The 121,896-nt window shown below is 48.9% G+C and overlaps 1 protein-coding gene across 1 annotated transcript; it reads left to right on the forward strand.

The window, feature by feature from the left end:
* The first annotated feature begins 62,022 nt into the window (after nucleotides 1-62,022).
* On the forward strand, nucleotides 62,023-103,802 carry LOC147665187 (glycerol kinase-like). Its single transcript, XM_086949688.1, has 2 exons — nucleotides 62,023-62,104; nucleotides 99,052-103,802. Exon 2 carries the CDS (start codon nucleotides 99,272-99,274, stop codon nucleotides 101,144-101,146), a length of 1,875 nt encoding a protein of 624 aa, XP_086805814.1. The 5' UTR covers nucleotides 62,023-62,104; nucleotides 99,052-99,271; the 3' UTR covers nucleotides 101,147-103,802.
* Nucleotides 103,803-121,896: the final 18,094 nt, after the last annotated feature.

A 121,896-nucleotide genomic window follows, 5' to 3' on the forward strand; every position in this document is an offset into this window, starting at 1 on the left:
TTCTCCATGGGACCATATTGAAACAATATTTCCTCAAAAATATGGCTCCGAGAGGGTTATTAGTTACCAATGTATCACACATTTTCTTGAACTATGCCGTCTTCCGAAAGGAATGGGCCATGATCGCGTGACACTGCACCCGCGACTGGGTCGTTCTAATTATCAAGACAGCTTTAAGACTTTCTGAAACCCTTCTTGTTGAGATTCAAGAAACTGAGTCTCAATACAAAACAACTATCACCGATTACAAGAAAAAACTGGATGAAATCAACAAAGAATTAAACGAGTACAAGGATAGTCTTATGCAAGCCAAAGTCACTAAATTTCAAAAGGATTTGAAAAAATTCGAATTTGAGAAAGTATGAGGGGTGAGACCCTGCCTGTCTCTATGTCACACAGACCCTCTATTGGCATGTCTGGTGGTGGAGGGCCCCTGTCTGAGGGTCTATCTCCACACACCCTCGGAAGCGGTCGGAGACTGTGAGGGGTGAGACCCTGCCTGTCTATGTGTCACACAGACCCTCTGGGCATGTCTGGTGGTGGAGGGCCCTTGTCTGTAGTTCTGGCTCCACACACCCTCGGAGGCGGTCGGAGACTGTGAGGGGTGACACCCTGCCTGTCTCTGTGTCACACAGACCCTATTTGAATTTGAATTGAATTTGGTTTGCCCTGTTCCCTTCATGCACTGGGACAGGAACAGACTAATTTGCATGTGGCCAGGTTCTGAGCTGGGATGGTGCAGTGAGCTAAAAAACGGTGATGGATCAAGCCCTGATCTTTGGACTGGGTAAGAGTGGTCTGCTTAATTCAGACACTCTGTTCATCACCACCCCCTTTTCTGAATCATTTTGTCCACCATAAGCGTGGAAGGGTATACTCAGATGTGAGTCCCTTGCTCATTGCACCATCAGGATTCAAGCAAGCCGGGCCGACGACGGCTGAAATGCCAGAAACCGGTCCCCGGAAGCTTGTTTCCATCCCAATATAAGAATTGGCTTGGTAGTTTGGTTTGCCCGGTTCCCATCATGCACTGGGACAGGAACAGTCTAATTTGCATGTGGCCAGGTTCTGAGCTGGGATGGTGCAGTGAGCTAAAAAACGGTGATGGATCAAGCCCTGATCTTTGGACTGGGTAAGAGTGGTCTGCTTAATTCAGACACTCTGTTCATCACCACCCCCTTTTCTGAATCATTTTGTCCACCATAAGCGTGGAAGGGTATACTCAGATGTGAGTCCCTTGCTCATTGCACCATCAGGATTCAAGCAAGCTGGGCCGACGACGGCTGAAATGCCAGAAACCGGTCCCCAGAAGCTTGTTTCCTTCTCAGTATAAGAATTGGCTTGGTAGTTTGGTTTGCCCTGTTCCCATCATGCACTGGGACAGGAACAGACTAATTTGCATGTGGCCAGGTTCTGAGCTGGGATGGTGCAGTGAACTAAAAAACGGTGATGGATCAAGCCCTGATCTTTGGACTGGGTAAGAGTGGTCTGCTTAATTCAGACACTCTGTTCATCACCACCCCCTTTTCTGAATCATTTTGTCCACCATAAGCGTGGAAGGGTATACTCAGATGTGAGTCCCTTGCTCATTGCACCATCAGGATTCAAGCAAGGCGGGCCGACGACGACTGAAATGCCAGAAACCGGTCCCAGGAAGCTGGTTTCCTTCCTAGTATAAGAATTGGCTTGGTAGTTTGGTTTGCCCTGTTTCCATCATGCACTGGGACAGGAACAGACTAATTTGCATGTGGCCAGGTTCTGAGCTGGGATGGTGCAGTGAGATAAAAAACGGTGATGGATCAAGCCCTGATCTTTGGACTGGGTAAGAGTGGTCTGCTTAATTCAGACACTCTGTTCATCACCACCCCCTTTTCTGAATCATTTTTGTCCACCTTAAGCGTGGAAGGGTATACTCTGATGTGATTCCCTTGCTCATTGCACCATCAGGATTCAAGCAAGCCGGGCCGACGACGGCTGAAATGCCAGAAACCGGTCCCCGGAAGCTTGTTTCCTTCCCAGTATAAGAATTGGCTTGGTAGTTTGGTTTGCCCTGTTCCCATCATGCGCTGGGACAGGAACAGACTAATTTGCATGTGGCCAGGTTCTGAGCTGGGATGGTGCAGTGAGCTAAAAAACGGTGATGGATCAAGCCCTGATCTTTGGACTGGGTAAGAGTGGTCTGCTTAATTCAGACACTCTGTTCATCACCACCCCCTTTTCTGAATCATTTTGTCCACCATAAGCGTGGAAGGGTATACTCAGATGTCAGTCCCTTGCTCATTGCACCATCAGGATTCAAGCAAGCCGGGCCGACGACGGCTGAAATGCCAGAAACCGGTCCCCGGAAGCTTGTTTCCTTCCCAGTATAAGAATTGGCTTGGTAGTTTGGTTTGCCCTGTTCCCATCATGCACTGGGACAGGAACAGACTAATTTGCATGTGGCCAGGTTCTGAGCTGGGATGGAGCAGGGAGCTAAAAAATGGTGATGGATCAAGCCCTGATCTTTAGACTGGGTAAGAGTGGTCTGCTTAATTCAGACACTCTGTTCATCACCACCCCCTTTTCTGAATCATTTTGTCCACCATAAGCGTGGAAGGGTATACTCAGATGTCAGTCCCTTGCTCATTGCACCATCAGGATTCAAGCAAGCCGGGTCGACGACGACTGAAATGCCAGAAACGGGTCCCCGGAAGCTTGTTTCCTTCCCAGTATAAGAATTGGCTTGGTAGTTTGGTTTGCCCTGTTCCCATCATGCACTGGGACAGGAAGAGACTAATTTGCATGTGGCCAGGTTCTGAGCTGGGATGGTGCAGTGAGCTAAAAAACGGTGATGGATCAAGCCCTGATCTTTGGACTGGGTAAGAGTGGTCTGCTTAATTCAGACACTCTGTTCATCACCACCCCCTTTTCTGAATCATTTTGTCCCCCATAAGCGTGGAAGGGTATACTCCGATGTGAGTCCCTTGCTCATTGCACCATCAGGATTCAAGCAAGCCGGGCCGACGACGGCTGAAATGCCAGAAACCGGTCCCCGGAAGCTTGTTTCCTTCCCAGTATAAGAATTGGCTTGGTAGTTTGGTTTGCCCTGTTCCCATCATGCACTGGGACAGGAACAGACTAATTTGCATGTGGCCAGGTTCTAAGCTGGGATGGTGCAGTGAGCTAAAAAACGGTGATGGATCAAGCCCTGATCTTTGGACCGGGTAAGAGTGGCCTGCTTAATTCAGACACTCTGTTCATCACCACCCCCTTTTCTGAATCATTTTGTCCACCATAAGCGTGGAAGGGTATACTCAGATGTCAGTCCCTTGCTCATTGCACCATCAGGATTCAAGCAAGCCGGGCCGACGACGGCTGAAATGCCAGAAACCGGTCCCAGGAAGCTTGTTTCCTTCCCAGTATAAGAATTGGCTTGGTAGTTTGGTTTGCCCTGTTCCCATCATGCACTGGGACAGGAAGAGACTAATTTGCATGTGACCAGGTTCTGAGCTGGGATGGTGCAGTGAGCTAAAAAACGGTGATGGATCAAGCCCTGATCTTTGGACTGGGTAAGAGTGGTCTGCTTAATTCAGACACTCTGTTCATCACCACCCCCTTTTCTGAATCATCCTGCCTGTCTCTGTGTCACACAGACCCTATCGGCATGTCTGGTGGTGAAGGGCCCCTGTCTGTAGTTTTGTCTCCACACACCCTCGGAGGCGGTCTGAGACTGTGAGGGGTGAGACCCTGCCTGTCTCTGTGTCACACAGACTCTCTAGGCATGTCTGGTGGTGGAGGGCCCCTGTCTGTAGGTCTGTCTCCTCCCACCCTCAGAGGCAGTCTCAGACTGGGAGGGGTGAGTCCCTGCCTGTCTCTCTGTCACACAGACCCTCTATTGGCATGTCTGGTGGTGGCGGGCCCCTGTCTGTAGGTCTGTCTCCACACACCCTCGGAGGCGGTCTGAGACTGTGAGGGATGAGACCCTGCCTGTCTCTGTGTCACACAGACCCTCTATTGGCATGTCTGGTGGTGGAGGGCCCCTGTCTGTAGGTCTGTCTCCACACATCCTCGGAGGCGGTCTGAGACTGTGAGGGGTGAGACCCTGCCTGTCTCTGTGTCACACAGACCCTATTTGAATTTGAATTTACAGAAATTTGTATAGCGCACATATACCACGCGGTTTCTTGGCGCTTGTAGGATGCTTAACCCATGGCTGGGGTAACAGAGTTACTGGGGTGGGAAGGTGTGAGAAAATAAGAAGGAATTAAGTGCCCTGCGGAATTCGAGATAAGAGGAAATAGATCTAATATGCAGGGGAAGAGAGTTCCAGAAGGTAGGGGCAAGGACAGTGAATTTCAGGCCCCCAGACTTCGTTTTCTTGAACCGGGGGACAGAAAGAAAAAATTTAGTGGAAGACCGAAGTTCTCTTTTGGGGCAGTAAGTACTAATGGCGGAGGAGATGAAATCAGGGGCAGTTCCCGCCAAGGCCTGAAATGTGGTACAGCCCAATTTAAAGAGAGCCCGTTCCTTGATAGGCAGCTAATGTAGGGATTGGAAAAGGGGGGTGGTGTGATGGAACCTGGGCAGGCCATAAATCAGGCGGGCGGCCTGATTTTGGACTAGCTGAGGGCGACGAAAGGCATATGCAGGAGCGCCATTGTAAACAATGTTCCCGTAGTCCAGCCGGGACAGGACCATCGCCATCAAAATTAATTTAAGGGCAAGGACAGAAAAAAACCGAGAGATTTTCCGTATAGTGCGGAGAGCAAAGAAACAAGAAGAGACGACAGAACTAATCTGAGAATGAGTAGTGAGGTGTTTATTGAGTGAAATCCCTAAGGTTTTTACAGAAGGAGAGGGTGTGGGGGAAGTGCCCAAGAGGGAGGCCAAAAGTTGGGGGACAAGGGACTGGGAGTGCTACCAGTGACAACAAGTTCAGTCTTGTCCGGGTTTAATTTCAAATGGTTGCCATTCATCCAATCACTGATGAACAGCATGACAGACTGAAAATTAAGTATACTGGATGGGGCGTGTGACAAATGGAAAATGAGTTGGAGGTCATCGGCATAGTTATACACGGTGACCTCCATTTGCTGAAGTGCAAAAATAAGTGAGAAAATGTAAAGATTGAATAATAGAGGAGAGAGAGAAGAGCCCTGGGGAACACCACACCAGACCAAGTGAGGGGGGCAGTGAATTCAGCAAAATGGACGGCCTGAGAGCGATCTCTTAGAAAGGAGCTGATCCATGCCAGAGCTGGGCCCTCGATGCCCGCTGCCTTGACACGGGTGAGAAGGATGGAATGGTCAACCGTGTCAAAGGCGGCGGAGAGGTCTAAGAGGACGAGGGCCTGAGGAGTGTTGGTGTCTAGCCCCTCTCTGAGCTCGTCCATCACAGAAATAAGCACCTTCTCGGTGGAGTGCCGGGGGCCAAAGCCGGCCTGCCGGGAAGCAAATCCCCCACTCTCCTCCACAAAAGCACTTAAGGCCAGGGTGACATGGGCTTCCAGGGCCTTAGCCAAAAAAGGGAGGAGGGAGATGGGACGATAATTAGAGGGAGAGGCCGAATCAGCCCACGTTTTTTTTAGAAGGGGGATGACAATGGCAGTTTTATGAAGGGCTGGAACAATCCCCTGTTCAAGAGAATCATTGAGGAAAGTGAGGGAGGGAAGATAGCAGCTCGTAAAGAGCTTGCGAAGAATGTGCTCCAGGGCAATATCCACGGGGGATCCAGATTTTACACGGGTCAGTAGGGAAAGAAAGGTTTCTCTAGTCAGGGGGGGGTAGATGAGTCAAACTGGAGGTGGGGGGGAGGCTGGGGATCACAAAAAGTAGGGGAGGGAGGCGGAATCTTAGCCTTGATAAGGGTAACTTTCTCAACGAAAAAATCATTGAGAGAGTTGCACAACAGCCTGGAAGGAGGGATTTTGGAAGAGGCTCTATCGCAGGGTTCTTCAAACTGTGGGGCGCGCCCCCCGTGGGGGGCGCGGCACCATCCCAGGGGGGGCGCGAGCTCCCCTCCGATCTTCCCTTTGTGAAGCGCGCGATGTAGTGACTCTCTGTGAGGGCGGGCGATTTCCGTCCGAGTGGGGCTGCAGGGGCCTAAGAGCTGAAGAAAGCTCATTAGCATGCGAATGGCCTCTTAAAAGAGGTGTGAAGTGCTTGGGTGCGGCTGCCTGGCTAAGTGTGTGTGTGTGTGCCCAGAAGCTGTGTCAGCCCAGGCACACACAGGCATGGTGAGATGAAGAGGGAGAGGGAGGGAGGAAGGAGACAGGCAGACAGAGGGGGAGCGAGGGAGGGAGACAGAGGCTGACAGAGCGAGAGCGAGGGAGGCAGACAGGGAGAGTGAGGGAGGGAGACATGCAGACAGAGGGAGAGCGAGGGAGGGAGACAGGGAGAGCGAGGGAGGGAGACAGGGAGAGCGAGGGAGAGCGAGGGAGACAGAGGGAGACAGAGGCAGCTAGAGGGAGAGCGAGGGATGTCGGGTAGAGCCGGCCACCAGACGTCCGTTATGTTTCCATGTGGGTGAATAGATGTATGGGTGGAGTGGTGGATGTATGGGTGGAGTGATGGGTGGAATGGTGGATGTGTGGGTGACATGGTGGATGTATGGGTGGGGGTGGATGGATGAGTGAGGGGATGGATGGATAGGTGAAGGGGTGGATGGATGGTGGGAGAGAGGATGGATGCATGAGTGGAGGGATGGATGGGAGTGGATGGATGTGTGTATGGTTGGAAGGGTAGATGGATGGATGGGTGGAGGGATGGATGGATCAGTGAAATGGTGGATGGATCAGTGAAATGGTGGATGAATCGATGGGGGGGTGGATGAGAGAGGTGATGGATGGATGTATTGATGTATTGATGGGTGAAGGGGTGAATGGATGGATGGATGAGTGGAGGGGTGGATGTGGGGATGGATGGGTGATTGAGGAGGGTGGATGGACGGGGGGATGGATGGAGGAGTGAAGAGGTGGGTGAGAGGTCAATGGATGGATTCGTGGATGGATGAGTGGGTGGATGGGTGAAGGGTGGATGGAGGGATGGGTGAGGGGGGAATGGAGAGAGGGGGAGGATGGATGGATGGATGAGTGAGGACATGGATGAATGATTGGCAGAGTGGATGGGCAGGTGTGTGCATAGATGGGTGAGGAGAGGAGCATGGAGATGGATGGGTCAGAGTGCATGTATGAGTGGGGGGAGGGTGGAGAGCGGGAGGGATGGATGGGTGGATGGATGAGTGGGGGGTTGAGTGGGTGGACGGATGAGTGACTGGGTGGATGGATGAGTGGGTGGGGGGGATGGCTGGATGGGTGAGAGGGTGGGTGGTTGGATGGATGAGTGAGTGAGTGGATGGGTGGAAGAGTGGATGGATGAATGGAGGAGTGGATGGATGGATGAATGGAGGAGTGGATGGATGAGTGGGAGGATAGCTTGGGTGAAGGGGTGAGTGGTTGGATGGATGGGAGGAAGAGTGGATGGATTGGTGAGGGGATGGATTGGGTGAAGGGATGGATGGATGATGGATGGATGGGTGAGGGGGTGGATGGAGGGATGGATGGGTGAGATGATGGATGGAGGGATGGATGGTGGATGGGTTTGCAAGTGGTTGAAGGGGTTTGGATGTGGATGGGGCACAGATGGAGGGAAGGAATGAATGGTGGGGGAGTTGGTGGATGACAAGGTGTACATGATGGATGGGGAGGGTTGTGATGACTTCCTTTGCCTTGGAGGATTGTGTTTTGAGCTGTGTGGTACGCCTCTGTCGTTTCGCCACACCCACTCACAGGCCTGAAGTTTGCTAGGCACTCTTGTTGTGTTGAGCATTGTTTGCCAGATATGGCCCGTGCTGTGCGCGTTGCAGTCGATCATGTGGTGTGCCGGATTCCCGAGGTTTCGGTCAGGTGGTGGGGGGGCCCAACATCTGGGGGAATTCAGCTGGGGGGGCTCAACCTGGAAAAGTTTGAATACCTCTGCTCTATCGGATGAGGACAGTTCCCTGACAATAGCAAATATTTCCCTGGACTGGTTCTCTGCAACAAGAACTCTCCCTGAGAAGTAGGCTGTTTTAGCAAGGAGGATATCCTTTTTATATTCTTTGAGGATGGAAGTATAACGGGATTTCAAGAAGGGACAGTAGGCAAGCCTCTAGGCTCTCTCAGCTTGACGCGCCTCCAGCTTTTTTACCTTCAGGGCGGGAGAGAACCATTTGTTCGCATCATGGGCGCATTTGACCGTAACACACTTCAGAGGAGCAGCTTGATCGCAAGCCCTCAGCAGCCAGCTGTTCAAAGCATCCAGCTGCCTGGATGGCGTAAGAGCAGCCAGGTCAGGGTCAGAAGCTGATAGGGAGAAACAGAGGACAGGAATGGCAGCTCTGTTCCAATTCCTCGCCCAAGTGTATTTAGAAAATGGAATAGTGGGAGAGATACTAAGATCCAAAGAAAAAGAAATCAAAAAATGGTCCGACCAAGAACAAGGCTGGACGGAAGGGGCAGAAACTGGAGTATTAAGGGTCCAAATGTGGTCTAAAGTGTGGCCATGGATGTGGGTGGGGGAAAGGACACGTGAAACAAAGTTCAGGCTAAGGAGAAGTTCAGTGAAGTTGCGGGAAACCACATCTTCCGCTGGGTCATTGGGCCAGAAGTTAAAATCCCCAAGGAGCAAGACCGAAGAATTGTTAATGGCCAGAGTTCCCAAAAGATCAGAGATAGCAGGGAGGAAGCGAGGGCAAGACTGGGGAGGGCGATAGACAAGGACACACGTTAGAGGGACCTGGGAAAAGGTGGAGCGAATGATCAAACAGTCCGCCGTGTTATGTTATGTTATGTTATTTATTTTTTGTATAGCGCACGGATGCCGCAGCCAAGAGGCGTCCCGGCGCTTTGGAGAATTGGATAACACAACACATCAGAGAAGGCAGGAGAGACAAATCTAAACTGTAGAGAAGAGGAAGGTCTTCAATGCCTTCCTAAAAAGAAGCAAGTCAGGGATTGAACGGAGAGGAGCCGGCAGAGAGTTCCAGAGGGCAGCCGCCAGGACTGAGAACGAGCGTCCACCCATTCTGGCTCTTTTAAAACGCGGCACAATGGCGAGATTCAATCCAGCAGAGTGGAGGGTTCTAGCAGGGACATAGTGCAGGATAGTCTGTGAAAGAATAGGAGGGGAGGCTAATTTAAGAATTTTAAAAGTTAAGCAGAGGACTTTAAACTTAACTCTTTGCTCAATCGGTAGCCAGTGGAGATTCTGGATGATTCGACGAGCTGAGACAAACTTCGGGAGACCGACAAGCATCCTGGCCGCCGCATTTTGGACCCTCTGAAGGCGGGATAGTTCGGCCTGATTTAGACCCAAAAACAGAGAGTTGGCGTAGTCCAATCTGGTAAGAACCAGAGCTTGGACTATAATCTGTCTGGTCTCTGCATCAAAAAACTTAAAAATAGGTCGCATACACTGCAGAGTACCTAGACATACGCCAGCCACACGCTTAGTATGGGAGGTGAAAGAGAGCTTATCATCAAATCACACCCCGAGGTTTCTGACTTCACTCACGGGGGTGGGAACAGGGCCTAGATCAGAAGGCCACCATTGATCTCCCCATAGCCCACTTTCCCTACCAAAAATAATGACCTCGGTCTTTAAGGCATTAAGTTGAAGTCGATTGTTCGCCATCCAGCCAGCCACAGCTTTTAACGCTGACTGGAAGGTGGGGGCGTCCATGTTGGAGTCACCATTAAGTGCCACCGCCAGCTGCGTGTCATCGGCGTATGACACTAAGGAGAGACCGAAATTATGGGCTACCTCCGCCAAAGGCTGAACATATAAATTAAATAAGGTGGGGCTAAGAGCCGAACCTTGGGGAACACCCTGAAGTATAGGGCGCGAAGCAGAGACAAAAGGAGGTGTAGACACTTTGAAACCTCGATCCTTAAGAAAGGAACGGAACCACTCAAGTGCCACCTCTCCAACTCCTGCCTCCATCAGACGATGTAAAAGAATCTGATGGGACACCGTATCGAAGGCGGCACTAAGATCCAAAAGGATCAGTGCCGCCGTCTGACCCTGATCCAACATCTTCCTGATGTGCTCCACCACAGCCAAAAGAGCAGTTTCGGTGCTATAACCCGCGCGAAATCCGTTCTGGGAATTATCCAGTATATTCGCTTCTTGCAGGTGAGATGATAGAATACGATTAGCATGCGCTTCTGCTAGTTTGGCTGGCCAAGGAAGAAGGGAAATGGATTGATAGTGTTCTGGCTTAGTCGGGTCAAGGGCGGGTTTTTTAAGGATAGGAATGACCGTCGCCTGTTTCCAAGCCTTGGGAACACTGCCCGTGCTAAAGGACAGATTGATAAGACCTTGCAAGGCAGGATAACAGCATTCAGCAGATTCCCGAAATTGAGCTGGTCTCATGGGGTCATCCGGAGAACCGGATTTGACTTTTGTTGTCAAGGCTAAAAACTCATCCAGAGTCGGATTAGGAATAATCAACAGTGGTTTGAGAACCAAAGATGTAAATGGCCTCCACCTTTTCTACAAAAAACGAGGCTAAATCCTCGCAGTGTGCCATGGAGGATTCAATAGTAGCAGTGTCAGTCCTCTTGCTTGTAAGGTCCTTACACACCCTGAAGATGACCTTGGTGGGGTTTGTACTGTTCTTAATCTCCTGAGCGTAGAAAGCAGCCCTAGCTGCGCATATGGCCTGATGATACACTCTAGTGCAGGCCCTGTAGGCCGCCTTGAGGTCAGTTTCATAAGTTTTACGCCATGCGCGTTCTGCTTTTTTGCAGGAGGCTTTAAGTATTTTAAGAGATTCATCATACCAAGGGCTAGAATGACTAGATCTAGTCTTACTCCACTTGGCCGGAATGAGCATATCTAGCGAGTGATTTAGCCATTCGCAGAAACTATCATAGCCACGGGAGACTTCAGTAGGGGGTAGAGGATGGTATTTCATCAAAAGCTGATGAAAATGCTCTAAATTCAAGTTTCTCCAGGGGCGTCTGAAACTGGCTGGGGTGTTATTTCTCGGGGAAGGTATAGTAGTGACGATACGAATTTCAATCAAATGGTGATCAGTCCAGGCCATAGGTCTGGGATGCAGCACTGAAATATTAGTCGCAAGATTCGTCAGAACGGGATCTAGTAAGTGGCCTCCTGTATGGGTCGGTAGTTGTACCATTTGAATCAGTTGAAGCGCTTCGAGATCTGCTAACAAGCTATGGACCGGGTTGGAGAGTGGAGCATCCATATGCAAGTTAAGGTCGCCTATAATCGTAAAATTAGCTGTTTTTAAAACTAGGGAGGAAATCACCTCCGGGAGGCTTTGGCGAAAAGCGCCATCAGGACCGGGGGGCCTATAAATTAATAGCCCCGTGAAAGTAAAGTGGGGGTTCACTGAGATGTTGAAAAGGGCACTCTCACATCCTGCTATGGTGGTAGGTTTCCAGATGCAGGGGTAGCATGATTTTACCGCAACTGCTATACCTCCACCTCTAGCATTGCGAGGGAGGGAGTGCATGGTGTATCCCACGGGGAGGGCTAGATTCATGACCGCCATAGACTGATCATGCAGCCAGGTTTCCGTGAAAAAACAGATATCCGCATCATCATCAGTTATCAAGGAGAGAACTTCTTGAGAGTGGCAGGACAGTGATCTGACATTCAGATGTAAAACTTTAAGGGTAGATTGAGTGGGTAAGTCTGCATCAGTGCCTTGTTTGCTGTCGACTGGGGGCCTAGGCTGAAAACCCTTAATAGGCAGAGGCAAAGGTAGTTTAAAAGAACAGGTGGGGCACTGAAACGGCCCACTAAGAGGATCCAAGGCGCCATGACAGCAATCTCGTACCTGGTGTCGCAGTAAACGCAGGTTCTCAGCAGATAGCATCCTGAGAAATCCAGAGTCCCCTGCCCTAGCCCTGCCTTAGCGCTGACGGGCGCAGACGGGCAGGACTCTGGCGAGACTCAGGCGTAGCGAAGGCGCGACCGCTGCGCTAGACCGCTACGTTCCAGGCGAGCATTAAATAGGCGAGTGGCGGTAACAAGCGCTAGCGCGCTAACCCCCAACAAGGAAGGTAGCAGCCTTCCCAAGATGGCGTCGTCGTCACGTGACCCAGGAACCCCGGAGCCCGGACCCGCTAAGTAGCGGTGCTTGAATTTGTATTATATGCGGTGAGGGCCAGGGGGGGTCGCTGCAGTAGCGGATTAAAATCAGGGGCAAATATAACACAAATAAAACCAAAATACACAAAAGGGTATTTAAAAAGCAAAGCGCGAGCCACAGCACAGCGCTATTCTGAAATTCGCTCTGAGCGCTCTAAACGCGGTGGTCACCTTCTCCAGGCTGACCCCGAGTCCAAGCTCACCTTAAATAGGCGAGTGGCGGTAACAAGCGCTAGCGCGCTAACCCCCAACAAGGAAGGTAGCAGCCTTCCCAAGATGGCGTCGTCGTCACGTGACCCAGGAACCCCGGAGCCCGGACCCGCTAAGTAGCAGTGCTTGAATTTGTATTATATGCGGTGAGGGCCAGGGGGGGTCGCTGCAGTAGCGGATTAAAATCAGGGGCAAATATAACACAAATAAAACCAAAATACACAAAAGGGTATTTAAAAAGCAAAGCGCGAGCCACAGCACAGCGCTATTCTGAAATTCGCTCTGGGCGCTCTAAACGCGGTGGTCACCTTCTCCGTGGGTAAAGAGGGGGAGGGGAGCAATTGAAAATGGAGGTCCGCCCGGACAATCAGGGCAACTCCACCGCCTACTCGGCCCTCGGGTCGATCAGCCCTAAGAATGACATAGGGAGGGGGAAGGACAGATAAGACACTGGGGAGGGAGTCAGTGCGGAACCAGGTCTCAGTCAAAAATAGCAGGTCCGGCTTGACAGAGTCCAAGAAGTCAAACAGTTCTAACTGGTGTTTGACGGCCGAGCTGGTATTAAGTAGGAATGAAAGAAGGTTAGGAACATGAATGGACTTAGTAAGGGCTAGCTAAGTATGCAGCATAGTTAAGGTAGAGAGAGATCGGTGGAGGCAGAGAGTAAGGGCAATGACGCTGGAAAGTGAAACGGAAATTAGGTCGTGCAGTGAGTTGATGTGGGGGCACTGCAGTGAGGGTTGCCTCTAGGATAAATGCTGGTGGCAGTGATGTGGATCTGTAGGGATGGGTACTGGGTCGGACGAGTAGTTGGGTGATCATGGCGGATCCCTGGGTTAGGCAGAATGGTGATCCTCTGCACTCCGATTATTCCTGAGGTGATCAGGGCACTACTTTTGAAACATTCGTGTTTTTGCTACTAGAAATCGCTTCTGTGTTTTGTTTCTCTGCACGGTCAGTTAAATGAATCATATATCTACGTTTCTTGGAGCGCGTGGAGTGTTAAAAATGCGGAGCTTGAAAAGTTTTCATCCGATGACCTGCAACCATCTTATCACGCTGCTCGTGCCTTCCCACTCATTGATCATTCCATACATGTTCTTGGAGTATTTACCAGTATTTTTATGCTTCAACCGGGTGAGGGTGATCGATTTTACCGTGTAGGCTACATTTCTCGCCAAATTAATAGGTGTTGGATGTTTTAAGGAAATGTTGATGCAAAGTACTATATCACTTCAATAAATACGTTGACCAGTTGGCTTGCTTGTCTTCATGGTGTTTTCAGAGCAGGTATTCAGGTGGCTGTCTTTGGATCTCGCCCTCTCACTTGCTTTATGTTCAGTTGCCCACTGATGGATTGGTAGTGCCAGATCAATAATTGCCACAAGTTCTCTCAGTAAGATCACAAGCTGGATCCCCCTTCTGTGTTTACTTAGCCCTTTTGTGCAAGTGTGTACTGAAGCCTGTTCTTCTTAATCGTACTCCTCTGAAACTTTAAAATAGTAAATGAAATGAAACTCTTCATAATTGTAGCAGATCACTCTATCTATGAGGATAGTAGTGTGAAGCAACCATTGGAAGGTAACTCAAAAGCTTTTTGCAGTCACAGGGGGTTATTTAACCAGCAAACTGTATTTTTCTGTTATAGTATCTTGCAGCAAGGGACACATTTCCTGATCGGTTGTGCCTTAGGTTGTGTCCCCCGAAGCCTGGTACGCCTCGCGCTTCACTGGGCACCTGTTTGTAGCGTACGCTGGCTCTCCTGAGGCTGGTACGCCTTGTACTGCTGAGTTCAGTGTTCGCGTCGTACGCCGTTTCACGCGAGATGCGTGAGGTTTAGAAGGGCACCTACCGTGAAGCAGCACAAAGTGTACTAGAGCGCTACGAAGCGCATAGAGGGACTAAGGAGCACCAAACCGTCAGGAAAGTGGGCAGAAGGCCCTAAATATTGCCATAAAGAACTGTGGCATTCTAGGCTGTGCTTGCTTCCCTGCCCCCTGCCTGTGCTTGCTTCCCTGCCCCCTGCCTGTGCTTGCTTCCCTGCCCCCTGCCTGTGCTTGCTTCCTTGCCCCTTGGCTGTGCTTGCTTCCCTGCCCCCTGGCTGTGCTTGCTTTCCTGCCCCCTGGCTGTGCTTGCTTCCCTGCCCCCTGGCTGTGCTTGCTTCCCCGCCCCCTGGTTCCCCTTCTCCTGGCTGTGCTTGCTTCCCTGCCCCCTGGCTGTGCTTGCTTCCCCGCCCCCTGGTTCCCCTTCTCCTGGCTGTGCTTGCTTCCCTGCCCCCTCGCTGTGCTTGCTTCCCTGCCCCCTCGCTGTGCTTGCTTCCCTGCCCCCCTCACTGTGCTTGCTCTCCTGAGTGTGTGTGTGGCTCTGGGTGGGTGTGGGTGGCTCTGGGTGGGCGTGTGTGTGGCTCTGTGTGTGTGTGTGTGGCTCTGTGTGTGTGGCTCTGGGTGTGTGTGGCTCTGTGTGTGTGGCTCTGGGTGTGTGGCTCTGGGTGTGGGTGTGTGGCTCTGGGTGTGTGTGTGTGGCTCTGGGTGGGTGTGTGCGTCTCTGGGTGTGTGTGTGTGTGGCTCTGTGTGTGTGTATGTGTGGCTCTGGGAGTGTGTGTGTGTGTGTGGCTCTGTGTGTGTGTGTGTGGCTCTGGGTGTGTGTGTGTGTGTGTGTGTCTCTGGGTGTGTGTGTGGCTCTGGGTGGGTGTGTGTGGCTCTGGGTGTGTGTGCGGTGGCTCTGGGTGTGTGGGTGTGTGTGTGGCTCTGGATGTGTGTGTGGCTCTGGGTGTGTGTGTGTGTGGCTCTGGGGGGGGTGTGGCTGGCTCTGGGTGGGTGTGTGTGTGTGTGTGTGTGTGTGGCTCTGGGTGGGTGTGGCTGGCTCTGGGTGGGTGTGGCTCTGGGTGTGTGGGTGTGTGTGGCTGTGGGTGTGTGTTAGTAATTGCTGTCTGCTGAGCTCGTCCGTAGGGTACAATATGTCTCACATTTGCGAGAGATTAAGCTATTGGCATTGTAAATGACAATGCCATTTATTTATCTGTTTTCAAAACCAACACATAAATACAAATGTTGTCATTTACAATGCCAATAGCTCTAACTTTTTCAAAGGCGAAACCATTGCATTTTAAATGCTTGTTTACATTGCGGCGGATGATTCAGCCAGCAGCACCTGCTGCAATGTAAAAGATAGGCACTGCGAATGCCATAGTGGCGGTCGCATTGTTATGCCTATCGTGAAGCCCCCACCTTGAAGGCCAGCTGTCCCATTCCCCGATTCGATGGCGGACGGACTGAAGTCCGCCTGCCATCGTAGTCAGCCCCTAAATTTGCAAACTTCATGGTCTCTGCTTCATGCACAAACACTTTTAACATGTGCAGCCTGCTTTCGGGCAACTGGAGTTATGCAGCAATGGAGGCCAAAAAGATGTTGCAGTGTTGATTAAATGATGCAACAATAAAAAGGCTGCAGCGTTATGCAGTGCATTTTATGATACTTTATTATTTTGACATATTTATACATACTAACAGCCTCTGCAAAGCTTTTGCCTCATCAGTACCTGTGTAACATACAAATGCAGCAGAGGGAAAGGTGACCAGTCAACCTTTGCAAAGGGCCCTACACTTCACAGCGACATAAGTCACATTTATTTTAGTAATTTTTGATTCCTTTGAACAACAACATTGTTTTGGCTCAAATCGTTAGATTATGCAGCAGATGATGTATTATGTAGCAAATATGATACAGTCATAGTTAGGGGGAAACATTTTTCCACTTAACTTATTTTTTTGCCCCAGCATTGTAGTTGATCAATTTGCAAGTTCCCAAAACCAAAAGTCAAGTTTGGGCACAATTAGCATTTTAAAAGCAGTCCTACAACACAGGGCTACTTTTAAACTGACCTCGGCTTCAGCAGTGCACACATGCAAACGCAGAAAGGGCTGCTGGCCTCTAAACTGCCATGCCCTATTATATTCTAGGGACTTAAAGGTAGTTCTAACCTCGCTGCCCTATTATGAACTAGGGCCTTATAGGAGAGGTCATGCCAATCATAGGGGTACCCTAACCCATAGTGCACGCTAGTGTATGTAGGTGTTTTCACAGTATCTTTAGGTGTCTCTTTCAGAATAGCACTGGCCCTGTGCCTGTTCAGGTAGAGCAATACCTTGCAGCAGTTCTCTGGTAAGAACCAATCGCACAGCTTCTACAGAACACGTCACAATATTGTTTTATTTAAATGTTTTTTTTATCGTTTATGTCCCCATATAATCCAACTTTTCGCTTAAACACGATGAAACAGTCCACATATCCTTTAGCTACACATACAAGAGTTGTGCCCATCCAGGCCTCGTGCTACTTCACGTCAAGGACATGTAACTCATGAAAGGCAGCTATGTTTATATTCCCAATGCTTTTCGGGCCCTTATTCTTGGCCCTTCGTCAGGGGAAGCTGTTCAAATTGAGAAAATTAAGAGAAATTTTAAGAATAAACCCGTATTAGCCCTCAATACTACAACAATGACACTAATTATACCCAGATGTCATTTGATCTATAACTCTCCTAAACTAAACAAACCCACTGTGTTATTCGCTAAATATGCAGAGTTCACCGAACGCGATAACCTCCCCCATTCCTTCCCCGATGTGAAACCTGCCCATACACTCGCGTTACTAGGTTAACACTCGCCGCCCCATCTGTATAAACAAACCTAACGTGCATACACATCACACCCTCGGCCTTTACAAATCTACTTTACCCAATTCCTCTCCCCAAACTCTCGACCATTCTCATTATCCAGCAATTCCATCTCCCAGATTTTAAGAACCTCCAACCTACCTCCTTTCAAACGCTACCGGCGCACCACCCTCCAGCCTACCTCCTTTCAAACGCTACCGGCGCACCACCCTCCAGCCTACCTCCTTTCAAACGCTACCGGCGCACCACCCTCCAGCCTACCTCCTTTCAAACGCTACCGGCGCACCACCCATGATGCGACATTCATCTGGCACACAGACCGCTCTGATGCCGCTAGCTGCGCTATTTAAACATTTGTATTCGCTAATCTCCTCGGCTAGATAGCTGCTATTTAGAAACCGAGAAGCCGCGCCTCCTTCCGATAGCCTCACTCTCCTTACTATGTCCTTTTCAAAACTACACCTCCCATAATCCTGTGTTAATGTGAAAAACCCTGTGAACAATACAATATTAAATTAATGAGTTAATATAGTGAAAAAACAATTAACATGTCAAAATACGATCATAAACAAACATAAAATGTGAATAACTCATGTTAAACAACACAAACTTGCAATTTAAATAATAAATGCATTTTTGTAGTTCTACAAACTGAAAATCCAGTCACTGTTCGTATAGTTAATACGTTGTAATAAGATGAAGCAATTTAATATGGGTGACTCCGTCAGTCTCTTAATTTCATCCATGAAAAACTGTCATTTCCATGGTGTAGATGTTACTTTTCATCTTTGTTGCACTCGTTTCCTCATGGGTGCCAGGGGCGGCTCTAGGCTCATGGTGGCCCTGTGCAGGTGCACAGCTTGCACATGCCTAAGGCCGGCCCTGTGGGTGCCAGGGGCGGCTCTAGGCTCATGGTGGCCCTGTGCAGGTGCACAGCTTGCACATGCCTAAGGCCGGCCCTGTGGGTGCCAGGGGCGGCTCTGGGCTCATGGTGGCCCTGTGCAGGTGCACAGCTTGCACATGCCTAAGGCCGGCCCTGTGGGTGCCAGGGGCGGCTCTGGGCTTATGGTGGCCCTGTGCAGGTGCACAGCTTGCACATGCCTAAGGCCGGCCCTGTGGGTGCAAGGGGCGGCTCTGGGCTCATGATGGCCCTGTGCAGGTGCACAGCTTGCACATGCCTGAGGCAGGGCCTGTGGGTGCCAGGGGCGGCTCCGGGCTCATGGTGGCCCTGTGCAGGTGCACAGCTTGCACATGCCTAATGCCGGCCCTGTGGGTGCCAGGGGCGGCTCTGGGCTCATGGTGGCCCTGTGCAGGTGCACAGCTTGCACATGCCTAAGGCCGGCCCTGTCCAAAGGTAATGAAATGGTTTAATTCAGAGTATTAATCAGTCAACATGTTTCAGCCTGTTAAGTGGTTTTAATTTACCTAGGCATTCATCAGGACTAGTGTAACCCCGGCGGTATGGACTCTCTAAATCGTCCACCCTAACCTGAGGACGTGAAAGCGAAAAAGAAAAATTGGTGAAAAAAGTGCAAAAAGATAAACGAAGGGGAGGGCAAGTAGCCCAATCCCAACACTCCTGATTTAGGATGTTATCTGCACCTGTAGAGAGAAGAAACACAGACAAACACAAACAAACATAAAAGATAGACATGTAGTCAATGATAAGTGTGAGTCTGATAGTTTGTCCAAAGTGCTCCAAACTGTGGCAAACTAGTGTCAGCTGATAAACACTAACATTATCACCATCCATATAACCCTTTGAGGATTATACCACTAACTCTAGGAAATGGGGTGCATAAGGGTGCTTAAATGTGCTAAGAAGAAAAAAAAGGGGATTTAAAATCAATGTGGTGGTACTCCAAAGGAGGGATCAATGGACCAAAAGGTCAGTGACCTCCCCACATACAGTTCGTAATCTCAGATCGAAATCTCACTTTAAAATATGGCGCTAGGGGGCGTGGCCAAGATGGCGGAGTGAGAGGACGCTTCTTCTCGATGCTCCCCGGCCCGACTAGGCCCGAGCCCTGAAATATAGCTCTTTCTCCCCTCTCCGGAGCTTAACGGCACGGGGAGAGATAGCGGAACCTGCAGAGACGACGCTGGTCGAGTCCTAGCCTCTGTTTAGCCTCAGGAAAGCCCATCGGACGGTGTTGAAGGTCCGACCCGGGAGACGCGAGAAGGAGGAGGCCGACCCCAGAGCACGCCGGCCGGACGCACGCCGCGCCCAGTGCCGCTTGGTGTGAGCAGCCGGTAGAGACAGCGCAAAGCCTCGATCAAGAGGTCCTGGAAATGTGGAGGAACCACCGTAGTAGCCCCGCAGGAGCAGCAGAGTGTGACGCTTGAGTCCCGGCATACCCATCTGGCCGTCCCCGGGAGGGCATCGAAGGGACAAGGGTGCGGACCCGGGGCCTTGTGCGGAGCCTTCCCCCCTCGGCTTCTCCGGCGGCAGGACTCCACAACTTAGTGAACGCCGAGGCTCGCAGCGACGCCGGAGTCCCCGGCGGCCCCACGCCCTGCATAGTCGGGCCCAGAGCGAATCTCGGCCATTAGCACTGTGACGCACGACGAATTTTGCCGAAGCCTAGAGGTGGCGGAATCGCCCTGAAGGGCTTCTGATGACGGCGACGGCTGGGGAGTCCTGCGCATCTACGGAGGAATCCACAACGCCTCCCGAACAGTGACGGGAAGAGGGGACAGTCACAGGTGATCGTATCTTGGCCTAGTGGAGGCCGCGACAGACGGAGGCTAGTGAGGCCTACAGACGGAGTGCGCACCCTGCTATAGCTATCGCACCTGGACCCCCACGTGACGATCCCAAAAGTACTGGCCCCAGAAGGTACTTGTTGTAGTGCCGGTGGCGATCCACGGGCCCTTGTCTACCACGAGAGAGGTGACCCGGCCCGCATTCAACCCAAGATGGCGTCGGGCAAAGGCAACAAGCGGGGAGAGCGCACTCTCCCGGAGATGCTCAGCAGATCCCAACAGAGGGGATATAGGGGGCCGTCTTCAGCAAGCCCGGCCGGGGCCTCGCAGAGTTCGAATGGAGGAGAGCCACCGGTCACCAGATCGTTTCTTGAGTTGCTGTTTAGCACCCTCAGAGACGATTTTCAGACATTGAAACAGGAAGTGGCGGGCGAAGTCCGGGAGGTGCGAAGAGAAGTGGAAGAGATCGGGGAACGAGTGGCCACAGTGGAGGGCACGAACCACCGTATCGATGAGGAGTTAGCCCTGCTACAACAGGAGGTGCTGCGCCTCAGAGAGCATTACAAAAAACAATTTGATGGACAGAATGTAGATCAATGTCTTACATTCACCCCAGTACAAGGAGCTGGGCCTAAATCCATCGTTTTTTGCACTCCACACCACCCTGGGTTAGATAATGGCTTTATGCAAATCAGCTCTGACCCTGTGCCCCATGGGAACAGTCCAGTCCGAACTACACAGCCATATCTTTCCCAGACCGGAATCAAGCATCTGAGGACCGGACCGGTTTCGAGGTAACACCTCTCATCAGCCCGGCTAGCTTGACTCCAGTGGTGTGGAGGCTCTGGGACCCACGTCTGAGCTACCCCAGTACACTCAGGGAGAAAATTACAAAAAACAATTTGATGGACAGAATGTAGATCAATGTCTTACATTCACCCCAGTACAAGGATCTGGGCCTAAATCCATCGTTTTTTGCACTCCACACCACCCTGGGTTAGATAATGGCTTTATGCAAATCAGCTCTGACCCTGTGCCCCATGGGAACAGTCTAGTCCGAACTACACAGCCATATCTTTCCCAGACCGGAATCAAGCATCCGAGGACCGGACCGGTTTCTAGGTAACACCTCTCATCAGCCCGGCTAGCTTGACTCCAGTGGTGTGGAGGCTCTGGGACCCTCGTCTGAGCTACCCCAGTACACTCAGGGAGAAAATCACAAAAAACAATTTGATGGACAGAATGTAGATCAATGTCTTACATTCACCCCAGTACAAGGATCTGGGCCTAAATCCATCATTTTTTGCACTCCACACCACCCTGGGTTAGATAATGGCTTTATGCAAATCAGCTCTGACCCTGTGCCCCATGGGAACAGTCCAGTCCGAACTACACAGCCATATCTTTCCCAGACCGGAATCAAGCATCCGAGGACCGGACCGGTTTCGAGGTAACACCTCTCATCAGCCCGGCTAGCTTGACTCCAGTGGTGTGGAGGCTCTGGGACCCACGTCTGAGCTACCCCAGTACACTCAGGGAGAAAATTACAAAAAACAATTTGATGGACAGAATGTAGATCAATGTCTTACATTCACCCCAGTGCAAGGATCTGGGCCTAAATCCATCGTTTTATGCACTCCACACCACCCTGGGTTAGATAATGGCTTTATGCAAATCAGCTCTGACCCTGTGCCCCATGGGAACAGTCCAGTCCGAACTACACAGCCATATCTTTACCAGACCGGAATCAAGCATCCGAGGACCGGACCGGTTTCGAGGTAACACCTCTCATCAGCCCGGCTAGCTTGACTCCAGTGGTGTGGAGGCTCTGGGACCCACGTCTGAGCTACCCCAGTACACTCAGGGAGAAAATTACAAAAACCAATTTGATGGACAGAATGTAGATCAATGTCTTACATTCACCCCAGTACAAGGATCTGGGCCTAAATCCATCGTTTTTTGCACTCCACACCACCCTGGGTTAGATAATGGCTTTATGCAAATCAGCTCTGACCCTGTGCCCCATGGGAACAGTCCAGTCCGAACTACACAGCCATATCTTTCCCAGACCGGAATCGAGCATCCGAGGACCGGACCGGTTTCGAGGTAACACCTCTCATCAGCCCGGCTAGCTTGACTCCAGTGGTGTGGAGGCTCTGGGACCCACGTCTGAGCTACCCCAGTACACTCAGGGAGAAAATTACAAAAAACAATTTGATGGACAGAATGTAGATCAATGTCTTACATTCACCCCAGTACAAGGATCTGGGCCTAAATCCATCGTTTTTTGCACTCCACACCACCCTGGGTTAGATAATGGCTTTATGCAAATCAGCTCTGACCCTGTGCCCCATGGGAACAGTCCAGTCCGAACTACACAGCCATATCTTTCTCAGACCGGAATCAAGCATCCGAGGACCGGACCGGTTTCGAGGTAACACCTCTCATCAGCCCGGCTAGCTTGACTCCAGTGGTGTGGAGGCTCTGGGACCCACGTCTGAGCTACACCAGTACATTCAGGGAGAAAATTACAAAAAACAATTTGATGGACAGAATGTAGATCAATGTCTTACATTCACCCCAGTACAAGGATCTGGGCCTAAATCCATCGTTTTTTGCACTCCACACCACCCTGGGTTAGATAATGGCTTTATGCAAATCAGCTCTGACCCTGTGCCTCATGGGAACAGTCCAGTCCGAACTACACAGCCATATCTTTCCCAGACCGGAATCAAGCATCCGAGGACCGGACCGGTTTCGAGGTAACACCTCTCATCAGCCCGGCTAGCTTGACTCCAGTGGTGTGGAGGCTCTGGGACCCACGTCTGAGCTACCCCAGTACACTCAGGGAGAAAATTACAAAAAACAATTTGATGGACAGAATGTAGATCAATGTCTTATATTCACCCCAGTAAAAGGATCACCTGTTTTGTTTGCAATTACCGCCCTAAGTGCGCTGGGGATGCTCAGACGTGGGTCCCAGGCACTCCACACCACTGGAGTCAAGCTAGCTGGGCTGATGAGAGGTGTTACCTCGAAACCGGTCCGGTCCTCGGATGCTTGATTCTGTTCTGGGAAGGACATGGCTTTTGTAGTTCGGACTGGACTGTTCCCATGGGGCACAGGGTCAGAGCTGATTTGCATATCGCCATTGTCTAACCCAGGGTGGTGTGGAGTGCAAAAAAACGATGGATTTGGGCCCAGATCTTTGGACTGGGGTGAATGTGTGACATTGATCCACATTCTGTCCATCACCTGTTTTGTTTGCGCCTCAGAGAACAGCACCTAGATCTGCAGATGCATAACGAAGACCTTGAGAACCGCTCTCGGCGAAACAACATTCGAGTCCGGGGGGTTCCGTCCTCGGACGAAGGCACGGATGTGCCTAGCTACCTGAGAGACCTGTTTCGAGCGATCCTAGGAGAACCACCGGAATTTCCAGTCAAACAATCTGGGTTCACTTTCCGTGGCCACTCTGTGGGACTATATCAGGACCTGTCCGCCATTACTTTGCAAAACCGGAAATCATTTAAGATCGCCACAGACTTTTTGAGAGAGCACGAAACACCATATGCCTGGGGCCACCCGTTCCGCCTCATCTTTAAATGGAACGGCACGATGCACCAACTTCGATCGCTCCATCCAAGACACCTTTGAGGTCCTGGGGATCACGGCGGAGGAGGAAGACACGAATACGCCGAGCGGGAGACGTGGCCCCACGGAGCCGGGGAACGGCCAACCCCAGGAGGCCAGACTCGCCCACCATTAGAGCCAACATGGCGGATGCGGTCTCCGAGGCTGCCAGAAGCAACGCAGCTACCGGTGACGTGGCTCTTACAGCATAATGATGCTCTGGGGGGAGAACACCACAGCCTTACTGGAATAGCAAGTTCGGGTCTTGGAGGGTGGGGGGAAGTGGGGAAGGGGGTAAGTGGCTGGACGTCCACATTGGTAACTCACCACAGACTTGCCCGAGGGCATGACTGGGACTAACGTTTGTTTGGATTTTGAGGGTTTGTTGGGGGGAGGGGGGAGAGATCCTTTGGTTGGTTGCATGAAGGGTGTGTTGGGGAGTGGGGGTGTTGCTGGGAGGGGGAGGGGAGGGTTGACCAGTCTGGGAGTTGGGTGGGGGGGTGTGAGGGTGGGGGTACAGCGGGCCGGAAAAGCAAGCGAGGAGGCCGTATGTAGTGTGCAATAGTAGGGGTTTATTGCAGAGTCACAAAGGTAGAACACAAGGAAAACGAAGAGGACGTCCGGGTGCTGGATCCACTCCGGGCCGGCGTTGCTGCTTGCGGTCTTCGGCGGTTCCAACGGAGGCTCCGGCGACGTGGAGGATCCACGGAGGGCAGGGAGCAAAAGAGAAACAAAAGGGACCGTTAGTCCTATCCTAGTCGGAAGATCTCTGCTACAGTCACCGTCACCCGGGTGTGTGGGGAAGGAACGGAAAAACGAGACAGTGAGGAAAGGAAGGGACCGGGAGGAAGGAGTACGGGGCGGGAGGAAGAAAGGGTGCTCGGTCGGGACGTGAAGAGGGTGGCGAGTCAAACAGTGCAGTGCTATACAATTATAATACAGTGCAGGGGTCGTGATTCTAAAGAGAAGGGGAATTTATACAAGGACTATACAGGGGACTCCTAGTGAGTAGAATTAGTGAGGTTAAAGGCACTCACGCGGTCCGCCGTAACTCTCCCGTTGAGTTACGGCCGCTCTACAGCCACCTCCTGTGGACTCCACCACTCTTCGGTCCACACGTCTGCTTCAGCCGTCTGCTCTCCGTCTCCTCCCTCTTCTCCTTCGCGTCCACCAGTCCGAGGTTCCTGCCACAAATCTCCGACAACTTGCACTTCCGGGTTCTCCCTTTTATCCGGTGCTGTCGCTGCCATAGGGGCGGAGCTTCCGGAGTCCGCGATATTTGAGGCTATCTGACCCGATGTTCTGGTTGGTCCCTGTGGGGAAAAGAAGGGGGTGACTCTCTGGCGTTTTGCTGGCGTCTCAGGTCGAGTCTTTATGGTGGTATACTGAGGCGGGGGATACAGTCCCGGGGGTGGCGAAGGAGGTAAGTGTGGGGAAGGGCGGAGTACCGGTCGGGTTTGTCAGGAGACCGTCTCACATCCCCTTTCCCTAGCTGTCCTTCCTGTAGGGGAGGGAGACGCAGGGTATCTCGAAAGGAAATCCGCGTTACCCTGTTCGGATCCCTTCCTATGTTTGGTAGTGAAGCGGAAGGGCTGTAGGGAGAGGAACCATCTGAGGACTCTGTCGTTCTGACCTTTGTTCCGGGCCATCCACTCCAGAGGGGCGTGATCCGTGTAGAGGACAAAGTCTCTGCCCTCCAGATAATAGCGGAGATGGTCCACCGCCCACTTGATGGCCAGGGCTTCCTTCTCTACCACTGCGTAATGTTTCTCACGGGGGAACAACTTGCGGCTGACATACAGAATAGGCCTTTCATTCCCTTGGGAATCCTTCTGGGATAGCACCGCCCCTAACCCCTGGTCGGAGGCATCTGTTTGCAGGATAAAAGGCCGGGAGTAGTCGGGGGGTATCAAGACAGGGCTGGAGGTCAAGGCTTCCTTCAAGTCCGTAAAGGCTTGCCAGGCTTCGGGAGAGGGGTTCCGTAGATTTTCCTCGGATCGGTTTGCTTTCGTTAGCAGATCCGTCAGGGCTGCTGCTCTCTGGGAGAAGTTTGGCACAAAGCGTCGATAATATCCGAGAAGTCCTAGGAAGGCTCGGAGGTCCTTTTTTGTGTGGGGGAAGGGAAGGGACCGAATAGCAGCTGTTTTGCTTTCTTGGGGTCTTATTAAGCCATCCCCCAGAAGGTACCCCAGGTACTTAACCGTTTTCGCCGCCAGGGTTGTTTTGGCGGGGTTAATGGCGAATCCAAAGGACCCTAGGGAGGAGACAACGTCAAACAGATGTTTCAAGTGTTGGGGCCAGCTGTCACTGAAGATGATGATGTCATCCAAATAGGCGCCAGCGTACTGTGCGTGGGGTCTCAAGACGCGGTTCATAGCGCGCTGAAAGGTGGCGGGGGCACCATGTAGACCAAAGGGCATAACCAAAAACTGGTACAACCCCTCAGGGGTAGAAAAGGCGGTCTTCTTTTTATCTTGTTCCCTGAGGGGTATTTGCCAATACCCTTTGCATAGATCCAAGGTCGATATGTACTTTGCTTTGCCTATCCTTTCGATCATTTCATCGACCCGGGGTAAGGGGTAGCTGTCAAAGGTAGAGACCTTGTTGACCTCCCTAAAGTCTATACAAAAACGGACCGATCCATCTGGTTTGGGCACAAGGACGATTGGAGAATTCCAGTCACTCACTGAGGGTTCTATGATTCCCATCCTCTACATGTCCGCTATCTCTTGTCGTATGACCTCTCGGCGTGCCTCGGGAAGTCTATAGGGCCTTAAGCGGACTATTTTTCCTGGCGTAGTTTCTATTGCATGCTCGGTGATGTTGGTTCGACCAGGAGAGGAGGAGAAGACCGCTTTCAGGGGTGCCAGAAAATCCCGTAATTCCTGGGTTTGTATTGGAGTCAGTTCCGGATCAACACAGGAGTCAAAAGAGAGAAGTTGGTGATCGGGGTTTCCATGTAGAACGGGACGGGGTCCTTCCCATTTTTTTAGCAAGTTTACATGGTATATCTGGGAGGTTCCACGGGTAGAGTCTATCTCCACCTCGTAGGTAACCGGGGTCACCTGTCGGAGGATGGTGTAAGGCCCTTGCCACTGTCGAAGAAGTTTTTGGTCTGATGAAGGCATCATGAGGAGTACCAAGTCGTTGACAGCAAATACACGGGGCCTGGTACCTTTATCATACTGCTTCTTTTGGTTATCTTGAGCGTTCTCGAGATTCTGTCTCACTATGTCCCGGACCATAGAGAGGTGAGTCTTCAGGTTCTCAAGGTATTCCGGGAGGGGACGGGTGCGATCCGGTTCGGCCTCCCAGGCCTCTTGTGCCATGTCTAGCAGGGTACGCGGGGGACGCCCATACAGTAACTCATACGGTGAGTAGCCGGTGCTACTCTGGGGTTTGCAGCGGATGGCGAAGAGGGCCAAGGGTAGCATGTCCTCCCACCTTTTGGCTTCCAGGCCCAAGAGCTTCTTGAGGGTCTGTTTGAGGGTGGCGTTGTATCGCTCCACCAATCCGTCCGTCTGCGGATGATATGCCGAAGTACGGATTTGTTTTATCCCCAGTTCAGCGCACACTTGCTTCATCAAGGCAGAAACGAAAGGTGTGCCCTGATCGGTCAGGATTTCCCGGGGAAACCCCACCCGGGAAAACAGGGAGATCAGGGCTTTGGCTATCGCTTGGGTAGTGGGTTGTCTCAGGGGTATGGCCTCAGGAAAGCGGGTGGCGTAGTCCACTATGACCAGGGCATAGCGACAGCCGCTACGGGAGGGCAAGAGTGGTCCTATGATGTCCATCCCTATTCGGCTAAAGGGGACGTCTATGAGAGGGAGGGGTTGCAATGGCACTCTGGGAGGTCTATGTCGGCTGTTTTTCTGGCATACTATGCATTCCCGACAATAGTTTTTGATCCTTTGGTACACCCCGGGCCAAAAGAATTTCTCTAAAACGGTTTGACTGGTCTTTTCGTCGCCAAAATGACCCCCCAGAAGGTGGCTGTGGGCAAGAAAGAGGACTTTGTCCTGGAAGGGGCCTGGGATAAGCAACTGGGCGTTCTGTTGGGGCCCACCTTTTCTGTACAGCAACCCGTTTTTCTTAAAGAAATAGGGACCTACTTGCAAGGGGTCTTCGTGATCGAGGGCCCTTCCCCACGCTTCCTGAAGAAGGGGATCCTCCTGCTGGGCAGCTCTGAATTCCCTATCCGTCTGCCACGGGTGGTCATCAGTGATGGCGGGGAACGCGCTGACGTATTCTTTCCTCTCTTTTCTCTTCTGGCTTCTGGTTTTGGGGGTTTTAGGAACCGTTGCGGGGTTGTTCTGGCCTGGATAAGGAGCGTCCTTCCACCACTGCGACAGGGAGTCTGAGGTGTCCTGGAGAAGCGTAGGTAGTCCCGGATAGTCACTCCCCAGAATGGCTTGTTCGGGGAGAGCGGGGACCAGACCAATGGTGAGGGAGGTCCCGGGATCATGCTGGTGCTGGACACGCACCCGGGTAGTGGGGTAATGTTTGGTGTCCCCATGGACGCACTGAATAGCGACCATCCCCGTAGGACTGACTGGATGTGCCAGATCTTGAGGTCTCAGGACGCTCTGACGGCAGCCGCTATCGGCAAGGGCCATGACTCGTTGGCCATCGATAGAGACCGGATAATGGAAGGCTGGGGGTGTGGTGCCCGGAGGGTTGCATAGATAGTTCCTTACAAGTCCGACCTCCATAGGCTCTTCCTTCTGCGGGCACATCCGGGCAATGTGACCGAAACCGCCACAGGCATAGCACTGGAGTCCTGGATTAGGGGGGCGGAACACAACCGGGGAGGAAAACAGGGGAGTTGGTTCTGGTCTTCGTGGTAGCAGGGGCCGGAGAGGCCGTGATGGTCCGGCATTCGGGGCTCGGTGCGGGTGTTCCTCCTTGCCCCGCTGGAGTTCCTGTGCCCGGCTGAAGGCTGAGGCTATCTCAATGGCGGTTTCTAGGGTGAGTCTGGAATGTTGTCTCACCCACCGCTGTGTGGCAGGATGTAAAGAGTTCAGGAACTGTTCCAAATAGATTTTAAGTATCTCGTCTTTTGTTGAGTTTTCTGGCCGGAGCCATCGGTTTGCAAGATCCCTGATTCGGAACGAGAGGGCCCGGGGATTCTCTTGTGGCCTCTCTTTGGCTTGGCGTAGCTTTAATCTATACGTATCATCGTCGATCCCAAGTCGTTCCAACACGCACCTTTTGATGTCTGCGTACGGGGTGGTGCCCTGTATGTTGGCCTGCTGGTATGCGGCTTGTAGATCGCCAGTGAGAAGGGGTCCCAAATATTGCCCCCAACGGTCCGCTGGCCAATTGGCTGCTTGGGCAAGACGTTCAAAGTTAGTAAAGAAGTAGTCCGGGTCTTCCCCCGGGACGTACTTCTGCAGCACCACAGAAGGGAGGGAGGCTAGTGGTCTCTGCTGACCCAGGGCCGTTGTTAGCTTCTCCATGGTCTCTCCGTGGGCGGTCCCTTGACCCTTCAGGACATCGTGAAGTTGGCCCCTGTCGTCTTCAGCTGTCTTTAGGAACTGCTCCATCAGTTTGGCAAACTGTTCCTGAGACTCCGCCATCTTCTGCACAACGGCCTCCATGCTTCCGGCGGATCCCACTTCTGACACCAAATGTGAGGGTGGGGGTACAGCGGGCCGGAAAAGCAAGCGAGGAGGCCGTATGTAGTGTGCAATAGTAGGGGTTTATTGCAGAGTCACAAAGGTAGAACACAAGGAAAACAAAGAGGACGTCCGGGTGCTGGATCCACTCCGGGCCGGCGTTGCTGCTTGCGGTCTTCGGCGGTTCCAACGGAGGCTCCGGCGACGTGGAGGATCCACGGAGGGCAGGGAGCAAAAGAGAAACAAAAGGGACCGTTAGTCCTATCCTAGTCGGAAGATCTCTGCTACAGTCACCGTCACCCGGGTGTGTGGGGAAGGAACGGAAAAACGAGACAGTGAGGAAAGGAAGGGACCGGGAGGAAGGAGTACGGGGCGGGAGGAAGAAAGGGCGCTCGGTCGGGACGTGAAGAGGGTGGCGGGTCAAACAGTGCAGTGCTATACAATTATAATACAGTGCAGGGGTCGTGATTCTAAAGAGAAGGGGAATTTATACAAGGACTATACAGGGGACTCCTAGTGAGTAGAATTAGTGAGGTTAAAGGCACTCACGCGGTCCGCCGTAACTCTCCCGTTGAGTTACGGCCGCTCTACAGCCACCTCCTGTGGACTCCACCACTCTTCGGTCCACACGTCTGCTTCAGCCGTCTGCTCTCCGTCTCCTCCCTCTTCTCCTTCGTGTCCACCAGTCCGAGGTTCCTGCCACAAATCTCCGACAACTTGCACTTCCGGGTTCTCCCTTTTATCCGGTGCTGTCGCTGCCATAGGGGCGGAGCTTCCGGAGTCCGCGATATTTGAGGCTATCTGACCCGATGTTCTGGTTGGTCCCTGTGGGGAAAAGAAGGGGGTGACTCTCTGGCGTTTTGCTGGCGTCTCAGGTCGAGTCTTTATGGTGGTATACTGAGGCGGGGGATACAGTCCCGGGGGTGGCGAAGGAGGTAAGTGTGGGGAAGGGCGGAGTACCGGTCGGGTTTGTCGGGAGGCCGTCTCACAGGGGGGTTTGGGGGGGAAACACGGGGTCCGTCCAGTGCAACTGTGCTACTCATCACAGCCTGGCTGTGCTTCTACACATCACCTACACCGTGCCTACCCCTCTTAGGCCGTGACACATCGCGTCTGCCTTGGTCTAATCCACACAGATGACGGCTTTCACAGTGGTTACCCTTAACGTGAAGGGGTTAAATAATCCTATCAAAAGAAGGGCGGTTCTTTCTTTATTGGAAAATACCCACGCGGATATTTGTCTTCTCCAGGAGACACATCTTCTGGCCAGAGACTGCCAGAGGATGCGCTCCCATAAGTTTCCCACTCAATTCTTCTCCTGCAATACCACTAAGACCGCTGGGGTCGCACTTTTGATATCCCACAAGTTTAAGGGGGAGATTCTACATAAGTTTGCTGAGCAGAAGGGCAGGCTCCTGGCTTATAGGGTCAAGCACGGGGGACTGACTTTCACTGTTGGGTCGATGTATAGCCCCAATGAACACCAGGAACAATTCCTACATTCGGTGGTGGTGGATATCACCGCCACACCAGATAGGCACATCATCATAGTGGGGGATCTGAATATGGTCTTCGACTCCTCCCTGGATAGGTCCGTGCAACGGCGACCCCAGACTGGGGAGATCTCGCAGATGGGCAAACGCCAGCTGGAAGACTCAGATCTCATTGACCTCTAGCGCTCCTTGCATCCCACCACCCGGGATTATTCCTATTATTCACACGCTCATAAGACCTACGCTCGCCTCGATCATCTCCTGGTCTCCAAACCGTTCCGCGATCTAACCATAGTATCAACGATAGGGGTTCTTTCTCTATCGGACCACGCCCCTGTTATGGCAGAGTTTCAATTGCCACCGATATCGCCGAGGCGCGGGGTATGGCACCTCAGAGATACCTTGCTGCACAGACAGACGGTGGTAAAACATATTCAAGATTCAATTCGAGAATTCCAGGAGCACAATGATGATGGTGACACTTCCCTAGCAACGCAGTGGGCGGCACTGAAGGTGGTGCTCCGAGGGGAATTTATTGCTATCTCCTCAGCTGAGAATCGGGAGCGTCAGCGGAAACATGAGGAACTCACAGGCAAGGTGCGAGAACTGGAACAGGTTCACCAGAGGACGGGGGCACCCAGAATCTGGAAGCAGCGAGGAAGCTTTTAGCAGCCTTGGATACGGACAGGGCAGAGTATGCTGCATTGTGCTTGAAGCATGCGTATTATACTGGTGGGGACAGGTGTGGGAAACTCCTGGCACATAAACTTAGAGAAGCACACCAGAAGCACTTAGTGAAGGAGCTAGCGACGCCCTCCGGGGAGTCGGTGACGGAAGATGACCAAATAGCTGACGGCTTCCGTCGATTTTATGCCGACCTCTATAAGGGCGAACCCCCGTCAGCACTGGCAGAGGAGACCAACCTGTCCTCGGTTGACCTTCCCTCCCTTGCTCCAGAACAGGCAGATTATCTCGAGAGGGATATTCGAGTGGAGGAAGTAATCACAGCCATTTCCAGGCTTAAAAACGGGAAAGCCCCAGGCCCCGACGGTTATACCCTCTTTTATAAGACTTTCTGCCCCATGCTGGCCCCGATCCTCACACGCCTCTTTAACTCCTTCTCCGAGCCTGGAGCTATTCCCCCGGATCTGCTTAGGGCAACGGTTTCGGTTATCCCCAAGCCGGGGAAGGACCGGACACAATGTGGCTCTTACAGGCCTATCTCCCTCTTGAATGTCGACCTTAAGTTGTACACTGGGATCTTGGCGGCCCGTTTAGCGCTTCATCTTCCGGGTCTAGTGGACTCGGATCAGGCTGGATTCGTCCCGGGGAGGCAGACGGTGGACAACACCAAGAGGGTAGTTCATGTTCTGGAGAAGGCCTCCAGACTACCCGGAGAAAGGATGTTACTAGCAGTCGACGCAGAGAAGGCCTTCGACAGGGTGCACTGGCCATATCTAGAGGGAGTTCTGGCGAAAGTCGGCATTGGCGAGAAATTCCCCACTCTGGTGTTTAACTGCTATAAGTTTCCATCAGCAGTGGTACGGGTTAACGGTTGCAGTTCTCATCACTTCGCGATCGAAAGGGGTACCAGACAGGGGTGCCCATTATCCCCCCTCTTATTCGCGCTTTACATGGAACCTCTGGCCCAAAGAATTCGTCAAAATCCGAATGCCCTGGGAGTTAAGATGGGGGAGTACACCCACACTATCGTCTATGATATCGTCTGTATGCAGACGATATCATTCTGACATTGGAGGATCCGGGGAGGTCGCTCCCTGCTTGCATCCACGAGATGGAAGCCTTCGCTGCCATTGCGGGCTTTAAGATGAATATGGGGAAATCGGCGGCCCTTGACCTCTCACTCACCGTGGCCACCAGAACCGATTTGCAGAGGCGATTTCCCATGCACTGGTCGAAAGATCTGGTGCCTTACCTGGGCATTCTCCTGGCGCCTACACTACCTGCCATGGTGACTGCGAACTACACCGCCTTAGGCTCCAAAATTAAGGAGGAACTGGGTCGCTGGAGCAAGGGCACATTATCTTGGCTAGGTAGGATTGCCGCAGTGAAAATGACCATCTTGCCACAGGCGCTTTACCTATTCCGCGCCCTGCCACTGCAGCCCCCAAAGGGATGGCAGCTTCAGACTCAGGCGGACATTGCGCGCTTCATATGGCAGGGCCGTAAACCCAGATTCAAGAGGACCTTGGCCACTCTGGCACCCGAGGCAAAGGGGCTCGGAATACCGGACCTCCGTAAATATTTTCAGGGAGCCCAACTAAGGTATCTGGTAGAGTGGAGCAAATGGGAGTCCAACAAACATTGGCTCTTTCAGGAACAGGCAGTTGCGGGCCGGACCTTGCAAGAAGTGCCCTTTCTGCGGCGGATACATCGCCCTTCCAATTTATATGCATCTTATATCACACGGGTCCTCTTGAGGGTGTGGGATGCCACGAATCTGACTCACTCACTTACCACTTTCCCCTCTCCGTTCACGTCCCTGATCGATAACCCAGAATTTAGCCCTGGCACGGAACCAGGGGCCTTTACACGTTGACGAATGGCCGGGTGCAGGGCTCTTTTTCATTTGTATGGCGCGGAGGGCATAATCCCGTTCCCGGAACTCAGGAAAGAATATCAGTTGCCGGAGGTGGAACGGTTGCGCTATATGCAGGTGCGTCACTGGGCACTGCAACCACAGACTCGAGAGTCGGCAGACCGGAAGCTTTTACCATATGAGAAATGGCTTGTAACACGCACCTCAGACAAAAAACTCATTTCGGACTTGTACAAATTCCTGCAGCCCTCCCCCTTCGACATCTATAACCCAGGTAGAGAACGATGGGAAAGAGAATTAGGGAGATCCTTGAGCCGTAAGGAATGGGACAGCATTGCATATAGGGCCCAACACTCTGCATATCACACTGGGCTAACGGAGACATTTACAAAAGTATCCACATATTGGTATTATACGCCCCAAAGGTTACACGAGATGAATCACAACATTGACGCCACCTGTTGGCGAGCATGTGGGCAACCGGGTACCCTCACTCATGTTTTGTGGGAATGCCCGATACTAGCTCCCTACTGGAAGGAGGTTTTAGACTTGATTGACTCCAACTTCGAGATTGAATTGGCTCGTTTTCCAGCGTATGCTCTGTTGGGCTTGCCCAACGGACTGATGTATCCTCTGAAGTCGCGTAGAGGGAGGCAAATTGCGATAGCACTGGGTTTTGCTGTACAAAATATACTTATTCACTGGCGCACTACCACACTTCCCTCCACCACAGGATGGTTGCATAGACTATGGCATGTCCTGGGAATGGAAAAATTGTCGCTCATGGTGGCGGGAGAGGTGGAACAATTTAATGAACTATGGCAACCGTTTCACTAATTGCTTGTGGGGGAATTTACAGAGCTTACGTGCCCCAGATATCTCCGCCTGTTGAGGCTGACTACATTGGCAGACTTGGAAGGCCTACGAGCCTAGATGTGAGGGAACGGGAGAGAAGGGAGCGGTCTTTGGAGGGGTGGGTGGGTGTTGCTTTGGGGCACTGGACGGGGGTGGAGGGAAGGGGCATGGTTTGGTTCGGGGAGGTAGGGAGTTTGTTCACTTTGGAGCACCTTGTGGTAGCATACGCACCAGCTATTGCATCTGAATGTACACTGCTTTTACAGGATCCTAACGCGCTGGTGCGCTATTATATGACTGTATCGGATGCTTGCTCCCATGTGCCAACTGTTTGTCCTTTTTTTGTTTGTGAATGCTTAATAAAATGCTTTAAACCTAAAATATGGCACTAGCTGCACCATGGGTCTCGGGAGGGGGGTAGGAGAGTACCTGGCACATCCTGCGGGAAAAGAGAAGCAGATGTTTGAAAGCAAATGCTAGCATTTCTACTTAGCTCTGTAGTATCAGTAGCGCGATGTGGAATCAAAGGCGAGAACTCACGCCCTCAACGCTCGCCACCCGTTTCAGCACCTAGCTTCTCCTCTGAACCGGACCCCGACGATGAAGAGCCGGGTCAATCGGAGTGTTTTAAAGAGAATTTACGCTGATCGGTAAACTTCCGGGTGGGCGTGGTTCATCCCAAAGAGAGGCTTGAAACGCATGGGTCACGCCACCGGTGGGCGTGGATCCTATCGACATCGAGGCTTGGATGGAATATCCAATCAAAGCATTGAGTCGGATGTCGCTAGGGAGACTGATGTGTACAATCGGCTAAACACTGCTGAATACTACCTACGAATGTCTCGAGAAAAGCAGCCAGGTGGTAGAATAAAACCTCCGTTGTGTTCAGGACTGGGGAAAGTGATAAAGGGCAAGTTGTCAACAGTCGGCCCAATCTTCAGTTACAGAAATGTTAATTTTGAAACGCCATTGGACTGACTCATATATTCGCATTTGAATCCTAATACATTTACTGTCACAAGTGTGTAAGGGTAGAGATGACTTAGGCACAAAACACGTTGCTAGATTTTACAACGAGAAGTAAAGAATAGAACTGGTTCTGCAGACTGGATTAGAGGTTTACAATACTATACTGACTCAAGGTGCTAAGTTTATCAACAATGCATTTGGAGAAGTGAAGAATGGAACTGTTTCTGCAGACAGGTTTTAGGGGTTGACAATACTAGGCTGATACAAAGTAATGAGTTTATCAACAATTCATTTGGAGAAGTGAAGAATAGAATTATTTCAGCAGATTGATTAAGGGGCAGTGGAGTTCACTTTCATCTCAGTACTGTATTCCACAGGATATCATCGTTCAGTCCTACCACATTCGTGCCCAGACGATAAATCCACCGTTGTTCATTATCAAACAACCTGTTTGTGATGTTATTAGTACCAGTGATTGTCTCTATAACTGTCCATCTCATGTCATTGGTCGTATGATTATTAGATAGAAAATGTCTGCTTAGTTTCGTGGTTGTTTTCTTGCACCTGATATTACTCCGGTGCTCACAAATACGCTGTTTAATTTTGCGAGTAGTCATGCCTATATACCGTAGGGCACATGGGCATGTGATCAAGTACACAACATTCGTTGAGTTGCAGTTTGTGTGTGAAACCTGAGTCCAAATCTTCCCTTGTTCCAGATTGAGAGTTTTTGTTATCTCCGTCAAGTGGCATACACTACAGTCTGTGCAGGGGTAGTGTCCAATGACTTGAGGTAAGCCCCATGTCTCTGTGACTGAGGGGGTTCTTGGAGGGATTCTTTCTTTAGGGCGGGTATGGATCAGGGCGTCTTTGAGACTCCGACCTTTTTTGAATGAAAAGAGGGGTTTATCCCAGTCTTTTTTGGTAGATTTTATGATGTTTCAGTGCTTGTTGATTGTCTTTTTCATGACGTTGGATAGACTGTTGAAAGTAGTCACACATGTGAGTGGAATTTCATCTTGAGTGTCCGGTTTGTCATCCAACAGTGCACATCTAGGTTGATTTTGTGCTCTTTTGAACCCCTTATTGAGAATTGAGGTTGGATAACCTCTATCTCTGAGTTTTTCGGTTAGTTCAGAGGCTTGCTCCTTGAAGTCTTCAAGGGTGCTACAATTTCGTCTCAGTCTTAAATATTGCCCGTATGGGAGATTCTCCTTAAGAGGGCGGGGGTGGAAGCTGGTGAACTAAAGTAAATTGTTTTTAGCAGTCGGTTTACAATGGGTTCTTGTAACCAAGCTTGTACCGGAAACAGAAATTACGACATCCAGAAAGACGATTTCAGTTTTAGAGGCATGAGTAAATCTGAGGTTGTGGTCAAGAGTGTTGATCCAGACTAAGAAGGCTTGGAGGTCTCTGTCACTACCTGTCCACAGTAACAAAATATCATCAATATAGCGCTTCCATAACAATATGGAAGCAGTAAAGTCTGTGGATGCAGGTAAGATGTGTTTGGACTCAAAATCTGCCACATAGAGTCCAGCCACACTGGGGGCAAATGTACTGCCCATCGAAGTACCCGAGCATTGGAGGAACAGTTGGTTCTTGAAGGAAAAGTAGTTCTCCTTGAGCGCTATAGTTGCGCACTGGATTATAAATGATTTTGGGGTTTGGTAATTCCAATCAATGGAGTTAAGTAACTCTTCCAGGACCCTGATGGTATCGTCCTGGGGGATGCTAGTGTAGAGACTCTCAACATCCAATGTTACCAGTGTGATGGAATTCTCCACAAAGGTGACATCAGGTAGGAGTTTAATACAAAGCTCCCCCCAATTGGAAGAAGACACCCTGGTGCACAGCGCAAAAGAAGACAAAGATGTCTACAGCATTTGATATAAGTTCATCAAGGTTAAATCCACAACTCGGACAGGTTCCTTAAATGTTTAATCCATGATCATAAACAGTTCATCAATGCTTGAAGAAGCACGAACATCATCCAACATAAAAAGTCATCCAGTTATAAATCCTCCCAATGCATCTCGGGCAGATGACTAGCCCTTCCTCAGGGGACAGCTCTACGAACATAAAAGAAAATCATCCCGTGAGTATCGGATTCAGTGATTTATCAACTCCCTGGTGGCCTACCGACCTTTAATCACCTGGTGGTGTGTTACTATCGGCACTTTTTCAATCGTGTTTAGATTCTGGTGATTTAACTTCTATGCACTAGTTTCGTTTTTGAGCACTCCGGCACCGTCTTTGTGCACAAAGTTCTGGATCTGCACGATGTCTTTATTTCTAACCTTTTTGGAAACAGTACTTTGTTTTGCCTATTGTCTCACGCCCAGTCATTAGGACACTCATTTTTTCATTTTTTACTTTGTACCTTCCACACATGGGGTTAACAACACCACAGTCAGACAGTATTGGTGTAATTATAGTGTGATATAGGTGAATCCTAGTGACATTATCGGTTGGTCCTATTGCCACGATTACCTCTCCTTTTTCTTGAGTTGGAGGAATCATTGCTTGATCCACTGCTGTTTGAAGAGTCATCATCCGAATAGTCGGTTTTACTCGCATTTTTAGTGGGGGCGGTATAAGATGCTGCGGCGTAGGGATAAACCTTCTCAAAATCAAATTTCTTTTGATCTTTTTGTAGTTTGGTGGCTTTTGATTGCATGAGGTTGTCTTTGTATTCATTGAGTTCTTTGTTTAACTCGTCCAACCTCTTCTTATATCCTGTTATTGTGGCTTTGAATTGTGATTCTGTTTCTCTGATTTCAACCATTAATGTTTCAGAGAGTCTGAGCGCTGTTTTTATGATAAGGACGAGCCAGTCACGCGTGCAATGCCACGCGATCATGGCCCAGTCCTTTCTGAATGTGGCATCGTTCAGAAAGATCCGGGGGGCATTGGTGACGAGTAAGCCCCTAGGTGCTGTATTTGAGATAAGGTAATGTTTGAGGATGGTACCATGTAAAATGGTACGAATATGTTCCCGTTTTTTCTCCGAAAGGGTTTCCCATTCAGTGGTATTTGCTATGGCTTGGGATATGTGCGCGTCTGCGAATAAGGATGGGTCAGACATGAGTGCTTCTACTTCAGACTCAGAATACGTCTGTAGGAAGGTACCTCCTGACTATGGTTGCCCCCAACTTTTTGCCCTGTGTTTTAGCTGGTTTTTGACATAGTCGACCTGGGATCCTGCCAATCAGGACCCCAGGCCTACTGCTCTCTCTTTAAAATGGATTCCATGTACCCTGGGTACATTTCCAATTGGTACTGGGCCACCCTATCAGACCCTGTAACTCAGGGCATGGGTGTACCCAGGGCTGCCAGGGGCTGCAGCATGTATTATGCCACCCCTGGCTGGCCTCCTAAATTTGACACAACTGGCTGCATGACAGCTGGGGCAAAGTCGTGTAATCACCCTTTGCTGTAGGTGTAGTATACCTATACCTAACCCTAAAATGGACACACAGATTCCTATCAGTCACTCCTATGGCAGGCCTTAACAATCCTGAAGGCAGAGTGCTTGGAATCGTGTGAGATGGTGCTCTGGCATGAGCTGAGCCTGTCTGCAGCTTGCGGAATCAAGTCCTAATAGCTGTTCCATGATATCGCATACCATATACTCTTAAGTGCATTATAATCCTCGCGGTTAAATGCTATCTTTGGTATTGCTTTATCAAAACATGTCGAGTAAGGTGTCATACGAATTGGAATACTAACCCCTCGCCAATTCTGGCGACGGGGTTAGCATTCCACCCTTCTAGAGGGACACGACATGTATGTAACTGTGAACCCCGGTTAAAGTTAACTGAAGCCTCAGCTCCACAAAATGGATGCTGCCACCACAGACACGAGTCTGACCCCCTACAGCTGGGAGTCCTTCCAGCGAGGGGAGCCTGGACAAAGGGTTTCCTGTCAGGGGCGGTGCTAGCACCGTCCCAGACATGGTTTTGTGTATCCTGGGTAGGCAGGGCTTTACAGGAAGGTGACTGCTGAGTGGCACCCCGGTGCTCACTACGCATAGGCCGGTCTGAACCAGTTCCAGGGGCACACCAGCCCCTGGCCTGGGGAAGTCCGGCATGGCTGAGGGGTGTAACCACCCCCCACCTAGTCCCACCCATAGGCAGGACCTAGTCACCGGGTCAGCCCCCTTTTTTAGTATAAAGATGGGAGCGGGCCCCCTGTTAAAATTAGATAATCTTTGGAATCAAGATACCACTTTCTTCGAAAGGACTTCACGATTTCTTCTTCAAGATTCTCCCTTGTGGCTAAGGAGTAGTCACCCTGCATCAAGCGGGCACCATCCTAAAGAACACTGCGGTCTGCTGCAAGTCCTTCATCACGAATCCGACGACCCAGCTCGACGAGACCCGGCTTCCCTGGCACCTCTGACCTCTACTCACCTCTACAGCCAAGCTGAGAACCGTGAGTGCGACGAGACCTCGAGGGACCGACGGTCGCCAAGACTGCACGACATCTTTACTGCAAGCCCACCGTGTCCTCCACTGGTGAGTGCTTTGGGGTCCGAGAAGCCCCGACCCTGCGCAGCTCCAGCACCCAAGGTCAGCCTCCCTGCATCTCCACGATCTGCGTGGGGCCCTTCTGCTGTTTGCTGTGCACCGCGTTGTTTGGCTACTAGCCGGCTGGCTTGTGGCCTTTTGAACGACGCCCAACGACTTCACGACTGCTGGTCTGGTTGCTCCAGACTGGCCCTTGCTTCCTTCTTGAAGAGAGGCACCCCGGACCCTCCTGGTCCACTCCAGACGCCATTTTAGGTCCACCGCGTGGGCTTGAATTTGCCAAGGCTTTGTTGCCCAATCCTGGGTCCAGCGACGCCGACAGCTTCTAACTTCGTGGGACAGCTCGATCCTCCATCCTGGTCGCCGACAACGCCTCCTGGTCCGCGAGATCTTCGAGCTACAGCGTCACCCACTCACCTTGTCGAGGTGGCTACCATCCGGTGCCCTCCTGGTGCCCACTGACTACTGGCTAGTAGTCTCGAACTTGGTCCCCTCTGCTTTCAGGTGTCATCTATCTTCGAGATCCAGGCTTGGATCCAACTGAACTTTCTTCACTGGTCACCGGCCAGCATCTTTTCTTCCGGCTCCTGGTCCGTCTACGAGGATTCCCGACGTCTTTTCAGACCTATGCAGCTGCAGCCCCTGGGCTAGGTAACTTCGGCATTTCGGTGCCCCAGCATAGCCTCACTATCCAAGGGTCAGAATCTACTTTCGTTTTCTCCCTACCAGGTCGGGTTCGCCCGAGAACACTAACTTTCTAATTCCTAGCTACCATAGACTTTTGTCCCGCATCTCGCGTGAGAGTGCACACACTGCACCCGAGTCCCCTAGGCCTCCTAGACATAATCTAACGATTCCCTAGTCAAGTCCTAGCGATTCCAAAAGCTATTAGTACTGTACTTACCTGCTAGGAATTTCGCATTCCACTTTCAGAGTATATGGTTTTCCGTGCCCCTCGGGCATTTGTATATACTGTGCTAACTTAAGTATTTTTGTAAGAGTTTTGGTTTGTGCTTAGTACCCTGTCCTCATAAAGAGTACAGGGCTGTTGTGATCTTTAAATAAATAACTGTTTATTTTCATAACACTTGTGTGGTGTCCTTTCACTTGGTATTCAAGGGGTATATGTGTGGTAAACAGCTGGCTTAACACGCCCTCTCGAGTCTTTAGCCTTAGACTGCTCGTATCCATGCTACTAGGATAGCTGGTCTATAAGGTTGACTTACAACCAATCATCAATAAGGGTTGCTGGACTGATACATAGTGTTCACTAGAATAGTGAGCACTGCATATCAGGCCACCTTCTCACAACGTCAGGCCCAAGTTCGCCATGGTGACAGCCAAAGTGAGAGATAGGAGTACGTTAACCCTTTCGATGCTGATGACGAGCTCAGCTCGTCATCAGCCACGGGTGGCGTGTGCTGATGACGAGCTGAGCTCGTCATGTAAAGCGCGATGATGAAAAACGCCGCACAGCGCAAAAATCGCCGCAGCAGCGATGCGGTTAATGAAACAGGCAATGGTGATGGGAGATTTCACCACGCCAGTGGTTTAAGAACAAACTCTCACAGCTGTGCGCTGCTGAATACAAGGAAACAAAGGGAGAGGCAGGGAGATTAAAGAACACTCTCTTGGTCCCCGGTTTTTAGATACATAACAAAAAAAGAGAGGTTACATGTGTCTCAAAAGCCACAGAGACGGAGCCATGTAAAGAGCAAGTTTGCCAACCCAATTTGGATGGATAGGAAAGCCCTCACACACCGACCTAGTCAGTGTCATGCTTCATCATAGGGCCCCACCTCGGAGGCCGAGTGCCTCCTCGGGGTGCTACGACGCCAGAAGACTGCGGAGCTGGTTGTGTGATAGGGCGTGCAGTGAGGAATATTAAAGGGGATCTCAAAAAAAAGTTTATTGGTAGATCCCTACAACACTGTTAAAAATTGGTCTTATGTGTCTGAATTTACAGCCAAAGGTAATGATTTGGCTTAATTCAGAGTATTAATCAGTCAACATGTTTCAGCCTGTTAAGTGGTTTTAATTTGCCTAGGCATTCATCAGGACTACTGTAACTAGTGCATACTAGTTCTTCTCTAAAGAGGCTTGAGGCCTAAGCTTTAAAATGGGTGTTTGGAATCCTGTCATGATGAGCCGAGCACAGCAAAGAATGAAAAAATAATTTGTCACGTTCATAATCATCAGTAAACAAAACGTGTGGAACTGTGCAGGATGTGCTCCGTGTTGTATAATTTTCCAAGGACAGGATACGGCAGAAAGGCCAAGCTGAGGAAGCAACGAACTGTTATTCAATAAATTGTTGCAAAGGACCTCGGAAGCTAATGTCACTGCTAGACAATAGACAAAGGCATTATAGAAAGGCACGATGTCGGAATGAAGAGGCAATGACTTAATGTGGACTGACGGGTGTAAGCCAATCAAATCGCTGGATGTCTTTTAAAAAGTATTCTTTTAGCTAGTTTTAGATAGAGAAAAGGTATAAAACTTGGCCCCTTGGGAGGAGCTTGCTGGCTCGTTCCTGAATCCTGAAGGGCGTGAGATGCTGTTGGACTTTTGACTCACGTAAGAGAAACTAGAACTAATGTTTTCCTTTTAGGTTCTATTAAGTTTAGTCAGGAAAATAGGGTTTAGGGAATGAGATTCTTTCTGCCTAAATACTTTTTATGCTGATTCGTTTTGAACTGACAGACTAATGTGCCTTTACTTAAGTGGGGAAAGTTCCTGCTGCCAAGATCTGTATATAATCTACACCTTTTCCAAAGCCTGTGGAAGAGTGCAATTGTGTTAGGTTCATTATTTAGGGGGGTTTAGTATACACGAACACGGCAAATCAAGTCTATGATTGTTGAGCATGTCTGAGGGATGCCTGTCTTGACTGTTGTGAGCTCATTTAAAGTGGCATGCGCCCAGACAGATTGCCATGCTAGCTATTGCTCAAAAGTACTGCAACTAAAAGCGAGGTTTTATTGGCTTAGAAGTTGTAAAACCGCAGATTCTTGATTGGAACATGTTTCGGAGTTAAATCGCTCAAATTAGATGCTGAACGAAAATCTTTGCGTTCTACCAGACAATGCCTTTGGGTCACTGTCACTGTTTAATGGGGTCTGTGGAAATACATTTTGTCCACGTGTCAGTAAGGGCTGTGGCAGAGAAAGGCGGCTTGCTGATGTCGGCTCTTTCTGCAGCCCCTGTAGGCCCACCTTCTTCCCTGCCCCTCTTTCCTTCCATCACTGCAGAACTGGCATTGGGTGAATGCTAAGAGTGGTCATTCTTTCTCATTATGAAGGCTCAAAATGGCATTCTTATAAAAGTATAGCGGCTTTGCACGTGGCAACTGTACTGAGACCGTGGAAGCACGCACACGGCATTCACGAACGTGCACCCTAAGGGATACGCCTCTGAATGACAGGAGGTTACTGTCTATTACACAGGAAACGCTGGCAGATGCATGCCAACCTGAGCAACATAGCGTTACTTACCCACTAAACAACCCCCCCAACCCTCAAGTTGATGGCTCCAAGTCCCTTTCCTAAATGGGCTCCTCTGGCAGTTTAGGTGCCGAGGCCGAGGAGTTAGATCAGCGGGTCAATGCACCGACTGTGCACACCCATCTAACCTGCAGGTCACTGGTTCAAATTGCAGTGGGTCGGCTCAGTCACTCTTCCCAGGGTGATTAACATGAGGTCCATTGTCCTGCTTGACGACGCCTGTTATTAAAGCGACAACAGCCAGTTGTGGTTGTGGTGCGTAATGTACACACCCCAGGGTCACATTTCAAATCTGTACATTTATCTCCAGGTCTAATTTCAGAGACGGTCATCAGAACGCTTCTAGCTCAGTTAAAAGTTCTTTTTGTGTTGGTTTTGTGCGCGCGTTCACAGTTTAGGAGAATTACATATTCGCGGCTGGACATTTTCTCAGCAGCCTAAATTCCCCTCTTCATTTCTGCCTGTATAACCAAGGGTTCCCGCTGCAGTGTATTAAAAGTGTCGCCTCTTTGAGCGAGACCTCATTCTAACATGAGGCCTGCTGAAGTAATTCTTGGTGAGACAAACGCCCCCCGCCTGTGTTCTGCACAACCTGTGACGGTGGAAGGGCGGGGGATGTGAGGATTCAAATAATGGTACCAGTGTTTTCACTGCCCCTCCCACAAATCCCACTTTGCTGCACCTATTCCAGGAGCATCAGTTGCCCGTCTAGTGCTTGTGCTGGAACAGCGCATAGAGCAGAACTGCAAGCTGAGTGGTCAGCGAGTCGGTCTGACAAGTGCGACGCACGGGCTGGGGCCGTATCAGTGTGCCTCGACCAGCACACTCTCCGGTCAGGTGACTTTCACACGTGGATGCCTCAATGTGCCTCGAAGCTAGACTAGGCCCATGGCGCACTTGCTGACTTGGGGCATCAAAGTGAATTATATATAAACTTTCAAGAGATATTGGGGGGGTGCATTGAAAAATAACAAACACATGTTTTAAAAAACAAACGTAACCTGGATTGTCAGAAAGAGAAGCATGTGTTTACGCTGTGCCTCCTTCCCTCCCTTCCTCCCTCCCCACCTCTCTCCTTCTCTACCTCTCTCCGTCCCTCCCGCTTGCTCTCCTTCTCTCTCTCACTTCCTCTCTCTCCCTCTCTTCCTTCTTTCCTCTCACTCCTTTCCTCTCTCACTCCCTCCTTCCCTTCCTCTCTCTCCCCCTCCCTTCCTCACTTCCTGTCTCCGTCCCTTTCTCGCTCCCTTCCTCTCTCCCTCCCTATCATGCATCAGGAATGCCCACTATACACGGGTTTCGTCTTGGCGGGTTGCTGCCCCTTGGGAAGCGTCACCCTCCTCCCCTTTGGGCGATCATTTATGTTGGCCGTTTTCAGATTGACCATATGTTTTAGGCCCATCTTTACTCAAGGGGGGCAGAAGCCATTAGACACCAGGGATTTCTCAACTGCAGAAATGGGGGAGCGGCCTCCTGGGGAAGCTTTGCTCCTCTTTGGGGAGCAATTATGGTGCCCATTTCTGCTTGGGGGCAGATCTGCCTTATGTTTTAGGCCCATCTGTCCACAAAGGTGGCAGACGCCACCAGAACCCAGGGTATTTTTTTTTTAGGTCTTGCTTGAGCCAGCGCATGCGCTGGCCTGCGAGGCATTTAGTAAGGGCTTTTGAACTCTGAACACACGCTTGTGCTTTTTTTTTTATTAGCCCGCAATTGGCCTGTGCATGTGTCTTTTTTATAAACACAGCATGCAATTGGTCCAAGGCGGGTAATTGTCCCACCTTGTTTGTTCCATGGCCTAGGGTCCTCAGGAGTGCGCGTTAATGTCATCGGTTTCCAATTATCGTGTTCGCGTAAATTTTTTAACAAAGGTCAACTTTTGTACCTAGATAATTTCTACACTGATGTGCAATTGTTCAAGGAATTGTTCAAAGTAGACACTCTTGCTTGTGGCACAATCGGCTCTAACCGTAAAAGTTATTCTAAAGAGCTTGTTTGCAAAAAGCCAGAGAGGGGACAGCGCAGGGCCTTGCATAGTACTGCTAGCTGTGAAATTTGTGGACAGGTGGGATGTCTACATGCTGATACCATTCACCTTTGACTGTTTGGGGTCAGGCTACTGAAGTGTGCAAACCTGCGTGCATTGTAGAATACAATAAACACTTGGGTGGTGTAGATAGAGTAGATCAGATGTTGGAACCTTACACTGCTGTTTGTAAGGCTTAGATTTGGTATATGAATTTTGCCATCTTTTTAATTTAGCAACTTTTAATGCTTTTATTGTGTTTAAGGAGTGTTCTCCAGCGTTGATGACTTTTGTTCAGTTTCAGGAGTCTGTGATAGGCAGCCTTGTGTTCCTAGTGTTGGGGTGGTGGAGGATGTGGCTAGATTTGAAAGATTGCCACTTTCCTGATTTAATTCCTCCCAAGCCCCCCAAAAAATCCCTGTAAGAGATGTAGAGTCTGTTTGTGAATAGATATGCAGAAGACTTGTATGCAGTGTGCTGATTGTCCTAATTCTGGGCACAGTGTGCCCACATGTTTCAGATTGTATCACACTCAAAAGAGCTTTTGGGGGCAACTTTGAGTCTAATAGTGAACTGCCTGGTCTGTATTGTTTTATATGTGTAGTTTTGTTTCATGGTTGGCATTAGAATCATGTATTTAGTTACCGCTGTTGTGTTTGTAGTTATAGTTTTGTATCCATTTCCAATAGGTTTGCTTTATCTTTTCTGTTAAAAAAAAAAGAAATGATGATAGTGTGCGTGGATTTGGCATGGCGGTGTGCTTGGCTGTTTGTGTGCATTGACAGGAGCTTGGCTGGCGGTGTGGGTGGACTGGGGCTTGACTAGCGATGTGCATGGACTGACGCTTAACTGCCTTGACATAATTCACTAAATAGAGCACATGTTTCAATGTTCATACAAGGCGACTAAATGCAAAGAGAGGCAAGCTTGTATGTGTTGTAGTGCAGAAAAAATATAGCAGCCTGTCAAGAAGATCCACACACCATAAGTTCAAGTAATTTCTTCTTTATTAGTCGTATTCTTCAAATAGAGGCCAACATGACTACTTCAGCTGACAAGCAATTACAGGCGTAATCCTTAACTTTTTATCCTACCTCACAGCGCTAGTGACATAATTAACATTCTTTAATTGTCAGCATAACTTACAACATTCTATATTCCTAAGTGTCCTCTTACAAATGAACTTTTAAAAACATATGCAAAAGAAATATATATATATATATATATATATATATATATATATATATATATATATATATATATATATATAAAATATCATTAACAAAATAATGCAATATTACACATTTCTAAGATATAAGTAACAAGTTCCTAAAGAATTATAATTCAAGTAATATGCTACTGTAAATAACTTTGACGCCTAATCTCCCTTCCATATTTGCTACTGGAAGGTTTTCCCAACAGTGATTGATCCTCGTTGGAATTTGCCATTGCACAATGGGATTGCTCGCCCAATTGATTAGACCATATTGCCTCATCACACTGGGCATCCCTGGGCAGGGTTTGCTTGTTCTGAAGTTGTCTCTACAGCCAATCAAAATTACTTTTATCTGAATAATCAAAACATTCTTCCTTACCATCCTTACATTTCACAAAGCGAATCATATGCAAGACATATCAATCACTAAGGTAGCTGAATTAGATTTCCAATATCTCTAACAGACTTATCTACTTTCACCTTTTTTTCCTTTAAAGGGTAATTTAACAGGAACCATGTGTCCTTTCATCAAACAAGAGTATTTTGCCCCAACATTCTCATCTCTGGCCATATTATATTTTTCCTGGTATGCCATAGTGTTTTTCCTCACCTCAGCGGTAAACCATTGACCGAGTCTAGTACTAAGCAACCGCACCTGATTGTATCTGGTGAAGTGAACTCCTGCCCTCATTGTAGTCAAAGGACTAGAACCAGTAACAGTAGGGGTAGTGCAATACACCCACACAATTTTCATGATCCCCAGGTTCCAGTTAAGGTTCTTTTGTTTGGCCAACTGCAGTGAATCTTTAAAAACTCTGATGAATTGTTCCACTTCTCCATTACCACTCGATGATAAACAGAAGTCACCTAGTGGTTAATACTATTCCTTTGTAAAAAGTGCTCAAATACTAAACCCTTAAGCTGTGCTCCATTGTCCCTAGCCACTCTATGAGATAGTCCTTCACTTTGGAACATTTCATCCATAAATGAAACAATACTTTCGGTGTCAGCCTTCTCCACAAATCTCACTTCCGGCTACTTGGAGAAATAGCCAATAGCCTCTAAAAACAAATCAATGTTCTTGCTGCACAGTGATAGTAATAGGCCATTTTCGGGCAGGAAACAGGTGAAAGTGGGGGTTTAAACAAGGTTTGCGATTTATCTGCACCTTTACACAAATTACAATTATTAACTATTCTTTCCACTTCAACATCCTGACGAGGCCACCAATACCTTCTCTTGCTCTTCACTATCCCTAAATGTCCGTCATGCCACTATCCTACCACACACACTCTCAAACTCTTGGGTAGGACAATTTTCTCGCCTCTCGATATATTGCCACTGACAATTCGTTCCATACTTCCCAAGAACTTCTCAATTGCATACCTAATGGTGGGTTTACAGGCTATCCCTCAACAATGAAAGTCTTCATACAATTCAAGATGTCATCTTTCACATAGGCATCCTGATGTAATAATGTGAGACACGTTCTAGTGTCTCTGTTCTGTTGTAACGATACACCTAACACCCACCCACCACCAGGCGTCATAGGTCAGATGACTCTGGCCAATAAAAGGGGCTGAGCGCACGTGCTCTGGGCCCATTACCTATCCCCAGCCACTGTGTCCGTGTCTGATTGCGTGATTGTATGCCTAGCGTAATGAGGGCCTAGCGCCCTCACCCCAATCACCACAATGGCGACGAGGTGGAGCTGTGCCCAGCGTGCCACAGCTACATGAAAAACATCGTGGGGGAAGAGGAGAGAGCTGCAGGGCGATGTCGCGCCCACCCTATCCAGCAGAATCGGCGCCGGCCGCCGAGAGGCCCGCGGGACGTGTGCCTTGCCCCGGGCTTAGATGTCCATGAAGAGGTGACCGGGAGCCCACCCTGCACCTCTCTAGCCCTGCCGAGTGCTGCCCGTCGTGGGAGCACCACGAAGGAGAAAGCGGACCAGACAGAGCCCACCTGCGCCGGCCGCGACGAAGTGACCCCCACCCAAGAGAAACCCACAGGCAGAAGGTGAGCCGGTGTGAGAGGGGCGGCCCACAGATGAAGAGGACCGGACAGAGCCCACCTGCACCGGCCGCAACTATGCCCCGGCGAAGAGCGGACCGACCGGAGCCCACCCGGGTCGGCCACCAGTAAAGTGAAGCCCGAGTGGCCTGCAGGCAGGAGGTAAGCCCGGGCACTGGAGAAGCCTCGGGGGCCGTGTGAGCCTGAAGCGACCCCCCATGACTGTACAGTGAAGCGTAGCCCACCCGCATGGCCATGGCGCCCTCGAACACCATGAGGCCGAAAATGGACAGATAGAGAAGCAAGGCCAGCGGAGCCCACCCGCGGCCTGCTATCAGCGACTCCCGCCCCCGTCGCGCGTGTCTGAGGCTGCCGCGGCGAAGGAGAAATGAAACCCGCAGGCCAGAGGTGAGCCTGTATGAGCGCAGCGGCCCCAAGGAAAATTAAAGCCGACAGCGGAGCCCACCCACAGCAGCCAAGGACGGAGCGAGGAGTTAGTGAGCGACCGGCAGCGTGTGAAGAGCTGCCGGGCGCTGGTGTGCAAAGCGGAGCCCACCCGCGATAGGAGCCCGCAAAGTAAAGGTCAGCGCCGACACCCCTCCTCTGCCGCGTGTGGAGTGCGAGGCTGCGGGGGGAGGAAAGAGGTAGCGGGCAGTTGATGGCCGCCCAGAGCCGCTGGGACAAACTGAGGCAAGCCACCCCCGGTCCTGGCAGCAAGTGAAGAGGAGTGAAGTGACTTCGAGCGGCCAGAGCCGCCGGAAAAAATAAAAGTTATAGCGCAGTGGAGAATGGCCTGCAGCGTGTGAAAAGCTGCCAAGGCCTGACACTGCAGGGCGGAAGCACGGACTGACTCCTCCCCCCCTCCCGGGCAGCGGAGTGAACTGTGGTGCCCCCATACAAACGTGTGCCCTGATGAGACGATTGCAGGCAAGAGTGACTGAAGGGTAACTGTATGCGGCCATCGCCGCTAAGAAGCATGCCACAAGGACCTCCCCCCCCCCCCCCCCCCCCCAACTGCAAGCACCAGCGCCAAGGAGGGGAGTCAAGAGACACTCACCAGGACGAAGGCAGCAGTCCCCCTTTCCCTCACGGAGACTAACGAGCAGACACTGCCGAGAGAACTGAAAACGGACAAGAACCAAGCAGCACTGCCACCCTTTGGCCAAGTGCGAGATTGCACCTTTGCATTCCAAATAAACCCTGCAAAGAGACTGGAGCAAGCCCAAGGCTGCCAAAGCACCGAGCGTACCCCAGGATAAGTGAGCAGGTCCTACAGGGACGCGACAGAAGTGCAGAAACACAGTACGGGGCACACATCAGGAGTGCAAGAGCTACACACCCAGAAACGCAAGAACCCGCCAGGCACACAAGTGTGCCAGGAACACATGAAGGAGAGCGCAAGGATGGATGCTCGCAAGCAGTGACCAGGAGACATAGCAGTGGCGCAGACCACCTGACGCACGGGGACAAGCAGAGACCAACTGCCAGCGGAGCGGCACCTGATGGCCACAGGTTGTCGTTGCAACCGCAGGGAAGAAACTGCAGCACCACCACCACGGGAAGAGACAGAGGTCCCAAGACGCCCCACCAAGCAGGTGCAACACAGGGAGGAAGCGCGACGACCGCCGACACTGCTCCAGGATCCCCGAAGAAAGCAAACACACCCCGTGAAGTAACAGGAGTGACCTGAACACGAAGAAGCTCGGAGCGGTGACGTAACCCTCCGCACCTAATGAAGCACAGGAAGAGCGCGGACGAAAGCGCCAACGGTAAAGCACCGGATTGGAGCGAACAGCGACCAAACAGAAGATAGCGAAGCATGAGGACTCACGCAGAAGACCACCCAGATGGTCGCACCACGAAGCCGACCCCTCAGACAGTCGCACGAAGAGCCCGGACCGTCACACGACGTGACGCACTCAAGAAGCCGGCCAACCAGATGGCCGCACCAAAAGCCGACCCACCGGGAGGTGACCGAAGCATGGGTCAACGAACCGTAACACAGCAAGTATCCTGCAAGACAACCGAAGATAGCCTGCCAGCATCGGCAGAGTGGACCGGCCAGAGGTCCAAGAAGTTCGAGCACCAAGACAGTCCACGAACAGTGACAAGCAAACTTCAACAACCACAATTCAACATTCAAGTCGGAAGAGAAGATCGCAACGACCAGTCCAGTCGCAGACGTGAAGGAGACAGTGTCCGTGAACCAGGACAAGACCAGAGGGAAACGGGTGGAGTGCATGCCGCCTGGAGAAGTCTGGTTAGGAAGGTGAAGACAGCAAGAAGACCAGACCGCGTTGCGAAAAAGAAGATGGAGAAGGAATGGCACAACGCCACAAAAGGAAAAGGAGAAGGAGAAGATGTCTGAGTGGCACGTCTGCCACCATAGAAGAAAAGAGAAGGAAAGGAGAAGAGGTCCGAGTGGCACGTCAGCCACCACCGAAGAAAAGAGAAGGAAAAGGAGAAGAGGTCTGAGCAGCACGACGACAGGAAGACAATGAGAATGGAGGAGAGCAAAGAGGAGTGTGGATCAAGACACTATGATACACAAGAAGGGGAAACACCAAGGAGAACGTGAGAGGTGCACACCAGTCCACACGCACGACCGGGACACACGTAACCTCACTGGAAGCAAGCATCCACATGCGAACCCGACAGTCATCCAGGAATGACGGAAGCGAGCAGGCCGGTCTGTTGGCAACACCCACCTCTGGGATGGAACGGACACAAGGGCCGCGGAAATTCAGGGGCAGTGGCCTCAGGGACACCGGTGGCAGCGGGTCCCACAACGAGAGACGGACTGCTGCAGCTAACGCTGAAGATCCTGGAAGACCGAAGGTCGCACACGACCGAACCAGGGCCAACAACACCCTTTCAGGTGGAGCTTCGGACACGGAGAGAGGGCCCGTAGCGACGTCATTCAACACTTTGGAGCGACAAGGCGGCATGTCCTCCGGTCCAGTGGGAGCCTGGCAGAAGGGCCTCCGGGTCGTCCAGTGAGAGGGGACACCCACGAGAGAGGGGTATCCATGAGAGGGATAACCTGCAGCTAAAGATCCCGTCAGGAACCGACACCAGTTTGAAGCAAGTACTTTGACCAGGACGGTCCTGCGGAAAGCAACACACTCGAGACCTGCTATTTATACCTCCACGCGTTCACAGGATGTGAAACGGAGCCAGAGAGACTGTACAGCCCACTTACAAGCCGCAAGTCTGCCAAGGCAAGAAAAGACACCATTGTCAGCATTTGAAGTGACCGGCAGTAAAGAAGACTACGTGGGAGTCGTCGTGATTTGAGTTATGGGTTTTGTGTGAACTCTATTTTCCTTCCCAAAGGTTAGACTTTAGTTAGGGTCATTTTCTTAACTAAGGTTGGGAGGGATGTAATAATGTGAGACACGTTCTAGTGTCTCTGTTCTGTTGTAACGATACACCTAACACCCACCCACCACCAGGCGTCATAGGTCAGATGACCCTGGCCAATAAAAGGGGCACAGCGCACGTGCTCCCATTACCTATCCCCAGCCACTGTGTCTGTGTCTGATTGCATGCCTAGCGTAATGAGGGCCTAGCGCCCTCACCCAATCACACCTTCCACTCTTTTTCACTGATAGCATGGTTTCTCATCTCTTCCTCTGCCCACGCTACACTGACCTCCTCACACGCTTTAGGCTTCTGATCCAACCGTAGGATTAGTCTCCTCAGCCCCAAGTAGAAAGCAAATTAGTTAACATCGATGATGTAAATTTAGGAGAAAAATAAATCCTCGTATTTAATTCCCTTGGTACCTCAGTGTTGCTGAAGGCTGTCAGTTAAGTCATTCTGGGCCCCTCCGCCGATGCTCGGTTTTTGGTTACCCTAACTTCATGGGAAGGGTGCCCAGCAACTTTCCCTCAGAGCTGCAAGAAGACAACTATACCGAAGGAGGAACGGAAGAAAGGATTACACTTCCGGGTGAGCAGGTCAACGAGGGCAGAGGACTTGCGCAAACTGCGATGCCTGAGCGAAAAGGACGGACAGATAAACAAAAACAAGCATTTGCAATGCAATAGGTTTCGCATTTGCGAGGGTTTCAGCAACTGGCATTATAAATGACAATAACTTATTTATGTGTTGGTTTTTTAAAAATAGATAAATTAAAGTCATTGTTATTTAAATAAATAAAATAATGCCAAGAGCTTTAACGGTCTCAAAGGCGAGACCCATTAAGCAACCTTTAACCCAGCGGAGGCGTGCTGAGCGGTACGTGCCGTGCTGGTTTAATAAAAAAAAAAAAACAACAGCAAAACACGAATACGTGGGCCTGTATGAGAAAAAGGAAAAGTGGAGGGCTGTTGTCTTAAATCGTGGTAATTAGGATAAAACTATGCCCACTTAGGTAACATGCACCCGGGCGCTATTAAGTGCCCATTTGTTTTTTTCTTTTTAAACTGCTTTTTAAATGGTTTTATAATTCTATTTTATCATGTGTACGGTAATTTGATGAACTAGTTTTAAGATTTCTAGATTCTTGAATGTATACATGTTTTTATAAGTTGCGGTTGAATATTTTGTATCAATTTGTGCCTTTATGATCTGTTTGAAAAGAATGAATAAAGTTTTGTGAAAGAAAAACTTAAATAATATCTGATTAACTCTGGGGAAGTTTGCTGTAACATGGTCATCAAAACTGGACTGTTTAAGTGTGTGAAAACCCTGTGGTTTACTGTTGTTGAGCACAATATTCTGTATTTGAATTAAATAGTGCAAGTAAAAGAAGTCTGTATCCAAAATGTTCCTTGAGAAAGGATCTTGCAGACATAAAACAGTTCTACTCTCATTTTCTATTGAAATTTCCAATCAAATGAATGTATTTACTCGAACACTCAATGTTTTTACTATTTGGCAATGTCTCACAATTTGAATAAACTGGATGGAATAAAACCAAGAGGTGCCCTTAAATTATCAATTGAAAGTATAAGGAAAACAATTAAATGAACGTTTACTATCTCGCAAATAAGGACATGAACAGAACAACAAGGTGGAAGCGACCGAGATAGTCTGGCCCATGATCTTCAGAGATTTACAGTCTCAAGCCAAGAGCACCGTGATGACAACAGCGCGTATTAACCTGGGCATCCGCTTTGATGTCCCAGAGCTGGACGGTGGAAATGCCATCGAGTTGGTTCTTTCAGAATGACAAACTAAGCGTTTGTAGGTGGTAGCAAGTTCCCCAAACAGCGCCGGTGTCGCTCATGTCCTCCATAGCCTTCATGGGTTCAACAGTGCAAGAAAGCTGCATTAGGTTTCTGGGCAGTACCTGCCAAGCTGCAAAAAGTATATGTACGGTTGAACTTATCTCTTGCAATAATGGTTCGCGAACGTGTGTATTCGTTGTAGCATGATTCAGTGTAGGACCTCGGACTACCACCCGTGAAAGACTTGGAACGATTTTATTCGTAAGTAGCATGTACAAGAGCGAACGCGAATTATCAACTTTATAGGGATTAATCAGATGGCGCCTACATCGCTTGGTCTCTGTAGAATAAAAAAAAATGTATTTCTGCAAAGTAAATGAAAATGGCGTCCCCACTATGGAAAACTAGCTTAAAACAAAACAATACCGGACATCCCGACAGATCTTCTCGTGATCAAGTTCCCCATTGATCGACCTTTAGTCAGTATGCGTCACTACAGCTGTAGGGATTGGCATCGTCGTAAATAAAGATCTAGGAGGTGGTTTTCTTGTTTTTTTTAGCCTGTTTTCTTAGCCAAACATACATTGACTTGTGTGCATTACTAAATTGCCTTTCGTATGTGAACAGGGTGTAAAGAGACGGTTTGCCTTTAAAGAGGGGAAAACGTGTGGCTCGTGTGTGCGAGCCGAGGTGGTCTGCAGCAAACCTGCACCTGCGCTGAGATGCTATTTTACCTGTCTGCTTCCCGCCGTGGCTTGCCTCAGCGTTTCTTCCCGTATCTCCTCAGTTGAACGAGCGATGTTGACTTTAAACCCCTCTTCCCATGTCAGCGACCCACTTCCTATATATTTCCAGCAGCCAGTGGCAGGCTACGGCGGCCGACGTCCGTGACGTCACCCTGTCTCTGCCAGAGAGCTGCGTGGGTTTGTGTACAGACGTGATGACCCTGGCTTTGCTGAAGGGGAGGAGCTTATTGCTTCAGAGGCGTGGCGAGCATGGCGGGAAATCCAATATGCGAGTCACGAGGAAACAGGACCAGCATCTTGTAACGGGTGGGAGGAGCCGTACAGCATACATGTGACTGCCTGACTCATGGATGAGGAAGCGTGACCAGAAAGGCAGTTTAGTGTGTTTAAAGGTCTCGCCGTGTTCCGTCATAGGTCATACTGTGCTGAATAATGTACGCAATTGAACATTTCTGATGTTCGTTAAATTGTGAACAGGTGCTTTATGTAGACTTCTATATCAAATTATGATTTCGGAACTAGTATCGGAAGGCAAAGATAAAACCCTAACTTTGGCACCTCGAGTAATAGACTTGTAAGCCGCATATTTTCGTGTCAGAGCACTGTGACGCATAGCCTATTATTTCTGGCGGTCTGTGTGACAAACGCACTGTGCCCACTGTTTTTAAAAGCTGAACTCGCCGGCGTCAATCCGCTAGGGATGGCTCGGTGGAGGTGGGGAATAAGGTGTAAAACAAGTCAGGTCCCGGGCCGCGCTGTGATTGGCTGACGTCACGGGGGTGTCCCGGGCCGGCAGCCAATCACAGCGCGGCCCGGGAATGACGTCACGGGGGTGTCCCGGGCCGGCAGCCAATCGCAGCGCGGCCCGGGACAAAGGGGCGGGGCTTAAAAAAAGCCCGAGAAACGCCCCCGAATCGCGTTTTCTCTGAGAAAGCGTGATAGACAGCCTCTGTCTTCCAATGGCTAGCCTCCATTTATGGAGCTAGCCAATTGGAAACAGAGGCTGTCCTAATGTCACTATTAAAACAAGCATTTACAATGCAACGGTTTCGCCTTTGCAAAAGTTAGAGCTATTGGCATTGTAAATGACAACATTTTTATTTATGTGTTGCTTTTGAAAACAGATAAATAAATGGCATTGTCATTTACATTGCCAATAGCTTACTCTCTCGCAAATGTGAGACCTATTGCATTTGCACACACACACAAACATGCACAAGCAGTACACTGTAAAACACGTCATCTACACCCAGTACTGTACGCCTATAGCATGCATGTATAAAATTCAAGCAGACTATACTGTTTAAAAACAGCCTACAGACACGTGCTAAACACATAAGCCATGCACACGCAATATGCCCTAAACACGCAGCAGGCAGACGCGGAATGCATACAATCTGTGCCCTGCATAGGCGGCGTGCACCCACGTCCTTTTGTAAATCAACAGAATGCACACACAATGAGCACAGCCTACTGTCCACCAAGTGGCATTATTCACAATATTGCGTGCATGGAAGGCATGCATACTCCCGCAATGCGATGTACACTATAAACTGTGATCTGTATTACATGTTTATGGTGCACATGTTGAGGGGCGCAAACCCGATGGAATGCTCACACATCTTGTAAACACTATATGGTGTGCACAAAATGTAAGCACATTATTCTGCACAATTACCATGCACGCAAGAGACGACGAAAAAACAACGTGTTTAATGTTTAAGGTGTAAACACGCCTAACGCACATCATACCATACATGCATGGAATGGACACAGAGTATATTGTAAAAGGAGCGAGCTTACGGTATAGGTTAACCACATATACAAAATACTCTTAACAAACTGAACAAAACTGACATGGCAAAGACAATGCATACAAAATAAACTGTGCAGACAACGTTAGTTCGGAGTCCACACAGTCTGCACACGCCCTATTCAATATACAAACATGACATGGAAATACGTGTACTTGAAAAGTATGCACGTACTTTACTTATAGACAGCTCACACAAACTATACTGTACACAAAGAGTGCGCATGCGTGCCCGCGTACTGTAAACATATGCGTACACTATTCGGAACACAACTAGAACTGCCTTAATATCTACCCTGGAAAACATCCTTTAAAAGCTAACCCTGCATATGATGTGTTTGAAGAGCAGGGCACGCAAACACACAGCATGGCCACACAACATGCAGCAAACACTCTGTGCGCTTGGACAACCATATATGAAGAAGGCATGCCCGCCCACTGTACAGCGCCTAGACTCGGCAAGTAGACCTAGATAAAAACTAGAGCCTTGTATTTTAACGCGCACACACAACTTGCGCCAACAGACTGATATGCAGGTTTGCCCACGCAGAATGCTATCACAGCACCCAAGAGGGCGAAGGCAGGGGACTGGCTAGGCATAGCCTGCTGAATAGCGTCTGAAGGTACCCGCAGGAGAAACACTCAGTGCTAGAAACTTACAAGAACAGAACAGTGCAAACAGGAAAAGAACAATACGTATATTGAACACTTTCTAGTATTACAAACTATCTAAATCCCCGGTCTGTGAGGACACAGGCTCAGAATTCTCCAAAACACGCCTCAATTACCATACTAACTCCACTGGGTATTCTTCATTCTCAGAAAATAGGCCGTGTATTGAATGGGCATGAAGACCTGCACTCCTCATTAGACTAAACATGATTAAACACAGAGTGCCTGCACTTCTCATCAGAGTCAAACAGTTTCGTACAGTCAGTACCTGCACTTCTCATTAGACTGCAGGAACTCCCAATCGGAAAGTACCAGAACACACACACTTTCAGAGAGCACATGGTTAGAGTTCTCATTGGTCTATAAACATTATAACATTCTGGACCTGCACTTCTCGTTATTGCAGGCACTTTCAGAGGGCTAGGACGTCTTCTCATCCTGGTGATACCACTTTCAGACAACGAGCACGTGCACATCACACTGCACTTCACTCTACAATCACGACATACCATTGGGTACCTGCACTTCACATCAGACTGCATGCAATTTTTGACAGTCGGCACCAGCACTTCTCGTTCGAGTACAGGCAGTCCCTGGTGTCTGTTATCTGTTCATTTCATCAGACAGTGAGTGCATGAAGTACAGTGACTGGCTGACAGTCGCAGGCCCTTCTCACGAGCCCTCAGGGGCTGTTAATGGTGACTACAGGAGCTGTCACTGGTGAGCACACTGCTGTCACTCTCAGGGCCTGAGTGCTTGCAGGGTTCTCCAGCCTGCATGAACTTTGCCTCAGTTGGATTCTGCAGTTCTAGGCGCTGGCAGAGAGCACCTATAACAAGCCCACAGGCGCTGTCAGGCTGTATATTAGCACTTTTATACACGAATGCTGGCACTAACAGATAGCGAGTACCTGCACTTCTCAACAAACCACATGCCACAGTTCTCACCAGAAAACAGGCACTGTGAGACAGAGAGACTTGCATTGGTCACCAGACCACCTGCATTTCAGTTTACTTCAATCTAATTCTACAGTTCACTCTGGATTACAGGCACTTTCAGGCACTGTGTACCCGCACTTCTCAAAAAACTATATGTGGTATCAGGCAGTAAGTCCCTTGCACTTCTCACCATACTACAGACCCTGCCAGATTGAGCACCTGTTCTCACCAAAGAACATGCACCATCAGCCAGTGAGTCCCTGCACTATTCACCAGACCACACGCACTGTCAGTAGGCACCAGCACTTACCCTCAGATTATGTGTAGTGTCAGGTAGTGTGTCCCTGCACTTCTCACCATGCTACTGATCCTGATTGAGCACCTGCTCTCACCAGAGAAAACGCACCATCAGGTAGTGAGTCCCTGCACTTTTCACCAGACCACACGCACTGTCAGTGTGTACCAGCACTTCTCATCAGACAAAGTGGCTTCACGTCAGACCACAGGCTCTGTTACTAGGCACCAGCACTTACCCTCTGATTATATGTGGTGTCAGGCCCTTCTCACAGTCTTTGCACTTCTCACCAGGCTACAGATAGATAGAACAGCAGTTCTCACCAGAGAAGGAGCGCCCTCAATGTCTGCACTTCTCACCGGAGCACTGGCACCGCCAGATAGTGAGTGCCTGCACTGTTCACCAGACCACAAGCACTCTCGATGCGTTCTCGCACTTCTCACCAGACTGCAGATGCGATAGACGCGGAGCTCCTGCACTTGTCACCAAGGACTGTGCATCGTCAGAGTGAGCGCATATTCAAGATGGCAGACAGTAGCGTGGCTTGGATGTCATGAACTCCGGTGCAAGCAAGGAAGAAGGCCTCTTTCACTGCCGTTGGGGTAGTAAAACACAGCAATTAGCAGTATTCAAGGGGGCTCTGGGCCCCGGTGCCACTGCTCCTGCTGCACCAATGTTTGTTACGCCCCTGATTGCAGACATCTTGGTGCCTTCAGGGCAGATTGTTATACAAAAGGTGGATGGGTGGCATTGGTTCAAGGTGGAGAATACGCAGTTTGAGTGGCGCGCGAACAAAGAGTGAGAAACCATAGGTGAAGGGAACTGACGGAAGGAAAGGGAGCGGGAAAGCGAAAACAGCACATTTTTCTATGTATTTTTTATGAGCTGTTTCGATTGCCCTGATGATTTCCGGTTGCTATAAACAATATCTCCCCACAGGACAAAGAGGCGTGGGACCGTTTGCCAGCTGTCAATGGGCGCGGTTTCTCAGACTCTAAAAAAGCAGGATTAAAAAAAACATAAGTTACTGATTTTCTGCCCAGGAAGGAAGGCAGGAAACTCGCAAAGTTCGGCGTGCCCCTGCCATGAAAACCAAGGCAACTTTTTCAGGTCTGGTAAAAAGCACTTTGCGGCGAGATAAATTCCCTTCCAGCGAGAGGCACTTCACACCCACTTAGCTACTTGTCCACTGGGGATTAAAAGGGATGTCTCCTTCTCGTTAACAATAGGCGAGCCCAAAGTCCTATCAATACATGTTTTTTACGTGTCAAGTATTTTGTCAAACAGAAATCCAGATGTGGACGGTGCGTTCCGTTCCCTTCGCTCTGTCAAACATTTATTTATTTTTATAAAGGGCATTTTTATACAGCGCGGACATTACCCAAAGGAACATTAAACAAGCATTTGGAGACACGGACAGGGGGGAACGGGACAGAAGCCTGAACAGGCAGGGAGAGCCCAGAGGACTGAGCAGGCGGAGAGCCGACACGGATGAGCGGGGTGGCTGAAGTAGGCAGCAGAGAGCACGGATGACTGAGCAGGCAGAGGGGACAGAGGGCTGAGTAGGCAGAGAGCCCACACGGAAGAAAGTAGGGTGGATATAGCAGGCAGCATAGAGGCCAGAAGCCTGAGCAGGCAGAAACCCGACATGAGACAAACGAGACACGCAAAGCGCAGCCGACTCCGACAAAAACAGCTCGAAAAAGACGAAAATTATGACGACCGAAAAAAGAAAAACAAGCATCTCATCCATCACTTTTTGTATACCATTGTTTGGTAGTGCCATTGCTTTGTTCAGTCTAGCATGTCCTAGGCTAATAGGCAAACATATAAAGCAACAGAAGAACATTAACATCATTGTACACTTCTATACTTTATGTAGTTGAGCTCTCCTACAAAAACCTTGGTTAAGCCGGCACTATAGAGTCAAGCTAAACGTGCCCTTTTATCACCGGATTGTCCTGTACTGTAAATGCATTTATATACCGTGGAGCTAAAAGTGGACAGGCAGCATGCTACATCCTTAGGGTGCTCTAATTTGAAAGGTTCTTGAAACATAGTTTGGCGTATATGAGAATCGCTTTTGTCTTGGCGTTACTGACCAGAGTGCGCACTTATCCGGACATCTGTTACTATACCCAAGTTTGTAAAAATGTTTAGAGGAATGTGGCATAGTGCGCTGCATTTTACATTCTTATTTGTTCATGTGTCTTATTAAATATTTTAATATGCATAAGGAGCAGTGGAACGCATTCCTTCCGTTGCTCCAATTTCGTAGTTGCCCATACACATGTACTGGAGCAGACTTGGGTTTCAGCAGCAGCGAAGTAACTCACAAGAACAGACCAATTGGAGACGGGCAGGGCAGCTGGTCTTAAGAGTACATCACAAGGAGGGGTGTGGCTAGCCGCGAGAGTGCTCGCCGAATGAACTGCTAGCTCTGCACTCCATCCACTACTATCAGGTGCCCAACTCGCTCATCCTGACAGCGCTTCCAACGCACAGCACTACAGAGGACAAGAAACTCATTTTCCAGACTGGCAGTGAGTTAATCTTTCTCCCCCGGGCCATCGGCAACGCGACGTCCCAAGACAGCGGTCGCCATCTCAGTCAGATCCACATCGCTGCACTCTCGCCTCACCCCGGCGTCCTGCCTCACCAACTACCTGGTTTTCCAACACGGACACTCTTCAAATCTGCAGCAACTCCCTCCATTAACAACGCCTGTTTGTTTCTGAGACCGCAACAACGCCAGCCTCTTAAGTGCTACACGTCACCTTCACACGGTGTAAACGTCTCCCTGCAACATACTCTTACACGGTCACTCAAAGCATAAATACTACACTCACATCCCTCAACAATACTGCTCCATGTAGTGGACTTGTGTTCCGACCTGTAAGCCGAATATGATGTGCACGACATCCGTGGGCCAGGCGTGGCCCGCAGGGTTAAAAATAAAAGGGGAGGAACCACACGAGGTTCATCTCCCGACCACTAGTGCATGTGTCTGCCTCGTTATTTTCCCACCTTCATTACCAGTTACTGTCATTAGGCCCTGGCGTCCTCTGACCAGTCCAAAGGTGCAGGCTGGAACATGACACTGGTGACGAGGGGAGGCATGATCTATGCTCCTCGAAGCAGCCCTTGGTTCTGCCTAGTGGCCGGTGTTTCCTCTGTCGCCTCGAGTGACGTCGCTGGCCTGCGGTGGCACACATTGAGAAGAAGGGCGCTGCAGGAAGAACGGATGCAAGCAGGGAGTGCAGCTGCCTCACCCGCTTCAGAGCGCACCTCGACACGACCTCACGGACACGCCCACCACGCCCTACAGCCTCTCCCACATGGAGAAGGAAGGAAGGCCAGGCATCTGCGCATAGCGGCGCTGTAATGTAGACAGCCTTCAAGTGGCAGAGAGTGGCCCGGCTGTGAAGCAAAATCCTGAGGAGGCTGCAAAGGGCAATACCGGCAAACCATTAAAAGAAGGGAGAGAGAAGAACAAGAAACAACGGCACAAACAGGGGGGCAGAGGCTTACCTCATGGCCTCGGTAGACGCTGCTCGTAAAGTACAGCGTCCTGTAGGGATTCGGGGCGTGCTCTCCCCTTCCCATTGGCTGGAAGGTAAAATTCCAGCCAATGGGAAGAGGAGAGGGCGGGACTTAAAAAAAGACCCAGAAACGCCCCCGAATCGCGTCAAGGCGGGCCCTGAACTCAGTGACGCTCCTCTCCTCCAATGGCTGGCCAGCATTTACGAGGCCAGCCAATGAAGAAGAGGGGCGTGTTCAGGCCCCCATACTACTAACAAAAGATTTCGGCTCCGCCCACCCACTGCTTATGCAGTGGGACGGTAGCCGAAACCTAAACAACAGATTTCGATCTGGGAGGGGCTTCGCCCCTCGCCAGGTTACGAAACCTAAAAAAGAAGGTGGCCTGCACAGCAAGGCGGGGGTTAGTGTCTCCAACGGGACCGCCTGCACTGGTAAATTCAGACTCTGTTAAATTAGGGGCCGTGACTGATGCGGTACGCATGCGCAGATTATATACAATCTGTAAAGGTATACTTGCTCAGCGCATGCGCAGATATTGTAATACTGTTTGCTCTTAACGCGCATGCGGAGATGCCCCTTGCGCTAGAGAGTCTGATAGTGTCTGACAATGCTGAGCATGCGTAGATGATTCCGCGTGACTTCCGGCCATTTGTAAGACACTGTGTATAAGGTGTTCCGAACATGCGCATTGCAATGCACACGTGTCTGCCGAAGGACTGCATGACCTTAGCCCAGACCTTCACCCAACACCTGAAGGTTGTAAACAAAGGATTGCAGGTGAGCCGTGCGCTGGGGGGGAGGGGGCGCACCCGGGCAGGCCTGAGGGTCACCGGGAGGCGCCTGTGCCAGGCAGACTCCTGGCTTCGGGGTGGAGGCACGCCCACGGCTCTCATGCCCCTCTGGAAAGCTGTGATATGTGTCTGATGCAGAATATTGCCCGCACTTTGAGAGATCTTCATTTCGCGTGTTTTGAGTGCTCTGTCATGCATATTTTCGTCCACACTTCGGGTGTATTGTGAATATTTGTAAACTTTTGTTAATTTGAGGGGGAGCCTGTATATTTTGGGGCAGTTGTGGAAATCCCTGCATGATGTGGCAGCAGAACAAATGGAATTCTTTGTTGCCTGGTCTTTTTTTTCATCTGGATTTGTTATCCCCGTTTCTCTACAGAACTGTTTGGCATGTTCTTTGAAGATTCAGTTTTCTTTTCTCGCTTTGTTACTCGCTTTTTACCGTATCAATCTGTTTGACTTAGTATTTGTTTCTCTTTTTATCTTCTAAAAAGGTGCAATAGTTATTTTATTTTTACTTTAAGTTTGTGGTCTGTTTGCATACAGGAGTCCCTATGGAGGACAGCCCTACATGTAGACCAGTGCAGCAAACTTCACACTTTGAATTGATTTTAATTTAGTTTTCCAGTAACATTCAGGAGACAGTTATTTTTAGGCCCGTCCTAGCACTTATCATTACCAGCACTCGCATTGTTAGTTAACATTTAAGGGGTGACTTGTTATGCAATACGTAATACTAGTTTGCAGCTCTTCAATTACTTAACTAGGATCTAGATATTTTGGTTACACATTCGGACTGTGAATTTGTAGTTTCTGAAAGCAAACCTGCCCTATGTTATGTTATCCGCCATTTATAGCGCGCACGGTTACTCGGAAGTGTCCCGGCACGAAAGCCAGTTTGCAGGAGACACGTGGCGAGGGACGAGGCTGATTGCTTAGTTGAAAAGTAAGGTTTTTGACTGCTTTCTAACAGCCTAAGAACTTGGATGTTCCGAAGCTCGTAAGGCAGGGTATTACTGGCCTTACTTAGCCTCCTTGACAGAGAGGGAGCTACCTCCCCGTTCTATCAAGGCGACAGCGAGGGATAACAGCAAGGCATTGCCCAGTGGAGCGAAGATGTCTGTGAGGCACATAGATATCAAAGCATCGCCTTAGATACATGGGACTCGATTTATATAGGGCACCATGAGCAATAGTGAGAGCCTTAAACAGAACGTGCTGACCACCGGAAGCCAATTCAGATCCCTGAGAAGTTGCTTGGTGCTAGTCCTCCCGGAGATGCCCAGTAGTGCTCTGCCGGCCGCATTCTGGACGGTCTGAAGCTTTTTTAACTGATCGTCAGGAATGCCAATGTATAATGCATTGGCCTAGTCTAAACGTAAGAGAATACAAGCCTAGGTCACCACTTCCTTTGCAGCTTTAGGCAGCAATGGCAGAAATTTCTTGAGTTGTTTCAGTGTGCCGAAGCATACTCTGGACAGTTTTTTAATCTGTGGTAGGAAGCCGAGGTCCTCACTGAACCATATCATATATAAGTTTTTTACAGGGCTCCCCATTGACTTGATCATGGGGTAACCCTTGGGCCAAAGGTCAGCCCTAAAATGCGTCGGGAAAGACCCATAGAGGACTTATCCTCGTTACATTTGAGTTAGGGCTGCGCTAGCCATTTAAAGACTTCAGCAAGACTGTTTTTAGCTAAATCAGGGGATAAATCATATTTCTTCCACGTAAAGAGAAGCTGGGTATCATCAGCATACACTATCATCTTAGGACCAGCTCCTCTGCCAGATAGATTAGCTGCATCACATAAACATTAAAAAGAAGGGGGCTCAAGGTAGAGCCCTGGGGGACGCCCGTTGTCACGCTTCTCGGTGTAAAAGAGAAGGGAGGCAGCCACACTTGCTGTGTTCTGTTCTCCAAGAAGGATTTGATCCAATCCCACACCAAGCCAGAGATTCTGATATTGGACAAACGGTCCAGGAGTTGGCGACGCAGTACCATGTCAAACGCGGCAGAGAGGTCCAATAAAATCAGGGTAGCTCTGCTGCCGGAATCTAGGCACTCTCTAATAGCCGTCTCTGTACTATATGAAGCCCTGAAGCCTCGACTGGGCTAGGTGTAGGGCACCAGAAGTCTCAACAAACTCCGATAGCTGTTTATGGGCTGCTTTCTCACACACCTTCGCCACAGCCGAGAGAAGTGAGATCGGTTGATAGCTAGCCAGAGTGGCAGGGTTTAATGAAGGTTTTTTTTAGAAGGGGGGTTTGGCCTAGTTCCACTCAGATGGAACCGTGGCGATTTGAAGCGAGAGATTGATGATTTTGTTCACTTCAGGGTTAACTACCTCCGCCACTGCTGCCAACTGCCTGGCTAGGCATGGATGAGCTGTGGAACCTGATTTAAAAGATTTAAGAATGGCCAAAGGATCAGACAACGGAATAGGAATAAATGCTGTCAGGACGGTGCGGGCTAGGTCTAAAAGTAGTAATGTTTTTATCGTTCTGTACAGAATAGTTTTTGCATCATCACTGGTATATTTTTCACACTGCAAAATTTTAGTATGTGCTGTTTGTAAAACAAATGTAATTACTTGTGCACAGTTACCCATATTGGTTATGCTACCAATCGGCATTATTTTTTACCAACTTCTTGCTCAATTGTGGTAATATTCTTTCATTGTCTATAAATAACAGTATCTTTTTTAGGTGTCTCCACATTAAAGTCTGCATTTCGGGTCATCCTTATGGTTAAAGGCACGCATATATATTGTTCCTGATATACCATCTTTCACCTTGCTAGATCTCCGTAATAAGATAGTGGTTTGGTGGAAGATCAGAAACCAGTTTCTGTGAGTGCAATAGCATGTAGGACGCATGATTTTAAGTTTTGGACTTTGCATTGGAAGAGACTCCAGACCTACAGTTCCAGAGGGCAGATTTAATGTGGCATGTAGGAGATGGGTAACTGGGTCATTCCTCTGAGGTTGCTTAGGCAGATTGATCTTTGATTGTGTTTGGTTCTCCATCTCTGGAGATAGCCATAATAAGCTGCAATGTAAGTATTAGGTACTGTGGGGTGCATTTGAAATAACTAAATGAATGCTTGCTTTGAAGCTTTTGGCTTAGTGTGTAGGTTGGGCCTTTCAGAAATAGGTCTGTCAAGTTGTTAGGGGGTGGGCGGGTGAGGGGAGGGAGTTAGGAGAGCAATCTCTGGTAGGAAGGAATTTTTGGTAATTCAGTTTGATGCCAAGCAGTATATTTTGGGGTGCTGATAGGAGATTTGGGATCAGGTTAATAATAAGTGGCTGAAATAAAGTGCAGTGCAAAGTATAAGACCTCTTCTATAATCATGTCTGTAGTTGGTAAAGTGCTTCTGTGGAAAGTTATTTTGTGTGCAGTCTGGTGTAACTGAACCAGACAAAGCTTGAATGATACAGGGAGGAGACTGTGTTGATTGGCGGAGATGGCTGTCAGGTAGGACAATGGGTTTGGTCTTTGGTGGTATTTTCTGGCCTGTGTCAGTGTAGAAGTAGTTTAATTCCAATATTGTCCAGGTTACCTTGATGCATGCTGGGATTATGCTTTCTGATTTTATTCCAGAAGGGAACATGGGTGTTGGGGAGATAGGGGAGTGGAAGATGTGCCATAGTCCATACAGGTCGCAGGCATGGTGTTGGTGTTAAGACCATTAGGCATGGTGGAAGATGTTTGGTTCTTCTTGTATTGATCAATGTGGTGAAACTATAGAGCTTGAGATCCAAGGATTGGATCATGCCTATTTCATTTTCAGAGAGGGTAATAGTTTTCTCAACATTTCTGGTTGTAGTAATAGCCTGACAGTATCACCCCTGCACACACACAAGGGGATTGTTGTGGTCTTTAAGACTAGGGACCCAATTTTAAGTAGGCCGAAAGTAGTGAGATATTTAATGTTTGTGGTGCTACAAACTATAATTCATAGCATGCAATCACAAATAGAAATTGATAAACTAATTTCATGGCGTCGATAACCGGGTAGGTTGCTTGCGGACTACATGGACCTGATGTAAAGTGTTTGGACCGACAAATGATAGTAGTTTGTGGAGGACATCGATTATAGCTAAAATAAGTCCGGCATGGACTCATGCCTAACTCCAGACCGGTTGAAACAGTAATTCCCCTGATGCTTGAACCTGGTTTTTGTCATACAATTCTGGTTGACCCATTTATATGGTCGTGAGAATTTTTAACGGGTCTTGTGTTGTGGAATCCTGTGGAAGGCTGCTTGTGCCACCGCACTTAGACTTGATGCAAAAGCCACGTCAAAAAAGAAAAATAAGGGGGGGCGTGGCCAAGGCGGCGACCATGGCGGACGTGGCTTAGGCGAGCTCCGTCCCGCCGTTTCATCATCCGCCGCATATCCTCCATTCCCCTCCCCGGAATAAGCCCTGAACCACGGTCCCAGCTGTCGGACCAGACGGAGGTTCCCCGACAGCGTTTTGAAGGCTGAGGCTGTCTGCGGGGCGAAGGCGGAGGCCCCGTGGTGGCGCGGCCTGCTGTCGAGCATAGAGCCCGGACATTGAGTTTGGTGCAGCCGGGCGGAAGCGCGGCGCAGCCGGCGGGGCAGAGGAGCGGGGGCCGGACCGCGCCCTCGGACCTTCGGCGGACGCGATGTGCCCGGCGGCTCAGCGAGGGACAGCATCGGGACTGCCGGGAGAGGTGAGGAGTACGGCGGCGGCCGGGCGGGCCCCGCTCGGCGGTCAGATCGGGCCGGCGGGGCCGTGGCAGGCCAGCGGGTCATCTCCCGCCCTGTGACTCCCCCCACCTTGCTCGGGGACTACATCCACCCCCGGCATTCACTTCGAGAGGGGCAACGAACAATGGCTGGGGCTGGCAGCAAAGTTTTCACTCTCAATACACAGCGCACCCCAATATCACTCACTGATTGCATTTTTGCCCTTGACTCTTTGCACTGTACACAAACCATGTGCATGCTATCCAACTGCAAGCAAAATGTATCACCTTTACTGAGCCCTTTGCACCTGCCTGTCATTTATACTAAAAAACAGGGCAGAATTATTCAAACATACTTTTCATTGACTTGCATGTCCCAGCGGCGAGGGGGCATGGTGGTGGGGCCCCTGGAGTGAGGCCTGCAATTCTGTGTGGCTGCGGCTGTCCCGGCCTGCCTTGCCCAGAAGGGGGGTGCGAGGCCACTGGCACCAAGGAAAGGGCGTAATACCAGCGGAGTCAACTGAGGGCGGCCACTCATACCCGGATTGCGATTCCAGTGCTGTCCTGGCCCTGGTGCCCCCATCAGCAGGCGGCCATGACACGGGGTGGCAACAGTGGTCACACCTCAAAACAAGGAACGATCGACAAGTTTACGGGCCGGCTGGGGGTGCCGGAGCGGCGGGGGGCCCTTCATCATCCGTCCCCGACAATGCCGCCCTAATGCCAGCGATGACTCAATCCAGGGACATGCTTGACGCTAAAATTGGGGCGGTTGGAGCTGACGTTACGCTACTGCGCCAGGATTTGCGCAACGCAGTTGCTCGCATAACGGAAGCGGAGACGAGAATCACTGGTGTGGAGGACGATGTCTCGACCCTGAAGAAGAGGGTGGCCAACCTGGAGGGGATTCAGAAGGGCCTGGCGCTGAGGGCCGAGGACGCGGAAGGGCGTGCTCGGAGGAACAATCTACGTTTTGTGGGTTTTCCGGAGGGCTGCGAGAAGGGCGACATGGAGGCCTTCCTAACCCGCTGGTTGGAGGGATGGCTCTCTCCGGAATCCCTTTCGAGATGTTTCATTGTGGAACGGGCGCACCGAGCACTGACCCAGAAGCCACCGGTGGGGGAACGCCCGAGACCGGTGATAGCCTGGCTGCTCAACTACGACACGATCCTGCGGCAAGCGCGTCTGAAGGAGCCTTTGCTGTTCGATAGCCACAAAATTCTAATATTCCCGGACTATACAAGGCTGGTTCAGCGTCAACGCCAGTCCTTTGCGGAGGCCAAGGCGCGGCTGCGGGGATTGAATATCCAGTATGCTTTGCTCTATCCGGCCCGCCTGCGGGTGGTATTTCAGTCCAAGACCCAATTCTTCAACACCCCGGAGGAAGTCTTTGCCTGGACTGATGAGACGGTCCGGATCAGAGTACACACTCCCCCTGGTGTAGACTCGGATGTATCTACGAATGGGCCCCCTCGGACCCCGCGACGGTCACGGAGCAGGAGCAACTGGAGATCTCGGACAAAGAACAATCCTCCCTCGGAAACGGGAACGGCCGTGGCCGATGGGACAACAGGCTCTCAACCACCGACATCATAAGCTCCGAGGGTTTTGGCCAACTGTCTAACAGGAGTCGGAGTGGGGACTGCGATACTCCTCGACGTAGACGGCGTTTGCAGACAGCAGTTTGAGATGCCGGCTGAACGAGTAACTTTGTGGTTTGGGGAACGGGCGGGGGGATGACATGAAGAGGGCGGACTCGACCCCTCAGTTTAGAAGGGTTTGTTAGTGGGGGGTTGGTTGGGACTGTGTGGGTAGTTTTTCGGGGATCCATTGGGATAGTGAGCGCCGGACCTCCCGTTGGGGGCTGGCGTCGACCTACACCGCGACAGGTACTTCAATGTTGTTGAGGTATAGGGTGGGGGGAAGATGGGGTGTTTGGGGGGTTGTTGGGTCTGGGGGAACAGGGGGGGGGGTTGTGTGGGGGGGTAGCTAGGATAGGCACAGTGTCTGCGCGAAATTGGCAACAGCGATGTATGTGTGTGGGACTCCAAAAGCCTGGGTCATTGCTTTTTCTCTCCATTGACAATGGCTGGCGTCCAGGGAGTGGGCCGTCCGCAGGAGATACTACGGGTGGTGAGTTGGAATGTCCGGGGGATTCTGGACAAAATCAAAAGAGGGGCGATGTTGAGGCTGGGGAAAAGGGAGCATGCAGACGTTCTACTCCTGCAGGAGACGCACCTCCAAGGCTCTAAAACCCTCCGCTTACAGCGGTACGGCTATCAGCAAGTGTTTCATGCGGGCTTTGCACGGGGGTCCCGAGGGGTGGCAGTTCTGGTGCATCGCAGGCTCTCCTATGTGCATGAGACGCAATGGGTCGATGTCCATGGTAGATATGTGTTTATTAAGGGTACGATTGGGGATGAGCCGATGGTTTTTGGTAGTGTGTATGCCCCACCCCCGCTGCAAGAGGCGCTCATTGAAAAGCTGTTTGAGGTGTGGGCCGAGATTCCGAATGTATTGTCGATTGTGGGTGGTGATTGGAAAGATGTGATGGTTGGACCGCTATAGGCCCGTTGGGGGGCTCCCGGCAGACACCCCTACAAGACTTAGCGGCTTGGCTCAGGGAATGGGATGGATAGATGCGTGGAGATACCAGCATTTCCAAAGCCGCGAATACTCCTATGTCTCGGCTGTCCACGGGTCCTTCTCTAGGCTGGACTGCCTGTTCATTCCGTCTCCCTGGATAGCGAGAGTTGCCTCCACGTCTGTGCTTCCTCGTGGGGTCTCGGACCACTCTCCGGTGACGCTAGATCTTTCCTTGGATAAGAGGCGACAGCCCTTTCGGTGGCGCCTATCTGCGTGGCACTTGCAACAAGACCACTACCGGACACATATCCGGGAGGCCATTTCTCACTACTGGAATGAAAACGACGGGCCTGAAACAGACGCCGTGGCCCAGTGGGAGGCTCTGAAACCTGTAATCAGGGGTGTTGACATTGCCTGGTGTGCAGGTGCCCGCAGGACCCGTAAAAGGGATATAGAGGAAGCAGCGAGGCGGGTTGGGGACTTAGAGAGGGACTGTAGCACTGGCGACACGGTTGAGGCGGTTGGGCAGCTGCTACTAGCACAGCAATCATATTCGTCCCTGTTGCTGGACGAGGCGCGCCAGCTATGGCTGGCTACGCAGAGTAGAATCTATCAATGGTGGGACAAATCCAGTACCATGCTCTACAGACTCTGCCAACACACCTTCCAGACTCAGACTCTGCCGGGCATTCGCGATGAGCGGGGTAATCCCGTGACTGCTCCGGAGGACATGGCGGCCAGCTTCGCACAGTACTATGCAGCCCTGTATGCCCCCCAGGAGGTCCTCCCTGCGGAGGACGTGGATAAATTTTTGGCAGACCTTCCGCCACGTGCGCTCTCAGACGAGGGGCGCGATCAGTTGGAGCTCCCCCTCAAATTGGAGGAGCTGGGGGTGGCACTCGGGGAGCTGAACACTGGAAAGGCCCCTGGCCCTAACGGGTTCCCATGCGAATTTATGAAGACCTTTCATCTCCAGCTGGAGGTGCGATATAGACTGGCATTAGAGGCGGCCAGGGAGCGAGGTCGTCTCCCGGCGGACTGGCGACACGCTGACATTGTTGTCTTCTGCAAGCCTGGGAGACCCACAGAACACCACTCATCGTATAGGCCGATTTCCCTTTTAAATTTTGAGGCGAAGATCTTAGCGAAGGCCCTGGCCAATCGCCTCCTTCCTTATATCACTGATTTTGTCCACCCAGACCAGGCAGGGTTCATGCCCCATAGGGCTACGAGACACAATATTCGCCGCGCGCAGGTAGTGGTGGAAACGGCCCGAGCTGCTGGGATACCGGCGGCGCTCCTGTTAGCCGACATTGACCGAGCGTTTGATTCCCTCAGTTGGGTTTATCTCCAGGCGCTTTTGTCCAGCCTCAATCTTGGGCCTCGCTTTCTCTCATACCTACGGCTACTATATACGGACCTGACTGCGTCTGTGAGAGTGGCGGGAATGGTGTTGGCCCCCTTTTCTGTCGGACGGGGTACCAGGCAAGGCTGCCCTCTCTCACCCTATCTATTTGCGTTGGCCATGGAGCCGCTGGCGGCGTGGGTGCGGATGGATGTACAGCTGCGGGGACTCGAATGGGAGATGGGCCCGTCAGATCGCATTGCACTCTACGACGATGATGTCCTCTTCTTTCTTGCTGACATAAATAGGTCTGGGCCTAGGGTATTGGAGATCATGCGCGTATTCGGGGAGATATCGGGCCTACACTTAAACGTACGGAAATCCACGCTATGGGTGCTGGGAGGGGGGAAAGGCAGGGGCCCTGGGCGTCTATGTTACAGGAGGCGGCTGGCGGAATTAAATACCTGGGTGTCTTTTTGACCGACGTCTCGGGTGTGGCCTGGGCACGAAATGTGGCGCCCGTATGGGACCGAGTGCTATCCGACATGAAAATCTGGTCCAGGATGCCCCTGAATATTTACGGCCGCTCGGCGATATTCAAGATGGTGGCCCTCCCGTGCCTCCTTTATCAGCTGCAAAACTACCCGTATCCCATTGCGCCGCAGTGGTTCCGCCAAGTGAACTCGGCACTGAGTCAGTTTCTCTGGGCCGGAGGAGTGGCCAGAGTGGCTCTTCGCACCTGCTTTCTTTCCACTAATTGTGGGGGTCTGGCCACCTCGGACATTTTGTCATACTACCAAGCGTCCCAACTGCTGGTACTAAATGAATGGTGGTATGGAGACCGCAATGACCCGGCCAACGCCCTTGAGCGGTACCTGATGGACCCGGACACTTTACATACCATTCTATATTCGGCAACGATCAGGAAGAGGCTCCCCGTGGTCACCCAGGTGATCTTCCGGGTGTGGCGTGGAGCCCTGCGCAGCATGGGGTGGTGGAATAGGCTAACGAGAGGGACTCCGTTGTGGCAGAACGGGCGACTACCGGCTCTGGCGTCCCTACGGGGCTTTCGGGGCTGGGACGCCATCGGCATCTCCACGCTGGGGCACGTCATGAAAGGCACAACCCTTAAGTCGTTCCAGGCTTTGAGTGAGGAATATGCTATGCCCAAGGCCCAATTTTTCAAGTACCTGCAGCTGCGACATGCCCTATCCCCCTCCCTGATAGGTCTGGAGTCATTGCCTGAGTTTAGTCCCATAGAGGCTAAGGTGCTTATGCGTGAATTGGAAGGAAAGAAAATCTCTAACATATATCAGACCCTAGTCACGCACTGCTCCTCTTCCCTTGACAAGCTGCGCTCTGTGTGGGAGGGGGATGTTGGAGCTTTCGAGGAGGAGGACTGGAGGGAGGCCCTGGAGGCCCCGAGGGGTGCGGCGATTGCCATGAGATTACGATTCATTCAATTTAAATACTTGCACAAGGCCTACTATACTAGGGACCGACTGTGGAAGGCTGGTTTGATTGCCTCCCCTGAGTGTTTGAGGTGCGAACGGGCGGTGGGTACATTTCTCCACACAGTATGGTCGTGCGAGAAGCTGTCGAGGTTTTGGATGGGTGTCTGGGATTGCTTGTCTGAGGTGTTGGGCTGGGACCTCCCCTGATCGCCGCAGCTAGGCCTGCTACATATCATGGAACAAGTAGGGGGCAACATTTACAAACGTCACCTGTTAGTCCTGGGTCTCGTAGTGACCTAACGCGATACGGCCCGGGCCTGGAAGGACCCCAGGGCCCCCTTGTTGGAAGTGTGGAGGAGGGGTTTGGACTAATGTATGGGGCTGGAGCGTCCAGTGTTTGAGGCAAGGGGCTGCCCCCGGAAGCACTTTAAGATATAGAAGCGATGGGCGGACTGTAGAGGGCTGTGGCTGGAGCCTCCCGAGCCGCAGGACGTTGGAGTAGAACATTTACTAGTGGGCCGTGGGTGAAAAGGAGCACACACTGTTAGCGAAACGATAACCTATGCCATTGGACTATGTGGACACTGTGTGGGGGTGTGGGGGGGACCCGGGAGGGGGAGTAGGGGGATGGGAGTTGGGGGGGGGGGGGGGGGTCTATTACCAAATGCTGATCGGACAGAATGTATGAGATGACTCATTATTTGCTCACTTGTCCTTTGGTGTGTTGAGGGACAGTGTCCCGTATGTAACTCGTCCGCAAAATAACAATACAATTTGTTCTGAAAAAAAATAAGAAATTGGGTCCAAAATTGGATAAATAATTTTATACCCTAACAATGAATACACAAAAAGAAAGCAGATAAGGAATGTCTAAAAATTGATATGACCTTTTTTCAATTTATCAGTAGTCGTAGGTAAGATGTAAAAGTCATAACAGGAGAGAATGTATAAAATCATTGATACAAAAGTAATAACAAAGAAGATAGAATGTTTGAAATAGGAGAAATAATTGTATTCCCTATTCGTGGATAAATGAGAAGAAAGTAGACAAGGAGTGCATACAAACTGTAGAAATTAATGTGAGTTTTAAAGATCGAACTGGAAGTGTCGATTTGGTTGCACACAGAGTAAATGAAGTATAAGTGACGAGGCCATGTATGAATGAATAGTGAGGTTATGTTTTAATCAAAATGAATGTCACTTCTCAAATTAGGCCTATACAAAGGGGGGGGATTCGGATGGCGGGCGGACGGTAGTAAGCCCGCCCCCCTAGCGGTGCTGGGACCGGCCGCCAGTGGTGCGGCGGTCCCACACTTGCAATTAGGATGCCACTGCCACCGTGGCGGTGGCATCCTCCATTCCCGGCATTGTGGCGGGCAGTGCTCACAGCACCGCCCGCCACAAAGCTGGGAATGCACTGTGTGCATCGTCATGAACAAGATGACAGGCACCGCGCGGTGCCTGCCACCCTGTCCATGACAATGTAGGAGGGTACTGTGCTCCCCCACCCCCCAATACTCTGGGGGATCGCATCAGGCCCCAGTAAGCACAATCCGCATGCCTTTTCGTGGCGGTGTTGCCGCCACGGAAACGCCTGCTCCCCGCTGCCTTCCTAATATGGATGGCTGTGTCTAACAGACACTGCCACCATATCAGGCTCTTATTCTGCTCGGTCAGCTATGTGACCGGGGGAAGGTCTTTCCGTCCGCCGGGGTCCCTCCTGCCATACTAATATGGCGGGGGGAAATGGGTGGAGGGCGGGGTGTGTTGGAGGGCGGATTGCCACCACCATGCGGGCGGCGGCGATCCGCCCTACATCGTAATCGACTCCTAAGTGTTTAGGGGACAACCAAGTTTATTTGTATATTTTCTTTAAAAATAAAGCAATTAACTAACAGTTTAAAAAAATTCCGTTAAATAATTGATAAAAAATAAAAAGGAAACATGACAATATATATTTTATATACAATATTCTGTTGCCCGCTTAAATATGGGAATGCGTCTATGAGATATTTTGTGAAGTATTTATGAATGAATATGGTTGCCAAGGGATTCATCTCTTGAAATAGTTTGCTCTGTTCTAGGAACCAAAGTCCGAAAGCAGGATGTTCTTTTTTGATGTATACGGTGCAAGGTATAATCCCTCTCCTATAAGCATGTCTGTAGGTGGTCCTTCTTTGGAAAGTCATTTTGTGTGTAGTGTGGTGTAACTGAACAAGATAGGGAGCTTGAATGTGGGAGAAGCAACAATAAATAAAAAGCTAAATCAAATGCTATAGTAAACTGGTGTGGGAAGTTAAGGAAAGCCTCTAAGCAGAAAGATGGGCCGATATAAAACTCTGGGCCCATACTCAGGACTGTAAAAAGTGTTGGTGTCTATTGGTTTCAGTAGGAGAAAGTGACCAAAAAAGCATGAAAAGTAATAATATTCAGACCGATATCAATGTAATCAAAGATAATTGTGAGTTTTGTCTCAATCACTAGTAGCTACAGCCTCACACTAGAATTAAAAACTATCCCTGGTTCATGGAAGGTCTCTATACTGAATCTCCTCTTTAAAAGGGGTGATTGCAACAGTCCACAAAACAACAAAACTTTTAGAAAGCGAGGCAATATCTCTCCGTAAGATCTTAATGGAGGAATCGGAAGTCTGGGTGGGGACAATTTGCTGCTATCCATGCACCAATATGGATTGAGGAAAGAGGCAGAAACTCTAGATAACATAAGGGCTCTAACTATAACGGCACAAGGAACAGTGAATGGTAAAACTGGAAATCTATATGCATTCCTTTTTTAAACTATTCACTTTTGACCATGTCAACAGGTCAGTACTGTGGAAGAAGATAAGGGGGATCACACCAGCACTCCTTAGGGCAATACTGCTCTTGCATTGGGAAACATGATATTTGGGCATGGAACAGAAGTATTACAGAGAGTACCTTTGATACCTAGAAACCGAAGTCTAAAGCAAGGTTGTGTTCTGGTTCCTCTAAGGGTTCAATTTATACTCTGGAAAAGTGTTTGGCTGGCATGAGACATTATCCATCAAAGATTCATAGGCGGTTGGAAAATAGCCCATTTTTCCATCAGGGGGTGGAGTAATTTACCTAACATCCTCCCGCTCCCCCACTCGCCCTCCTCCCAACCCCCTCTCCCTCCCATTGCCCCTCCCCCCCCCCCCACCCCCTCTCCCTCCCATTGCCCCCGGGGAGGGACTGGTGAAGTTTATAAATAACCAGCAAATTGCACACTATGTAAAAATAAAGCTCACGGTTTTCCATTTAAACAGATTTTTACATATAAATACAGACGGGGAAAATATTATTCTTTTGTCTATATTTATAAATATAAACGGTAAAATGCCAAAACATAAGTTTACCTTAGCTGATAGCTGCGAGGAGAAGAGGATGGTGAGAGGGCTTATCAAATTTCAACTGAGCCCATAAAAAAGTCGACATTAAGGGGCCATCAGGCATCCTTTTGTGTAAGTATCCTGGCTGGGAGCTATGGGAGTGTGGGCCAGTGAGGAGGAAGACCCATACTTAAAAGCAATTGAGGGAAAAATAATGAGCACAGCTTATCATTTCACAGATACTTAACAGAGGCCTGCTTTTGACTTCAGTCCCTCGAGCCAAGAGATATGCACACATTGTAGGAATGCTGGATGTGTTGGTCTGTCCCAGTTTTTACATAACAAAAGAATTTAAATTCCACTATTGTGTTTTATTTCTTTAATAGCGCTATAGTCCTACTCCTTGTAATGCAAGGTGTTAGAGCGCTTTACATCAGACTTTGACAGTAAATAATGTATGTAAATTAATGTGTATGATGTGTTGCATAAGACAGTGAGGGTTACTTTTAGAAATGGGATTTCTTGTTGGCTAGGGCTTGCACCTAAGCCAGGACAGAAACCACCATGCTCTTGTCAGGGCAAGGGAATTGCACACCGAAGATAACCGTGGCTCACCCCCTTGGTAGCTTGGCAGAGCAGTCAGGCTTATACCAGAGGCAATGTGTAAAGCATTTGCGCAAAACTCTCACACAGCAGCGACACACTAGGCACATCACATAAGTAACTCCACACAAGGTTATATCAAAAATAGCATTTATATTACTCATAAAACACATTAGAACGCAACCGCATATATACACTGTGCCACCTGGCACTAGGTATTGCTTTTATTATATAAAATACACTACTGGGCCAATCAGGCCACCGACATCACCATCATAATTCACAGGTAGTGAAAACAACCAGTAACTACTGGCAATAGGGAACACTTAGCACCAACACATTATGCAGAGCATTTTTAGGCATATAATAATCAGTAGGGCATCATCTCCATCACACACCATCCCCAGTGCAGGTATGAACATAACCGCACAATATGCCACATATGGTCCTCCGTGCACCTTAGTACACACTTATCATATTGCAACCTTGGCAGTGTAACCCTAAGGAGAACAATGTAGCCTGCAGCGTAATCGGGGCCTGAACAGACCTGCCCCAATAATAATAATAAACCACATTTGTAAACAGCACAATCACCCATAAGGATCTCTAGGCGCTGGGGGCCTTCAGGAACATTAAGCAAGCTATTGCCTAAGTCACATGGTGCTGGGCTAATCTGCCGCCGGTGCCGGGGATCGTACCACGATCCCCAGATCCCGGAGTTAGTCACCCTAGCTGCAGCGCCATACCTTTTCCAATGACCTTCCTGAGAGCCAACTGGCCCCCAACACTTGTAGGGCACTGATTCACCGGCACCCCTAGCTGCTGATGCAGCAAAAGTAATCCCCATAATGCAATGGAGGGGAGGGGAGGGGAGGCAGAGGTTCAACTCCCTCTCGTCTCCACTGTGGTGAATGCCCCCGACGTTGCAGCTGCCCACGAGAATGCGGCACAGCTGCGACAAGTCTGGGTGAAACAGTATGCCCCGTAAGCCCCACTCACCGGAGTCTCGCTTCTCCTCAGCCGAAGCCTGCCTTCTACGGTGAAAGGGGCAGAGTTTGCAAATAGGAGGCTGCGAGGCTCCGGTCCTTCCTTGTGGTCCGGTGAGGCTCTGTCTTCGTTGAACAGACACACAGGGCTCTCCTCCTCCTTACGGGGAGCCCCGCCTACAGCCGCCTGGCTTCCTACTCTGGCCCTGCTTCCCACGGTCAGGCGCTCCTTGCCTGACTTCCGGTTTTCGGGCACAGACACAGAGCCAAGTCTCCATTGGTTTTGGGCTCTCCTGGGCTCTCCTCTGCACAACCATCAGCAGAAAAAAAGGGCAAGTGCCCCACACGCTTCTCGGGTGCAATCACCACATCTTGCAGCGCACCAAGAAATTGTAGCGCTCCTTGCTGACGGACACCGCCTCATGGGGGAGGGGGAAACACAGCGCTCAGGCTGTCTCCCACTTTACAGACACAACCAGGGAGCAGCCAGCACTCCTCCCCAGGAACTGGCGAGGGCAGAAAATATGGCCCAGGCAGGCCAGCACGCAGGGTCCCCTAGCAGAGAGGCAGTCCTCTCTGGTACCCAGCAGGCAGCTGGTAGACCCTGGCAGCAGTACCTCCTGGCATCCAGCAGTCCTCTGGCAGCACTTCAGCTTCAGTCCATATTGAGCACAAAAAAGCCCAACCTTTTCATGGGGTCACATCACCAATATTTATATGGCAAAATGTCTTTGTTCTACTGCCCTGCCACAGTGCTTTGTGCCCGGTCTAAACGAGTTCGGGGGGGGGGGGGGCGCACTTAGAAACATCTTTTCAGTGCACTAACACCCTCCTTTGTCAGGGAGGGTTCTGGCCCCAGACACTCAACAGGGGGGCGGAGCTAGCATTGTATAAGGCAGGCACACTCCTTTTCAGTCCCAGGTGCTACTCCTCCCACTACTCCAAATGCAGTTCGGCCTATTCAGCCTAGCGCTGACTCACCCAGCCCCATCTGGAGCCACTGCAGCTCCCTAATCCCTGTCATTCCAGCATCAGACACACATCAGGCAGGCACAAAGACACACAGCACACAGAAGTGCCCCCTTCTAAAAGTGGCATTTCTAAAATGGTGATAATAAATCTGCGAACACCATTACACAGCATTTATTACCACTTTTCCAAACATACTAAACTTGACCACTCCACTCCTCATGTCAGGAATTACCACTGAAGCACATATCAGGAAATCACCAATGCATTCCTATGGAAAGGAAGCCTCACAGTAGTGAGAAACCAAAATGGCTGTTTGTCACTACCAGGACATGCCACACAGCTAAGGCACATGTCCTACTTTTTACCTACAGCGCTCCCTCCCTATACGGCTAGCGAGGGCATACCTTGACTGATATATAGTAAGAGGGGAGTCACAGACGTGGCAACCACTTTATGTGCCACACCACAGCGGCAGTAAACTGCGCAAGCCGGCCCTGCAATGGCAGAAGCCTGAGACAGGTTTGAAAGGCTACTCTGGTGGGTGGCGCAAGCAGCGCTGCGAGCCCACCAGTACCATTTAATTTACTGGTCCTGGGAGACCTATTTATAAAGTATTGTCAGGAACCGCCATCATGGTGGTTCCTGTCCGAGCACATTGCTGTTTGGTGTAGGGTTATGTCTGTCACCAACAGCATGGTGAGCTCCGACATATCAAAGTGGGGTTTGAGGCGATTGACCTGGAGCACCCTGTGGGGTTGCCAATGGGTCTTGAGGTCCACCAGGTAGGCGGCATCACTCTTCGTCTTATTCACCTCATAGGACCCAGTCCAACGGTCCTGGAGCAGCTAAGGGGGTGATATAAACCTAAAACACCAAATGTAAGTGAGAACATCCGATGTATATTTTAGCTACCTAAATTGTTCCTAATTAATTTGAAAGAATTCTGATGCAGAATTGACACATTTAAAGATGTAAATATAGGACACTTGACACACCTTCTAGTTTAGGCACCGACTCCTTGCCCTTCCTGCAACTCAAAACAGTGACAAATGGCCAGTATTGTTAGAAAGTCATCATTTTGCCCTGTTAACCCCCATTTTTAGGTTTCGCCTGTCGTAAGCTGCGCAAGCAGCCTTTCACGCAGGCGAAATCTTATGTCTTACACTGTGTGGCTTTGTTCCGCCTCTGTTCCATTGGCTAGCTCCATAAATGGAGGCTAGCCATTGGAACAGACATCTGTCCGTCATTGCCGGAGCAGATTTGTGGGCGTTCCCGCGATTTTTACTCATCCCGCCCCTTTGCGATCGTCATGCGGCGGCTTATTTTTCTTTTTTTGGGGTCATTCCTCCAGGCCGACCGCCGCCGGAAGAATTCCTGGTGAGTGCTCCCCTTCCCTCCCGCTGTCCGTGTGCCCGTTTCCGCCCCCCCTCCCGCTGTCCGTATGCCCGTTCCTGTTCCCGCCCCCCCCCCCCCCCCCCCCCCCCTCACGCTGTCCGTGCTTAATGCTTGTTGTCATTAGTTGCAACTGCTGGTGTTTCGTTCCTGGCCTCCCTCTCCGGGGAGGCCGCAGCTGATCCCCATGTAGTCGAAGTTAAACGAGGACATGTTACGAAATGGCCGCATACCTCGGGGGCGCTGGGAATCGCCTCATGCTTCACAACTCCCACATCTTTATGGGAGTCTGTGTGGCCAGAACGTGCCATGCAGCGCAAATTGGCCAAGCTTCCTCAAACATGCAGTACCACAAAAAAATGCTTCACACTGTATCTGCCCAGCAGGTTTTACGAATCCAGCCGCCAGAAGACCCATAGTTAAAATCTGAGTAAACAAGGGTTGTTTTTTAATTGGCTAGCACGCTGCCCCCCCCCCCCCCCCTGCAAGTGTGGGAATCATTGCATGTTTATAAACGAAGAGGAAGAGTTCTCCCAGTTAATTTGAGGTCCAGAGGGGGGAGATAAAGGCAAACTAAACACAAGGGGTACCTCTAGAAGGACCTATATTTCTTTTACAAGGAATGAATCCTAACAACATTCACAATAGAAGGATGCTAAAGAGGGAAACCAGAACTTCAAAATATTATCAAAACATATTTTTATTTATTTTTTTGTATATATATTAGTTTGAAAAATTTTTGTTCATTTGTACATTACATTTTGTCATATAACATCATTGACAGAAGTTCATCAACATTCATAATACAATTTATATAATGGGATAAAGTGCAATTTAAGAAAATGAGAAGAGGGAAAAATGCCCCTAACAGTCTAATATATTCCTAACATACGTACATACATTCTTACATACCAGTCATACCGTTTGCAGGAGTCTAAAAACATACCTAACAACATAGATACAGAAACTAAACACAATAAGACAAAAACCCAAAGGTGTACTTGGTGGTTTATAGTTAGAACCTAGATTTAACAGTTCTGCCAATTGATCCTTGGTCTGTGTGTCATTGACCAATCTATATCCAAATTGTGGATGTACGGCCGACGTACGTTTCGGTGATGATGTCACCTTCCTCAGGGCCAGGAAAAAACATATAGCAGACTAACATATATACATAATCTGCACACGAGTTAAAAGGACAGGGGCATTGCAAAATTTTATTCTTTTTCTATTTGAGATTCTTTTAGATACACATAGATTGGATATATGTAGGAAACCGGCATAGGATACTGCTTCTAGCTGCTGAAAGCAGAGAGATTTCTGTACTGCGCAAAGTGCATTACATGACAAGATCCACATGTTGATAGCAGAAAGTTGCTCCGGTATATGATGATGATAAAAATAAAGCGCTCATATATGGGAGAAGTATATCTTCTAATAAATCTGATTCTTTGACATTCTAATTCCCGAAGTATGAAATGTCATGTGAGGCAGCCACTACATCTTCTTAGGCGAGAGCTGACGCCGTAGCATGGGGTTCCTGGGTCTGTTCATTTACTTAACTTGCACTTTATCCCATTATATAAATTGTATTATGAATGTTGATGAACTTCTGTCAATGATGTTATATGACTAAATGTAATGTACAAATGCACAAAAATTTTTCAAACTAATATATACGAAAAAATAAATAAAAATATGTTTTGATAATATTTTGAAGTTCTGGTTTCCTTCTATTGTGAATGTTGTTGGGATTCATTCCTTGTAAAAGAAATATAGGTCCTTCTAGAGGTACCCCTTGTGTTTAGTTTATCATTGCATGTTTATGACTTTATTATGACGGTGGCTTGCAGACTATATTAACAGCAGGGTAGTAATGAGCAGCAGTAAGAACTCCACGAACATCTTCCAGCGTTTTATTAGCATTTGTGGTTTTCGAAGTCCTGAAAGAGGAAATCTGCATCAATAACCTACTTTCTATTTTCTTTTTTTGCTGCCATATGCAAGTACTTAGATTAGAGAATGCCTGTGGACTGAGGGGGGTGGGAGGGGCACATGTTTAAATGACAAGTGTCCAGCAGGAGTCAGCCGGGCCTGGCCCGTGCCCTAGAAGCAAGGTCTCCAGGTGAGATACTTTAAAATGAAGGTAAATATTGAAAATAATGGAGCTGTCGTTTGAGGACCATCCTCTTTGTGTGTGTGTGTGGGTCTGTCTGTGTGTGTGTGGGGGGGGCTCTGTTGGTGTGTGTGGGTCTGTGTGTGTGTTGGGGTCTGTGTGTTTTTGTGTGGCATTTGCCAGAGATTAAACTATTGGCATTGTAAATGACAATGCCATTTATTTATCTGTTTTCAAAACCAACACAAATACAATTTTTGTCATTTACAATGCCAATAGCTCAAACTTTTCAAAAGGCGAAACCATTGCATTGTAAATGCTTGTTGCTCAATGATGCTGGTGGTAACTGCCTCTGAGCTCTGCTGCTAAGCAGGCCAAGGGCCAGTGCTATGTTTAAAAAAAGTATATGTAATAGGGTACAATCACAATTGGCGATAACGGACCCTATAAGATCTAGTAAATAATAGAACCAGGGGGTGAAACCTACCTTCAAGTCCCTAGTATATAATAGAACATAGAGGTTTAGCAGGCCAGCAGATTTCGGACACTTAAATGTTTACACTGCTGTGCTTTTAAAGGCAGTCTTGCCTTGCTGCTTGTCTTTCAAAGTAAGTTCTCACTATTGTTATTGACAGACCCTATAATTCCTGAGTATATAATCAGGCGAGGGGGTTCAAACTCTCTATAAGTACCTAGTATGGAATAGGGCATGGAAGTTTAGAGGCTCCAGAAGATTTTATGCACTTCCATGTGTGCACTGCTGAGTCCCTGCAGTTATTTTATCCACATGGATGCTGCAGATATTCTTCTGCTGCGCTGGACCTTAATGTAAATGGGTGTGGTCGTAATGAGCTCAGCTCGTCATGAGCACACGAGAGGTGTACCTCATGACGAGCTGAGCTCGTCATGAGCATTGAAGGGGTTAAAGGAAGTCTGGCTTTGTAAACTGACTTTTTAAATGTAAAATTGTGTGCTCACTCAACTTTGGTGGTATGCGAACTTTTAAAAGGGATAATCTGCCTTATTAGTACATATTTGGTACCCCCAAGATATCCCAGGGGTGGGGGTGGGGGTGGTGGGCATGTAACTATAAAGTGGACATTATAAAAGATGTTTTATATGCCCCGGGGAGAAAAAATTGCCCATTTTATGTTCCCCCATTGTAGATACTTAGCTCCATAGGCGAACATTGCAATATTTTATTTCGATATAACTATTGTCTGGAAAGGGGTTAAATATCATTCAAGGACTTAAGATTGGTAATGATGAACATAACAACTTTCAACTGTTAACTTTTATCATAACTAATACAAAAGAGAATTTATAGAACTCTCTCTTCTGTAAGCCAAAATCCAGTCTTTTAGTGGGCTCTGCTGATTGGTCAGCCTAAACAGGCTGAATTAACCTGGATGCTTTAATTAGGTAATGAGTGGCCTGGCCAGAGAAGAGCTTAACTGATTGAGAGAGCTCTGCAGCTGCGAAGGTTAGGTCCTAGAGAGGGGGCTGGTTAAATGAAACTGAGCTCAAAGAGAGAACAGACCAGTAAGAAATGCTCAGTATACCTACCCCGCACCCTGTGCCCCTGCCAGATTGTATTCTTAGGAGAGGAATTTGCAGAGGTCAGGGGGAGTAGAGCTAAAGGTAATGAGCCACACTATGGGTTGGTTTAGCTAGCTCTTACTCCTCTGAAGAGAAATCATCCAGGTTGGACTTTGGAAGTGCAGTGCTTTGTGGGACAATAAGATGCCACACTTTGGATGACATTGTTGTGCTTTTGGGTGGCACCAGTATCTCATTGGACAGAGGTACTCCCCTGCTTCTCGCTCAATAACACTAATTATGTGAGAGCTGCATAGACTCTCAGATCTGCCTGAAACTACAAGGAAAAGGGTTGCCCTGCTGGAATCTGGATTTGCACCCAAAGTCCTGAACCTGACTGCAAATGACTGCACCTACTGCACAATCTGATACTATGCCCTGGGGACTGTGCCATGCTTCAAGAAGGATTCAGAAGTGACTCTATGAAAGCTACAGGTTAACAGAGCCCACCTGCATCATCTCCACCAAGAGTCCCCAACCTGGAGTGCATCCAGTGGACTTTTAAGGATTTGGCCAAGTGCATTGTGGGGATTGTAGTCCAGAAATTCCAAGGACCATCTAGGAGAGTCCAGACATTTGATTGGTGTTTTAGACTCTTTGAGCCTGCAAGGATACCTTCAAGAGTCAAGCGACTATCTTTAACCGCGACCCGGCTAAGTTTTCAGCTTCGTCCTGCTGAAAGCTTCAGAGCTCTAGACTTCCAGGATTTGACCGGGGCTTCACGAAAAGTCAAGCTGGCAAACCTTCACCGACTTCAGCCGTCTGTGGAAGGCCGAGCGATGCTGGAAGAAAAAGCTCCTGAAAAGTGAAGGTTAAAGTTTGACTGGGGCCTCCCGCTTAGTTTATCCGACCAGAGCTTCCCTTGTATAATTTGCTCATGAAAGAACACATTTTGACTCATTGTGTGCAAGAGAAGTTACGACAGTACCTAATGGACTCTAAGCTGTCTAGTCCTAGGGAACTAGCCAGGGCAGCTGATGCGTGGATGAGAACCTGGTTTCCAATCAGCAGAAGAACAGAGGACAGCCCCCCCCTCCCAGGGGCAGCCCCGAGGAAAGAAGATAAAAAAGGAGACCACATAAACTTGAATGGGGGAGGGGGTAGGGGTCAATCCAACTTCAAGGGGAGGGAGTATCTGGGAAAGAATGGCCGGTCCTTTGATCCTTCAAAGGTGGGAAAGTACTTTGACTATAATCAGCCAGGGCACAGGAAAAGGAGATGCTGTCTTCACGAAGAAGCTGCCTCACTGGTGGGCAGCCCACCCAGGGATTGCTAGTGTAAGTGTGGGGGTGTAGAATGCCCCAGAGATGGGCAGGCTGTTTTACCTTCAAGCATGGATAAGTACAGGCAGAGGCCTACCATCAATGGAGCTGAGGTTGAAGCTCTGAGAGAGACAGGAGCACGATTAACTATGGTTATCGACACACTGGTGTCTAAAGAGCAGATCCTACATTGTAAGTCTCACCAGGTAACCTGTGCAGACAGTAGGACCAAACGTCATCCCGTGGCTATAGTGGATTTGAAGTGGGGAGGTGTGACCGGTCCTGTGAAGGTAGTTGCATCTCCTGCACTCCTAGTACAATGTTTACTGGCAAATTATCTCAAAGCATCTGGATGGTCAGAGGTAGAGTGATGGCTCCATATGAGAATATTGGATCTCTGCGAGAGGGTATGTTCTGTGACCAGGTCACAGACTAGCCAGAAGGGAATGATGGGCCCTTGGACCCTATAACAATGGTCCAAGCATCGATGGACAAGGGCACTGGGTTTGGTGACTCAGTGCTCAAGTAAGGTGGAATAACTGATCAGAACCCGCACTGGGGTCACTGGTCTATACAGTTGACTGCCCTTGTCAGAAAGGCAAGTTTTAGTTCTTGATAAGGGGCCGACTTGATTTTCCCTAGGCCCTGATTAAGTGGCGCCCGCAATTGGGGCTTCAAGGGCACGAAACATGGTGACCAGATCACACTAGTGTTCTCGCTAGTCTAGCAGCTATCCTGGTACCTGAGGACCACATTTTTTTGGCATCTGTAGATCAAAAGATGTCCGATAAAGTGGCCACCAGGCCCTTCAGGCATTGCAGCGCCAGCCAGACGAGGGGTGCCCAATGATGAAGCATGGAAAAACCAAAGGTGGTGGTAGATGGAGCGTTGACAATACAAACACTCACCCCCAGTCAACTGATCTGGGTTTAATCCATCACCGTTCTTTAGCTCACTCCGCCAACCCAGTTCAGACATGGCCATATGCAAATCAGTCTGACCCTGTGCCTCATGGGAACAGTCCAGCCCGAACTGCCAAGCCATGCCTTCCCTGGACCGGAATCAAGCTTCCCAGGACCGGTTTCTGGCATTACAGCCGTCTTCAGCCGGGCTTGCTTGACTCCAGTGGCAAAGTGAGCAAGGGACTCACGTCTGAGCATACCCTGCCAACTTGGGGCGAACAAAGAAAAACCAAATGTGGTGATGGACGGAGCGTTGACAATACAAACACTCACCCCCAGTCAACTGAGCTGGGTTTAATCCATCACCGTTGTTTAGCTCACTCCGCCACCCCAGTTCAATGATGAAGCATGACACCCTAACAGGTGCGCGAGGGCACTAAGATCTGATTTTCAGATCTCCCAGCGACTCACATATAAGCCTCTGGATCAAACAGGTTGTATCTATTCGGCTTAGGAGGAACTACCCCATTCTGATAAATAGTTACCTACAAGTTCACCACCCAATATCACCCCCATACTCATTTATTTATTTAAAGAGTTTTATATAGCGCTGGCTAGACCCGTAGGTATCAGAGCGCTTTACATGATAACAATTACACGTTACATTAAATATATGCAACACCTTAAAGAGCGAGAAGGAGAGACAAAATAAAGAGGAAAGGGGGAGAGGGGAAGTGAGAAGGGAGAGGAAGAGGGGGTGGAGGTATGAGAGATGAAGGGAAGGTCTGTCCAAAGACGACCAGGTAGGTGACGGCCGAGGGGGGGGAATCCACAGCCAATCATCCCTATAGCTCTCACGGGAGCTCCATCGGGCATCGGTCAGATAGATAGAAAGATAGGAGACAAGGAAAAAGCAGAGTTACAGAAAACGATGAGGGGGCAATGGTCAAAGACAGGAAGACAGGGGAGGAAACTGTGCCCAAAGTTGGTCTGGTGGAAAGGTTAAATAAGACCGTGAAGGGTAGATCAATGGTTTGTCGGACAAACTCAGCAGGAGATGGGATGTTCTCCTCCCATACCTACAGTTTGCCTACAAGGGGGGGGGGGGTGGTATACGAAAAGGGATTGGCTTCAGTCTCTTTAAGCTGTTGTTTGGGCACCCTGTGTAAGGGGTATTGTACCTGCTGACAGTGTCTTTGGAGGATCCTCTTAAGGAAGCAAAGGACAATGTGCTTGACAATGTGCTAGGCCTGAGATCTCACATGGCAGAGTACATGTACAAGGAAAGCAGGAAGCTGAAGGCCAGCCAGTAGCTCTTGAAGCACTGATATGATTAGAGGGCTGCAAGGCCTGAGTATACATTAGTATATAGTGTGGGTATTGGAGCCTATAGCTCCTAGGGCTTTCCATGGCGAGTGGACTAGGCCCTATCCAATCACTGAAAAGAAGGGTTAGGTTGCCTACCTGCTACACCTAAACACCCCCCGGAACCCTCCTAGGATCCTGCATGTTAACAGATTGAAGCCCTATCATGACAGGGCAGACACGACCATATTACTTGACAAACACAAAAAATGCCACAGGTCCAGGATAGAGGAATGCAGTGCAGCAGGATTTTATCAACCATGTACTAGAAGGGGATTCCTTTAAGGACGGTTCCCCTAACACACCAAATTTGTCATGCTTCATCACCTATGATGAAGCATGACACCTTTGGTGTGTGAGGGGAACCTTCCCTAACGGGATCCCCCTCTAGTACATGGTTGATAAAATCCTGCTGCACCCCATACCTCTATCTTCGACCTGTGGCCTTTTTTGTGTTTGTCATTACGAGTGGGAAGGTGGTCCACGCAGGTCCTAAAATCTCCTCCAGCCCCCCTAGTGTGTACTCGCAACCATATCCCGTTTAGCGCGTCGAACATTCCGCCCCAGTGCGGACGTTCGATCGCGCTAACGGGATTCGGACGTCCAACGGTCGTGCGCAGCACTAGCGAGGTAGTGCACGCGACGACCGTTGGACGTTCGCAGCACTTAAAGGGATATTACTTGCCACAGATGACAGAAAAGAGGAGGAAACTGAACCAGTGCCTGACCTCCTCTTCAACAATGTGCAAGATAGGTTGGTGGAGGTAGTGGTACTCTTCCCCCAAATTCCCAGGCCAACAGCACAGAGGCTGCAGGCAGGTGCTGGGGCAGTTTTCTGGTCTGCTCTCTTTGGCTCCAGGTAGCACTGACTGGTGTGTGCACCACATTGACAATGGTGACAGCATACCTGTCAATAATAAACTGTTCAGGTTGTCTGACCAGTTCAGAGCCAGCATCAAGGCTGAGGTGGCTAAGATGCTGGAGTTGGAGGTAATTGAGCCCTCTGATAGTCAATGGGCCAGTACAGTGGTGCTGGTGCTCAATCCTAACTCCCAGTGGGAAAAGGAGTTACCATTCTGTGTGGACTACAGAGGATGGAATGCAGTCCCTAAGACTGATGCTTACCCTATACCTAGAGCTGATAAGCTCATTGACAGGCTAGGGGCTGCTAAGTATCCGAGTACAATTGGATGGACTTCAGGCTACTGACAGATTGCTCTCACTGAAGGAGCAAAGAAGAGGTCTGCATTCTCTACACCTGAGGGGCATTACCATTAATGGCCTTTGGCTTAAAGAATCCCACTGCGACCTTCCAAAGTTTGGGTAACAGGGTCATGTCTGGTTTGGAGCTGTTTAGTGCAGCTTAACAGGATGATATAGCTGTCTATAGTTCCACTTGAGAGGATCACTTAAACCACCTGAGGGAAGTGTTTCAGGCCATGCAGCAGGCAGGTCTGACTGTTAAGGCAAGCAAGTTCTGTGGTGTACCTTGGCTACCTGGTAGCTAGCCTGGCTGATGAGGGGCGTTACCCCGAAACCGGTCCTGGGTGTTTGTTTCCTGTCCAGGGCAGACCTGGCTTGGCAGCTCAGACTAGACTGTTCCCATGAGGCACGGGGTGTAGACTGTTTTGCATATAGCTGGGTCTGAACTGGGGTGGCAAAGTGAGCCAAAAAGAATGATGGATTCAAAATTAGTTCCGTACGATATAATGAAAAAAACAGGATGTAAGATCCACACCAGATGAGTAGTTTCACATGTGTTTAATCAATCGGAAATGTGCGAGAAACCAGCCGACACGTGTTTCGTCACATGTGGGAGTGATCCGTGACTTCTTCAGGGCTGGGATGATACAAGACACAAGATAAACTTTATGCTAAGAAACATTAAAGGTGAGGGAAGCCTGGGATGTGCGACTAGCACAGCTAATAGTGTGGTGATGCGGCTCCATCTTAGCATGGAAACCCTAGGTGAGAAGTGCGGCGGATATTAGGTGGGTGGATTGAGACATAAACATGAAAATGATGACTGTGTGAAGTGGGTACGTCATGTTCTATGCAACACAAGTAGGCAAAAGGAAAAACACGAGTGACATGAACCTGGCACTTTGTGGTTTGTCTAGCATGTTGTGACAACCAGTATTAATAAAAACAGATGTGAGCATGGACTGAATCTAGTGTGCTGACCAGATACTACAAACAACAATTCATGCATGATAACATGATGGTTTTCCTACTTATTAAGCTAAGTACTTGTAATGTATATGGACAAGTGTCCACAAGGGCTGGGGTAAAAGCTTGAATGGCTGGTGAGGTCTATGCGGAGAGGGAGAATGCAATGGCACTACCTAGGAGGTAGGTGGGAGTGAAACAAGCATTGGAAATGCAATAGGTCTCGCATTAGGAAAGTTTGAGCAATTGGTATTGTAAATGACACTTTTTTTTATTTATGTGTTGGTTTTGAAAATAGCAAAAGTAATAGCTCTGTCAGTTACAATGTCAATAGTTTTAACTTCCGCAAATGTGACACCTATAGCATTTGTAATGCAAAGTGTGTTGTATTTACGTGACTTAGATGTATTGATATTGCAAATAACAATGGCTTTTAATTTTGTGAATAATTAATACTTAAATAAAATGTATTGTAATTTATAATGGAAATAGCTTATACGTTTGTAAATAACTTTTGTGAAGATTATGTTCAGTGTATTTTATTATGACGGAAATCCAAGAACATTGCATTTGCACCTACACACACACACACACACACGTGGTGGTGGTGGATCGGGGGATATGGTGGGGGTGGATGTGGTGGGGGTGGATGTGGTGGGGGTGAATGTGGTGGTGGTGGTGGTGGTGGATGTGGTGGTGGTGGATGTGGTGGTGGTGGATGTGGTGGTGGTGGTGGATGTGGATGTGGTGGTGGTGGTGGTGGTGGATGTGGTGGTGGTGGATGTGGTGGTGGATGTGGTGGTGGTGGTGGATGTGGTGGTGGTGGATGTGGTGGTGGTGGTGGATGTGGTGGTGGTGGTGGATGTGGTGGTGGTGGATGTGGTGGTGGTGGATGTGGTGGTGGTGGATGTGGTGGTGGTGGATGTGGTGGTGGTGGATGTGGTGGTGGATGTCATGGTGGATGTCATGGTGGATGTCATGGTGATGGTGGTGGTGGTGGAGGTGGATGGGGTGGTGGATGGGGTGGTGGATGGGGTGGTGGATGCGGTGGTGGTGGTGGATGGGGTGGTGGATGTGGCGGTGGATGTCATGGTGGATGTGGATGTGATGGTGGATGTGATGGTGGAGGTGATGGTGGAGGTGATGGTGGAGGTGATGGTGGAGGTGATGGTGGAGGTGATGGTGGAGGTGGTGGTGGATGGGGTGGTGGATGCGGTGGTGATGGTGGATGTGGAGGTGATGGTGGATGTGGAGGTGATGGTGGATGTGGAGGTGATGGTGGATGTGGAGGTGATGGTGGATGTGGAGGTGGATGTGGAGGTGATGGTGGATGTGGAGGTGATGGTGGATGTGGTGGTGATGGTGGATGTGGTGGTGATGGTGGATGTGGTGGTGATGGTGGATGTGGTGGTGGTGGTGGATGTGGTGGTGGATGCGGTGGTGGATGTGGTGGTGGATGCGGTGGTGGATGCGGTGGTGGATGCGGTGGTGGATGCGGTGGTGGATGTGGTGGTGGTGGTGAATGTGGTGGTGGTGGATGCGGTGGTGATGGTGGATGTGGTGGTGGATGTGGCATGACATTTTTATTATATACAGAGGGGTACTTATTTTGTACCAATCACTGACCGATGTTAATGTAAGGGTTGTAGATGGTGGGTTGCGCATGCCTTGTTTTGGAATAGGGAGAGTTACCCGCTTTTTGTGACTGAGAGAATTGAGGTTATAGTGTGCTGGGACGAGGGGCGCTCCTTAATACATTTTGGGTAGTTGTGTGTGTCTGGGTATGCCCTGAACTTTGCTGCCCCTCTGTATCTAGTGCTGCAGGTAACAGCCGCGGGCAGTGGTGACAAGTGCCCGTGTTAGTGAAAATACCAGTGCATCTCTGATATGGAGACCCAAGAAGATGACGGAATTGACTGTTAGTACTGAATTAGAATGGCTGCAGTTCACAAATATTTAAATACTTGAAAGCAATGACAGGTCAAAAGTAATTAATCCCATTTTGATATAGAGGTGTACACTACGCTACCATAAGCATACTATGCAATATAAGCTAAAAGAGGGAGTTTTAGGAATCGGGAATCATTTATGATTGAGCAGGGGTACTATATGACATGAAGTCAGTGGGAGTTGGCAGCGCCCCCCTAAGTAAGGGATGATCTTTCAGCCGGCGATTTTAGCCTCCTATGGGTTTAGGTTTTTATCTAACTGTAGTAGTAGGTTCTGTCAGTCCTCCGCCATGTTGCAGGCTCGCAGAGTTCAGATTCGTAAAGTCCTCTGTGTTGCAGAGAAAAACGATGCAGCAAAAGGAATTGCAGACTTCATGTCCAATGGTAGGATGAGACGGGTAAGTTCTTCACTCTTCTAACTCGCAGTATGCATTTCCACTTTGCTTTCTTGTTCTTAAGCACATGCCTGCACAGAAGTAGGTTTTAGTTCCAACGGCTGTACACCATACACATTCTCTCCACTGTATTGCCTGTGGCAAGTAATCATGACCTCCCTCAAATATAAATTGCACCTTTGAATTATGCGATTAATATCTCAAAGTCTGATTGTGTTCATAAATAGACGACAATTGAGATTCGTCAGGGTTACCAGGTGTTGTTACCTCTGGCTTACTGTTTGTTTACCTCGAGATCTGCCCTTAATACTCATGGCCCGAGTGGTCCAGAAGCAGTGCAGAACAGAAAGTAAACACCATGCCAAGAACCCTGTCTACGTTTCGTAATTTGAACTCACTGCGTTTCCATTAGCCTCTGCAATAAATAGGAAACATTTAAGGAGCTACGAGCAATAGAAGTGGCCGTTCTTGTGAGATCATCTTGGCTGAAATAATTTATTCTGTCACTTTGGCTACTTTTAGTATTTTTTTTAAGCATGCGAGTGCGAAGGACGGAGGGGAGAGAGGGGGGAGAAAGAGAGAGGGGGGAGGGAGAGAGAGAGGAGAGCAGGCAGAGGGGGAGATGGGGAGAGGGAGAAAGTACGGCCGGCCGGCCGTGAATAAAGTACGAGGAGAAATGTGACACAGCGGGCAGGGGAGGGGGCGGAGCGGGGAGAGCGGCATGAGGGTGTGAAGCAGCAGGGGCCTTTGATGTGGTACTGCGAGGCAAGCGGCTGGTGGCATTGTGCACGCGCTTTCACATGCACTGCAAGAAATCGCCTGGGAATCGCCTGATCTCGGTAAGCTTTGTTTAAGTCCCTATATATCGAGCTCCCGCTCAATGTGCATGCGCATTGAGATAGGTCACTCGACCTCAAAATGGGTGTAACCAGGTAGAAAGATCCTACCTTCCTACAGATACTCTTCAGATATTGTTGTGGCCAGCTACAGGGCGCTGCTGCATTGCAAAGCTCAACAGGTAATTTGGCAATTTGTACTCCTACCCATGCGTATTATACGATACATTATGTCGTCATTGAAGCCCTGCTGTTGTAGTTGCTTGCCCGTCCCTGCTCATCCCTCCAGCGCTATTACTCGTTTAAAAAAATGCCTTCACCTCTACATCAAATTATGTCACATTTTCAAATTTATTTAGGATCTTTATATGAGTGTTTCGGCAAAGAGAGGCTATGTTATTAGTATTGTGCATTTTGTGGTTTTTAACTAAAACAGGCACTTGAGCACAGAGGAGGAAAAAGTCAAATTGAAAACATCAGACCTGCACGGTATTTCCAACAGCATTGAAATGATGGTTATTCACACAACTGCTACTTCTGCATTTGTAATATCAAATGTTTATATTGGTTTTCACAACTAAAGCTGGTTAAACCACAGCGCACAAGCTTTCAGGTTGTTAGCTTGCGTTTTAAAAATGCACCATTGTTGTTTATTTATATGGTACATTATTAAAATGCAAGCTGGCAAAAATCTCAATTGTAATAAAAACAAATGGAAACGCATGCTCGGCTGCAATTTTTCAAATTATAATTGCATTAGGGGTGCAGTACCTTCTGTGGCTAATAGAAGTCCATTACCAACTCCTTAGGGACACCTAGTAACAGCCTGTGGTACTGCACCCTTTCTTTGCTTAGTGGACTTTTTTTTCATTACTTAGCCTACTGCTGGGATATTTTGACAAAAAAAAACCAGTGGCATTTGCAACGCTAAGAGCTCCAAGTTTCATTAATGCGAGACCTACTGCATTTCAAATGCTTATTTGCACTTGTGCCCCGGATGAAAGTCTGAGTTTGCCTTGATTTGATTTGGACTTGTAGCTTAACAATAACAGATACCAGCTACAAGCGTTAACTCAGCCTTTTTTCTGGAGGCGTGGACTTGTTGCCATTATAGTTTGGAAAATGTAACAAAGATATTTATAGCAATTTGCGGAAAAGAAAATGCAGTAGGGAAGGATGCCACTTTAATGCAGTGTGGGCGCTCTATCTGCATCGCCAGCACATAAGAAATGAAGCCTAACGCGTTAGTAAAACTTTTTCTTCTGCAGTTTCACATAGGGCAAACTCGACCTGCAGTGCTTTACATGAGCACCAGTTAAGTTACACAAGTACCCATTTATTTTTAGATGGAACTGGGAGATTAAGTGATTTGCCCAAAATCACAGGATGTTGAGTGGATGCCGAGACTCGAACCTGGTTCCCCAGCTCCAAATTCATCAGCACTGCTCGTTGTGCCACATCTTCTCCCATGTTTATTTTTGGCGAGGTTTTGGGCAGAGGTATTGAGTTAAATAAAAACACAGAGTGAATTCATGTTACATCATCCTCTTTCCAACAAGTGTAATTTTCAGAGATTTCATCCATATGCGAATTAGTAGTTTTAAAACCTGACAAATCCTAAATTTGGTCTCACCAAGTCGACAAGTGTGCAGCTGGGGACTGGAGGTGAACCTACAGCAGATGCCCATATGCAACGAAAGGGCCACCATCTGAAATTAGCTGTTTGCAGCAGGCATCCATCGGCAGTGACGAAGCCTGGCTGTCGATGGGTACTATATACAGCAACATCACATGTGCAGTGAGGAAGACGGCACCTGACACAGTTTTCTTGTCTACAGCTGCAGCAAAAAGGCCTGATCTCAGGCCGAGAGCATGGCATTTGCAATGAATAGCGCCGCCTGAAATTAGCTGCCTGTGTCAAGAGCTACAAGGATGCATTTGCAATGCTATGTCTAATTGTTTCTGGACAGGAAGTAGTTTACAGGCAAGGCCGCTGCTCTGCCCAAGGGAGCATTTGTGCAGAGGGAAAGGAGAGAGGTTGCTTAGTGACAGGGTCTGCGCCTCGTGCCCGTCGTTCACCTTGTCCAGGGTAGCCTGCTACGGGTCCTGTAATTAGAAGTGGTCAGGCTGCCGTTTATGGGAAGCCCGTGCTTAGGGCAGGCTCTAGCTGGCAAGAGACGCAAAGGAAAAGGGCATAAAGAGCAGGCATGCTCTGAGCAACTACACAACGCACCAAGGCTCTATGACAAAGCAAGCATACCAGGCATGTTTCACACTAAAGCAGGTATGGCACCTTATGTTAACAAGTAGCGACCGCCATTATTGTTCAATGGCATCGTCCTACGAGTGGTGTGTGGCTGCCACTGCTGAAGTGCGGGTGCCGGACAGTCTGAGAAGGGGGGGGGGGGGGGGGGGGGGGAGGAGAAATGCGACACGGCGGGCAGGGGGCGGAGCGGGTAAAAAAAAAACAAGACGGAGGGAAGGCAGAGAAGGGGAGGGGGGAGGAGAAATGCGACACGGCCGGCAGGGGAGGGGGCGGAGCGGGGAGAGGGTGTGAAAGCAGCAGGGGCCTGGAGTGCGGCTGAGGGAACAGACGGCGATTTGGTGATGTGCACGCGCATTTTAGGTCAATGCGTTTGCGCATTGACCTAAAAGCCACGGGCACAGCACCAAATCGCCCAGTTAGTTAAAGTTTGTTTAAAGCCCTATATCCTCGTAAGCTCGATGCGTGCGCATCGAATAGCGAGACCTAAAAACAGGATCATGTACATGATGTCTTATTAAAATAAAAGTAACGGGAAGGCAAGATACCATAATGGTGTGGTTGGGATGATGGTCTGTGAGGAGAGGCGAGAGAGAAATATGATGAGGGGGAGAGCAAGGGAGGGAAATCGCGGAAGGAGAGCGAGATCACTGCATGCAGGAGATTACACAAGTGTGTAGAAGTAGCTCCTCACATCTCTTACCATATAGCCAGTGATAATTCCAACCCGGCTAGGTCATGTGTTCCGGATAAGGAGTAAGGAGGAGGGGCGGCCGCGTGCCAAGCCAACCTTATGGTGGAGAAGAGTAAAAGTCAGTCTGGGCGCTGGTTGGTGTACCTTGTGTAAGTAGGGTAGGAATCAAGAACTCACCTGGTGGCCGGTTAACAATCACAAACCGAATTAATGAGGCGCTCCGGTGGAGCTGGGAGGATGGGTGGGCGACGAAGAGCAGACCTGGAAGGGGAGAGAAGGCGGGAGAACGTAGGCTGCTATCAGGCGGGGAGAGAGGAGATGAGCTGGGCACCATGTTGTCACTATATCTTACCAAGAGGTGCGTAGGTCAGTCCTTAACCCCTTGCATGCTGATGACGGCCCCCAGCCGTCATGCGCTACGGTGCTCGTGTGCTGATGACGGCTGGGGGCCGTCATAAACCCGCCCACTCGCGATTCTGCCGCACAGGCGCAGAATCGCGGCCGCATGGAAGGGGATAAGCGGTCCTGAAGGGTTCCGCTGGTGGAAGAGATGAGCATGTATTAGGGAATGGTGCCAGGTGAGGCCGGTGAAAGGAGGTAGAGAAACGGCAACTTAGTGCTTACCGGAATAGAAGTAAAACTGGGCAGTCCAGTGTTCGGGCGTGGCCGTCGGGTACACCAAAGCTGCTGCGGATCTGCACGGAAGAAACCGGATTAAAAGTCAACCCTGAGGACACGGGGAGCAGGGATAGTGCTATCCCTGTGGAGAGTGTGCCGTCGGGACTTACCGTCTACAGGGAAAGATGAGCTGCGGGAACACTGGTGCCGTCTCGCTTGCCGGCAGCGGAAGGAGGCTAGTGTGGGGTTAAATGGTCGCGCGGCTCCAATCACTAGAGTGCGACCGTGTGGCTCAACAGACCAACCGGAAGTGAGGAATGATGTGATCCTCTGTAGCGGATTTGCACCATGCGCATGTGCGCAGGCTGAGGTAAAGAATTGGACCAGTACAGTGGACTCTGGGGTATTAGGTGAAAGGATGTCATGAAGGAAGACAAGAATGTGGGGAGAAAAAACACTGCGAGGCCGAGGAATATGGTGTTGGGGTAAGATGACAAAGTCTGCTCAGTGGGCCGAGTCGATCTGGAATGAAGAGTAAGTTGTGAGAGTGTGTGGTGGAGGTGCTGCTGGGACCCGGATGAGGGTACGAGAACCAGGCGGTATCATAAAACACTTGCATGTCGTGCGCCATGTCAAAGAGCTGGAATGGGTAGGGAAGCGCCACCGTGTCTAAAGCAAGTAGGCAAGGACGATCTGGTGGAAGTGTGTACACAAGGCAGAAATGCTAGTGAGGGATGTGTATGTAGCCAGGAGGCATGTATAAATAACGGGCAGAGCGCCAAATTATCAGTACACATGCATATCATCGATTTCAGTAATTGGTTTGGAGAACATGTTACACACTATAGGTGGACTTAGGTGTGTACTTTTGTAACAAATTGTCCTGAGCATGGGGAAGGTACAGTATAGTCTGGGGGTATTCCATCTCCCAGGAAGTAATGTAGTTCGTGGTCCGTGTTCAACCCGTGTTCAACCGTCTGGAGACGCATGATCCATGTGACCTCGTCTGGAACTGTTGGCTGCTACGTCCAGGCCAAAGAAGGAAAAGCGTTTCTTGATGCTTTGAGTGGTACAGGTCATGATATGTATTGCCATTGGGTAACGGTTGTCCTGGTTCTGGAGTGCTCTCACGTGTTCCCCAATCCGGTCTTTCAATGGTCTGATAGTACTGCCAATGTATCTTCGTTTGCACGGACCACAAACTACACTACTTCCTGGGCGATTGAATAACCCCAAGACTATACTTTACCTTCGCCATGCTCAGGACCATTTGCAAAAGCATTGAAACCCTTTCAAAAAGCTTTTGCATTTGACTTGTGAGGGACATCTAGTAACGACTAGTTGAACTGCTGCTCTTTGTAGAATTATTTTGATATTGTGTGCTATAATATTCACTGCCCACTGCTAATCTTGTCCCATAATGCTTTGCAGGGCCTTTGGTTGGGATTGTTTTTTTTGCCAATAACTGTGCTTGGGGTGGTCCTAAGTGGATGGTACGACCACCGAAACATTCAACAAGATGTGCTTTTTGTTTTCAAGGCATCTGCTTGGTTCTCTCCCTAGGTTAGGGAGGATACCAAAATCATCACCTCTCTCACTGCTTGCTAATTTTTCAGTTTCACTTTTGTAAAAGTACTATACGCTCTTTAGCATATAAAGATAGAGATACTTATTTTATCATAACTGGTCCTGTGCAAGATGCCATTTGCAATTATTGCACAGTGCAGACAAGTACACAGTGCCATCAGCTATGCACTACGCAGTACTACGTGTAGTTCAAAGTATACAACTTGCAGCTATGTGTAGTGCTACTATGCAAACTACGCCCAGGGTTAATTCTAAGTAAGGATTTTTTTAAAGCTGCATAGACAAAATATTTCAGTGGCTGTTACAGAGAAAGGGAGGTGCACTACATGAACAGATCAAGAGATTATGATTTCTTTGAAGGTTCTTCTTTTATTTGATTTCTTTGTAAACAACAAAGGCACACAGCCAACGCGTTTCATTCCTTCGTGCCACAGGAACTTCGTCAGGGCTAGTATGATATGAAAACGTTTCCAAAATTCACACCTGAATATATCGTATGTCCATACAATATTATCTCCAAAGGGGGCCTTGCCGGAAAAATGTAGAAAGGTCTGACAAATAACAGAGGTAATCAGAAAAGCGAAATTTGGAAACAGTACGTAGTCCACACGAATTGCAAGTGAGTGCTAGAGCAGACCAGGTCCTAATGCTTCCGAATATTATGAACTAAGCATAAGGTATTTTCCCTGGGTACACACCGGGGAGAGAAGGTATCCTTCACAAGTGAGCGATAAATCCTAATGACAGGCAATGGTAGTTTCAGCTTCTTAAAGTGGCGTTTTCCGTAATTAAGCAAATCCGTGCCTCCATAATACGAGGTGCACGACCGGGTAGCTTGGACTTCCAAAAGTGCTGCACTTTTGGAAGTCCACACTATGCCACTTTAAGAAGCTGAAACTACCATTGCCTGTCATTAGGATTTATCGCTCACATGTGAAGGATACCTTCTCTCCCTGATGTTTTCCCAGGGAATATACCTTATGCTTAGTTCATAATATTCGGAAGCATCAGGACCTGGTCTGCTCTAGCACTCACTTGCAATTCATGTGGATTACGTACTGTTTCCAAATTTCGTTTTTCTGATTACCTCTGATTTTTGTCAGACTTTTCTACATTTTTCCGGCAAGACGTCCTTTGGAGATAATATTTTATGGACATACGATATATTCAGGCGTGAACTTTGGAAATTGTTTTCATATCATACTAGCCCTGACGAAGTTCCTGTGGCACGAAGGAACGAAACGCGTTGGCAGTGTGCCTTTGTTGTTCACAAAGATATAAAAAAAAAGAAGAACCTTCAACGAAATCATAATCTCTTGATCTGTTCATGTAGTGCACCTTCCTTTCTCTCTAACCTGTACTATCAATAAGCATAATTTGGCAGCTGGTGCTGGAAGTTGCTGCACTCAAAGCTTAATTTTAGAAACTATAAGGTTGTGAATGTGCTTGACCTGGGTCTGCTGCTGTGTTCTTTTGTTGCTCTGGTTGATTTTCAAATATTTCAGTGGCCCATTTTATCATCTGCAAGGAGGAAGACCTGCTTCTTGATGGTTGGTTTCTGTACAGATTCTGTCATAGCTTCACAGATTAAGTATAACTTCTTCACAAACTACTGCAGTACAGTTTTCGAAATGAACAACGTTTTCTATCCTAACTCACTCTTTCAACTCTATCTGTATCGCCTCTCAAACTTTGAATATTCAGCATGGAATGAGATTGTTATTTTTATGTAGTATCTTAGATCTGGAATGATAATATTGTATATCAATTTTTCAGGTGGCTGATGAATGCACAAAAGGCAAGACGGTAATTCCTTGTAGTACCAGAAATCAACACCATGAAGAGGCTTACATGGAAGAAAATGAAACACCACTAGAATTCTCAAAACTCTGAATACTTTAACAAATGTCCAAGGAACCTGGGAATTACTACTTTCTGAACTTAACAGCAAAGGGAAGAACTGGTGGCTGGGTGTAGATACCAAGAGTAGCATTTAATGCTGAAAGAGACAGCTCACTTAAAATCAAGTGTGGAAAACTACTGGCAAATCATTCACTTTGATTGTATGTTCAGTATTACCTGCTCGGAGCGGGTGTTGTGGTGGAGGAAGATACTGCAGAAGAAGCCCACCCAAATCACTCTGCAGAGTAAGGTCACTACAGTTGGAAGCACTGTGAGACAACAGAGAGAAAGGTACATGGCAGCTTCAGATCGAATCACCCTGGGGCCACTAGTCGGGGCAATCGACCAGGGCACAAGCTCCACTCGTTTCTTGGTCTTCAATGCAAAAACAGCAGAACTATTAAGCCATCATCAAGTGGAAATAAAGCAGAAATTTCCAAAAGAAGGGTGGGTAGAACAGGATCCGAAAGAAATTTTGCAATCTGTCTATGAATGTCTAGAAAAGACATGTGAGAAACTGAGTCAACTGAGTATCAACATCTGCAACATTAAAGCAATTGGTGTGAGCAATCAAAGGGAAACGACTGTTGTGTGGGATAAAACTACTGGAGAACCACTTTACAATGCAATTGTGTGGCTGGATCTGAGAACTCAGTCTACAGTTGAGAGGCTCCTGAAAAGAATACCAGGAAATGATAAAAACTTTTTCAAGTGCAGGACTGGTCTTCCTCTCAGCACTTACTTCAGTGCAGTGAAGCTGCGGTGGCTCCTGGACAATGTGGAAGACATTCAAAAAGCTGTGGCTGAGGGTCGAGCAATGTTCGGCACTATAGACACATGGCTTATCTGGAGTATAACTGGTGGAAAGAACGGCGGTGTACACTGCACGGATGTGACCAATGCTAGTCGAACAATGCTGTTTAACATCCACACATTGGAATGGGATAGCGAACTCTGCACATTTTTTGATATTCCTAAGGATTTGCTTCCGAAAGTAAGGAGCTCTTCAGAGATTTATGGCCTCATGAAATCAGGCGAACTAACTGGTATACCTATATCTGGTTGCTTGGGTGACCAGTCAGCAGCGTTAGTGGGACAAATGTGTTTCCGTGACGGGCAAGCCAAAAACACGTATGGAACTGGCTGTTTCTTGCTGTGTAATACTGGGCAAAAGTCTGTGTTGTCTGAGCATGGTCTGCTGACAACAGTGGCCTACAAACTGGGTAGAGACAAACCTGCCTTCTACGCCCTTGAGGGATCTGTTGCCATCGCTGGTGCTGTTGTGCGTTGGTTGAGAGATAACCTTGGCATTGTGAAGTCAACAGAAGAAGTGGAGAGACTTGCCTCTGAAGTTGGAACTTCTTACGGCTGCTACTTTGTCCCAGCATTCTCTGGGTTGTATGCACCATATTGGGAGCCCAGTGCAAGAGGTATCATTTGTGGCCTCACTCAGTTCACAAATAGAAATCACATAGCATTTGCAGCGTTGGAGGCAGTCTGCTTTCAGACACGAGAGATTTTGGATGCAATGAATAAAGACTGTGGAATTCCTTTGAGCCAGTTGCAAGTTGACGGTGGAATGACCAGCAACAAGATACTAATGCAGTTGCAGGCTGATATTCTCTGCATTCCAGTTATTAAGCCGTCAATGCCAGAAACTACGGCACTGGGAGCTGCTATGGCTGCTGGGGCTGCGGAAGGCGTTGGAGTCTGGAGCCTCGATCCAGAGAATTTGACTGCTGTGACCTCCGAACGATTTGAGCCACAGATCAACCCAGAAGAAAGTGAATTTCGCTATGCACGGTGGAAGAAAGCAGTGTTGAAGGCAATGGACTGGGAAATATCGGATCCATCTTCTAATGGAAATGGTGGCAACAGTATGTTCTGCAGTTTGCCTTTGGGCTTTTATGTTGTGGGCAGCATGCTAATGTTAATTGGAGCAAAGTGTATCTCCGGTACTAACAAATAGATTAGACTTGATTGAAAAGAATGTTTAGGACATGGTACATTGAAACAGAAGCTCGTCTAACCATCACTAAAATGGAACCAGTCAAGGGGAAACTCCCCTGCTAAAAAATAAATTCCATCAAACATAATGATTGAGTTCACTTCCAGAAGTATTTTGGTGATGACCAAATCTCACTCGATTAGCTTTTGTTTCTGTTTACAACATTCACTTCAGGGTCGTTTTTGCCTCTATTCAAATTGGACTTTCAGAACTTGCTTTCAATAATTTATTTCTAATAAAGAGATTAAAGCTACATTCATTCAGCAGTACTTTATCGCACATTAAACAAAAGGTTGAAGAATAAAATATCCACACGTAAAGAGACTCCGGAATGAAGTTCTTTCTTATGATGTGTGCAGAACAACAACCCATACTAACCTCAGAGAAACACGATCTTTTCTCTAAAATTAAACAAACGATCATCAAAAAGCCAATCAAAATCTGCACAAGAAAACATAGAATCCAAAAGCCATTTTTCTCCTGTAGTTGTCAAAGCTTTAGTCAGAAAATCAGTTTACTTTCATAAGAACAATTCCATGCCGGAGAAAAACTGCACTAAACATCCAAAAAGCTTAATTTGTGAAATCAGTCTAACACTGCATGAGAGATAACACATGGAAAAATAACTGTACTGGTGTACGGAATGTCAGAAAAGCTTCAAAGGCCAACAAAACATGAAAAACACTTACAGGACAAAAGACTACCAGTGCAATACATGTGTTGATCGTAAGTCATTCTGATCATTGTCAAGGTTACGTGCAAAGCAATGCCATTAATCCTGAAATAAAAGCACCAGGTTGTTTGCACACAGTGTAAAAAAAGCAGAGTAACGCTGAAGGAAATGCTAAGCTAAACAGCAAATGCCAGCATACATGCAATGGTCAAAAGATAAAAGAAACATTATGTATAGAATAGCAATGAAGAACAAATAATCAGCGTATGGAAATAAATAAGGAGGAAAACGCTGGATCCTGCATAAATGGAAAACCAATCAAGAAAACTTCCAATTAGAACACCCCTGTTGAAGCTGCATGTAGGCTGAAGTAAAAGCTAAACTAAATAATTCAATCCACACACACAAGGATAAAATAGGTGTTGAAATATTTTACAAAAGTACCCAGGCACCAGCTGAAAAGTATCTTGCCTTCAACATGGAATGTCTGAAACAGTACAATAAAAAACCTTCAGTGTTAAGTAAAAAAAATACAAAAGTGTCCACCTAAAAGTAGAGGGGGGCAAAATAAAACAAAATAGTCTTACTCAACACTTGCTTTCATGAACAAGAAGAAAGAAAGGTATGATAAGCAGGACCACAGAAGTTGACGCTATGGCAGACCAGAAGCAGAAGACTATTCAACTACAAAGGAGAAGAAATAAGAGTATATAGATCGCCCAAAATTTACAAACCAACAGGAAATACATATTGGAATGAACACTTTTACCCAAATGGTACCTTGAATACATTTATCAGTGGGAGATCGAAGACCTAAAACATGCCTGCCCTGAAAAAGAAACACTGCAACATCTGTGTATTAGATCACAGAACATTTGGAGCAAGACACAATAATGAATGAATGTTTAGACTGCCGTAAACTGCAAAAGTACTTGCAGATCCTCTGACAACCATTCCTGCAATACAGAAGATAGTTCCAGCATTTAAAGTCACCAAATGGAGTCACAGAAAAAAGCTGTCTCCACTGGTGTGCTACTTGAGTATTCATAAACAAATATGAAAACCTACTCTACAAACACTTCAGGTACATGTGACCTCTTGATCATGTTCTTCTGAAGAAGGCAATGTTGTTTCTTCTAGAACCACATTCATTCCTGGGCATCCCATCTCTTTCCCCGGTGTCTCTGCCTGAACACCAGCCTGATCCTGCCACTACTCCCATCACCACTTGTATAGTGGTCTGCTGCTCTACGTCTAGGTTTGCAATCTTAAGAAATCATAGTAAAAAATAACTCCTGCACCTTCCTGGAAGACGCGAATGTAAAATAGAATTGAAATTCTACCAACTGGTGTAGCCATACTTGAATCGTATCTGCATGGAAAAGCACCTCCTGGTACTGAGAAACACTTAGGGAATAGAAGAAGGAAAACATAGCTCAACTGGGATAAACTAGAGTTAACCAACAAAAATCTGAACAAACTGATGACGCCATAGCTTCTGCAGGGACGTAGAGAACCTGTCAAAAACACCACTTCCCATGGATTGCACTGAACTTCTCTGTTGATCACGAGGTACTGCACATACGGAACAGACTAACCTGCAGCGCCCATCCAGTTGAGCGTAGGTCACTTGCAGAAACAAAGGGATTGGCACCGCGCACCTTTGATTCTCAATCAAAGGGACTTAAACAGCAAAATCTCAGGAAACTGTTCAAGGATTTGAGATTTCCGTTCTAACTAGACCAGATGTTTGTCTTTCCTGGAAATTTCAAGCAGAACTTTAAGGAACAAGTATTAAATTGTCATAGACTTTTATCGTAATCTCACTGCAGTCTGACTTTTAGAATTGCTTTTTTTACCTCTTCTATTCCAGTATAATCTATTCTGCTTCTCTGACGTCCCTTCTTCTTTGGTGTACTGTAAAATAAACGTATTTTCCTTCTCCTATCAGTGTCCTTTCCTCTCACCTTCGACAACGTCTTTTTGTCCTGTTTGTACTGTGTTATCCAGACCTCAATTGCTCTAAAGTATTGGAGTATTCTTCATGTTGTGATTGTTAATGAAGCACCTAGCTGACTATGCCCTTTATCATATTTATTGTGATTCTACCAATTAAATACCTATTTATGGTACACATTCTCATTACTACCCTGCTGATAACTACTTATGTGTCTGTGTATTGACGGTTCAAAGGTCTGTGTAGTCCATCATTGTGCACTGTAATTTAACCTCTGTACTGCATTATGGATTGCATGTATCTTTCTATGCAATATCTATGTTTTGTGCTCTGTGTCTTCTGCATCTCAGTCTAGTCAGCGCTTAATGAAAATCTCCAGAAATCAAAAGATATCATTGAGGCATCCATATATTTTTCTCCACCCCCTTCACAAGTGATGCGAAACACAGGTTCTAAGCTCAAAATATGTAAGACTTATTTGTTTACCCTTCCATAGGCCCTAGGAGTAGAGAAACTTTGAACAACATGAAAGGCAAGTTGCGGAAACAAGAATATCTGTTCTAGTAGTCACAAGAGAGGACATAAACAGTCTTTAAAGAGATAAAGTGAGCTAATCGAAAAGAAACTGAAGAGGGAATACACTGAAATATGCAAAGAAATTAATGAATATTGAGATGGAGTCAAGGTTCTGATAAACCTACAAGATGAGCAATCAAACGAAAACCACTCTGTTTAAAATAAATGAAAACTGCAAAACAATTTCAGGGAAAGCAGGATGACTGGGGGAATCTTCCAACAAAATTTTTTAATTTATATCAAAGAAGGAGAGGTGGGTGACTAGGAGCTAATAAGGGTCCAATGCCTGTGCGCCAAAAACTATAATCTGATCAAAAAATAGGGTCACTGTTCCTGAAAGATATAGAGAGAAGGGCCGGTTTCTGTACAGAATGTAGGGGCAGTCAACATAACTGTTTCCTCTTGCCCTCACACCTCTCTGGGGATGTCATGCTTCATCATCTGGTGGGTGCTCCTCGTCGAGTCTGCGCTGTAATGCCCTATCGGTCCCCGAAAGGGTCCCTTTTGCCAAGATTTTTTGGTTTTATCGCCATTTGATGAGTATAAGGGCATCTAAGTGGGATGTTATATCACCTCAACCTTTAATATATAGATTCCCTTGCCAGATTAAAAAAAAAAGATAGGTTGGTGTTACTAAACGGGTTACAATATACCCTTGTAGCTCTGTGTTTTTTCCAGGGTAAAATAAAACGCGGTTCAGCAAGTTTTGCGCCTCTGTGCTGCTTCTTCAGGTCCAAGAAAAGGGGTAATCTGCCTACCCATCACTTAATTGGTTAATGAGTAGTCTCCTTCTAAAAAGGGTGGTACGTACTTGAAGCACCACAGATCTTTTTAGACCAAAAGAGGCACAAAACATTTTGACCTGTGTTTTATTTCACCCTGAAAAAACGTACAGGGGGCGTGGCCAAGATGGTGTCCGGGTATGACATGTAACTGGTCTCTCCAGCTTTAGCTCGGCTTGGGACCTCAGTTTCCTCCGCTGGTATAGCTACAGTAGTGCGAGAAGACACTGGAGGAATGAGAGCAGACCCTTTGAGGTGCTGGAGAGGGTTGCTGCCAGATGGAGCAAGGATAGACACTGTGTGGCCGGCTGCACCGGGGCTGACCTCTGTGGCGGCAGCCCTATATTGGGGCCAGCAGGGTCGGGGCTCTTGGAGCTACGACCAGAGTAAAACCATTGCGGCCTCTTCTCCCCCGCCCACCTCGAGAGCCCATTGCGGTCCAAGATGTTTCACTGCCAGTGGGGAGCCAGATTAAAGCAGCTTTACCCTAGCGGTGTCCTTCAGACTGAGTGTACCTGGGTAAGCTTGAGGACTCTACCAAGTTGCGGTGGTGCGACCTACAAGAGAGTATCGTGGCCTGGAGGGCGGTGACCCCGAAGGCAGCGGCGACTTGAGCCGGTGGTGGATACCCTCCCCCACCCTCCATTTGCTGTGGGAGCTGGGGAGTTCTGCAGTCTGCTGTGACAGAGCCGGAAGCCAGAGAGAGGTGAAGAGGAGTGCCCCCTACACTGGAGGGAAGATCGGGATGGGCCTAACCTCGCCGGTCGCCTACAGCTATGCTAGCGAGTGTGGGTCCCTGTATCTCCCGAGAGAACTACAACCACTGCAGCCGCCCACACCACAGCGACTGGCTCTTCTCCACCTGCGAAGGAGCTTGGTACATCACGTCCCGGGGCGGCAGGAGATGAGCCTGAGCTGCAAGTCGGCACGACTGGATGGGTCCTGAAGCGGACCCGGCTGCAAGGGGCACCGGCCTGGGAGGATCCCTGACTAAGCACATTCCCCAATTAATACTGGGAACATAGAGGAGAGGTCCCCTGTGCCTCCAGAACATCCCGGATTCTTCAGGAGGCTATGAAGAGGAAGATGTGCTGCACACAATTATCCAAATGACCGCCACCTCGCAGCATTGAATAGTCGTTGCCAGAAGGGCGAACTGAAGGCATACAAACAGGCACCTTCTTTAGGAGAGCCAGGACTGTCCCTGGGACTCAGCACTTCTAACTAGGACCCCTAAAAAAATCAAAGCGCCTGTCACTTTCAAGACCTGGCCTTGTACCAGAGACATCAGAAGACCGTGCCCTGCTAGCTATGATATAGAGAGCCCGGCTTCAAGACGGTGCAGTTAAAATTGCTACACAGCTGAGGCAGACCTATAACATGCCCTGACTAATCAATCTGCTGGGCTGGTGGGGCGGATTCGGGAACCGCTGTTTCCAGCGATCTAGACACACTGCCCCACGACAGATACCGCACAGCGCCCGTTCCAACCAATAAACATTAGCCGCACCTGGACTGATGGCGTCCGAAAGAAATAGGAAGGGGGGTCACTATCAAACACCTACTACTGAAAACAGAATACTCAGGATGGGACTCCCCAAATGAGCATAATTTGCATGGCCTCCCCTACTGGAGAAGAACCGGAAGACCCGGTAGCTCATCCGTACCTGTTCTCTGCTCTCCACAACTATTTCCTAGTAGTCAAGAGAGATTAACCAATCAACTACAAGCTGTCCATAAGGTTATATTGGTGACCGCGTTGTTTCCTTTAAAGTAGGGCAGAAACCCCGCAACGAGGAGATAGAATAACTCCAGCAGAAGATCATTCTGTTGTCTGATCAGCAAATAGACCTACAAGCCCATGCGGAGGACTTGGAAAGCCGTTCCGGTAGGAACAACATACAAATCAGTCGAGACCCTGACTCAAGGAAAAAGGGGACATAGCGGCATATGTAGCAACACTATTTGCCCAAATACTTAGCGGTACGCCTGCGGGGGGGATCTGCCTTGCTAGAATCCACAGAGGAAGATGGGGTTCAAACTCACCAGGTTCACTAGAAATTTTTAACTTGTGTCCTTAATTTCTCCCTTAAAGAACAGATTCTGAAAGAAGCTTGGACCTCATCGCAAGTAATAATCCAGCACCATACGCTACCTCTCTTTCAGGATCTTGCTGCATCCACCCTCTAGAACAGGAGGGAGTTTCGTCCCATCACGTCATTTTTTAAGAGAACAAGGAGTATCTTATTCTTGAGGACACACCTGATCTTTCAATGCGACGATCAACTGCACCAGATCAGCTCGTTGGTGGAAGCCTGTGAGGTAGTCTTCCTGACCACGACATATGGAGTTATGCAGAGTGCTTGACCGAGACACAAGCGATTGACCTAGAGAAGCTGATCTGGATAGAAGAAGTCATATCCGTTATCTCCAGATAACAAGCGAATAAAGCCCACGGACGACTTTCCAGCCATGTGCTATAAACTACTGTGCACTAAATTGTCCCCTCACAAGAGTTCTTAATTTCATTACGACGTCAGAATCTCTCCCCCATTCAATGAAGGAAGCCTAGGTAACCGCTATCGCGAAACCGGGCAAAAATAAACGTCTGTGTGGCTCTTACTGCCCAATTGTACTCCTAAATGTAGATGCAAAGATATTCACTGGAGTTTTGTCAGCTTGGCTCGCTTGGAGCCTCTGTAGTTTGGTCTAATCGGGCCAGATCAAGCGGGATTCATTTTGCTTAGACAATGCTTGGACAATACTAAGAGAATATTTCATCTAATAGATAAAACCACCCGCTTTCAACAAGACACTATGCTTTTCTCTATTGATGCTGAAAAAGTATTAGATTGAGTGCATTAGGTTTACCTGGTGGCAGTGCTGAGACGCTTTGGCTTCAGGGATCGTTTCTGCTCCTGGATCCTCAGCGGGTATAGTTCCAGAGTTTACTTGGACTTTACTCGTCAGTCTGAGTAAATGGCACAAATTCTAAGTATTTCCATATAAGTGGCAGGTGTGCCTGCTTTCCCGCCAGCTAGTTGCCCTATATATGGAGCCTTTTTCATAAAGGGTTCGAGATAGAGAGGAGATTTCGGGCATACGGTTCGGAGGAGAGGAACACTTAATAGCGCTCTATGCTGATGATGTTATAGTGGCCTTGAGAAATGCAAAGGATACTTTCCCTGCTTTTCTTATTAGAAGAAGTAAAACGTTTCTGTGAAGTGTCTGGCTTTCACATTACCTGGAAGAATCCTAGGCAATAAGTCTTAAAGCGACACTAAAGAACCTCTGACTCGAGACCACTCTATATGTAGGGCACCGAGCCCTTAACATTCCTAGGCATCCAGATGGTCCCCTCCATATGGGAGGTTGCCTTAATTCATTTCCAGGGGCTGCTCTGGAGAGTTAAGTCGGACCTAGCGCACTGGCAAAGTTATCCACTCTCATGGATGGGCAGGATTGCGGCACTGAAGATCATGGTCCTACTCAGGATCTTGTACAAATTCCAAACGTTACCGATAAGGCCTCCTCAGGGCACACTGCAGTCCCTACAGAAGGCCCTTTAAAACTTTGTGTTGGCCGGCTGGTGCCCTTGGATGAGTCGAACCCATAGCTTGCGGCCTCCCCAGGAGGGGTGTTTGGGCATTCCATGCATTGCCCACTATTTCCAAGCGTCGCAACTTAGATATTTGGGGAAGTGGTCTAAGTCTGAATCAGAGAAGGGATGGTTATTCATGGACTGGGCTCTACCAAACAAGGCACTGTGTCTTATCTTATCTTATGCTGTATTTATAAAGCGCACTGACACCGGAGTTTTCCTGGCGCTGTGATTAAGATTGAGGGTGAGGACCATAGCTTAAATGAGGTTCGAGAAGAGCCAGGTTTTTAGGCTCTTTCGGAAGCTTAGCAGGGCGCCAGAGGTTTTAATTTGAAGGGGGAGGGAGTTCCACAATTTGGGTGCTAGATAGCTGAATCTGTGGCTGCCCAGTTTCTTCAGTTTAACCACCGGAGTGGTGAGGAGGTGGAGATGGGCAGAACGGAGGTTACGAGCCGGGCAGTGAGAGTTGATGAAAGATTTCAGGAAAGCCGGACCCTTGGTCTGTCGGGCCTTATATACCAGGCAGCCTATTTTAAAAGCAGCTCTCTGTTCGATGGGCAGCCAGTGCAGCTTGGCCATGAGGGGTCTAGCGGATTGCCATTTGGAGGCTTTGCAAATAAGCCTAGCTGCCTGGTTCTGCACCACCTGAAGACCATGAAGGAGGGACTTAAGTAGTCCCCAGTAAAGAGAATTAGAAAAGTCCAGGCGGGAGAGGACAAGAGAAATGACGATTTCCACCAAGGATTCGTAGGAGAGTAGATGGGAGATTTTACAGATTTTTCGTAACTGGAACATGCTGGCCGAAATGATGGTGCCGACATGGGTTTTAAGAGAGAGGTCGGTGTCAATGGTAACACCCAGGCTTTTTACCGAGTTTGAGGGACTAGGGGGAGTGCCTAGCTCGTTTGGCCAGAAATGACGGCCCCAATATGAAGATCTTGTGTCGGGCAAGATGAGTTCCGTCTTCTCAGGGTTTAATTTAAGCTGGTTGGAAATCATCCATTGTTGGATGTGAAGCATCACTGCCTGAAAGTCGGATGCAGCGTCAGGGGTGTCTAAAGGAAAAATAATCTGCATGTCATCAGCATAATTGAGGACAATGCAGTTCCAGTTACTCAATGAATGGATCAGTGGACGAAGATATAAATTAAACAATAATGGGGAGAGGGAGGATCCCTGAGGGACTCCGCAGGTAGTAGGGACCTGGGTTGCAGTAAAGGGGCCTAGGTGGACTGTTTGTACTCTGCCCGAGAGGAAGGACTTGATCCATTCCCGAGCAGGTCCCTGGATGCCCGCCTACTCTGCCCGAGAGGAAGGACTTGATCCATTCCTGGGCAGGTCCCTGGATGCCCGCCTGTCCGACACGGTGGAGAAGGATGTCATGATCCACCGTGTCGAACGCGGCCGATAAATCCAGGAGGATCAATGCCTGTGGGGACCCTCTGTCTGCATTCTCCCGAAGTGTGTCGAAGACTTTTAAGATGACTGCTTCAGTAGAATGTGCTGGTCTGAAGCCAGCTTGACTAGGTTCCAAGAACCCAGAGCTCTCGAACGCCGAAAGGCAGGTGGTCACGTAGGCCTCCAGAAGTTTAGATGTGTAAGGCAAAAGAGAAATGGGCCTGTAGTTAGCAGGATTGGCGGGGGCAGCTCCTGCTTTTTTCAGAAGGGGAACCAGTATGGCTTCCTTGAACGCACTGGGGATCATTCCAGTGCTGAGGGAGGTGTTCAGAAGGGGGAGAATGCTGTCAGGCAGGGCAGAAAAAATCGCCCTGAGGACTGGGGGGGGGACAGCAGTCCCTGGGAGATCCCGATTTGACACGAGTGGTGAGCTCAGAAAGAGTGCTGATGGTGATAGGTGGGAACTGTGTGAAAGAGCAGGGATTGAGAGGGGGGGAGTCAGAGGGGCTGGCAGGAGTGGAGAGAGGGATAGCATTCTTAATATTTACAATTTTCTGAATAAAGTAGGAGTTGAGCGCATTACAGGTTTCTCGGGTGGGGGCCTGAGTTGGAAGTACTCTATGATCGGATGAGAAATCGTTCAGAATTTTTAAAATTTCTTTAGATTTATTGCTGGCTGTGTCAATTCTTTCGTAATATTTGAGGCCTTTGCTTTAGTGATAGCGTTTTTATATTAATTGTGGGCCCTCACAAACTCAGCGCGGTCCTCCTTGGAGTAGCCCCGTCTCCAGTTGCGTTCTAAATGGCGTAGTTTGGATTTTTGTGCTTTAAGTTCCTCAGAGAACCAGCGATGGGAGTTGCCATGTCTGGTGTGAGCAAATTTAGTGAGAGGGGCGAATCTATCACTGGCTGATAGCAGCCAGGTGGTTATCCCGTCCTGCATAGAGTCGATGCCTGATTCTGGGTGGATGGAGGGGCGGGTGTTGGCCAAGAAGTCAAGGAACCCTTGGGAGTCATAGGAATTCCATTTACGACACAGTCCACCAGAGAGGGTGGGAGCCTTGATTTTCCCTTTAATTGAGATAGTAACCTCGATCAAGTGATGGTCTGACCAGAGGCAGGGGGAAATAATTGGACGAGACAGAACTAGGTTGTGAGTCCAGATATGGTCCAGGATATGACCCTTGATATGGGTAGGGGAAGAGATGTGTTGAGTCAAATTTGAGGCTTGTCAGGATTTCGAAAAGTTCAGAAGCATGGGGCCCGGCTTGGTCGTCATCAAACCAGTAGTTGAGATCGCCGAATACGGCGAGTCTGGAGTGATGGGTAAGCAGGTCAGCTACCTGTTCACTCATAGACAAGGGGAAAGATGGCATCGGCTGGGGGGTGTGATAAAGTAGTATGATAGCGAGGGCGCCACCTGCAGTTTCCAGGCTAATGACTATATTATCTACCCCGGGTAGGGTGAGCGAGGCGGAGGTGAGAAATCCTAAAATTTTTGTGTATGATGGCCGCTACTCCTCTTCCGGGGCGACTCAGTGGGCGATTGACATTAAGGATATAATAGTCCGGAGGGAGGGCCGCCAAGATGTCCGGATGGGAGTCCGGCGTGAGCCAAGTCTCTGTTAGAAGCAAGACGTCGGGTTTGTCTGTACTGAGCAGAAGAAATAGGTCAAGCTGGTGCTTCACCTTGGAACGGGTATTTAGGTAAAGCACCCGAAGGAGAGTGTCATTGCTGAGTGCATGTGGAGGGACCGTAGAGTAAGAGTGTGTGATACCGTGGTCAGGCTGGGTACTTAGGCCCGGTAGATTTCTGGCAATCTCCAGATGAGCAGTACGCTCCCGCATGCCAAGCGGTAGAGGAAAGTTTGAAGACTGCAGTTCCCTGAGGATTTTCGCTGGATACGCGATGTGTGGACCAGGGGTCGTTGCCCCTGGGCCCGGACGGGCGAAGACGGGCTTGCCTTTGGCGCGCCTTTGGTGCCCGTCCGCTGTGCCTCCGGGATGGGGGCTCCATTTTGTAGTGGCCGAGGGCGGGAGGGGCCTAGCACTAGAATGCTGTCCCTAATCTAGCTCCTCACCTAAGATGGCGGCCCCCCGAGCAGCATCCAATCGGCTGCAGGAGGTGAGATCGAGCACGATCAACAGCCAGAAGATCTCCTATGTCAGACAACAGGTCAGTTTTCAGGGTGCTATCAGAGCGCTAAGGTGCGGCGGAGTTTTAAAATAAGTAGGGTGCAATTAACAAGTTTTTCAAAGTGCTTTTAAAATGCGGCGAATTAAAAGGAATAGTAATCCAAAACACACAGTGAGTCCCGGCTTCCGCTTTAGGACGTATTTAGACTAGCGTACCACACACACACACACACACAATCGTAATCATTGCAGTGGGAATGCCGGGGCTTTTGTAGTGGCCGAGGGCGGGAGGGCGAGAGTGTCCTAGCACTAGAATGCTGTCCCTAATCCAGCTCCTCACCTAAAATGGCGCCCCCCCCGAGCAGCGTCAATCGGCTGCAGGAGGTAAGATCGAGCACGATCAGCAGCCAGAAGATCCCCAATGTCAGACAACAGGTCAGTTTTCAGGGGGCTATCAGAGCGCTACGGTGCGGCGGAGTTTTAAAATAAGTAGGGTGCAATTAACAAGTTTTTCAAAGTGCTTTTAAAATGCGGCGAATTAAAAGGAATAGTAATCCAAAATGCACAGTGAGTCCCGGCTTCCGTCTCAGGACGTATTTAGACTAGCGTACCACACACACACACACACAATCGTAATCTGTGGAAGGTCCTATTTCTGGCCCGTGCCCACCGCCTGATGAACTTTAATTTATCAGCTATTACATCGCCTACTTGAGGGTTTGGGATGCGGTGGTAATACCAGCTGGACTGTCATTGTTCCAGTCACCACAATAGTGGAATATAGAGAGTTTACTCCAGGGATGGATAGCTCTGCATTCTCAGTATGGTGGAGGTAGGGGTGAAGATCTATCGGACATTTCTTTGACCAGGAAGGGTCCATGTAATTTGTAGAGTTGAAACGGGAATACAGGATCTCAGAGAGTGAACGATATAGATCTACTCCGATACGTCACTGGCTTATTCAACCGATAGTGAGGGAGGCGGCACAGTGGCATCTCGCAAGCTTTGAGAAATGGCTTCTCCTGAAAGACTCAGACAGGTGCCTGACTTCAGAGCTGTATGGGCTTCTGGGAGGAGAGGAGGTAGTAGTTAAATCGCCCTCCCAGCTCTGCTGGGAGGGGGAACTGTGAAGATAACTCTCCCAGGAAGAGTGGCGACATATATACTATAGAGCGAGACATACCACCCCAAACGCTGCTGCCATAGAAACCGCAACGAAGATTTCCACATATTGTTATTTTACCCCAGTAGACCTGAAGAAAGGGAACCCTGACAGGGATGACAGGTTCTGGAGGGGGTGTGGCTGCCTGGGAACCTTAGTGCACATTTTTTGGGAGTGTCCCCAACTGGATGGGTTTTGGAAGGAAATCCCATCAGACATCAGTAGACACTGCGACACCCAGCTCCCCGGATTCCCCTTGTTTGTGATTCTCTGCATTCCCAACACCCTCACTTACCCACTAAAATCTAAACATGGCAAGCACATAGCGCTTGCACTGGGAGCAGCTCATTGGGCGATCCTGATGCTGTGGGCAACGGAAAAGGTCCTGGCACGTAGGCAGTGGCTGCATCGCGTATGGCATCTGTTGGGGATAGTAAGACTCTACTACACTTAAACAGCAGAGGGACACAATAAGAGAATCCTGGAACCCATTTATAGATATACTCTCCCATGAATTTACTGAATTGACATGCCATAAATACCTATGAATACTGAGATTAACCGACCCGACAGCCCAATAGAGCATTCTCCCCTCCAGCAGCGGGATTAGTTATGTGATCAACAAATGTGAATTAGCAGGTTAGGCACCCGGTGGGAGGAACCGAGAAAAGTGAGTGGGGGTGTTGTTTGTTGGATTTGGGACACAAATTACTGCAAGCTAACTATAGCTGAATGTTGATGCCAAGCTTACAGAAGCTTTTTAATGCTCCTCATGGTATCTTTATTGCTACAGTAAATAAAAATAAAACAAATGTAAACATAAAAAACATACAGAGCTATTAGAATACATTGTAACCCCTTTAGTACACCAGCCAATCTGCTTTTTTTTTAGCTGGCTGGGGAATCTATATATTAAAGGTTGAGGTGACATCTAGTCAGTTTTAACTCACTGGGTCGCGTTCACACCATGCACCACCCCACTTTGACACACCCTCATCAAATGGTGATAAAACCAAAAGGTCTCTGCCAAAGTGATCCTTCGGGGGACCCGTAGGGCATTGCAGCTCCGGCCTGACGAGGAGCTCTCGCCCGATGATGAAGCATGACATCCCCAGGGATGTGTGAGGGTAACAGAAAACCGTTTTTTCTACTGCCCCCTCCATTCTGTTCAGAACCTAGACCTTATCTCCATATTTTTTCCGAAACGTGCCCCTATTTTTCGATCTGAACAAAAAAAATTCCAGCAGAATTCAAGAGGTCTGGTCTGGTGCAGAGATTTACGACCTTCACAAAATGTTCAGTAAGTGCTAAAGGTGGTCTTAAACCGATCAAGCTCCCCACTGAAATAGCTTGACTGTAGCCGCAGGGTTTAAGGCATTTAATCCAGACCTATAGACTGCAGTTCACTTCTTTGCAGTCAAGGAAGAAATAAGACAGAAAGAAAAGGGGCGGGGTAATGGCTAATGCCAGTCAGATACAGCAATATTAAGACCCGGCACCATTGATTCTCTCCACTTGAAGAAATAAAATGGACTGTACATATAGGGCCACATGGATCGCCTGTTGTTCAAGTGAAAGGATGAATACTATTTCATGGTATTTGAACCACAAGGTAAATGTGGAAACCAGCAAGAGATGGCATGAGAGGTGCTGAGCCAAAGGACCATACTTTGGCAGGCTCCCGGATGTTTGACTAGTGGCATGAAAAACCAGGGCTGCTTGGACTTTCTCAAAGTTAAGGTTTCCTTTGAAGCTGACCTGCTTCCTTTTGCTCAAAGGCAGGCCCCACTTAACAAGAGTTGTCTGAGGTCCCCTACTCTCTAATCTTTGTTAGTCTAATCACAAGCGTTTGTCTGCAGTGTTTAAACTTAATATGACTTCTTCCGCTAAGCTTTTCCTCTTGATACAGGCACTAATGTGTGTAGAACTACAGTGGCATGATCCAAAAGTAAATAATCAGAGGCTGGCATTTTTGTTGGAGAAAAAAACCACTGGCCTTCCCAAAGACCAGGGCGAGAGATCACATATTTTAGCCAATTGCTTTCCTTGGTGTTCATGAACGTTGCTACCTTTTCATCAGTGCCCATTCAAAAAGGTGGCATTTCAACTTGACGGGTGCATGTTTGTTTTGGTGTTTGCTTAGAACTCAGACACTGCTTAATAGCTATAACCTAATCAAGACAGCCAGTAAATAGTGGCAAGCATTTTTTGTACTCTCCTTCAGCTGTCTTTTGGGCAAATGCGGAGAAAGTTGCATAACTGAATATCTGTGTTTGTAGCATGTTTGGTGTTATTGCACATGCTCTGCATATTCCTGACAACTAATGTAGGCTCTGATGGTTTCAAACTGTTGTTCTTTGAAGTTGATTCACAGTGCCCCAGGACAAAGTCTCCAAGTAAGGCTGCTATTTACTGACATTGGGTTCAGATGTTTGACTGCCAGCTCCCGGATCATACAGTCTTGTGAAGAGAACTTTGCAGACAGCCACTGAACTTCAATTCCATTGACCAGAAAACAGTGGAGGAGTTCTCATCAACCCCGAAGTGTTTTCAGTGCATCACTCCCGAGGACTTTTCGCCGGATCGCAACCAGAAGCCACACCTATAACCAACGTTGTCCGATCAACATGGGGTGTGTAAGCTATTCTTGTCCCCAAAGAACTATGAAGCCACATGTACCCCTGTAAGGCACTTTGGTGCAAGGAAACCATTCGTTACTGAATGAAGAGACACTGAGCACATCATAAGATGCAGCACAAGACAGTTACCCGAAACTTCTGCCGTCCTAGGGCAGAAGGATATCTTTGGCGCCAAGGGAGAAACAGCCGGGCCGTCTGGCCTTCTAGATTCAAGGGGGAGGGGGAGCCTGGTGTTGCCTTCTGTTGCCTTCTGTGGCCTCCGAATAAGTAAAGCATCCAGCTATGAAGGCTGCAGACCACCAGTTCAACCCCAGAAATGCCCCTAGGCTGAGACAGAAACTTGCGCCCCCAGGAAGTCTGCATCGAAGCCCAAGCACATCCCCCACACCGATGGGGAGACTGCCAAGTTGATCATCCTGATGGCCCAAATCTGTAACCGTATCCCTCCAAAGCTTCCCTGCCATACGAAACTACCTTCTATCAAGTGGTAATCCAGAAGGCTGTACTCTGCAACAATGTTAAGATGAATGATGTACAAGAGGAAGACGACTTCCTCATAGAAATACTCGGCCAGACAGAAAGGTCTGAGCATTATCTCCCTATGGCTAAAGGCATGCTGCTCGAAACTGCCCCAGAGAACTCCAAAGACCCAGTGAAGGTTATGGTTCTTACTCCACATTTGCTTGTGAGAAAGTACCCTCATATTTGTAGAAATGTCTCTCTTAATTACACTGAAAATGTCATACATACCAACCTGAAACCTTGGCAGCCATGAAACACCTGCCCGAGGCCCATAGGAATATGGATCAGGAACTGGTAACTGAGGGCAAGGTAATCTCCAATGCAAATAACATATGTGTGTTGGATGCTGCAGACACCACCACTCAGGGAATAAACAGCCGGATCCTCTTGAAACACTATGGTTGCCTCAACATTTCTAGCTTTTGTCCAGAAGTGCAACTGCACTTACTAAACGTGCCTTTCGATGGGATGTGTCTTTTCATCCTGCAGGTCAGTGAGATGTTTGAGGAGTACATGGGCACTGTCGCTCCATCCCCCGACCAAACAACATCTGTCCACCATTGAGACTGAATTATGTCCGCAAAAAGGTGCTGTCTGATGCCTATAGATCAACACCATCAAAAATTCTGCCTTGGTGCCATGGCATCAGCCATGACCATCTCTGGCTACTCCAGGCAAGGTGCAGGTGTTCCTGGCCAAGCCTGCCATCGTGGTGATGCCGTCGCACCAATGCGCTGAAGGAGTGTACTCCTGACTTCCTAATCCACTAGAAGAGTGGATCGCTACGGCAGATCTTAGACCTCAGGTCATTAAATCAATACATCCCGTAGGAGCACTTCCATAGGAACACTGCAGGATGTCAACCCACGGCCCTGTCCAGGGGACTTCATGACAGCACTCAACCTAAAAGATGCCCGCTTCCACATGTGTAAATCCAGTCTACCCTGGTACCTGCTCCTTGTGGTAAGTGGCCCTACTACTAGTTCTGCCCTTTGGGGGCACTTTGGCTCTTGGGGCATTTGCAAAGTGGTGGTGGTGCATGTGGGATGAAACATCATTCCAGTTTTTCTGTACCTAGAGGATTGGCTGATCAAGAGCAGTGACGGAGAGCGATGCCTATCCTGTGTGGTGTCCTTGCTACACAGGTTATGTCCACCATCAAGGACAAAAAAAACATCTTCAGCCCCAGCAGTTCTGACCCTTCTTAGGGTCATTCCTAAATGCAGTCAAGGGGAAAGGCATATCCCAACCAAGAAAGGGTGATCTCAAAAGCGGATGCCTATTTTTCAGGCAGGATGTTATTTTACTGTAAGAAAGAAGATGAAGTTGTTGGTGATGATGAATTCATTTGCGCAGACTGTGAGAGTGCCTCACGCGGCAATGCTCACAAGCGGGGGGGGTTACTTGGAGGATCTAATGTTAAGAAAGGTCAGAAATCTGCACTTTCCCATGGTGGAAGAGATACAACTTGATGCTCGGCAAGCTTTTTCTCAATCTTTTTCCGCTAGTGACACTACAGATGCCTCACTCATGGGGTGGAGAACTCGCCTCAACCACACGACAGCTTAGGGTACCTGTACCACTCAACATTTGGGTTGATTATCGTGTGCCTGGAACTGTTGGCCCTCCGTCTAGCCCTCTGAGCTTTTTTCAATCACAAAGATAGACAATAATGAATTGCTTCCACAAGCAGAAGGGGGTCCATTCGCCCCAGCTATTTGCACTCGTCCAGCAGTTATGGCAATGGGCTATTCGCAACAACATCCAGCTTTCAGGGGAGCACTTGTCTGCAATGGGCAATGACTTTGTGCACCTGCTAAGCAGGATGTATCACCAAGTCCACAAATGGGAGTTAAACTCACGAATCAATTAAAGGTACTTTTGGCAAAGATGGACTCCGACCAGCAATCTATTTGCTACTCACCAAAACTTCCCCTCCAGGGCAATGCACCATAGATTACCTTGTCCAGAATATTTGCTTACAATACCCTTTCATCCTGCATGTGGTGAGAATCCTAGTGGCATTGATATGGTCCGGGCACCCCTGGTACTCCATGATCCTTAAGAAGTTTTTGATCCCGCACCGAAAACAGTTGTTCAGGCTGGACCTTTTCTTTCAACATTATGGTCCGTTCAGGCATCCAGACCCCGGGAAACTCTACCTAATGGACGGGCACCTAAGGTCCTAGAGTTTGGTTACCAAATGCTGTGAGACGCACAATCCCACCACACGTGCCTGTTACACAGCCAAGTGGAAGCTGTTTGTCTCCAGCTGTGTAAATGAGCACATCGGCTGCCTTAAAGTCTCTGCATGATGTTACCTACTACCTCTCACATTTGCTGATGCAATATTGGTGTAGTCCTCCTGTTAACATCTAACTGCATTTGCAGCATACACACCAAACAGAATTTCTTCCTGTTTAAAATCTCTGATAACATCTTTATAGAAGCCTTAAGGAATTCTACACCCACAGCCCTTGTTTGGGACTTAAATGTGGTTCACACCATGGATTGAACCGTAAGCCCTGCGCTCCAGGCCGCTGCGCCACATTTCTCCCTTGGTCAGCACACAAACATTTACTAAACACCACTGTGTGAATGATCAATCCTACTGCAGGATTTAGTTTTCCAGGCTATTAGGGACTTTGCTCCAAACATCTGCATTATCTTCTCATTAACCACTGCTGTGAGGAAGGGAACAGCTTTACAGTGTATGCAGAGCATGTGTATCTACAGCCTCACAAGCTAGGATCAGACGGTGGTACCCTGTACATATATGTGACATGTTGTGCCGCAGATTCACATGCAGCCAGCCACCTCCGTGTAGCCAGCCTTGATTACAGATGTTTTGCTTTCGTTATGTTAAAATAAACTTCTTAGGCGCTCATACACCGTAGGTTTCTTGGCGCTGACTGGTAAAACAGGGCACAAAACACTGTTACTCTAAGCATGCGCCTCTTTAACCCCTTCGATGCTGATGACGAGCTCAGCTCGTCATCAGCCACGGTGGTCGTGTGCTGATGACGAGCTGAGCTCGTCATGTAATGCGGCTTTTGGAAAAAAGCTGCGTAGCGCAAAAATAACCCCCGCACGCATGTGGTTAAAAAGCCAAGTTTTGAGAGATTGTCTAAAAATCAGAAGGTCCTGACATTGTCTTAAGACACGTGGTAGGGAGTTCCAAAAGGTGGCCGCCAAATGATGGAAGCAACTACCTCCTTGGCGTTTCTTCTTAAACGGACAGACAGTTGCCAAGCCTTTCTGCGCAGATTGTAAGTTGCGCGAGGGGGCATAGTTAGATACCAGGTTTCTGATGAATCTGGGGCCTTTGTCATGTAGGGCTTTAAAAGTGATGCAACCTGTTTCAAAGGTGATCCTTTGGGCCACCGGTAGCCAGTGAAGTTTTTCCAGACCTGGCCTGATAGATTGCCGTCTGGGTAGATTCCAGATGAGTCTGGCCGCCTGATTCTGGACGAACTGAAGTCGCTTGAGCAAACCTGCTGGGAGCCCTAAGTACAGACTGTTCAAGAAATCTAGGCGAGAAAGGACCAGGGCGATGACTACTTGAATAAGTGCGGAGTATGTTATGTTAGTGATTCTTGTATCGCGCGTGAATCACCCAGGGGCATCTCAGCGCTTTACCTGAAGGAGGAACCTCAAAGGGGAAGAGAAGACTGGCGTTGTACGGAGTGTTAGAACAACCAAGTCTTTAGTTGTTTCCTAAAGGACATGTAGTTTGTGGATTCCCGCAGTGTCAAAGGAAGCGAGTTCCAGTATTTTGGAGCTACGAACGAAAATGCTCTACCGCCTGTGCGGGTGAGTCGAATCCTGGGGACATTCAGAAGGGCTAGGAAATTGGATCTAAGGTTGCGTTCATTTGAGTGCTTAGTGAGTTTATTTCTAAGGTAGGCTGGGCCCTCACCTCTGAGGGCTTTGAAGGTCAGACAGCAGATTTTAAATACGGAGCGCATTTGGATTGGTAGCCAATGTAGCTGTTTAAGAAGAGGAAGAGATGGAGTGCCGGGGGGGGTGTCCAAGACCATTCTGGCGGCCGTGTTTTGAATTACTTGTAATTTGGAAAGGGCTGTGTTTCCAACCTCTGCCAGCAGGGCATTGCCATAATCTAACCTACTTCCTATCATCGCCTGCACTACAGTTCTCCGGTGTTCCAGGGGTAAGTAGGGAATAATTCTACGCAGTAGCCGTAGGCTATAATAGCATGAGCCTGTAGTGTTCTTTATATTGTCCTTCATGTTTAGCTTGGCGTCTAATTGAATTCCCAGGCTTTTTACAGAGATGGATAGTATTGGTGCTTCACCCAGTTTGGAAGGCCACCAATCGGCAGTCCAAATGTGTGCAGAGTTTAGTAATCTTTCTGAGCTGGAAGAAGCTGGCAGATACTACGGCTCCTACCTGCGCCTTGAGTGAGAGGTCCGCCCTGAGTATGATCCCTAAGCTTTTGACTGATGGGGTTTTAGTGGGGGGGTACCCATGTCAGATGGCCAAAAGTGGGGGCCCCAGCTCAGTTCACTTTTCCCGGGCAAGATCAGTTCTGTCTTGCCCGGGTTCATTTTAAGGTGATTGAGGTTCATCCATTCCTGTATGTTTGTCATAGTGGCTTGGAACTCGGTCACTGGGTCTGTGGTGTTTAAAGGAAATATTAGCTGGAGGTCGTCTGCGTAGTTAAATATGGTAACATTGTAGTATTTTAGGGAATATAATAGTGGGCGTAAATAGAGGTTAAACAGTAAAGGTGATAGTGACGAACCCTGGGGAACCCCGCAGATGGAAGGGGTTCCCGAGGTTGTGAAAGTCCCTAGTCTTACTACTTGTGTGCGGTCTGTGATAAAGGAGGCTATCCAGTTCAGAGCGGCGCCCCTGAGGCCGGCATGCTCGACACGGTTGATAAGGATGTTAGAATCAACCGTGTCGAATGCGGCCGACAGATCAAGAAGAACAAGAGCCTGATGAATGTCCCTGCCCGCGTAAGATCTTAAGGTGTCCTGAACTGCCAGAATCACGGTTTCAGTTGAGTGGCATGGGCGGAAACCTGTCTGGTTTGGCTCCAGGTATTCCAATTTTTCAATAAACTTGGACAGCCAGTTAGAGAAATGGGCCTCTAAGGGTTTGGATAGGTAGGGTAAGAGGGAAATAGGCCTGTAGTTGGCCGGGTCCTGCGGGTCTGCTCCCGGCTTTTTTATCAGTGGGATGACTGTGGCATTCTTAAAGCTACTAGGTACCTTACCCTGAGAGAGCGTCTCATTTAAG

This window comes from Lissotriton vulgaris, unplaced genomic scaffold (genome assembly GCF_964263255.1).
Source record: "Lissotriton vulgaris unplaced genomic scaffold, aLisVul1.2 SCAFFOLD_903, whole genome shotgun sequence".
Taxonomy (NCBI): Eukaryota; Metazoa; Chordata; class Amphibia; order Caudata; family Salamandridae; genus Lissotriton; species Lissotriton vulgaris.

Coding starts and splice junctions, on each gene's coding strand:
- LOC147665187 (XM_086949688.1), top strand. CDS start 99,272: ATGCTGAAAGAGACAGCTCACTTAAAATCAAGTGTGGAAAACTACTGG.